Here is a 144,179-nt window from a genome sequence, read left to right on the forward strand (position 1 = left end):
TGTTCCACGAGTAGAAGGAAAAGACAAGCCTTTTCTTTCCACAGGTCTATTCTGATCGTGTTCCCAGATTATGATTACTTCACTCTCCTATGTTAACCTGCAAAAATTTGGGGCAACAGCTGCATAAACTATGTATTAAAATTATATATATTAATATTATATTGAAATAAATGTGCAATTCCCACATCCACATTGTATCTATTCTCACCTGTCGGTTATCTAGGACGGGATAATGTCACAGGCATGAAGTAAATCTCCTGGCACGCCATTATCAGTGGGCTCATGAGAAGTTCACTGTACAGTGGAATGCTGTCTATGTAGGAAACTATAACTTCAAACTCAACTTCAAACACTGTCATTTTTGCCTTGTATTCCTGCTGTCTTCTCTGGCACAGTGATGTAGTCCACTCCCTTAAGTGGAAGGCTGCATCAAGAGGCTGTGAATTACTGAGCACTTAAGGAAATAAGTTTCTGAGTCTTGTTTTTATCTGAACACACACTTTAAGGTGAGAATGGGATAAGGTAAATGTCTCTGTTTTTGTCTCATGTCTGCTTATGCAGTTGTTCTGCCATAACCACCTTCAGGACATGAATTATTCACCAGATATGATAAGAAGACTGGAACTCAATAAAAACCTGTCAGGTTTCCAGGTCCCATTCAGATGCTAACATGAGCTTTCATCTTTCAGATAATACATATTCAAATTCATTTGCTAATCTATTATTTGACAAAGGAACTACAGGTCACATTAAAGTTAATTTATGAAATCACTTAACTGAAACCCCATACCAGCCTTTGGTTTTCACCTCTCCAAAACCTTAGCAGACTATATCACATATCATTGCAAATGCTTCACATTAGAATCAGTGACAAAGGTGACTACAGTGCAGCACAACAGCTGGTTTTAAGAAAAGCAAGTCTCAGTCAACTTAATTTCAAAGGCCCTTGAAACCTAGCTTTGCTATCACAACACTAATTCACAAGTCATGATGTGTGCATCTGCATTTTATAACCTTGCTTTGAAGGCCGTGATGGCAATGCCTCATCATATAACATATTGAAGAAACATGATCACCTTTTGATGCAGCATCACAACACCACTGTACTAACCAATTCCTCCTGTCACTTGTCTGTATTAAAATCAGGAGGGTGGAAACGTGGAAAGCATTTCTCCGTTTACACTTTAAAATCATGACCATAACTTTCATGAAGTTCACATGGTCAGGTCCACACAAGATGTAAGAAAAAGGAAACAAACCCCTGTGACCATAGAAGCCTGCACACCCTCATTATTCCTGCACATGTAGCGAAAAATCAGAACTGTGGTCAGAAAAAAAAAAAAGAGTATACCAAAATAGAGCAGAAACTTTGCTCTGGTTTTCCACAAAGCAGCTTTCATATTTCTGTCCAGTGGGTAGATAAGCAGGTAATACACCTTTCAAGTATTTGTAACTTTCCTTTCTGTTCTAAATTTGCTGAGAGGAATTTGTAATTTTCCCCCTTTTCAGATTTTTATCTCCAGCTTTGTCAAGCTCCAGGTATAGAAATGGTCTGTTCCAAAGTAGGAACAATTCATTTAAGGAAGTTCCAGATGCATATGGGCTTTCTTCCTTCTTTTAATGAGTGACGGACAGTTACTACTCATGGAAGAAGCTGGGACCATTTCTCCACTGTTCAATATGGCATGTTTTATCAGCAAAATATCCTGCACACTCTTCTTGCTAGATAGGTCACACTGTAAGTTATTTTGCTGCAGTCATGCTGCACCTGACATATTACTTGCTGTCCTATTTAAGTTTGCCTACCTACATCTGGGTAAGAACTAAATCAGCCTTGCTGCTACTGAGGTATCATGACAAGACATATAGTGTGTGGTCCTCCAGCCCCAAAATAAATTTAAACTTGATGATGACATAGCTGGTAATGACCAAAACCTCAACATGCAATCTCTCTCCCTTCAGAAGCAGAAAGGTCACAACTGACCTACTCCACATTTGAAATACCTCTGTGTAAGTTTTGGCTTCCAAGCTGTCACTTGATCTCCCATGCACTACCATGGCACAATAACATGAAATTCTATCTGCGCTACCTTATGTCATCTTACTCTAAAAAATTCTGAGGACAAATACATAACTCAGAAAAGCCCAAGTGTCCTCTCAGACCCACTGCCATAGATTCTATGTTTTCCACCTACATTAATAACTAATTTTGAAATTAAGAAAAAATAAAATTGAGAGGTAGAATTCCTTCCTCGGGTGCTTCCTTAGCAAGCATAGACTTCTTGCTGTTCACAAGGCAAATACAACCCTGAGATTCCCTAACTTCTGGCCAGTTTTCTGTTTCTTAATGCAAACTTGAGTATACTTTAAGGATATACTCAATACTTTGGATGGCAGAGGGGAACTTAAGGACAGCTCTTTAAAGAAGTCACATATCAAAATGCCAAAACAAACCAACAACAACCAACCAAACAAAAAAAACCCCAACCACAACCCCAAAACTTTAAACCCATATGAAAACTAAGAATCACTCAGAAAAGTCTTCCTGTAGGGCCACTGGAAGTGTCATAATCTACTTGTATATGATTACATCAAGCATTATACAATAAAAAACATATATTAGACCCAAGGTAGCCTGATTTCTTCAGATACACAATTTCTCAATTTAATTCTGAAAGTCTTTCACCTCAAGTGCACAAAAGAAGTGGAATAAGAATAAATCTGCCTTCCTCAGCCGAAAGTGAAGAACACTTGGCACTGAATCACAGTAGAACTTGCGCATAATCTGGCAGCAGAGAAAGCATTGCTTCCACACAATATAGCCGATATGAAGTTGTGAACAGCACAAAAGGAGATGGATACAAAAATGTTGCATAATAGAGAACTGATAAAACAAGCTGTTAATTTTCTGGAAAAGTAATAGGCAATCTGCCTGCAAGCTACTGATCCATAAAAAGATAAATAATCTTTAGGGAAACTACTTGAAGTGATTTTTGTCGAATCTTCTGTCCCAGGAGAAGAATTCACTGCCCCAGCTTCACTCCACAAACCTTAATTTTCTGGAACATACAAGAAGAATAGTGCATAAAGGAGAGAACATCTGTTTCTTTTCATCACTAAACTTAAGATGGCTTCCTCCATACAGAAGATTGCAGCCCCTTAGATGTTGAGACTGTAAGTATTTGTTATTTAAATGCAAGCAGGCAAGAATCTAACAGGGCATTCTTTCCTTTTAAAATAAATGAGTGAAGTTACATCATTTATCAGTTATCTTGCTTTAATCCTCTAGCACATGGGATATCATGCAGAGATAGGGGAGCTGTTCAGGTAATCCTCACATGATTTCAATCTTATCTTTTTTTCTGGTTTTAACAAGTAACCTCTCCCACATGGTCAGGAGCATTCTGATGTAGTTTCTACTAGGATTTTGTTTTGTTTTCCTCCTGGAATACCAGGGTAACTGTAGGTATTGAAGCATCTTTTTTAACATACACAAACAAGCATCACTGGAAAAATCCTACTGGAAGCAGATGCACGTCTAGTGCATACCATGAACACTGTATGTTACAATTATATAGTTGTAGATGACAAGCTTTTTCCTTTTCTGAGGACTGAAATTGTTGTGGTGATCAATTAATACAACACAAACTCAAGAGCAAGCCTATTTGTTGAGTCTTGATGTTCCCACCTCTCACACTACTGTTAACCCCAAATAGAGGAAATTACGGGGTTTGCATTCTGCCTCCTTAGATTGTTCTATTCATACGGTCAACATGTCCTCTAAAGACAGGAAGATCTTTCAAACATAAGCAAGGAAAAGTTGGAGCTGTACCTCTCATAGTTTAATTTCTGCAGCTCAGGATTTAAAGGTGTCCAGTACCTGAAAATGTATGATTCAATCCACATATCTGAGATTCAATTAAATGTATGATGTCTCTATCAGGCATTCACTACTTCAGTCCAGAAACTATTTTTGCCATTCTTCTCTACAGCTAGGACAAATAGATAAGCCAAAGAGAGAGTCAAAACTATAAGGGCTTGGATAAATACATCCTTAAAACCTTTCTCAGAGAATCAGAGACATCATGGCTGAAAGGGACTCTAAGATATCACCTAGACCATTTTTCTGTTCTGAATTAGGAACTATTTTCTCTAGACTACTCTTGACAGATGTTAGTCTACCCTGTTCTTGGAAACCTCTGGCAGTTGAGACACTTCACTGTTCCCACACCATCTTTTCAGGCTCCTCCTATTCTTACCACTAAAAAAGGACACCTGATTTGTAACTTGAATTTCTTTTTATAAAATAACAGCGATATTTAGGTGGGAAGGGAGTTCTAGAAGTCTATAGTCTATCTTCTGCTCAAAACAGGGCTAACCTGAAATCTAGATAAGGTTGCTTAGGTCTTTCTCCAGTTGAACTTTGAAAATTTCCACAATTTAGTTGGACAACCTGTTCCAGTGTTTGATAGGTTTCATTATGAGTCTTATTTCTCATATCTAGTTGGAATTTTCTTTGCTGTGAACTGTCTGTTGCCCCTTAGCCTATCACTTTTCATCTCTGAGAAAGAAGAATGTGACCTTCTCTTCTCTCTAACCACCCAATAGGTAGCAGGAGAAAAGCAATAATATGCCTCCTACCTTTTTCCTCTGCCAGCTGAACAAATATCCTCCAATCTGTGCTCATTTTCCTTGACCTGGAGACAGAGTGCGCCAATCAAGATCATAGAATCATAGAATGGTTAAAGTTGGAAGGGACCTTCAAAGGTCATCTAGTCCAACCCCCTTGCAAGGAGCAGGGACATCCCTGACGTGATCAGGTTGCTCAGAGCCTCATCCAGCCTGGCCTTGAACGTTTCCAGGGATAGGACATCCACCACCTCTCTGGGCAACCTGTTCCAGTGTTCTACAACTCACATTGTAAAAAATTTTTTCTTAATATCCAATCTAAATCTACCTCCCTCTATTTTAAAACCATTACCCTTCATCCTGTCACAACAGGCCCTACTGAACAGCCTCTCCCCATCTTTCTTGTAGGCCCCCTTGAGGTACTGGAAGACTGCTATCAGGTCTCCCCGGAGCCTCCTCTTCTCCAGGCTGAACAGCCTCAACTCTCTCAGCCTGTCTTCATAGGAAAGGTGCTCCAGCCCTATTATAATCTTCGTGGCCCTCCTCTGGACCTTCTCCAACTGGTCCATGTCCTTCTTGTGTTGGGAGTTCCAGAACTGGGCACAGTACTCCAGATGGGGTCTCATCAGGGCAGAGTAGAGGGGGAGAATCACCTCCCTCGACCTGCTGGCCATGCTCCTCTTGATGCAGCCCAGGATGCGGTTGGCCTTCTGGGCCGCAAGGGCGCATTGCCTGCTCATGTTGAGCTTCTCATCCACCAGCACTTCCAAGTCCTTCTCCTCAGGGCTGCTCTTGAGCTGGTGATCTTTAACCATGTACCTACTGATGTAACCAAAGTGTTTTACACATACTCTACTGAATAGTATGTTGGCACTTACTTATGCTAATACATGTATGTCTCCTACCATGATGTTCAAGAACTGCCACTCAGCTCAGACGGGAGGTGAACAGACCTATGTATCGGAATGGACATCTGTATGAAATCTACCCACATCCCTAAAACCTACAGATTCTTCTTAAAGTCTAAAAAAAAAAAAAAAAGAAAGGATTCCTTTGTTTTGTGTTCAGGGAGAAGCTATTGACAATACTTCTCTAACAAACCATTTAAACTTACTCTTCAAACCAAGTTTGCTAGCATGCTAGAACCACCAAAATTGCTCTACACATTGAAACATCACGTCTCTGAAAATAAATACGTTTGACCCATACCTGATATATCCTTGGCACCTGCTTCAAAATCCATCAAAGTCAGTAGACTTGGAAAAAGAGGAAATAATGTGAGCCTACATGGGCCAAAAAAAGTCCACTTACAGTGATCTGATTCAAAACTTAAGTCTCAGAGGACAAAAGGGAGGAAAATAAGCAGAACCATTTTGTATTCCAGCTATTACAACTGGGTATCCATTTTACAAAGTATATTTGACAACGATTTAAAATAACAAAAAAAAATCACTCCCAAAACAGCATATCAGAAAGATATCAACCAGTTGCATATTCAGTTTGATTGCAGGTTCCTTTCTCTATACTCAGCTTGACAGTCTGAGAATGATGAGAAATCTCTATGATTACAAAGCCTCCATGTACCTTACACCTATTTAACTGAGGAATGAAAATGCTTCAGAGCAATGATTCCAGAAGATTTCTTGTAATTATGTTATCTGACTATGGGGCCTCCTCCTAATTATTTTTTACATTCTGTACCCAGGTAGATTTCCTTTTGGTGGCATCCACTGACTTACATGGACTCTTTCACAGAGTAGAAGACAATGTCCCTCATTGTCTTCTTTTTATCTGCCTTTCTCATTGTATTCCCACAACTTGTACCCCTACTTATCTGCCTCATGTACCCAGTGTGTTCTGTATTTCCTCGTGTCACTTTAAGTGGACCTTCTCTCTCCTTCTCTCTCCAGCCCATGGCTTTCCTCGTGGTGAGAATTTCACCGTCACAGAGGAAATAAAATAAAAGAGCAGGCATGTGGCCTTTACCAAGAGTCATTTCTGCAGAGACCATTTGGTGGATCTTGCTGTCCCACAGAACTTAAATTGGGACCTTTCAGCAGCTCATGATTTTACTTGAAAGAAAAAAAAAACAGAGCTGTTGAGAGAAGTTTCCCAAGTGAAACTTAAGATTCAGAAGGCAAGGAAAGAAGGTTCTTTTCTAAAATATAAACTGCTATAAACTATAGCACTATAAACTGCTGCTCTGGAATTGAGATAAATTTAGTATAGATTCATCTCTGAGAAGTAACTTCTCCTGGTATGTAAGCTATCTGCGAGCATTTGAAGCTGTCTTCACTGGACACTATAGAGTAGTAAACAGAATGGCATGTATCTCACTGTATACGTGCTCTTGCATGGGAAAATCCAGTTTAATCCCTGGAATTCCAGCTCTCCACTTTCTGTTCTTAGCCAGGCAGCTACTTTTAGAAAAACCTTTTATCTTCAAGCAAGACAAGGAGCAAATAGCATTGAGTGCCAGTGATCAGAAGCAAAATTTCTACTGCAAACACTGAATACTTTGAGCTGTTTCATGAATCTGACTTCTGGTTAATAGTGTTCTGTGAGCAAAGGACAGTGAACAAGAGAGACAGGAAAGAAATCAGGAATTAGAGGGCTGATTAGGGATCTAAACAGATCTCTTTTTGTCACAGAGGCTTCTTGTCTACATGACAAAACATATTTCCTTTGCCAGGTTAACTCAATGAGTCAAGAACTTTACATTTGCAATATTCTTTTCCATTTTTCAGTGCCCGGCTGACTGTCAAACTAATGTACGTTTCATGGTGCATGAAGCAAATCACTGGAGAGAAAGAGGAAAGTGCCACTGAGGTCACTGATCCTGCAGCTAATGTGAGGGCAGATTTTGGTTTTGTCAGGTCAAGTTTTCTTCATGTTGTGATCAGTTCAGTCTCTTCGGCCTAGAATCTTATCCCACTCACCTGATATGAACTGGACTAACTTATCTGAAGACCAGCACTTACACTTCTCTAAGTGTGACAAATTAAGAGAGAAGTTTTTCCACTGGTTCTTACTTTGTGCATTGATTTGCACTTACACAGACTGAGTGCAACTTTGTAGTCTTTCACACTCATATCGTATTTTCATACTGTCAGATAAGTGCCAGGGTGGAGAACAATCTAAATGTAATCCCATGTGAAAAAATAATTGTTGAGTCACCCTGACCACCAAACATTAGTGGAGAACCACAACCATTCAATCTACATTTCACAGCAACAGATATAAAAATTATTTTCCTAAACATCTAAGTGTGAAATACAATGAGTAAATAAAGAACTATCCACAGAGACAGGAAAACTACATGGGATACAATAATATGACAAACTTATGCAATCAGTGATGATGGAGATTAAAATAAGAAAATGTTACATTTCTTAATCCTTTCTTCTTAAAATGTTACATTTGCTTACATTTTAAGAAGAAAGGATAAATAAATACAATCAAAAGCAATATATATATATAGAAGGACATTAAGAAGAGTTAGGGCAGAAAATCTTACCTAACTTACCAGGGCTCAAAGACTAGGTTTTTGGGAAGGCTGGAGCTTTTGCAAGTGCGAGTGTCTGCATAAGTAGCGTTCACTATCAGAACACTGTCCTGGTGCCAGACTGTTCTTACCTTAATCTACATAAGGGAATGAGATGCAATCACACCATTTTATCTTAATCTATGTATAGTAAAGGCATTTCTGTGGCTTATTTTGTGATCAAGATAACTCTTCTGATGTGTTAGAACTCAAAATAACATGAGGTCCAAATTGGATCAATGCTACTTAAAGGAAATTGTATAATTTACCTGAGTTACATTCTGTGGTATCTGAAATATCAAAATAAAATTTCAAGTACTGATAGAAACCTTATCCTCCATTAAGCTTTCTGGCAATACAGATACAAACACAAGGGCTGTAATACCAGGATGAAGCACACCAGAGCTGTTACCTCAGTAGGGCTGGTATTTTTTTAATCCTATTCATTATTAGCTCTATGACAAGTCTCAGCTGTTTCATACTTTTCCTCCTTACATTATTGCATTGACAAACACACTTTGAGATATGGGATGTTTATTCACTTTCATTTAGGGTATCTGGGGAATTGTACTACTAGGAGGGAATGATGTTATTCCCAGAATGGAGATCAGAAATATGAGACTACTCTCCTCACAGATTATTCTCTGTATTTCCACATCACTCTTCCAGCACAGTTAGATCAGTAACAGTGCAGGACCTGTTTTTCTATGGTTTCCAATGAATTTCTGAAGGTGCTTTGAGACTAAAAAGACAGAGGAAAGCCTACAAAGAGGCTGATGGGGATCCTGTATATGAGACACAGAAAGCTGAGCACAGACATCAGACCATATAATCTTCCACAGCAGAAGAAACGCAGACTTTATTTACTCTCAGTTTCTGTCTTGATCGTCACCGTAGTTTTCTCAGTTTCTAATTTCCTGGCAAATGGGAGAAGTTTCATGCAATTTTGAGCAGAAAAGGTGCCAGTGGAAAAATTAGAAGAGTATTCTGCTAAATAACATGGTTTATGTTAATGGAGATGTTTCATCCAGTATAAAAATTTTGTTTCACCTTCTTATCTGATTTCTATGACACTTAATACAAATAGGATTTCTTAAGTGTAACTGTAATTTCATACATATTCTGTTCATGGCACTCTATCTTAGTTATGAAAAAAAAATTGCTAGTTTATAAAACATGTCAGTTTTGAGCTTTCAAAATTTTTGAGTTGTTTCATTAAGTATTTTTACCTCTGTTCTAAATTTGGGGCAAAATATGAGGGGCAAAAGTCAAAACAGCAGAAGTAAGAATTTTCCAAGTGATACAAAAAGTTACTATCTATAAACGACTATTATGCATCAATCCACATCAGGAGAAAGTACAAAGTCTTTCTGAAACAGTTTGTATTTTAAGTCACACACACTGTGACTCACAGTGCCTCACAGTCAGAAATTTATGTAGGAATGGAGCTGAACTCTTTACACTATTTCTAGACTCTTTTAAAAAGTGTTTAGATTGGTAATGTGGCCCTTGAGTGAAGCTGCTTTTTGCAATTTCTTTCAGGAAATGTCATGAAAACTGCTCTCAATAACAAGGCTACTTGAGACAATAGATTTATGGAAACTTCCTGTACATTCTATGACTTTTTCACTTGAGATATTATCAGCAGAATTCAGTTCAGAGATACTAATATTACTTGTACTCAGACATTTCATTGAAAGGAAAAGACTGATGAAGACAACCCTCCCTGTGAAAGAAAGTTAACACTGTGTCATCAGCCTTTTAATTCACTGACATCAGTTCATTTGCTGTAACTTTTCTCCTAACACAGTCTGTTGTGATAAATCCCAGCACTGCATATGCAACTCTGTGTTAGCTCTTGTCGGCTGCCTTATTTTAAAAGCCGGGAGGCTACTGTCGCAGGTGTAAGATTACAGGACTGTGTGTACTAAGTAGCTGACGTGCACTCACTTAAGTATGTATGGACACCAATGCAAGCCCTTTCAGCAGGCAGACACTGTGCATGCTACAGCTCTATTTCCGAGTCTTTGTTCATTAACACAAACTAGTATGTTGGAAATGGGTAACAGATGGTTTCACTCAAAAATGCAGGCTAATGAATGAGCACTTCTGTGCTTGTCTTTGTGCATGGAAAGTCCTTTGTAGGAAACACCTTCCCTAATAACCACAAAGCCCTAGATGACTTGAACATCAAGCTTGTTTTTCCAAAAGTTGTGTTGAGGAGATTTGCTTTGGAATACTAGTTGGTGCAAATTTTCCCACTTTCCACTTCTCTTGCATGCATTGTTCTGTAATTAAGGGAGCCATATTTTCAGAACAAAGCAGAGAGATCATAATGCTGTCTGATTTAGAGCATCTCATGACAAAGGTAATTACTATGGCTGCGTAGCAGGAAATTAGTTTGAAATAGATTGATGCTATGGAAAACTGTGAACTTCTGCGAGGTTTGAAATAGCAGCCTTAAACCATAGGATTAAACAAAGTTTAAAAGAAACAGAAATTCAGTCTGATTTTCACTTCACCCCATGTCTACTTAGACCTTGGGAGGTTCAAGCTGGTCATAAAGAAGTGTTTCACCAAGAGGTAGTATAGCTCTGGAGCAGGTGACCCAGCAAAGTGATTGAAGGGCCACCCTTGGAGGTTTTCAAGACTTGGGTGGAGGCAGCTGCAGCTGCATTGACAGAAGTCCTGCTCTGAAGCTGAACTCCAGACCTCCAGAGGACCTTTCCAACCAGTAAGTCTGTGATTCTGTGATACTTACAGGTACACTTAATAAGAACTGTTTTGACACCTTTGGTATGAATACAGGAAAAGGTAAAGTTGATTCAGCAGTCTCCTTGCTGGCTTTCAAGGCACACACAAGCCCACACTATTTTTATGTTAACAAGCTGAGAGAAGGCATCTCATTGGCCTTATCATCTGTGAACTGCAGTATTAAACATCATTTGCCTATTTTGCAAATGCACAGGTTGGGTACTTGACTGCTCTCTATGGGAGACATCCACAATACAGTGCAGTTCATTGCACTGAATTTTTGGTATTTCAATTACTTTTTTTCCCTTTTTAAAAGTTATTCCTTATTACTTTCTTCCCCACTGTACAATCTTTTATAAGGCCTCTTTCCCCAAGCCTTTCATACCTTCTTTATAAGGCTATTAGCAGCCTCTAGAGTAACCTATCCCTTTAGGAATTTGGTACATTTATTTGCTAAGATGGATCATGCTATCTTTGATGCTCTAGATAGAGAAAGGGAAGTGTTATGTATCCTGAAGACAGATTCAATTTAACCAAAGCACCTTCTTCAGAATAGACCTGCCATGTCTCTGTGTCCAAAGGGAGAACAAGAGAATATTCTTACCTCATTTTCACCTGATTCACCTGCTTGTCAGCCATTCCAACTTCTTGGCTTTCTAGTCTTGGCAAAAGAATCTATCATTATCCCATACCCCATCCACACTCTTTCATGTATTTCTGCTTTTACTTAGATGATAGCTCTCAAGAGGATGACTTTCGAAAGATTTTCCCTTGTGCCTGCCCTGAACACTATGAGAAACATTATAAAAATTATCAGCTCCTAAACTAGACAACCACAAGTGTAAAGACCCTTTTAGGCTTGAGCTTCATTTTTTTTTGGACGGTGGGTCAGGAGATAATTAGATAGATTTTATTCTTGGAATCTCCTTATATCATTAATAAAGAAAGTTGTGAGGAGGAATTTCTATTTTTTATTTGCACCAGTGCAAATACAGAGAATGGCAATGCTCACCATGGAGTTCTTCAGGACATACACCACTATAATAAGGGTAAGTGTTCATCTCAGTGGAAGGGAAGATATTTTATTTTACCAGCAATTCATATAGACAGAGTCAGGGAAGTCAGAGTTTTAGCTGTCACATTTACTTAGCTGCACTAACCTGAATTGTTAGTTTTAAAAACTAGCATTAACTGTTGCCTGTCCCTTTCTTTTTCCCATCAGCTCTTGTTCATACTCCACACAGAAAACCTGTCAGATGATCAACAGTAGGTGATAAAAGCTGCCTCTATATATGTGTTGCAAACTGCCTCCTGGTACGTTAAAATACTTTAAACAGACTTAAAAATATATATAAATGTTAAAATTATTTTGCTATTTGAGTTTTCTCTTCCAAGATGCCAAATTTTGCCTAACAAAACCCCAGTTTAAGCGAAGAAAAGTTTGGTTAGCTGTGTACTGTGAGACTCATTATCTTTATGGTTACTTCTGATTTGAAGGTTTTCAGTACGGGCTTTATTTGTGGAGACTTCCAAAGGAGGCTGACCTGGGAGTGCCAGTTTGGCAAAGCAGGCTGGAAAAACCTAAGGAGAAAAATATGTCCCTGAGTAGTTAAAGACCTTTATTCTTTCCTCTATGTGTGTGTAACAAATGCTTGTAGGGAGTAGACTGCTTTTTTGTCACACTGATGAAATATGAAGGGCATGGAAAAATCAAGCAAAACTGAAGCAACCCAGAAGCTCCCCTGGGTGGGGTGCTGAGCCTGGGGATTCTCCACCTGCATAGCCAGACATTGCCAGTGGGGCCCAGGTACACACAACGTAGGATGGAGAACAGCATTGTGGGGGCTCTGATGGGAGAGTTTTGTTGTCTATTATACCTTTCTCATAAAGCACCACTGAACAAAGGCAATTCTTTCTGTATTCAGATAGGAAAGGGTTTACTCTTTCATGCTATTTGCCTTTCAGCCTCAGCTGTAAAGAGAAAATGAGAGAAAGAGTTGAAAGAAACTCACAGGATATCAGGGTAACAAATTCCAGCAAACAGCATAATCAGATTGTTGTGTGAGAATTCTCCACTGACAGATGGGATTTTTTTTTCCCCCACAGTCTTGTTTGTGACTCTCTGATGAGTTGTTTATATGCAGATCTCAGGTCTAAACTCTTGCAGATGACTGTAAAGCTTAAGGCAGCTTCTACCTGTAACTCCATAGCCATGATGTGCCCCTGCCCACCTAAGTCACATGGATCTTTTTCTGTTACTCATATCTGGTCAACTTCTAAAACCTTAAAGCTCTTTGAAAATGGCTACAATAACCCTCCTACTCCACAGCTACCTGACAATCCATGTTAATAAGCCATTATAACCTCCAGCTCTATAAAAAGCTGAGTCACAGAAATAAGTGAAGAAAAACAGGTTTCTAAGTACTTTGGTGAGTTCACAGGAAAGGAAGTAAGAGACAACTGGCAATTTGGTCAGCTTTCCATCTTTTTTACACTTTAGGAGCATGCTCTTCTCAAAATGGCATTTTGCATTTCTTCTTTCAGAGAGTGATCTTGTTAAATTTAATCCCAATTACTGGTTATCCTTCCCAGAGGTCTGTAACCTCTATGCAGCCGAGGCATAATAGCTGAGATCCCTTTATAAAATAGATCTCAGCTACATATAAATAGCACTGAAGCTGTTGCCACTTCTTTAGTTCCCAAAGCCTGCTCAGTTCATTGCTAACTCCTTGACACTTCTTCTCTAGCATCCTTACTGGAGCTTCAGAGTCACCATTCAGACTGGAGACTTGCCTGTGGCACAAAAGCAAGTGCTCTGCTGTGGTTCCTAAGCAAGAAGGGAAGCAGTCACTCACTCTTCATGAACTAGTGGAGCACACATCTGTTTCTAACTTCCACACCAGCATGCATTTCACTGATGGGTGGGAACGGGGCTGACCCCAGGGTTACCTGAGGAAAATTCACTCCTACCTTCTACCTCCTTTCTTTCCCAAAAGCTACTCTAAGTTTTACTCACTATGGATAGAAACTAAGGGCCCTTGACTCAGTTAGGACTCAGCATGGTTCCATAAGATACTTAGTGTCTCCTTCCCCTGGTTGACAGAGAGGGGGAATAAGGGGTCATTCTTACAGGATGACCCCTCTGCAGCAGCACTGATCCTTCTGCTGACAAAGTAGACCAGATTTTGTCAGTCACATGCAAAAAACTTCTCACGTGGCCATCATCCTCACAACACAGTAACTTAGCTTGACTCAAAGCACCAGGTTCAACTAAGGCCTGAAAGGCATTTTTAAACCCAGAAACACGTGAGCACAGAGCTCCTCTGCCTTGACTTTATGGGCAAGACAGATTCAGTGCCTGGATGAAAGACTTTATTCCTACCTGAAAGTGAAGTAGGATGCTCACCGCAGAACCAGACCTGCTAATCTCTGCAGCTAGGAAGATCACCCTGACCCCATCTAGCACCACATAAATGTTTTCCTCCTTTGCCTTACACAAATTACGTAAGTGGAGCACCCCTATGGAGCCAGAAGAGAGGGTTGTTCCATCTGGAGCTGCTGCCGCTTCTACCTATAAGGGAGGAAGGGAGAGGAAGCAGTGAGTGGAAAGAGACTGGCACAAGCAGAGTAGATTTGTGCTGCAAGTACAGGCTCTCCAGCTGGGGCTGCATGGGAGGGAGCAGAGATTCTGCCAGTAAGTAGAAAGGTGGAAGGTTTGTCGTGATGTGGTTTTGGTTTTTTTAAACACAAGCTAATTTTATTCTCCTGCAGCCGCTTCCTCGTGTAGAGCTCTTGGAGACATGAGTTCACTGCACATCAGACCAAACTAAGGACAGGTTACTAAAGGAGGCAGACGGGCTGGATCAACAATCTCAAGCATTTTAAATCAACAACAAACAACCCACCTAAGGCTATCCCCTTCCTATCATTAACAGAACATGTTTGGTCATTATCAGATTTCTTGTCCTAAGGGGACTCTTAATGGCTCCTCTCTGTGGCCCAAAGAGCTGTAAAGTGTATGTATGTGGGTACGTGCATGAGAGACAGAGAAATGAGAGCTGAGAGCCTTTTAAAGTTGTGGGAATCCAATATGATTTCAAGGGGATTGGGGGAAAGAATAATTAAAAAAACCCAAACAAATCAAACTACTTATGCTTCTTTCCCACCCTCAGTTTGTCTACGCTCAATGAACAGGGATGAGAGCAGCTCTCTCAAGAGCACTGCATTAGTGTTTTCTGCCTGCATCCGCTGTACCCAGGCAAAAATTCCTTGAGGCCTGCCCCAGCTGTACTTCCCCCATAGTGCAGTTAATGTGCTGAGGGACACTGTTTCAGCCTAGTAATCTTGTTTATACATGTTTCCACTATATTTTATTTTCTGCATGCCTCTGCTGTAATCTTATTTACCAGCTTTTCAGCCCCAAAGGTAAAAAAATAAAATGAGATACAAGAACAAAAAAGAAAAGGCAGGAGGCTAACAGGAATGCCCTTGCTCATCTCACATAGGCAGTAATATGCTCTTTCATTGCTGCCCTTGCTGCCACGTGACAAATTGCACCTCTGCAATTTGTGTTCCCTGAGTCCTGCCTATTTTTCCAACAGGGCTGCACAAAGTAAAGGGATTTGTGGAGTGACAGTTAATTCAGATAATTGTATTTTCCTACTGCCTGTGTAACGGAAATGCCAGAGCTCTGGGGGCAGAGGATTCCACGTGCTCTTGCATGCCTTATATAGTGCACCGTATGCCTGCAGCTGCCCTTCTCTAGTCCCATCTGTTGGAGATTGATGTTGATTTTGCTCATCTTGCCTCCTAAAAACCCAGCAATAATAATGAATGAACTTAATGTTCAGTAGAGTGTTGGCAGCTGACTTAGCTGGGCATATTGCGAACACGTGCTATGCTAGGTTTCTTTGCCACAAACACATACACACAAGTCTATGGATCTGAATTCCATGATTAAACATCCTATGGTAGACAGGTCTTTGCACCACATTCACCTCTGTGGATTTCAGTCTATCATCACCTTTCTTATTATTAGAAGACTCTTCTATTGTGTTTCCTGTCTATCTTGGACATTTTTCCTGTAATTACAGGTTCAAAGCCCAAGCACGGGGCTAGGATCTGGTTAGGGACAGTCAATTTCTAAGCAAGGTCCCTTTTCAGTCTGAAGATATCTTTATCCAAACTGAATTTTTATTGTGTATTAAAAGCTGATCAATAGAATAAAAGTGCTTTGATTAGCCTAGTCTGAAATATAAGATTCTTGAACCATGAACATATTTGCTGGTTTAGCTTTTCATCCCAGCCCAAAGTGGAAATTATCCTCAGAACCTTCTAATTCTCAAAGAATGAGTAAAACCAGTTAAGCTATCTATGTGTTTTAATCCTGGCATGCAATATTGCAGGCTTTCAAGTCTACCACTGAAATATTGATCCATCTAGATATACAACTCCTGTAGAACTACCGACATAGCTAAGATTATAATCCTTACATTTGTTACAATTTTGTCATTATCCTTTGCTTGAATCACCTTCCCAGCTTTTTCTTTGAAGAAGAAATTCTGAACTACAGCAATACAAAATCCTATGGCAGATACTTAAAAGGGAACATTAGAATCAGAATGTATCCTCCTGGTCCCAGTCAATCAATTTTAGGGACTTCCTGAAATGAGGGTTGCACCCTGTGATTATCTGTTTCTTATTCAAGATTTCTGTGCAGGCTGTGCTTTGCTGGCTTCACCATAACAAGAAGTAGACACAAAGTTCTGGGTTTTTACTGTGGATATGTTGCAATTCCATGCATTTGTCAGAATTCTGCAAAAATTATAGTAGTAAATGAATTATCAACAGAAGCATTATGTTTGGATTGTGAGAACAGAGAACAGTGGTCTCTGTAAACAGTGACTGTCTTGTCAGCACTTATTGGAAGAATGGAGCAAGAAAAGAAATAAAGAGAAAGGCCACTGGCCATACCTAACCAAATTACTTTGTGAAAGCAAACAAGTTCCTCCAGGAAGTCAAAGCTTGCTTTCTATCCTCTAATAATGACAAGGAGAAGTTATAAATAAATTAATGAACATGCTTTTGACAAAACAGCAGCAGTAGTTTACCTAAATTAAAGAAGATGGCCTATAAATAGTAACTCTAATTATAAGCCAGGCCCAGCTGTTTGTTTATATGGATATATCTTGTTACTGATGGCAGATGTCTAGATGTGTATACTATATCTTCAAGATGTAACAGGAGTTAGAGGCTGCCATTTAGGAGTACAGGATAAAATATGACAGCAGTTAACAGCACAGTGCGGAAGATATGCCTTGGTGTAGGTAAGTCTATAGTCAGACTAGTCACCTGTCATGACGACCACTGTCATCTCTGGCTGTCCTCAGACATCTAACTGGAGGTACTATTGGCCCTTCTCTGTAGCAAATATCATACAGAGTAGCGGAACACAGGCTTGGCATACAGCAGTAAATAGACAAGGATGAGAAATGCCTTACCCTCTTTGAATGCTTTGTAAATAATTGTGTTTGATGGAGTCTTACTTGCAGCAAGGGTATGTTCCCAACACACTCAAACTGATTTCCTATTCACTTCACTAAACTTTGGACACCCAAAGGAATATTACAGCAGTTAAAAGCTACTACTGTACAATGGCCTCAAGTTTCTCCTGGCAGTGAATATCTTCTAACAAACATGCCAAGAAAAGCTGAATTTCCACAAAGCAGAAGAGACATTGGATGTTTTCATGTCCTTGCTCTGAGGGATTTTAATGTCGATGAGGTCTCAAAGCCCACAGAAGTTTGATAAGTTCATTCTGAGATCAAAGCCTATTTCCAGCCTATTCCCTCAGTCTTGCATCCATTTGTGCATGTATATAGTATGTTCATGTCAGCTAGGGGTACAATAAGCACAGAACCGAGAACCTCAGTAGATCTACCCACTGCAAAAGAGAAGTACAGAAAATCAAGTGAGTTGTAAAGATCTTGAATATCCACATGACAAGCGTGAAGGTCCAGCAGTTAATAGCCTATGGCTTGCATCAACCCACAGATTCACCAGGTCAAGTTACTCTTTTCCTTTCCTTACTAGAGAGGATTTAAAAAAAAAACACAACACAAAAACAAATCACCAAAGAAATTCCTTTGAAATGGTTGTGCTTCGTAGTAAAAAGTTTCATTTAAATGCAGTTAAGATCCCAACTTTTCAGTGGGTATAAATCAGAAAAGCTCCACTAATGTCAAAGAAATTAGACTAGTTTATGCCAGCTGAGAATCTACCTTAAAGACTCTGAAAAGGTAGAGCCAGGTTCTGCAGCATTCAGTTCAAAAAGTAGCACAGGAAAGTACTGTCCTTACACAAACTTCTCAGAATCTTCTCTTTTCCGTTATATTCAAATGATGGAGCAAAACAACCTCCACTCCTTGGATCTGCTGCTTTGGTGCTCACTATGCTTATTGATCAAACAGCCATTTATTGGAAGACAGTGGCTTTGTCTGTGCTCTGCCTCAAATGTAGGGAACATAAGCAAGTCAGCAGGATGTGGATTCTCACAGAAATTTTAGGTACTATACTCAAATTAGTACTTGTTAACTTCTAATGAGAGCCATGTGTTTGGATCTCATCTAATATACCTGCTCTCTCAAAAAAAAAAAACATACGAGGCCATTCAGCACAACCCAAGCCTTTCCTGTGCCAGGCCAGTGGCAGATCTCCTGGGCTATATTCCTTCTTATTCAGACAATGACTTGGAGCTCTGAAAGGTTAAGCTAGTGCTCCTCAGGAACTGACAAAGGACATACTGCAGTCATTTATTTATCCCTGAGCTGTAGTGAAATCAGACACATGCAGCCTGATGAAATGGGTAACACTCCATTGACTCACATGGCTAATACCAGTTCTAAACTGGGCTGTGGTGAGAACTGAAAGAAAGAATATATATCTGTAAAGAAAAGAAAAGTCCACTTTTCAAGTTCAAATAGTTTTATGAAGAATTATTCCTGAGCTGAGCTTACCGGTCACTGGTAATTTTTTTATCATCTCAAATCCTACATCAGAAGAATTTCAGGCGGTGACAGGTAGATGCAGATTGGATGTAAATATAAATATTGATCTAGATTAACTCATCTACAATTATCATTCATTATTATTCAAAAACTGCTATCACTGTTATGCACATGTGATATGGTTCTGCAGAATGGAGACGCAATTTTATTGAGTTATAAACAGGAAAAAGGCATAAAGAATACAGGTAATGCACATTTTTGAAATAACAATATAAACATAAACAGAAAAAATGTTCAAGTCAAAATCACAAGAAAAATTAGACCAATCTTCAGATGCATTCTAGACTTGCATGTACAGCATTTTTATGCTAAAGTAGAAATACAAACTCCAGAGATGCAACACATCTCAAGAATACAAAATAAATAAACAAAGATGAATTTCAATAAAATAAAAAGAACAAATACTTGAACCTTCTTTCAGAATGATGAGAAACTTTGATATGTAACAACCATAGTAAAAGATGCCCTATCTATGACAACAACTCATTTATTTCCAAACAAAATCTCAAGTAATAAAATCTTCTTGTGCCTGGAAGTGAGTTCAAAGCTTTTAAACTTTTATAGGACACCTGCACACTCCTTTTGTGGTGCTGAACAATTCCTCTATGAGAGAAATCTCCAGGCAGAACAGATTTTCAACCATTTTAATGAAGAAATCCAACTCACTGAGAACGTATGCTTGATGGGGACATCGTAGTTATTTATCCAGGAGAAAATTTTTCAGTAACTTCTCCTAACGCAAGAAGACTTGAGAACAAGGAATAAACAGGTTTGGTTTCAGTCTCTGCAGCAGTGTCTTCCTAATGGTCAGTATCTGCAGAAGGAAAGCAATCAGAGTTCTGTAATGCAAAAAGCTAGAGTAAATATCAAGAGCAGATCTTTAGGCTCCACACTGGATACAGAATTACTACTTAGAACCAACTGAAAGATGCACCATTATTTCACTTTCCTTTCAAAGGTGTTATTATTAATTGAGTGCCACCAAGCACCATCAGTGGTTTTCCTGATGGAAATACCTTGTTCATCAATTTGTTTGCATAACCAAATACCCTAGAGAAAAACTGTATTGTTTCCACTCTTACAGTTCTTGCAAATTAGATTTTTATGGTAGGTTTCTTTCTCTCCAGAAAAATAGGTCAGTTTCTCTGCAGTAATATATACAACCCAAGGCCTATGTTTCTGCTTGCAATGAGTACACTGAATGCAAGTACCCCTTCAAGCTAGGCATTTGGACATGCAACTGACTGCTTCAACTGGTCAAATGACTATTTGCAATGGACAGATTTCCCCTGACTTCAGAGTTGAACTGAGGCCTAAATACTGAAGCCTTTTTTTCTACTTCCAATCTCCCTCTCTGAAAATATGGACCATAAATATCCTCTCCCAGGAGATTAGCCCTGGAACTTTATTGGGCTTGAAGTTACGTTCAAACAATGTCCTAATAAAAACAGTGGCTATTGAATAGTAAATAAAATGTGTTCCAAGAACATCAAGTCATGTAAAAAATAACAGAAGATTGCTTAAGAACAGTATTTAAGAAAACAGAAAAGATATGCCCAAGTAGCTTCCCAGGAAGCTTCTGTAAGACAAAAAGCAAAAAAAAAGAAGAAGAAAAAAGGGATTTTTCAAAGTAGTTTAAACTTAGTGGGATCAAAGAAATTGTTTTCAACAGGGTCTGAACGGGAGCAAGGAGTATTCTGATGATCACTGCATACCTAAACCAGACTGCTTACACACACATGCCTGCCTTAAATCAAGTGATCTTAAATCAATCACAATTAAACAGTGTCTTTTTTCAGGGTGTGTGCAAACACTTCAGTTCATCAGGCAGCCCTGAAAGGGCAAAGAGAAGGGAGAGCCCTACAAAGACTGGTCATCCAGCATTACAACCAAAACTGGATATGAAGCTGTCCGAGACATTGCCGAGAGGGTGCCACAACTCGTCAAGAGCACAGACTACTATCCATTGCTACTCTTTCATGTGGTTACGAATGACACCACAAGCCAGAACCTGGGCAGAATCAAGGAAGACTACAAAGCCCTAAGGGTGCAAGCAAAAAGTATTGCTGCCCAAGTTATCTTTTCTTCCATTACATCAGTTAGAGGAAAGGGTATAGCCAGGAATAGACATATAATGCAAATCAATTCCGGCTTCATGGCTGGTGCCATTGTGAGAGTTTTGGCTTTTATAACAATGGGACATTCTTTGATGACTACAGTCTATTAGGGAGGGATGGCATCCACCTGTCTAGAAGAGGAAAGGGAATCTTTGGCAGCAGGTTGGCCAACTTGGTGAGGTAAGCTTTAAACTGAAGGACTCAGGGGGCACAGTCCCAAATGACAACACTCACGCCATTTCAATCAACTGGGAATAGGCTAGGCCAACCAGAACAGTGACAAATGTTTCTTAGCTGCCTTCCAAGACAAGAACCAGAAGATCAACCACCTTAAGTGTATGTATACCAATGCACGCAGCCTGGGGAACAAACACGAGGAACTGGAGCTCCATGTCCAGTCAGAAAGTTATGATATCCTAGGAAAAACTGAAACATGGTGGGACAACTCATATGACTGAAGGATTTTGATGGATGGCTGTGGGCTATTTCATAAAGACAGGCAGAGAAGAGGACTTGGAGGAGTCACAGTCTATGTTAAGGAGAAGCCTGAATGTATAAAAGTCAACTACGGCCATTGTGGAAGCCCTATCGAACGCCTCTGGGTCAAGATCACAGGGATCGTCGCCTATCTTCTACTATCTTATAACAGGTATCTGCTACTGACCTCTAAACCAAACCTAGAAAACTCACTTTGTAATATCTCGGTAAGTGATAGCCTTGGCTGCAGTGATCACAGTATTGTGAAGTTTGGGATCCTGCTAAGTATGCTGAAGGTTAGTACTAAGACAAAGGTTTTAGATTTTAGAAGAGCTCACTTCACTTCTTCAGCTCACTCAGAGCTGAGTTGTGAGGGATTCCATGGGAAGCTTCCATGGAGTATAAAGGAGCTAGCGAGTGCTGGGAGTTTTTCAAGAACATTCTCCTGGAAGCACAATAACAGTTCATCCTCTTTAAATGTAAGGGAAGTAGGCAGAGCAAGAGATCCCCTCAGCTTAACTGCGAGCTTCTGAGTCTGCTCAAAACCAAGAGAGAAGCATACTACAGATGGAAAAGCAAACGAATATCCATTGAGAACTACAAGGGCATTGCCAGGATGTGCAGAGATAGTTAGAAAAGCAAAAGTTCAGCTTGAAATTGAAATTTGAATTGGCCAGAGATGTCAAAACCTACAAGAAAGGGTTCTTCAGGTACATAAACAACAAGTAGAAACAGAAGAAAAATACTGGCCTGCTGTTAAACAGGAGAGGTGAATTAGTCACCAACAATGCTGAAAAGGCAGAGGCTCTCAACATTTTCTTCACCTCTGTCTTTACCAGCACTATTGGGCCTCAGGCCTTGGGAACAAAAATCGAGGTTGATGCAAACACAGACCCGCTGTCACTGGAGGAAGAGGTGGTATGTGAACTATTACAGGAGCTTGACCCTTACAAATCAATGGGCCCTGATGTTATCCACCCAAGAGTGTCAAGATAGCTGGCTGATGTCATTGCAAGGCTGCACTCCATAATCTTTGAGAAGCTGTGGAGATTGGGGGACATCCCAGAAGACTGGAGGAAGACTAATGTTACTCCCATCTACAAGAAGGGCTTAAAGGAGGATCCAGGAAATTATAGGTCCATCAGTCTTACTTCATTCCCTGGGAAAATTATGGAACGAATCCTCCTCGGGGCTATTACAAGACAAATGAAGCACATGACTGGGAAAAGGCAGCACGGATTCACTAAGGGTAAATCATGCTTGACAAACCCGATTGCCTTCTACAACTAAGTAACCTGCTCAGTTGATGTGGGGTGAGCAGTAGACATTGTCTACCTGGATTTCTCCAAGGCTTTTGATATGGTTTTCCACAGTCTCCTCCTACAGAAACTGATGTGTCATGGTCTAGACAAGTGGTCTGTATGGTGGGTGGGCAACTGGCTCACAGGCTGCACCCAGAGGGTGGTGGTAAATAGCTCCTTTTCAACCTGGCAACCTGCCACAAGCGGTGTCCCTCAGGGATCGATATTGGGCCCAGTGCTGTTTAATATTTTCTTAAGTGAGCTGGGTGATGGGATCAAGTGCACTCTGATGAAGTTTGCTGATGATACCAGACTGAGTGGGAAAGTGGACATTTTGGAAGGGAGAGCCACCCTGCAGGAAGACCTAGACAGGATGGAAGAGTGGGCTAACAAGAACCTTATGAAATTCAACAAGGACAAGTGTAACATAACCCAGGAGTGCAGCATAGGCTGGGATCTACCTGGCTGGGGAGTCACTATGTGGAAGGGGACCTGGGGGTCCTAGTGGACAACAAGTTCAATATGAGAGAATAGTGTGATGCTGTGGCAAAGAAAGACAACAGAATGTTGGGTTGCATCAACAAGGGCATCACCAGCAGAGATAAAAAAGTCATTATCTCATTATACTCAGCACTTGTCGGGCCACACCTGGAATACTGTGTTCAGTTTTGGTCCCTCCTATGGCAAAAAAGATGTGGACAGGCTGGAGACGGTCCAGAGAAGGGCCACAAAGATGATTAAAGGACTGTGAAGTCTGCCATATGAGGAAAGGCTGAGAGAACTGGGTTTGTTCAGCCTTGAGAAAAGAATGCTTAAGGGAGACCTTATCATCATGTTCCAGTATTTAAAAGTTGGCTACAAAGAAGATGGATACTTCCTTTTTACAAGCAGTCACATGAAACAGACAAGGGGTAACAGGTAGAAGTTACTCCTGGGGAGATTCCAATTGGACACAAGAGGAAAATTTTTCACAATGAGAACAATCAGCCATTGGAATAATCTCCTCAGGAAAGAGGTGGATTCCCCAATATCAGACACTTTTAAGATTCAGATGGACAGGGTGCTGGGCCATCTTGTCTAGAACATGCTTTTGCCAAGAAAGGTTGGACCAGATGATCCTTGAGGTCCCTTCCCACTTGGTATTCTGTGATTCTATGATTCACATTCTGAGTGCTGCAGCACAGGGACTGCACAGCCACCTCAGTGCTTGTCAGAGCAGGTTGCCCTGTGATTTGTTTGTGTGTTCCTCAGTTTTGACAGTTTTCCACAGTCTGATAAAGCCCAAAGGTGACTTACATGAAAAAAAAAAGCAAAGTGAAATCCATTTCAAAGATTTTTAACTGAATCTGTGTGAAATAAAATAAACATTTCTCCCCACTCCCAAATAACAAAGACACAGTTTCTATCAGAAGAGCTGTCTATGTGTTAATCTGCAGTGAAGACTCAGTGCCAGAGCTGGCACTCTTTGAAGTCAAAGGAAAAGCTTCTGCTGTCTTTATGATGCCCAGATTCCTGACTGAATTGAAAAATAACATGGTAATAGGCTTCCTAAGCTCCAAATAGCTCTCTGAAGATCACCGTCTTGCTCTAGTGATTATAGGAGATGTCAAGGTGACTGGGTTAGATGCTTTAGTCAAATACTTCAAAAAATAGCTCCCTAGAAGGGTTCCTAATTTTGTTCTGAGTGATCTCAGAATGAAACTTAGCCATGACAGAATGGCAGATCTAAGAAAAATAGGGAGTTGCATTTTGAAATTAAATATCTGGCTTTTCTTCTGATTTTAGTGATTCTATTTTTTCTCTACTGATTCATGTTAGCTAGAATCAAAGTTGGATTTTATGTCAGTTTTTCATGGTATTGTTATACTTTTCTTCTTTTCTCATCCTGAAGGAAGAAGAAAAAAAAATGAAGCTTAGAAAAAGAGAAGGACATTAAAAGAGCTATAATTTTAATTTTTTCATAAATAAATATATTCAATTGATGTTAAATTAACTGAACTGGATTTTTCATATAAAATATAAAATATGAATGTGCAGAGGTAGCATTTTAATACTCTTTGATTATATATTTTCTATTGCAGGAACTTCTTGATTAAGATTTTTCAGCCAACTTAAAGGCACAAGTATTAGAAGTCCCTGCAATCTGGCATCCTGAGCCATAATCTTTCAGAGCAGAATAGAGATCTGTTTTGAGCAGTAGAGCATCTATGGTATAACATAGTAGTATATGTAAGACAAGCTAGGATAACACAGGGTAAGAGATTAATATTCTGCATCATACTGTGCTCTGTTATTTTTATCCTGCTGTTTCTTTCACTCACCATCTCATGACTCACACCCTCTCCACACTGGAATTTCTGTCTCAGTCTCGTGGCTCACTGGAGTGTTACAGAAGACGATGCTGTGGAAAGCCATCTGGAAAAAAGCGCTACTGCATGAGCTCCAGGTCGTTCTTAAAAACAAAGAGAGACAATATAAATTATTGATTTATCACATAACTGCTCTGACTATTGCAGCCTCTTTAGCAGACTGTCTTCAGTATTTGTGAGGGTTGCAGTTCTTCCTGGTTTTATAGCCTTGATGACGTCGCTGGATATAAGGTGGCAAAACTGTTCCAAGTTACAGATGGCCACATGGAAAGCTGACACTGCACAAGCCTTTAGAAAAATTACAGGGCTCATCTTGTGACGTGATAAAGGGCTCTTGTGAGACAGGTTAATGAAATTCAACATCAGTAAAAGAGCTGTTCCTTACCTTTCTTCATTAACTTTATGACCTCAGGGATATGGTCTTTGATGCCACATTAGACAGATCATCAAGGATCTATGTTTCATGAGGCCAAACTACAGTTACTTGATGTGGGATAGGAAAGCCAGGTCACAAGAGGAATTAGATGCTTAAATCCTTCTTAATTGCATGCATAGCTACTATGATCCAAAATGAAGAATGTCAAAATCCCAGTTCAGTCTGCTGGTGTACAATCTTGCACTTATACTTATTAGGGGACTCTGTTTAAATCCAGAAGTAACATGTTGTTCACTAGTTAGGAACCTAAGTTCTATAACATCCCAGAAATTAGGGTGATCAGAGGACAAAAAATTGTTTTCTCTTACCTCCTAGTTGAGTGTTAAAGAGTCCTTGCTCAAGAATCCAAATTCCCTGTTTTGTCTGCCTGTATCTGAACTTTCATCTGCCTGTATCTGAACTCCATCTTCCTGAGTGTCTTTTCTAACCAGTCAGAAGCCAAGATCACAGAGGGTTCACTCTTTATATGAACAAGTAAATATTCCCTAGGCTAGAGGGAGTACTTCAACACCATTTGAATTAGCAGTTGGACATCATCTCATCCTTCAAAAAATATTCTTACCAGAAAATAACTAGTAAATTTCAGGCTAGAAGGTGATATTTTCACCTTTTTTTACCCTGTCACTTTAAAAAATGAACTTAATGGAAAGGAGTGAAAGAAGCCTTGTTCACGGAATATCTACATCTTAACAAAAAAGGCACTTATGGGGGAAGGAGGAATAAAATTCTAACTCAGGGATGAGAATTCCACACAGTAGCAAGATTCCTCTTACATAGGTTCTGGAGCAATGAGCTCTTCAAGGACCTTTGTGTGTATCTAGCCAAAGTAATCTGCCTTTTTGCTGAGATGGTAAGTAGGAGTTGTCTTGATTCTGGAATAAAGTTAGCAGAAGGATCATTCATACTCCATTGTGTTATTCCAGCCTTCATGGAAAAATGTACCAAAGGATCTCAACTAGCCCTTCATCCCATACTTTTAGATACCCTGGCCTCCTGCTTTTCCACTCTATCAAATCTGGCTATGCAGGTAACACTGGAAAAGATAAACCATGTTTTATTTCTATGACTGTTTTGTTCTCCAAACGTGCCTTGGGGCAAACTTCATATCCTGTCTCAACTCAGGTCCTTCACATGGATTTCTGATGGTGATTCAGAGAATAGTAAATGAGTATTTTGTTGGTAAGTAGCCTAATCCAGCAGAGATACTTTGCTGCTCAGCACCCAGACCCCAGCTCAAGTTACCCATCACATCCTCTGCTCTCTCCTTGTCCCTTCCCATCATAACTGGCTGCCTGGAGGGCAGCAGATGTGCATGACAGAGAAAGAAGACTGAAGGCTTGCACATCCACACCACATTCAAATGTCAGGTCTTCCCTGAATCCAAAGGGCAGAACCTTCCCTCAGTCTACTCTCAACCTAGAAATGTGACCTCAAAACACCAGTCATGTCATTTCTCTGATAATTTCTTCAGCTTGAGGACAATCAATGCAAGAGCCTGAGGAGAGCCTGAGGAGGATGTGATTAGTGACCTGAAATGAAGCCTGTGCAAACTGCAGTAGAAGTTTCCATTAGAGTCAGCACCTCAGGACAACAAATGCTGCTACAGTTTGGAAGATGATTACCAAATAAATAAATAATTTTTTAAAAAGCTAAAGGGAACTGCAGCAGCCAGAGAAAATCTTGTTAAAGCAGCAGTGTCCTGCTGTGAGCAGCTGTGAGCTTTCTGTTCAACAGACAGGCTCCTCAGTACTACTGTCTTAACAAGTTTTTGCTTGTCAAACTCGTATCAGCAGTCCTTTAGAGTAATGTTTGTCCTGAACTTCAGTATCTTGTCCTGAACCTGTATTTGTCTGCAGTTGTTCTAAGCTGACTGTAGGAATTAACTGAGACTCTTAAGATATCTTACTTTTCAGCTTTGTCTTATCATCTGAGAGGCACAAAAGGCCAGGAAAGCTATTGTTCAGAACAGCTGGGAAATCACTTGTAAAGAGGAGCCCTCCATTCACATAAGGTTGGTACAGCGTCTCTGCACTTCCTCCCACTCATCTCCTTCAGGTGATCCAAATACGAGGAAAAGAAGATGCAGGGGCACAGTTCATTCTGCTCACTTCAGTGAATCATTTTCTTTGGAGGATGTTAGGTCCACGGAAGAGATGTTTTTCATGGGAACATATCTGTTTCGAGTTCTCTGAAAAAGGTTTTCTCAGTCAGATGAGAGATGGGCTCTTTACCACTTTTAGTGGACAATAAAGCAGTTCCTACAAGCTCGAGCAGGCTGGTCTTGAAACATCGCTTTGTGACAGCTGCTTGTATGGGGCTAATGGGCCACAAGGGCACTGTGGGCTGAAAGACCACATATCCTAGATGGTAAATGTACAATTTTTTTTTTTTTCTGGACTAGCCTAAGCATGTTGCTAATTAAAACAATGCAAAGAATAGTCTCACTCAATGTGACTTCACAAGATAACAGTAAACACTATCAAATGTACAGCAGAAGATCACAAAAGAGAAATTAAAAGGGAGAATTGCTGTGTCCTGCCACATTCCCAGATGTAGTAGTGAGGAGAACGAATAAAGGTTGACCTATGCTGTTCTTTGATATATATTAGGCACTGGATGGGATTGCTTGTGCAAAAAAAAAAAAAGAATGCAACCTTAGAAATCCAACCCTTTAGCAGATATCCCCCTGGAATTTTAAAGGGCCAGTTCAAACCTCAAGTTGGCAAAATTCTGATGAGGAACTTGAACCCGAGTGTCTAATATTTATTACAGAGCTGAGTCATTGACGCTGATGAGGTGCACTATTCTCCTTTCATCTCAGATGAAAAATAATATGGTTGGAGTTTATGGTGAAAGGAAAACAGAAATTACTGGGTGGGGAATACAGTATACAGTGAACTCCAATGTGGGTCATAAAGGACTTTGGTCAACTGCCTGTCAAATAGAGCAGTCCATAGTTTTTTCTCATTACTTCAAGCCTTCAGGAGGTTTCATTCATCTCTGATAGCCTGAGGCATCAAGACCAACCCCCTTGCCCTTTCTAATCATTCAATGATAAGGTCAGTGAAGCTCTGATTCTATTACTGCTGGTGTGTCTTAATACAGACTTCTAGTTCGGATATCTACATCCTTACCTGAAAAAATTGTTTTGGCACTGTTAAGCCATAAAGCCATGCATGTACTTTTCTCTTCTGAACTCATCTCATTTTAATCCTATGCCTGGGAAGTTTCATCCTTATCTGCTAGTGGATTTCCCACACTCATTTTAAACAAGATTTTTAGTAGAGATTCTAGAAAAAAAAACCAACTAGCATTATTTTCTTTTAGTGATTCAGAAGAAGGAATTGGAACCTAGAAGGTAAACTAAATCCTAAAATACATATAAACACTATAATTTCTGGAAAACATTGATCAAATTGCCTAGCATCTGTACACTGCATTCCCTGTAACTGCATCTCCATGGCAAATGCGGGTCCACCATTGGATATAAATGTTATCTGGCATTGAAAATAACGAAGAAGTATGTTAGTTCTTTGCTCAGTGAATCGGTAGAAAGGACATAAAGTTATTGATAAAAGATTAAAGCTTTAAAGATAAAACAGAATCTTTAAAGTGCAAGAATTTTGCCTTGAACATGAAGTTCAACCAGTTTCAAGACAAGTATAGCACTATATTTGGAACAAGAATTAACAGGAAAGGAATCTACAAAAAATAAACATAACTACTTGATATTTCAGCACCAGAAGTGTGTGAGACATTTCTCCATCTTACAAAGAGTTTCTGTCCTAAAAGGATAGGTTCATAGTTTGGGTTTTTTTTTCAAGAAACTACAAGTAAGTTTTGGACTTAATAGTATTAATTGGTTTATGCAACTTTTATACTTATTCTGTCCATGAATGAATTAGTTGTCAATCTCACTGTATTTTAAGTAACATCAGCACCAGATGGAGAGCAGATAGACTTGCTTATTAAGGGGTTTTATCAAAAGAGTAATTCAGCAAATATTCCTCTGAAAGTCAGAGGTATTTTGATATTGAAAAGTCTAACAAACTTTCCTAAAAATTACCTGTGGCAACTGAATTCAGTTTTAAGTCATTGACAGAGATCAGTATCCTCTCTTTGAACCGATCTCTGTCTAAAATAGAACACTGAGCTCAGTTCTGACCCCCATGAAGTCAGTGGCACAACGCCAAGTGTGTTCCACTGCACTGGGACTGGGACTGTTGTTTTTAAGACAGACACTGGCAATTATCTAAACTGCACACTTCGACTGCCATGGTTAGAGTTAGACAAGCTCTTTCATTTCCATGCATGCTGTTTAATTAGATCAGCCCCGATATGTTCAGCAATATAAGAGCAATAATTCTGAAGCATCACTTTTCCTCTGCTCCTGCTTCTACACAGGCTCTGTGAGGGCTGACTTTTTCTTTGTGAAATGGGAACGTAGACCAGGAGCACATTCACATCAGAAAAACACAAGGTTTGCTGAAACAATACCAGCTCCCTTAATATAAGGGAGTATGATATGTAGCATCAGTTCCTGGTCCTGCAGCTACCAGTTGCCTATCTGCAAAGGCAAATTCAGGCTGGCAAGGCAATGTTGAGTCTGACAGCATGTAACTTCAACAGGTGTCGTCTCTCTGAGCCTCACAGAGGCTGTCAAAACTAGCAGAACAGCTTGACAAGGCAGTCTCACTAACAGCTTTGGTAGTTGTACAAAGAACCAGGCCACTCACAAATTCAAAAAGAGCAAAAGATGAAAACATGTTTCAGGAGAGTCCCACGCACCCACAGACAAGACACACAGTTTTACTTTCACTACAACACTTGAACATCTCAGAAATAAGATTACTGTGCTCAGAACGGCTAATGGACACAGTCAGTGCCCAGTGGAGTCCTTAATCATTCACTGTCATTCCTCGTAACTTAAAGCACTCAGCTCCCTAGCTTGGCCTCCTAAAATCTACAGAAACAAAGAGATCAACACAAGTAAATCCTAGCAGGTCAAAACCTTCTAGTCCATATTCAGAGGACCATTTTCCAGTGAATGCATTAGTAATTTGTTCCTGTGAAGTCTGCACCTGCTTCAAGGAAGGCTGAATGTCCACTCGCAGTGACGTATCTTGTGGAACCATGGGAGGAGACCAGGCAAAGGTCCCCTCAGTGATCTTGTTTCACTGAATATTTACATTTTCTCTGGAAAGATAGAAGTGAGATAGAGTAGCCTGCAGAAGCTCAATTTATTTACAGTATTTGGGACAAAACAGAATTTTGAGATCCTTCAGGGAAAGAGGAAAGAGCTAAAGGTGGCAGATTATATTCTATTTGTTTTGCAGCACACTGTTACATTTATTTTGCACACACCAAAATGGCCAGTGAAACTTGCAGCCACATAATTTGTAAAGAAAAAATCCTCACATGTATTACAGAGATCTAAATCCTTGCATATGTTCCAAACAAGAACATTTCTGTTACGTTTCTGTTTAAAAAGAAGTTAGCCCAAATACTCAACATTAACATTTAAATCTGGATCAACCTGACACTTGCCACAGTGAACATTCAAGAGACCTGGCTGCCACCACATCAGGTCAGTGCTCTACTTCAGTAGAATCTACTGGATTATTTGCCTTATAAAGGATACAAATAAGAAGACTTGGGGCAAAATGTATGCTATATAGAACCTGGTAAATCAGATAGACTGTGAATTTTTGTTCTCTGAAAAAAAAAAAAATCCAGGGACAGTGACTAATATATAAGACAGTTAATTTAAATACAGGATAAGGAATAACTTTCTTACACAAAAATTAATTAAGCTATGGAACTTAGTGACACAGGCAAACCATACAGGCCAAAAACTTAACTGTATTTCAAAGGGACAGGACACTTAAGGAAGTGACCTGGTTATCTAGAGTTATAAGCTACAGACAATAAAACCAGAATTGATTGCTATTCCAGCTATCTTTTCAAATACTTAGTACTAACATGGCATGCTGTGATGCTACACAAGGCCTTTAAACATCAGTTCATGACTTGTAACCCCTCAGACAAATTTTCTTAAGGGAAGTCCAAAAGTCTCATTTGCCTCAAATTCCTTCAACCTTCTGCAGCTCCATTTTATCCAGGTTTAGTATTATCTACTGACAGTAACAACCAGCCTTGTATAATGCCATGAGGTGCCTTTCTAGAGAGCACAAAATCTGTGAGCATCTCTCTGGCCCAAGTTCCAGTCATCAGTGTGTTTTGCAGCTAAGAATGGTGAAGTTTTTTTCATACCTTATAGGGTTAAGTTACTCTTCATTCAATACCCATGGAATTTGATAAGAGCTATGACATATTTGCACATTGAGCAGCACAGGTTATTCTCAATGCTATCCATACTTCATCATGGGTGATACCAACTGCCTTTAAGATCCACAGGTGACAACAGGAATTTAGTACCTAGAAAAATATTGCTCAGCACATTGTTGAGTTGTGCTCTTTGTGTACAGCAAATTATAGAGATGGCATTCTGTTTTCCAATGACTTTCAGGGTCTTTCCTCACTTCTCAGACAACTTTTAAAAATGGGGATTGTCTACCTAGGGAAAAACCATGTTTATACTGGTTAGTCCCTGCACAGTCATTCTCCTCTCAAATAATAAAGATTAAATTTGGTTTAGTATTCTGAAGTGGACTAAGTTACACATGAGTCAGAATTACCTTTATTCCAAATGTGATTATTCACACAGGAGTATGCTCCATTTCAAGTAACTGTACTTCAGATCTAGCTTTTTTTTTTTAAATTCAGATTATGCTTCCCAAGTGTACCCATGTAGATAAAGCCTTATAGCTTTCGAAAAACCCTATCTCCAATGCCTAGTCTTTCTCTACAGCAGGAAAATTGCTGTAAATTCCTGATTGTAAAGTCTGAAGAGCCATAGTAATGTCTGTGTTACATAAACTGCATTTCCTCAAACAAATGTAGCTGCATCAAAATAGGTCAAAATTCTGCAACAGAAACTGCAAGATAACTCTCAGAACATATATATGTTGTGGCAACATCCCAGATACACTTCTGTTCCCAAATACCTTATGATTTCTCATCTATGGGTATAAAAAAAGGTAAGGCTCAACTACTCAGAGATTTGCCTTTTTTTTTTTTCTGGAAAATATGCTTTTGTAAGATATTCCTTGCTTTTAGCCCGTGTGCTTATAATATTATTTTGAAAAGCCACTAAGCAGATGGTCCCCAAATGTGAGTTAATAACTTGTAGGTAGCTTTTGGGGAAGCTTTTTGAAATCCCTTCATGCAAAATTATTTCGAAAACTGCCTACATGCCATTCTTGGGCTACTCTAGCAGACTATTTCAAGAGAAAGGTGGCAGATTATATTCTATTTGTTTTGCAGCAGACTGTTACATTTATTTTGCAGCAGTAAAAGAATATAAAGGGAAATCAAATCATGCACAAGGCTTTTAATGAAGATTTTTCTAGAACCTGGAAATCTTCACTGGCTACAAGGCCATGATATTTGGGCTCCTAGCCCTCTTCTGTAGCCCTTCTATAGCATTTCTCACCATTCAAAATAAGGCTGCTTTTTGACAGAATAGGATAGGCTGAGTATTCAACAATCATGAGTCAGACCTCACAGCATCATAAGATCAATTTAAAAATCAGATTTCAAGTGTGGGGCTCTTCCTGTTTACCTTTGGCTTGTTATAGATACCATATTTTTTGCATGGCATAAAGTTAGAATTACTGCTAGCGTCCAATCTGGTGAGCATCTCCTGGTGTTTTTGAACGGATTTCACAAGAAATCCACCACTATACTGATGACAAAATGCTGCAGTCTTTCTTAACAATGGCAGCAGATCAAATGCCTTCTAATACCCACACAGATCTGTCTGTATGGGAACCTTCCATGTATGGAATCTCCCTGTAGGGAACCACCCTGCCTCCAGGTGATCCATAACTTTAGAAAATAGAATAGAAAAATAGAAAATAGAATATTTTCAGTTGGAAAGGACCTACAATTATAATATAGTCGAATTGTCTGACCATTTCAGGGCTGACCAAAAGTCAAAGCATGTTGTTAAAGGCATTGTCCAAATGCCTCTTCAACACTGACAGGGATGAGCCATCAACCACCTCTCTAGGAAGCCTGTTCCAGTGTTTGACCACCCTCTCGGTAAATAAATGTTTCATAATGTCAAGTCTGAACCTCCCCTGATGCAGCTTTAAACCATTTCCACGTGTCCTACCACTGGATACCAGGGAGAAGAAATCAGCACCTCCCTCTCTCCCTCCTCAGGAAGCTGTAGAGAGCAATGAGCTCGCCTCTCAGCCTCCTTTTCTCCAAACTAGACAAACCCAGTGTCCTTGGCCACTCCTCATAGGACACACCTTCCAGCCCTTCCACCAACTTTGTTGCCCTCCTCTGAATCCATTCAAGTAGCTGAATATCCTTCTTAAATGGTGGAGCCCAGAGCTGCACACTGTACTCAGGGTGAGGCCACACCAATGCTCAATACAGTGGGATAATCACCTCTTCTCAGCAGCTGGTTATGCTGTGTTTGATGCACCACAGGACGCGGTTTGCCCTCTTGGCTGCCAAAGCACATGGCTGACTCACATTGAGCCTGCTGAAAACCAGCACCTCCAGGTCCCTTTCTGCAGGGCTGCTCTCTCAGAGCCACTCCTCTCCCCATTTATAATTGTGCTCAGCATTACTCCATCCCAGGTGCAGAATCCCAGACTTTGACTTGTTAAATTTCATGCTATTAATCATTGCCTAATGCTCCAGTCTATCTAGATCCCTCTGCAAGGCCTCCTGTCCCTCAAGAGAGTCAAGAGCACCTCCCAGTTCGATGTCATCAGCAAACTTCTAATGGTGCATTCAACTCCTGCATCTAGATCATTGATAAATATATCAAACAGAACTCACACTAGAATTTAACCCTGAGGAAACAGAACTTTGGCCTAAAGTATTAAAAAAATACTAAGCTAAGAGCTCCAAGTTGATCGTTACAGTGAGTGAATTTCTTCCTCAAGCACAGCAACATCTCCCACCATAAGGGACCAGGAAATAACATGCCCTTTGTGATAGGGCCAAAATTTGGAGGATAAAGAACAAACTCCAAGATGTACTTTATTCTCAGAAATCACATATTGCTAATATATATGTATCTATTTTTTCTTTTTATGAACCCCAGCTGCTTCACAGCTTCACAGCTCTCACAAGGAGAGGCTGAGAGAACCAATACACAAGGGCTATTAGCCACATTTCTTATGGCATCATTGGAAGGGTCTCATCCACAGAATTGGTGATGAACACAGTATAAGAATGTAAAGAAAACAGATTGCATTAGCTAGACCAGAAGGGTAAAGTCTAGTGACTAGAGCAATAAAAACGTTTGCAGATTGCACAGAAAAGTGCACATAACAACTATCCTACAGTAAATTGAAAGTCATTTTGGCTAGGTGTACCTTACTGTTTTATTTTAGTTTATGAACGTAAAACATGTAGGCAAAAAGTGTGACCGCATGGTCCTTAAAATTAAGGTATTAGCCTCCCCATCAGTAAATGTGTGCTCTCTTCTGCACCGCAGCACTGTGGGATCTTGGGAAAGTTGTTTAGAGCTCAGTTATGCTTTTCAGGTCCAGTTTTAAACATTGCATAGTAATATCCCTTGCTTTTCTTCCTGTCCATTCTCAAATGAGGCCAGAAAGTCATATCACAAATGCCACCAGTGGGCATAATATGTATGGATAGTTAGTTTGTGAGTAGGGAAGAATCAACCAACTCTTTACAGAGTGCCTTATGCTTAGAAAAGCAAATAGGATGAGCTATTACTTAGCTCCAGGAAATAAAGGAGCTAGCTGCAGCTAGTACTGCCGCTGCACAGGGCTGCTAAGGTGCATGCAAGCCAATCTACTTAAACCCAGTCTATTTAAAGTAAATATTCAGTCTTCTTGTAAACTCTTTCCTCTCTTCCTCCTACCCCTGCAAGCTCTCCACTGCAATGCAGCAGAAAATGATACGAGCTTTAATTTCAAGGTATTGTTTCCTCAACTTGTAAAACACCATGAAATGGGCCATGGCATGAGATGGACCATGACGAATCTGACCCCAAACTCACTGAAATCAAGAGGGCTCTCTCTCCCTGCCCGCTCCCAATTACAACAGACTTTAGAACAAGTTACAAGTTTGAAAAACGTTCTGAAAGTACTGCTAGAAGGAAAGAAGAAACTCTGTCTCAATACACAAGTCACTATTCGCCTCATCTCTAAGCACAACTCTGCTTCTCGCTGTTATTCTGTAAATCTCATCTAATCAGTATTTGCTACATTTCAGAGAAGAAGTATGTGAACATACCCAGGTTGATAGCGTATTTTATTCACTGTGTCTTCCCTGTTTTGATAGTGCAACAATTCAGGAGAGCTATGCCACAGCTTTTCCCTAAGACAAGCAACATTAATTCAAGTAATTTTTTCCCCCATGCAGTCAGCTACCTTTACAAAAGTTGTAAAAAAATTATTTTCTTCAAGGGTGGTGTCCCTTTGCCAAATTTGGTTGAAAATAGCCAACAAGCGCAAAGTTACCGATGAACAAAAGAGTGACTAAAAGAACTAAAGAACTTTGTTTCCCTTGGAAACCACTGAACTCTTGAATCTGAGTGAATCTAGCTCAGTTCAACATACTGTTTTCTGTAAAGCTGATATTATCTATTTCTGTGGTGCTCCATGCAGCAGTTACAGAGCAATCCCACCAGCAAAAGATGTGTGTGAAAATAGCTGTATCTAAACTTCCTGCTAAGGCCACCACTAAGCCACAGTGCTCCTGTGTGAGGAGCCATCCACAACATAAGCCGACCTGGGAAGCCCTGCCAAGGCCAGAATATGCACTCCATACCTCACAGGCTGGTGTATGCAGCACCAGGCACAGCCACATCCACTCAGCCTTGTCAACATGTGAGTGTAAGGTAAACAGAAGAGAGATGATGACGAGAAAGAGACTGCTGACTCTGCAAAAGAGAGATAGTGTTGGGAGAATGATGGTGTGCAAGACCATCCTGCAAGCAAGCATCTTGCCATTCATCAGGGGAGAATGGAGGGATGCTGCATGTGATACCCCCACTGAAGCAGAAAGAGAACTGCTGCTCCTGTTGAGCATTGACCCATGGGGCAACTCAGCAGATTCTGCTTCTCAAAGAAGCAAGACACTGCCAGTCAGCAGACTGGGCTCAGCACGGAGCCCAGCTGGAGCTGCAAGGCCCTGCCACTCACTGAGCACTGTTTTGCCTCAGTGAAAAGCACCAGCTCCTGGCTTGAGACTCCTACTGAGATTCAAACTCAACAGAGCCAGCAACTCAGCGGGAGCCAGCTGTAGCCCTGGATATAGACAGAGCCAATTTGTTCTCAAAGAGCACTGATATTGCACCCTTAGAGCACGTCCTGCACTGGTTTAACCCCCATACAACCCCCTGTTCACTTAGTGTGGTCTGCTTCTCTTCAAGAGAGCAGCATTTGACCTGTGTTGTGTGAAAGCCTACTATCTGTTAATGTGACATTTGCTCTCTGATGAGGCAGTTAAAATGAGTATACTGCAAAACCTATAAAAATTATTGACATTCATAGCACCATTAAGCAGCTGCACTCATCCTCCAAATTCTGCCATCTCACTGTGAAATGGAAAGCTGCATGCTTGATTCACTGCAAATCAGCTCAGCTCTACACTGTTTTGTCCCAGTCACATCAGCACCAAACTGGAAGGAACAGCCACAGATCAGACAGGAGATTTGTCTGAATCACTTTGTTATCCTCACAGTTAAACCTTGGAAAATCCATTTTTTTGCCAGGATCTTTTGCTGTAGTTGTTCTTCCCTCTGGGAAGGATGCTAATTGGCTGTTTATCATCTGGTCAGAAAGGGGAATTGAATATCTCCTGAATGAGTCACAGCCTGCTGGAATTCACTCCTGCCCTTTCCTTAAATTGAGAAGGCATGCATGGCACACACCTGAGCAGAGACACTTCATGAGTAAAGCTTATTTTCCAGTAAAGGTACCGGGCTCATGTTTCCTGTTCAACAGAGACTAAAACTTTACAGAATCAGCCATTGGCAGCACTCCCAGGCTATTTTTCCATTTGCACATATTTCTAAAAATGTCAACGCCAGTCTAACCATTCTCATCTGGGAAGCCTGACATCAGATGTACATTAGCCCCGGGAAAAAAAAAAATCCCAAATGCAAGCCCCTTCTAAAAAGGAAAACAAATTCAAAGTATGTTACATTGGCTCCTGCCTCTGAGCTCTATTCAAATAGCAGGAGGAAATTTCACAGTGTGATTTTACACCCATGACAATTAAATTAGAAAATCAGACAAGGGAATAATATGGGTTTCAGGGATGAGAAGTGGTGGTATGTGAGATTATTATTCAAGCCTGATTCCTGTATGTTCGAGTTCATTACCCAACAGCAGACAAAAAAGTACCAGGCAGGGCCTTAAGAGCCATGCTTTCTTTGCAGTCCTGGAATTAAAACCAGACAGCTAAACAACACTACATCTGACTGTGGGAGGGCTTCCCCAGGGAGGAAGCATTTTGGCTTGAGCATTTTGTTCCAGTCATCAGCCTCTGATTATTTTCTCTTCCAAATCTGGACCCTTCACACACCTTCCTAGCATTACCTGCTTTGCCTGAGAAACTAGTGTAGAAAAACAAGACATGCTATGCTGCCATTTTGCAAGCTGAGATCAGGAAAGAAGCAATATTGTGTCCACACTCTCTTCTTCTCACAGCACATGCCGTCAGCATGCTATCACTGTAAGAAAGATCTCTCTTTAATTTGGTCTGTCAAGACTCAAGGAAAACAAAGGATTTGACTGCAGCCCTCGAGTTTATCTGAGTAGGATTCCTGGAATGGAACAGGAGTTTACTTCAGTAGGACTAATCCATAATTACAGAGCAAATAGAGAGTAAGATGTGCTCCTGAAGATTTTAAATATATATTTTTCACTGTCCATGAATGCTGCAATACTGACTTTACAACTTCTCTCTCTATAGGAAATTACCAGCAAGGCCTTCTCCCCGATGTGTTTGTCTCTTGAATTATACTTTTGCTTTCTTGCAAATCAACATGTTTTTTACATGTTCATTTTAAGTATTAATCCTGTCTCTGAGTACTGAATAATACATAAATACGATAAACAGAGTTTTTAATCTTACTTGTTGTTGAAACAGACCTTAAAGAATGATGCCCTGATAGAAAAAGTTTCATCAGACTTGCCAGGCAGTGGACCTCAGCATTCCAGACCCCAAGTTCTGGTCATCTTTGCTATAGTCACCTACAACATGATACTCACACTTTAGCCATCTCCCCACTCATCTGCTGGAGGAAATCACCTCCATAGTAGAAATTCCTCAGCCAGCAAGTTCTATTGTCCAGAACATCTGCCATCATCAAACAGGCCTTCAGTACTCCGAAGTGTTCTCCTGCCACTCCTACTGAAGGATGACAACCTCTATCAGAGGAGTGAGAAAAAGTAGAATCCTGAATCATTAGGAGAAAGACTACTTTCAGTGGAAGAACATATGGGATGCTTGTGTATACAAAAATTAAAATATGAAAACCCACTGATAGGTTCATCTGTCCCTTCACTTCAGAGGGACTTGCATCTCACCCACTTGGTACGGTGGTTGACAGCATTAGCATCTTAAATTATTGCCGTTAGAACTGTCAAGATCCACGAATTACAGTGTCAGAAAAGAGTTCAAGTGGAGGTTTACTTCTAGATATATACTCTTACTGCTCAGTCTGACTGAACTTAACTAATGTTCCAGTCCCTGGGGACCACAGCACAACAACTGCTGGCATACAGATTCACCTTGAGATTTCAGAATAATTCCAGGGGTGGTCTGTTTCCTGCCCATGCTGAGTGGTCCATAGTTCCCAGAGCTCTAGAAGCAGTAATATACTTACACATGCTTGTAATAGTTTTGCTTCCAGTATTACATTAAAAATCCCAATGCTATGTAAGGAAAGCTTGGTGATGTTTTCAGACCAGTCCTTAGTTGCTGTACCTTTTTCTGTGGCTATCTCAATGGATTTAGAGAGGTCAAAGCCATTTGGAAGCTAACAATGCTCAGAAATTACATATTTGTTTTAGCCTTTAGTTACTCCCATTTCAAGTTGCAATTAGTTTAGGGCCAAATTATCCTTTTAGCATATATGCAAAGGGAAGTAAACTTAACACACAGTGTAAACTCCATGGACTAGCACAGAAAGGCCTTGTCCATGCCAGTTACAGGCCAGGCAAACATCTGCAGAAGATCATTTAGGTAAGGCTGACCATCTCTTTGGGAAGGAGTCTGGCCTCAGTGACATCTCTGCAGGTCTCATCCTGCCTGAATTTCTTTGTATGCAGTTAGGAGTGTCTCCCCACTCCCTTCCTTGTTTGTTTGTTTGTTTTTTTTTAATTTCCAGTTATCTTCTAGTGCAGCCTGCCAGAGAGGAAGAACAGGGTATGTGCTTAACCACCAAGGTCTCAACTGTATCACAGCTCCTAAGCAGAATTATGAGATGCAGTGACAGAAGCACAAGGTATAGGCTACACTAGGGCTGTGCAAACAGGAAAGCCAGTCAGTCAGAAAAAAAAGAACAAAAAGCAATAGTATCTCACTCTCACTGTCAGATTCACTTGTGTTCCTCCATTTGCACTTAGAAGAGCTGAGGGTTTGTGTGATGACTTTTAGTATAGTTGCATATAGATGAGCTCAGGTGGAAGTAGAATTAGGTGAGAACAGATTTTGAGGGTCACAAAGATGATAAGAGGGATGGAGCACCTCTCCTATGAGGACAGGCTGAGAGAGTTGAGGCTGTTCAGCCTGGAGAAGAAGAGGCTCCGGGGAGACCTTATAGCGGTCTCCCAATACCTAAAGGGGGCCTACAGGAAAGATGAGGAGAAACTCTTCAGTAGGGCCTGTTGTGACAGGACTAGGGGTAATGGTTTCAAAACAGAGGAAGGTAGATTTAGATTAGATATTAGAAAGAAATTTTTTTACAGTGAGGGTGGTAGAACACTGGAACAGGTTGCCCAGAGAGGTGGTGGATGCCCCACCCCTGGAAATATTCAAGGTCAGGTTGGATGGGGCTCTGAGCAACCTGATCTAGTTGAAGATGTCCCTGCTCCTTGCAGGGGGGTTGGACTAGATGACCCTTGAGGGTCCCTTACAACCCTAACCATTCTATGATTCTATGATTCTGTAGAAATAACTGTGCTTAATGAATAGAGACTGATTATTGTTCAAGGTACGAAAGTACCAACAGGGGGAATGTGTAAAGCTTCTAAGATATTCCAAGAAATTGCCTGAGGGCAAGATGCCATGTAGCATCAAAGCAGGGCATACTTCTCAGCCCTAAGCATGAAACTGAGCAATATCTACACCTGTCTGTTAAACAATTTGAAGGAATGTTCCGAGGCAATTAATCACAGTCAACTATACTGTTAAAGGCCCCTCGTCACACTTGTAAGTCTGTATCAGAGAGCTCTCTCCCAAATACTTCCTAGGCACAATGTGGGAATCAGCACAGACCATGAACTGAGGCCATTAGCCAATCTGCCTCCGGCCACCTTGTTTTAGAGGGAGTGTCTAACAGTATGAACACAGGCTGTTGCATGCCAATTGGCCTCAGTGCCAGAGAATGGTCCTGGGCACATTTCATGTTCTAATATAGATGCAGTCAGGATGTCTATGAGAATTTGTATCTCCTCTTTAGTGGACTATCCAGCTTCCTTATTAAGAACAGAACCTACCCCACTTTCCACTAGCAAGAAGCAGTGCAAATTCCATTTTGAAATGCACAGTGCTTCCAAACCTTTCAGAGGGACTTCTCTCTCATGCTCCATAATTCTACGCTCCTCAGCCTCTGCTCTGTTATCACTGAGATCACTGCATCACTGAGATCCTTCTTATATCCCCTGCTATTTTTCCAGCACCTGCTTAAGGTGGTTTCATTTCACAATGTCAAGAAAACAGCTAAAATTTGAAGGGAAAAAAAAAAAATCCTCCAAAACCCAATCAGGACAAGCTTGTGAACACTGTTATGCAGTCAAATGAATACTGCTATCAGACCAAGTCAGAAAATTATTTAGCCTCAAATAATAAATCACTTCTTTTCCATTGTGTAATAATAATAATATTTAGCATTACTGTAGTAGTTTACCTGTTGCAACCACTATACGTGAGTAAGCTATGCATACCTGTCAGTACTCCTCTGTGCTTCCTGAGTCACAGAGACAGATAGGGCCACTGAAGAATCTGTGCTCCTCTTGGCTCCAGAGAAATCCAGATTGAAATGACCTGGCTAGAGAGCTTTTGCGCACTGGGAGGTTTGGATCATCTCTAAATATTCAACACACTGTAACCCAAGGAACAGGTCATTTAGAGATACTCTGTGAGAAAAGTGGGTTATGTGTATCTCACCAAAAATTTTCTGTTTACCGGGACTTATTCCACTAGGCCTGCAGGAAGGTGCCAGTGTCTGCTTTGGATCCACACTTTAGAACACTCTCCTAAAGACAGGTACCTGTATCCTTTCTTTCAAAGCACTGAGCAAACTTTTAAAACATGATCCTGAGATATACTGTGTAGTCATTTTGCCCAGCAGCTGAAATCAACAACTCTGGAAGCCACCATCCCTTTCTTAGGCAAATAACCTGATATCTCAGCTATAGACACCTGCTCTGCCCTTTGCTTCTCCTTTGGCTTGAGGAATGGTATTCCTTCAAAGCACAATGCCTAAGCTTTAGCTAGAGGGTATTCCTTCCCAGGACAATCTTTTTCACCCTCCAGACTGACCTTTGCATCAGTTCTCTTGCATGGCCAGAATTTCTCAGCACACTAAAGATTATATTTCCTAATTAAAACATTCCTAGAATTAATTGCATAATAATAACAACAGTATGTATTCTCACACTAACCTTTCTTGTCTTTAAGTAAGCCTCTTATGCAGCACTGCCTTAAAAAATTATAGTGTTTTCTGAACTAAGGAACTCAAAATCTGCTCTGCAAATTCACATTAAAGCCTTCCCTCGATTACACCCCCTCAGATTTTCAAATCATTTTAAACAAAATAGAAAAAAAAATTATAAGGCTATACTGCTTAAATAATTAAAATAATTTTCAGCTGCACCCCCCCACCAACCACATGCATTTCTACTTACAATTAAACAGGGAGGAGGGAGAGGGAGGGGAGGTGGAAGAGGTATTAAATTTGTTGAACTTGCTTGAGAGAATGAAGTATGTTAGAATCTAACTAATCCCTACTAACTCTAGAGGGAGAAAACAAAACCTTGGTATGGATTTGTGAGATTTTCTGAGGGAATTACTAAGTGCTAAGATACCACCACTGAAGTGCAACCATAGAAAGAAAGGAATTTTAACACTACCAGCTTCTGGTCCCTGTACACACCTCAGCCCCTTAGATAGCTGTGCTACCAGTCTAATATATTTAAATTGCACCACTTCCTTCAGTATCTTCATCCAAACTGCAACCGTGAATGAGTATTTATTATGCAACTGTATTCTCATGAGAAGAGCTGCAAGGTTTCATTGTACTCCTCACCTACAGGAAAGAGACCACACGGAAACCATCACTGTCTGGCCTGGGTTGGAGACGTGATCTGACAGAAGTATATTTTAACAACATTTATCTCCAAACTGGCTTTGTCAGAAAACTGGAGAAGGGTTGAATTACCACTGTCCACTGGGGAATTGTTACAGATTTCCATCCAAGGTAGCTTCTCTAGTAACAAGCTTTCCTATGTCAATTTTAACACAACCATCTCTAGCCACGCATCCATCCATGAAACTGAAGGGAGGCAGCTGTAGAATGTCCCGTACTAATCACATATATGTACAGCAGCAGGACAGCTCTGCCACTTACTGCTTTGCAGTAATGACTGCTATCACTATCAAATATACGGTGTGATAAAAGTGAAGGGAGGACGTGAGCAGTGAGGTATTAAGCTGCAGGCTAAGAGCCAGGGTAATCCAAGAACAGTTGGAAGAGAAAGCAAAAATGCAAATCACTCCTATTTTCAGAAGCAGCTCTCCATCTTGTATCTGCATTTCTCAGATATTATCAGTGAAGACTGGGGAACCCTGAGTTTAATTCACTGCTCATGTGAGAAGAACTGCAATGGGTGACATAAACTACAGAAGAGAAAACAACACAGAATGTTTTTTTAAAAATGCAGCTAACGTGTGCTGCTTAAAAGCTGTTTCCCACAAGATCACAAATGACAGTCTCTATGGCATGCTGCAGCTGAAACACAGAAATGAGACAATATCTTTCTTTTTTGTCTTCTGCATGTCAGACAATTGTTACAACCTGCACTGATTTCATAGAATCACAGAATGGTTTGAGTTGGAGACGACCTTTAAAGGTAATCCTGTCCAACCCCGCTGTAAGAAGCAGGGACATCTCCAATCAGATCAGGTTGCTCAGAGCCTCATACAACCTGGCCTTGAATGTTTCCGTGGATGGGGCATCCACCACCTCTCTGGGAAACCTGTTCCAGTGTTCCATCACCTTCATTGTAAAAATTTTTTTTCCTAATATCTAATCTAAATCTATCCTCTTTCAGTTTAGAACTTTGGGAACATCCTCCTGATGACAGTGAACATGAGTGAATTACTTCTACAAAAGAAAATTTGTAGATTACTTTTGGTAAATTCTCAGTTCTATCTGGAAAACAATTAATTCTGCAGTAATCACATGGACTATGTGTGCTGCGAAGCCCATGCTCTAATGGAAACACTTTGTTGCCAGCTAAAAGAAGGCTATTAATTTTACTAACAGATCAGGTCATTTCTGGAAATCAGGTCAATTTGCCGAAAATTCAAAGTAAAATTGTTCCATTGGAAAGAGTAGCCTCATTTTCATGTCACACCAAGTCAAATAAGAAAAATTCACTAAAAAAAAATGATGTTGCATCTGTCTCAGGACAACGGAAACAAGATTGCAGTCAGAGCCACTGGATTTTAACAGCACTGGTTCGGATTCACCCAGACATCAATGAGAACAAAATTCAGGTATCTGTTCCAAGCCCAAAGTTCTTAAAGAAAGCCTGAAAGCAGGCAATGCAAAGCTAGTCCTAAATTGGACGACATGTTCATTGTGCCCTGGAGTGGGATTTTAGAGTGCAGAATCGCAAACTCTTTGCTGAGTCAGATTCATCACATTGGCAAAAATATGTGATTATCTTACAGAGGGTGGCTGAGCTGCACATCCAAAGGAATGGTGCACACAAGCTGGTACAAGGACAGAGTCAAGTCCCATGCATTTACAACAGTGGGGAACAAAACAAAGTTAGTCGGTGCTGATACTGTGGTGGGCATCTGGAGCTGTTAGCTATTGAATTCCATCCTTAGGTGATTTCAACAAAGCTATGCGAACTATGCAAACATGCTTATTTGCAGTACTTATGAAGAGAGAAATAAGCTTTTATTGCATCAATTGATATTACTGAGAAAAACAAAGAAGAAAAAAAAATGCTTCCAGATAAACAAGCCATCTTCAAGGAACTGGTTAATGACAACTCTGAGTCTGTCTCTGGTTCTGTCTTTTTCAGCCCTGGTAAAAATACAATATAAAAACTTGAAATCAAAAAATACCAAATAAGGACACTACATTACTAGATTACAGAATTGAGAAAGCACTGCAATATATATGCTAATTCTGTATGAATCCTGTTCTTTTTATTTAAACAAGTTGATATTTATATTTGCAACTTCCAATTCCAATTAATTCTTTAGTCATATCATTATGAGCTTTAATTTTTTCCTATTCCAATTAACATTAAGCCTCTTATTTCATATTATTTTAATGATACCATAGCCTCATTTTTCACAATGTTTCATCATACAAGTACGGGGGATGTTTTGGCCAATGAACACACGCGTAGCTACTGGAGAATTTCTGTGTTTATTCAACTATGAGTTGACACACTGATGTCAGACAGCATGACCCAGGTTCACTGAAGAGTATCAGAACCCTTAGGTCCCAAATCAAGGCAAGAGCAACAGAAATGTAACAAGCTGGAAAGTGGGGGAAAAAAAAACAAAAAAAACCCCAAAAAAAAACCCCACCCCCAAACAAAAAAAAAAAAGCCCCACACCAAAACCAAACCTTACAAAAGCTACAAACACACTAAATATGTTCTAAAAATTATTTTGTGGTGCTGAATATAACATAAGCCTTGCCAGAATGATTTTGGAACAATGGTTTTGATTGTTTATAGGCTATATTATTATAAAGACCTTTTCTATTTCAGTTTTTAAATGTTTGTAACTAAGTTAGCCTACAGAGAGAGGTGAAACTGGTGGTCACACAATGACAGGCTGAAGCTGCATCAAAAGCAGGCAGATGCTGTTAAAGCATCTTGTCCTGAACAGGATCAACCTTGTTATTAGCAAGAGCTCTCCAACACACACTGGCTGCGATACACCACAGCGATCCCATCACTAGCCAAGCAGCAAGGCCAAAGTCTTGATTAGGTCTTTAAAGCCCTCCTTTCATTATTCCCTACACGTGGCAGCAATCTGCCTGCAGGCCCTTGTCAAATTTCACTACGGGTCATGACATCTTGCCAAATGACCTGAACAAATCTCAGCTAGGTAGCTACATTCCTCACTACAGCTAAGTGGCATTGTTGCATGCCACTAAATGGTCCCTCTGTTTTATCTCAGAACTAGCTTCACTGGTATGTTTCAGGAGAGGAAGGCTTTTTAAGTATATATGTGTACCTTCTATTGAGACTGAAAGTGCACCAATATTTGCTTTGCTACCTAATTAGAGGTGAACGGCAGTGCATGGAGAAGGGAAGCTACTTCAGAGCAGTGCTCAGTGTGCTGTGAATCAAGAGCCCCCACCACCACCAGCAGAACAGTGGTGGTCACAGCATGAGAGGCCAGGGAACAGCCAGCAGAAGTGGTGTTTTCTCCTTAGAGAGTCCAAATAAAAAGAGCACACAAAACAGGGATTTGTTCATGCTGCTCAAAGCAGCATTAACTCTCCCTCTGTGTTCAGTGACCCCACCAGATGGGTCACAGTCCACAGATGCTGGCATACAGCCCTTGCCTGCAGAGCCACCAAGAGCCACGCAAGAGACCATAAAGGAGACCATAGGGTGAATCTTTCTCCTCCCTTCCTTTCCTTCGCGAGATCTCACATTTTAGATGTCCCAGGCCAGCCAAGCGCATTCATTTTTGTGCTTCTCCTAGTCCTCTCTACCTTTGAAAGGCTCAGTCTTCCTTTCCTCAGCCATTTATTTATCATGTTTGTATACAGAAGATCACTGTACCATTGTTCATAAAGTGGTAGGAGATGAATGGTGTTATATAACTGCTTGTTACTGTTTTATCATTTTTTAGAATGACGGAAAAGTGCAATGGGAACGTAGACTCCCCTTGAGGCCAGGCTAAGCAAACTAAATGTACGTTACTGGTGACCCAAAAGAATATTCACTTCAGCATCCCAATGGAAGAATGGAAGGTTAATGCATTTCAATACATACTGTCTCACACAAAATTAAAAGCCATCAATGACCATGGCATATAGGCATGTGTGGGGTGAGAAATCTTCCATGATACAGCTCCTAGCTAAAAAGAGTTTACAAGGAAGTGTTAGGAAGTGTTAGTTTGTTGTTTTGGGTTGGTTTTTTTTTTTTTTTTTTTTTTTTTTTTAACATTTGCAATGATTTACTATTCATTAAGCTCTGGTATCTTGTGGCTTTTGATATTCCAAAGAGATTTTATTCAGATTGCTTTTCATTCCAGGTCAGCTAACATAAAATCAATAATGGTTTGGACAGATTTCCTTCTTTTAATGAGCCTAGAATTGGCATACAGTTTAAACTCTCTTCCTGTTTCACATTTACAGGAGCCTTCTCAGAGTGATCTGGTTCTCTCTTTCTCTCATATTCTTTTGCGGCAGAAGTTTGCATTGGCATGTTATAAGGCTTCTGCACTGTATCCCAGGCACAGATACATGCTGCCTACTGAACTCTACGAAGCTTCTTGACACCAAAATCAATTACAGCAAAAGCAAGTTCCCACTGCTGAAAAGTGCAATTATACTCTTATCAAGGCCAAAGTTGCAATTCTTCATGCAGACAATCCTGGTACTCCGTTTGCAACTGATCACGTCAAGAGAACTGCTCTGATGAGTAGTGAGTGCAGGAATAAGCACTTTCTGTAATAAGAATCGGGTGTTCTGATTACAGTGTCCTGCAGTGCCACTTGTTATCAGGTTCACAAACTGTACGACGTACCTAAATATTTGCACAAAGTCCAATAGGAACTGATGGCTCTAAGGTCTCAGCAGAGTATGTATTTCATCTTTAAGTAACAATCTCAAAGGTCAGTGCATCTAGTACACATGCTGAGCAATGCTTTACCTAAGCATGTGCTTAAAGCTGAGCCCATGCAAAATGCTTTGCTGAATTATGATCTAACCATGTTTCTGGTTGTATTACTCAGTGTCAGGCAGCAACCTCTCTCATTAGAAAGCAAATCCTTTACTGCCTTATAAGCCAATAGAAATTATGCATCCTTGTAAAGAAGGCATCAAAGCCAAGTTTGCCTGAACCATGCTTGACAACTGTTTAGAAAGCCAAGCCAAACAAATATTTTCAACCATATTTTGAGAATAATTGGTCTTCTTTTTATTGTAAAGTTCTGTTGTTTTATTATGGAGAAATGCAGCATGTTCAAACTGAAGATCAAGGAATGATTTGACAAGCTTGCATAGAACCCTATGCAGCAATCGGTATTTTGCTGTCATAGACCTTGATCTTGACTGGGACAAATCCCACTCTCAGTTATAGCAGGGCACATATGCTGGAATCCAGAGACGAATTTTGCAGACTGGCTCCAGTGGGAAGTTAAATGCCCCCAGCACCTTGCAAGACCAAGTCCTGTGGTATCGGCAAACGTGAAGTAAGGTGCAAAAAGCAGTTGTGGTAACCTAACAGTTCACTGCCACTGAAGAGTGAGGACTTCACTCCTCCCTGCTTCCTCACTTTCCTGCACCACTGACCTTCCCCATCCCTTCCCTGCACTGACCCTGGCACTAACTTGCTTTCCAACTCACTAATTTGACAGAAAAATATCTACTTTGTTATTGTTGCTGCTGCATTGGATTTTCTGCCAGATTAGTGAGCTCAAGCAGCTCCTAGAAGAGAAGGCAGCACTTGCACATGTACTTGCACAAAACCAGAACCACTTAACGAAACCAGGGTAAGCAACAAAAGGGTACACAATGGGAGGAATAAAACTGAAAAGGAAGGAGGAAGACAAGGCCTTCCCTTTCCATTCAGCAATAAGCTCAACCCACTCCCCATAGCTCTGATCTGCTTTCACCTACATCAGTTTTATACTGGTGTAACACCACTAATTGCAATACTTACCCTTATGTAATTCAGATCACCAATATCCAGAAGCCTTGGCCATAAGCAGGGTTTCACCGTTAAACAAGGGACGGTATACACACCTTGCCCCTGCTCTGAGGAGCTGACAGTCTAATTCAGCACAATACGCATTGCAAGAGCAAACCTCAGGAGACAAAAGTGGTCAGGAAGGTGAGGGTAGTTGTTAGAGGAAGACACAAACAAAATTAGATTCTGAAAGACTTACTGAATTGTTTGGTACTTATTCAGGCGAGTCTGATAGATTTAATCACTCAATCAAACTGCTTGCCTGAGCAAAAAGCTCCACTGTAAGTCCACAACGACCTAGGTCTCAGCATGTGCAACACGCAGTTACACCAAATCTTTGTTTCATTTTAGATTCAGGCTCACCAAAGGGCTAATTCTGCACTTCACCTGGATGCAAAAGCTCCTACTAAAGCAAACAGATCTGCCTGTGTCTGGAGTGCAGCTGGACTGGGCGCTTTGTCTGCCAGTTTCGTTGCAGTTTCTCAGCATACTACATCATCATTCCTCATCTAAATAAAAAAGCAAACTAGCCAAGAAATCATCATCTAAAATTAATGTAAAAGATCCTGTTCTCTATTATGACACTCAACCTCCTTCCCCCTCACCCCTAGGTTTTGGGCTGAGCTCTGTGTGACAGTTCTTTACACTAAACATGAAAAATACTACTTGTTTGGCATGTACCATGCCTGTTTTACTGAACAGGAAAGGAAGACATTACGCATTTGGCAATAATCATTAAACGGCATGGTAAGGGATGGGTAAGCAGAATTTGTGTCTGGGTGAGAGAATGTAAAAGCGCTGTTTTGCAAAGCTGATTTAAATTTATCACAGTACATATATCTGAGGTACTTGCATAAATTAAAATCCTGATTTAGTATTTACTCAGTAGTATTAGAAAATTTGTTAGAAACAAACCTTGAGCGTTGACAATCAAGACTTCTCTTTGTGCTAGTCTTGCTGTGCCACTGTCTGTGGTAAAGGCATGAAACATCCTTCAGCAATAAAACAGAAGTTTGAGCGGAAAACAGAAATGTCCTTTGCAAGAAAAATTATAACACAGCTCTTTGATTGAAAGTAAAGAAACAAATTTGTGTCAGTCTTCACTAGTAAGCTGTACAGTGCTGTGTTATCACAATGAAGATAATGTCTCATTTGTCTTTCAACAACATCTTAACTGTAAAATCCACAGTACTGAAAAGGTTCTGTTTGGAAATAAAAAGAAAACACAGATGTGTTTTGATGAAAGGTGATGCTTTCCGTCTGAGTCGAAGATATAAGCCACGCAACGGTTGTTTAAGTAGCACGGCATGCCATGTTAGTCTCTTTAAGTGCCTTCCATTTCCAGTCTATGATAATTAAAAACACTGAACTGTGTACACAAATGGTATGGATACATAAAGGTGACTGATACACATGCCCAAGTAATCTGGAGAGTACAATGAAAACAGTTTTGCAAATATTGCACTCATATTCTACTTTCTTGTTGTATCTATCCACTCCCTCATGTTTTTGATCTGTTGTGCACTTGGATCGAAACCACTAACAGCAGACAACATTTTTTTTTCTTTCAGTCTCAAAAATATAACAAAGCTATTAGACTGTGAAACTACAAAGAAAAAAAAAAGCTGCACATAAAGTTTTTTGAGCGGGGACACTAAGCACAGGACTGAATTGTTTAGAAATTCTGAAACAGTAAGGTAATTAATAAAACTATTTATAAAGAAGTATATCTACAATATTTAATAATTTAAGGCTCACAATAAACTAACATATCAATGACAATAAAAGACTTCTGCTATAGGGTTAAAAGCACCAAATTCACTTCACATACTAGATAACCAGATCTGTACTGATCACAAGTGGAAAACTCTGAAAGTGCTGGTCTGCTAATGTTGCTAGTGTTTTAACAATGTCGTATTTCACAGGACTAAGAAATCCCCTTTCAACCATAAATACAGTTTTACAGATATAAAATATATTGGAATAATTTCAATTTGAAACTACAGTACAAAAAACTTCAACCTCCCTCTGCCACCAATCCATTCATTCTCCACACACACATCCCCTAACTCTTTAATACTAAACTTGGAGCAACTGAGTCAGTTACAAATGACCCATTTAAAACCAACCACCACTTGGTAAAATAAGTTTCTACAAATTAGACTTTGCACTGTCAAAGTTTACCAGCTCCTGCATCACGGAGCGTAGCTTATTCTTAGTCTATTTTAAAAATAGGTGACCCTTTGTGTCATGGAAAAAGAACATAAAAACATGTATTCCTGGAGGACTGCTCAGGACAGTGACCAATTTATAAAATATAGCCTAATTTAAAAAACTAACTGGTACCAAAAAAATAATTATAGTAGTAGGTTTCTGATACCAGCAAATTCTTCTGCATCTCTGAACTCTCTCTCCTCTCCTTACAGGTCTGTTTCCCTATTGGTGTCCAGACAGAGAGCATAGAGGGATTTTCTGAGATCTACGTTACTTTTTGCTTTGATATTGGTTTTCTCTAAAGAGCTGGTACCATTGTTGAACCCCTCACTGTTTTCCAAGTGCACAACAGATTTGTTCAGAGAGTTTCTACTTGATCTTCTCTTCACATCTCCCCCCGCTGTGCTGCCCTGAGCACTACTGTGTTCATCTTTGAGGATAGCTTGCTCTTCATGATCAGTCTCTCGGTGGTAGAAGTAGTTGAAGTTGGACACAATGACAGGGACAGGGAGGGCGATGGTGAGCACACCTGCAATGGCACACAAGGAACCCACAATCTTCCCCCCAACAGTGACAGGTCGCATATCCCCATAGCCCACAGTGGTCATGGTTACCACTGCCCACCAGAAAGCATCAGGGATGCTGGAGAAATGAGACTCGGGGTCATCTGCCTCAGCAAAGTACACAGCACTGGAGAAGAGGATTACGCCAATAAAGAGGAAGAAGATGAGGAGGCCCAGCTCCCTCATGCTGGCTTTCAAAGTCTGTCCCAAGATCTGCAGTCCCTTGGAGTGCCTGGAGAGCTTGAAGATCCTGAAGACTCTGACCAGGCGGATGACTCTGAGGATGGCCAGGGACATGGCTTGCTGCTGGCCTCCGCCCCCATTGCTACTGCCAGCCCCAGGTTGCTGCTGCTCATGGGCCAACTCAGTGCCCAGGGTGATGAAGTAGGGGATGATGGCCACGATGTCGATGATGTTCATGATGTTGCGGGAGAACTCTGGCTTGCTGGGGCAGGCGAAGAAGCGGACCAGGAGCTCAAAAGTGAACCAGATCACGCAGGTCGTCTCGATGATGAAGAAGGGGTCAGAGAGGCTACTGGGTGGCTGCATGGGTGGGGAGTCCCCAGTTGTGCCATTCAAACCTCCGCTTTGTGGGGGCAGGGGCACAGGCATCTCCCTCTCATCCCTGAATTCCGGCAGGGTCTCCAGGCAGAACGTGATGATGGAGATGAGGATGACCAGCACGGAGACAATGGCAATGGCCCGGGCTGAGCCGGAGCTCTCCGGGTACTCGAAGATGAGCCAGACCTGGCGCTGGAACTCATTGCGTGGCAGAGGCTTCTCCTCCTCTTTGATGAAGCCCTCATCCTCCCGGAAGCGCTCCATGGCCTCCTCACCCAGCTGGTAGAAGCGGATCTCGTCAGCGAAGACGTCAATGGAGACATTGACGGGCCGGCGGAGCTTGCCCCCGGACTGGTAGAAGTAGAGGATTCCGTCGAAGCTGGGCCGGTTGCGGTCGAAGAAGTACTCGTTGCGGAGTGGGTCGAAGTAGCGCATGCGCTTATCCGGGTCCCCCAGCAGCGTGTCAGGGAACTGGTTGAGGGTGCCCAGCTGGGTCTCGAAGCGCAGCCCCGAGATGTTGATCAGCACCCGCTGGTGGTGCATGGCGCTCCGGTTTGCTGTCGCCGCCGCCGCCGCCTCCTCCTCCTCCTCGATCGCTGCCGCCATGGCCATGCCCCGGCGGTGGCCACCTTCCTCCGGGGGCCCCATCTCAACGGCCGCACCGGGGCGCGGGGCGCGCGGCGGCGTTTGGGGTGGCGGTTGGGGAGGCGGGGGCGCTCCGCGTGCCGCCGTCTGGCCGCTCGGGCTGCCCGCGCTGCAGCTGCGGCGCCTCCCGCCACCTCCCCGGGGGTCCGGCGGGGGCCGCTCCCGCTCCTCGTCCGCCGGCGGCGGCGGGACGCCCTCCTTGCAGTCGCTCATCCGCGGCGCGGCGGCGGCGGAGCTGGCGATGTGGAGCAAGTCGCTCCGCCGCCGGGCCCGGGCGCTGCTGCCACCGCCGCCGCCGCTGGCCGCGGCATCCTCGCCGCCCGCGATGGCCGTGGCGCCGCCGTTCTCCAGAGTCACCAGCGCGATCTCCATGGGCAGCGGCGGCAGGAGGCAGGCGCGTCTGAGGCGGCGGGCATGCTGCGCTGCGTTCCCCTCCCCTCCGCCGCTGCTGCCGCTGCCGCCGGCCACCTCCGGGCGGCCGCCCTGCCCTGCCCTGCCCTGCCCGCCTCCGCCTCACTGCGCGGCGGCCGACCGCGGCCCGGGGGAGCCGCCCGGGGACCCGGATATGAACGAGCGATCGTTATATTATGGTCGCTTGACGTCAAAGAGGATCCCTTCTTCGCGCCCCCGTGCAGGCAGCCGCAGCTTTCCCCGTGCACCGGGATACCGCATCCCCTCCCCGCACCGGGGCAGGGACACGCTCCGGGCAGCGGCTTTCGCCCGAGGGGAGCACGACGGCCCCCGGCGGGGCGGTCGCTGCGGATGCTCACAGGTGCCGCCGGACCGCCGCGCCGGGGCGGAGAGGGGGGTTTCGTGGCGGGGGCGGCTCAGGGACCGCTCCTGGGAGGGGGGAAGGCGGGCGGAGGGGGTGGTGGGGCCGTTGGGCCACTTGTGCCCGGGCAGGGGGTCAGGGGGGAATCTCGCTCACTCCCCAGCCCCCCAACGACGAGCTCCTCCGCCCCCGCTGCCCGCCCCCGCTGCCCGCCCCCGCCGCCAGGGATTACGGCGGGGCCCCCACGCGTGGATTACTCGCTAAAGGGATTGTGCGCAGGGAGGGTTCTGGCTATAAACCCCCACTCACCTAAAATGAAAATCATCATCGAAAGCCCCGGGGATTCCAGACCCCTCTTGGCGTGTGTCATGTTCTTCCCCCCCCTCCCCCGAGTAATGAGAACAAAGGAAGGGATTGTAATTTTTTTTTTCCTTGCTTTGCTCTCCCCGCTCCTCTCTACCAGTTTATCATATAAATGATGCAGCTCATATAAATGACGCTTCCACAGCCAGCGGTCAACATTTCTACCAGGCTACCTTCACGTTCGCCTTTGCAAACTGGGATCCTTTGATGCGTTCTTAAACCCACATCCAAGGCTGATACATTTCAGTAGATGCACATTTTATTAGAGAAAATGAATTGAAGCAGCTTTACACAATGACTTCAATTACAGTTCAGTAATACAATCAGTGCTAAGATCTTATTTTCTATATTGAAACCATGAACTCATCTATTCTATTCAAGGTCTACAGGAGAATACACTAAATATGTATACAAATACTGTAGGATTGAAACCTATACATATACATATGACTCCACTTGTGGAGTTCCTGGATTTCTAGCAAAATCAAGCATAGAAAATATTAAGTGAAAAATCATTTTGCCTTCCAGTTGGCATCACGGCAGTGACATTTTTATTGAATCCTTGTGGTACTACACAAGGGTACTATCTTGTGGTACTACCTACTACTCATAGCTCCATCAAGTAGTTTACCTAGATTCACTGGAATAAGTGGGTTTTCACTTAATTTAAGACATTACCTCTGTGCATGAAATATGCCCAAAGATATTAAAAACAGTGACAAAATATAAAAACATAAATGTGATATCATAAGTGATGATTTGCCCATAACACAGTTGTGTTCCATAAATTACCTCAGAGAACTGAACACAGAATCACTGTTTTGCCACTGTGCCAGTGAAGTAAAGGACCACTTTACTCACATAAGTAATTCCTAGAAGCAAAATTACAGATAACTTTTCTAGAGCAGCCCTTTGAAAAGAATGTCCCTTTGATTTACAGTTACTTAATGGAATAGCGTATCAAACCTGCAAAATGTACTATAATACCCTTTGGGACTAGGAAACGCTGCACTAAATACAGACACACCTGTGCACCTCAACAAGTAATGGCTGATCTGTTATCAATGCATGTCAGGGATTATAACCGGAGGAAGGGCTTGCACACTGGAAAATTATTCTGTTTTCCAGCTCTGTCAGCTCCTCTAATGCCAGATATTCTTCCTCCAAACCTTGCCTCAGGAATAATAATTTATTTCAAGAAGAAACATCCCTAGACAAGTTCATATAGATCTCCCGGGGGCAATGCTAGTCAAAATTAATAATTTGCACCCCAGGAACTGTGACACCTGCCCATCACTACAAACACCTTTGGAGTCTGCTCAGTGAATATGTCCCTTTGTTAGTCACAGGCATCCACAGACACTCAATTGCTTTAATCTGCATATGAATATAACCACTAACACAACATAAAACAGACGGGTTGCTGGCACCTGTGCCGGCTCCTTCACCTCTATACTTTCTTCATTCAGCCTGCAGTTCCTGCCTTTGAACATAGGAGACCCTCTCCATGTCGACAAAACATGCTTCCAGGAACCTCTTCCCACAAGGGTTACATTTTGCTTTTGCTTGCAACTGCCCGGCATTTATCTGACCTGTCATGGGATTAGACAAGTCCCCACAGACTCCAAGAACAAACCACAGCCCTCTGGAGGGACATGTACATGGTAACTGTCACAGATCTCCCCCACTCCTCTTTCAAGCATCTCCCATCCATTCTTAACCCTCTTCCTACACTTCCCTTCTCAATCCTGGAGGCACTGTCAAAAATTCCCCTAGGCAGTAAGCATCCTCAGGACTCTGGCAGACAGCCTTCTGGGGACACAGCCTCGGGAGGCTGATGGTGGGCACCACGCAGAGCTGAAGAAGGTGCACAGAGGGCCAGTGAACTTGCTGCCTCTCAGAGGGTTGTATCCATTCTGCTGTTCCTTCATCAAAAACGGGGAGCAGCACTTCTCTGACGCCTGGGAGAGATTACGCTGAATTTAAATTCTCCCTTGATTAAAACCCAAGTTTCTAGCCCTTCTAAATGTTGTGCTGTAGTATTCACGTCCTGTATTTGCAGGCGGATCGGATTACACTGAAGTGCAGAAAAAAAAAGACAGACTCGCCCTCGTTCATCTTGCTGAAAGTCTCACTGAAAACCCTATGAAGAAAATGTACATTATTAATTGATATAGCAGGAAAATACCCCTGCTCTGTATAATGTTTGAGTAGAATATAACTACTGTCTTTGCAGCTTTTAACAATTCTGAGAATCTAGTATGGTATCTGTATACGTGGATACAAAGGAAGAGGGAAGAAAGGGGTGAAGAGAAAGTGGGAGGATGATGTTAAAGGGCAAGAAACATCCACTCCAAGTAGGGAATTTTGAAGGGCAATTCTTATTTAGCATCCATAGTATTTTGAGTGTGATGAAAAGACTGAACACTTTCTTGAAAAGCAGTCCTACCAGCAGAAACCCAAGATACTGAACAGAGAGGATGACATGCAGAGTAGTGCTGATATGTGCTACTAATGTTTTAACCGGCCATTCCCTGACAAAGAATTTATTTCTTCCCCTACTTGTGTTCTAGTAAAAAGTATTTTCTACCCTGAGCACATGCACAGATGCAGTCAGTCCCTTACGCTCCAGCATATCCACACCAAAACTTGCCATTCTCTCTAACTTCCACTGAATTCTTCTCATCCAGTTACAATGCCTTTTGTCATCCTCTATGACTGGAGCGTTGCTTCCCCCTCCCCCACAGCACCATTAGTGGCTTACCCTGGCAGCCTTATTTGCACGTTTTCTCCTGAGGCTGTAAATGGGACTCCCCTGATTAGGCAGCATCAAGGGGCTGCCGAAATGTGTTTCTTTTCAGATTCCCTACTTTACCAGCTAGCGCCTATAGGAGGCTCATGCACGCTTTGCAGAAGCAGCACTGTCCAAGCTAGAGATTCTCTATCTTTCACCTAAAGGCAGGCTGCATCCCCAACACGACCTTACCAACACTTCCACGGGTAGAAAAGAAGGATCATATCCTTATGCCCTGCACAGCATCATGCCAGGGACATGAATAATACATACCCAGGTCAGCTGTGTGTGGTGGTGTGTATGAGACTTCTGTAACTGCCTCCTCCTCTTCTGCTGCATTTTCAGCTTTTCGCTGGCCTCCCTCTGCTCTTGAGTACTGGGACAGATGTAACTGGCTGGTCCAAGCCATCATGGGCTGATGAGCGGCATCCAGTACACACCAGTACATAGCAGGAGTGGCGGCAGTGTGGCTGCTGGGAGCTGTCGTTCAGTGGCACACTTGCACGCGACAAAATGAGTGATCCATCCCATGTGGGGGTCTCACTTGTTGAGAAATGAGAAACAGAGGTAGTCTGCAGAGGCTGCATTCATCTACCCATACACACACACACACACAGACACTACACATCTGCTGGTATACCTGACTAAGGACACCTTGGGGACATTGAGTCTTTTCACAAATACTCCCTCTTGGGCCATCCCTATCCCTAACAGTGGCTGTGGAGCTGCAGCTTCACCAAAATAAAAATGAGATGTGGAAAGAGATATACCAGCATTTAGAGGCTTGATCTGCCCACAGCCCTAGACATGCTTGGTTTGACACATTTTGTGGGGGCAGGGGCCCCACAAATATGCTTCGTGGGATAACATGAGTGACTCCTTTTTTTTCTTCACCATGACTAAATAACATTCACATCATGGCAGATGGTGAGGAAGCCATCTGAAGCCGAGAAGAAACTGAAGGGGTTAAAGGCAAATCCATGCCTCCTCTACTTGGTTAATTCCCGAGCAGCCTGATCCTGTGTTGAGATGATTCAGGCCAGAGAGAGAGACTGCCACAGTCCCCAAGGGAGACCCCAGAGAAAAGACTCTTATTTCCTGTTCAGGAGGATTAAGTACAAGGCCATTGACAAATCACAGTAAACATCTGGATATAAGCACTCCATCTATCAAGGTCTAATCCATGAAGTTATTCATTAATGAATTCAGCAAATTCACACTGTTCTATATATAGGGTTGGCTGATCTTTTTTAATGTTTGGATTGGAGGTGTTCTACATCTGTATCAACAGATTTTTATTTATTGTACAAAGCAGTCTACTGTATTCTGGTTTTGCTTAATTAATCATTTAGAGTAATTCTTCTGCCTTTTTTGAAAAACCGCACACTGCTATATTTTCTGATAGTATATTAAAAAATCCAATAATTAAAACCCAACCATGTTCCTATATTTTACACTGTTTTGCAATTTTAACCCAAGTTCCTCTGGAAACTTTCCATCACACACTGATGGAAAAAACATTAAATAGTAATTGATTTTCTTTTCTGTATTTTGTTTTGATTAAAATGAGAATCCCTCTCATTTATCTTCAGAGAGAAAGTAGGCATTGAGTAAATGGTCTGGTTAATTCAAAAGTAATTTGATCAGAACATCCATAATTTACATTGACTTGAACAGTAGGAAAGATGCTGAGCACTACCAGATATCAAGCTTATTCATTTAAACAGACTACTTGCATTATGCTTTACATCTTGTGAATGTAAACTACTGTAAGAATGTATAATGACCCACATTTTATACAGAGGAGACTTGCACAAAACTGTGTCCTTAAAAGTCATCTATTAAGCTTGAGTAACACTCCAGTCTGCAACCAGGCCATATAGGCGAGTGCATTGTTTTTCACACAGCTGTGCCATCTTGCTTCCAGTGAAATCTGCAGGCTTTGTCATTGATATTGGTGGGATCAGCATTGGCCCAGATGTTTTTATAAATCCAGCTGTGACAGGGTATTTTAAATTCACCCTCAAAGCTTTAGACTCTGCCAGACAGCATGAATCATACAAACTTGCAATTTATAATTTCCAGCCTTTTTGACTTACAGTGCATTATGGTAGTGTAATCTTTAACTCTTGGGGACTTGATCTTAATGGGGAAATCTCATTCTGTGCCTTTATTCTATTTTAAATTCCAGGAGCATGTACCTCTGCTCTCAGGTTTTTGCTCTTGTCGCAACAGGATGCCCCAAAGTGGACAGTACCAACTGTGATATCCCAATGTAAAACAGAAGAATGAAGACAAGTGCGTGCAATCAAAAGGAGGAAAGAATCAAGACCTGCAGAGCCACTCAGCTCTACCTATGCAATTTTATCTTCACTGCTAGTGCAAATACTCTCACAAGTGAATTTTGTTTGCATTGATGCTTCTGTAACGGCTGCACTCCATACCAGTATCTGTTTCTGTATTCAAAGCATGGTGTTTCTGGGCAAACTTAATCCCTCCTTATCACCCAACTGAAAATACTTAACTTTCATCCTATGGTTATTGAAGGCACGCTGACAAAAAGCTCTTTACCAATGCAAAAGTGCAAGATCAGACCACTCAGGCTGCAAGGAAGAGGAATAAGAATAGATAAATCAACCGTTACATGTCTAGGACAAATAGTTACAGTGGAGTGTGATGTAGGTGATCAGTCACTGACTTCAAGTTGTCAGGTGTCAAATTCATACCTTTATATATTTTGTTACCAGTTGTGTGGCCAGTCACAGTCCAAAATCCATTGCAGTAAGCTCTGTCATACACAGACACAAATTTAGCTGCTTAAAAACAGCTAAATGACATGTTTACAAATGTATATATTTTTAAAAAGGAGTGGATTTGCAAAAACATTGAGTAATCTAATCCAAATTTCCTGCTCATTTCTAATTTTAAAGCAGTTATGAATTATGAATGAATAAAGGAAAAGCAAAATATGTAATGCTTACTCTGGTATAAAATTATTACTGAAGCCCTTGAAATGAGTAACTGCAATCTGAAAAAACTTATGTGAGGGGAAACTGAGGTTGAGACCCACTCGTGATCCCCTCACATATAGCAAAAAGGAGCTAAATTCATTAGATTTCTTTGTAAGCACAGATAATTTAGCCAGCTGCAGGGAAGTGTGCTCTACATGAAACCAGGGGGCCAAATGTACTGATGGTTTAAGCAGGATAGGGCCGTAAGTGAATCATTAAGTGGACAGGAGTAACGCGACAGCTTTACTTGCACTAAGTCTTCAATGCTGGAGAGGCCTCTGGGGAAACCCTCAGCATGAATACAGTATGTTAGATACACAGATTTTTTTCCTTACCTTACCAAACAAAGAGAAGAATGGAGCACCCACCCAGCGGTTTAATATTTAAAGCTCTAACAAAAGTAGCATCCTAGTATGCAAAAAGCAGTACAATTTATATGGTAAGTAGCATGGAAAAATATTTGACAGGAAGAAAAACAGCTAGTACATAGATGTAAAGTAAGCCCTGCTTTGCTTTTCATACTCACCAGTGAAAATCAGAAGAAAGACTACTCAAATCAATGGAATGACAGTTATGATGTATCATTGTGGTAATGTAAGCAAATTCTTTGTGTGAAGGGGAGGAGGGCAAGGAATCATAGAATCATAGAATGGAAGAATACTGTTTTATCTTACACATGTGCATGTAGTAGCTAAAGGAAAAAGTTTGGCATATGAACACACAGCAATGATGAACAAGTTGCATTTATTTTGCACACCCACTAAACTCCAGATTGGTGTAGAGCATACAGGGTTTTTTTTTGTGTACATCCATTTGCAAGGTTCAGGCTAGCATCTAATTCTCTGGAAATTCCCAGAGGAGTTAGACTTCTTTACATTTGAGGTGAATTTGGCTTGGCAATGGCAATGCACCCTGTTACTAATTCTAATCCTCTCCTTCGAGAGCTTTGTGTTTCAGCTGTGAAAAAATCACTACTTCGTAATACTTGTTTTAATCAAAAAAAGCAGAATGCAATAAATAAATGCCACTTTGTAGTTTAAAATCTGAATTTAGGATTTTCAAAGCACTACTAGATCAAAACTTCAAGACTATTTAACTGCCTGCAGATTAATATAAGTGACAAATTCTAGTTGTAATTGATTTAGGAGCAAAAAAGGAGCCAATAAGTGATTTGCTGAAGTTAATGAAGCTTTGCAGCTTTGCACTAGCCAATGAATTGACTTTATACATTTTGTATTAATACTTGCACAATTAGGTAGTAGAAGTAGTTGCTTATGGTGGTGTAAAAAATTTTATCTTTGATAAAAATTCTACAGTAATAATAATAATAATAATAATAACAAATTGGAGGAAAAATGTTATGTATAAGGAACCTCAATCTATTCTTTCTATTAAAAAATATGGCATCTATAAGGAACAATGTCAAATGGTCTTCATGCATTAAAAGTTGCATGCAATCACAGGCAAATAAGCATTCCAGAAAATGGTACATAATTATTATTACTGCATTAGTTTATTACTTACGATGGAAGTGCTAATAATGCCTTCTTTAGCTTCAGAATAGCAAAGGAACAGAGGCACCTGTCCAGCTGGACAATGTAATGTCCAATTTCCATCACATTTATGCTGATATAAGGCCCCATCAGGGCCATATAGCTGTAATTCACCTCAGTCCTAGTGGGAGCTTCCTTTATATGAAGAGGCTGGGACAGTGTACAGGTGAGTGCATCCTGCAGTCCCAGTGAGTTCCTGGCTGCTGCTGTTACTGGACACTGCTTTCAAGTTGGAAGCACCTGACTCTGCCTGAGATAGATAGTCTTATGAATGCAAAGAAACCCTCAATAGCTTAAGAAATAAGCCAAGGAGTCATGGTTGGATGTTAGACCTTCAAACTGAGCTAACACATGGAAGGGAAGGAGGAGATCTTCTGGTGCTAATTTCACAAAGGCTGCTATGCTGATGACTGCATGGCTTGGCTTTGCATCAGATTAATTAAGCTCACTCCTCTGTACCTTAATCCCTTAGTTTATGTCATTCCTTTTCTTCTTCCTAACTTGAGATATTTGAAGGCAACTGTGAGTCTGCACACGAGCCTCACACACACTCCCCAAATACATTTTCTTCATGCAATCATGTTAGAAGTAGCAGAGAATGTGCAAGTTCACCAGACTGTGCTCACTCTCCTCTTTGATTTTCTTTAAGTTAGCTTCTCCTGCTTTCCCCTAATGTAGGTCCGATAGTAGAAGTGCAGAAAGAGAGCAATAAGGCTGAGAATGTAGAGGAAGACTGCAGTGTTGAAGCCATCAGGGAACGGACATTCTGTGAAGAGGCTGTAGGAAGAATGAGCAGCAATGGCTACAAACTGGCACTGGAAGCAGGGGAAAAAAGAAGCAGCCAGATGAGGGAACCTACAGAAGATGTACCTCAACTGACCATTTGGTCCATCATAAAGAGTATCACAACATACTAGTAGTGTCCTCAACCCAGAGTATCACCTGCTTGCTTCTCCTGACATCCCTGAAAAACTTATATTTCAAGCCCAACAGTATTTTCCCAACATGAAAGGCTGTCACGTGTCCACCAAACATTGAGGCTTGTCCGCTGCTGCAGAGAGCAGGTTTGGAATCCAGCCTCTCCTGCTTAGGAGCAGACCTCTGCCCTTGCGCCACTTCTCTGCCATGGGCCAGTAACTGAGATCATGGAATATGGAAACAAAAGTTGTTCCCTAGTGGCAATCAGATTATTATACCCTAATGATTTTGATTTGTATTTTAGCTTACAAAGAAACTACAGATTCTACTTTTATTCATTTAAACATTAATCCTTTTTTTTTTTATTTTACTAAGTCACTTTTCTCAATACCCTGAAGCAATGTGTCCCACCTACTGAAAATATGTTAAATAAAAACTGATTTCCTGTGCTGGATTTAGCATTACAAACACCTTTTCATTTCATGCAATGCTTTCTTGTTCTGCTTTCACCATTCAGAATAATAAGAATTCTGGACCAGCCTTCAGTGCACCAGTATTTTACATTTACCCTACCTCTTCTTCCTCTTCTCTGGTAACTGTATACTTCTTGCTTGCATAACCTCTCTTTGTGTGGAATTAACTCTCCCACATGCTTAACTATAATAATTGTCGTTGTCTGGAACATTGCTTTTATGCCGTATCTTTGAAAAATCACAGAGTTGTCAGGATCTGTCACCTCTTCAGAAATGAGGGAAAGAAAATCCAAAGGGATTCTCTACAGAAAGAGTCAAACACACATATTTTACTTTAACTCGTCTCTCTTTGCCAGCAGTTAGACATAGTCTTCCTTTTGGAAGAAACAGAACGAAGGCTGCCCAAACTCCTGCCCTATCGAGAATCCAAAGTTTACCCAAGTTACTGCCCCATACCTCTCAAAATCAAGCTGTGTTTTCAGGGCTCCAGAGGGAGAAATGCTGTCATTACTACAGAAAAGGAGAAATCTAATTATTACTTTTTGTCTCTCCTTCTGTTCTGGTTTTGTTTAGTGAGGGGGGGCCTAACGTGGTAGTTTCTGTAGGAAACTGCTACAAGTCACTCCCCTTTGTTGAGTGGACTCGGCTGGGCCTAGGGTGGATCTGCTGCTGGCCAAGGCCAAGCTGATTGGTAGCAGAATGTTCCATGATAACGCCTCTGTGATGACGTATTTAAGAAGGGGAAAACAGAAAAAAACGTAGAGAAGATGTGAAGCAGCTGAACGGGAGCAGAGAGGGGGAGGCGCAAGCGTTGTGGGCCTTGCAGGCCTCACCCTCTGGCCTCCCGCTGGGCAGCCGACTGGGCCCAACTCGGCCCAGCCCGGCTGCAAGAGGTGGAGAGGAGATGAGAAGTGAATGAGATGTAAAAGACCTGATAGCAGTCTTCCAGTACCTCAAGGGGGCCTACAAGAAAGATGGGGAAAGGCTGTTTAGTAGGGCCTGTTGCGATAGGACGAGAGGTAATGGTTTTAAAATAGAGGGGGGTAGATTTAGATTGGAAATTAGGAAAAAATTTTTTACGATGCGAGTTATAGAACACTGGAACAGGTTGTCCAGAAAGGTGGTGGAGGCCCCATCCCTGGAAACATTCAAGGCCAGGTTGGATGAGGCTCTGAGCAACCTGATCTCCTCAGGGATGTCCCTGCTCCTTGCAGGGGGGTTGGACTAGATGACCTTTGAAGGTCCCTTCCAACCCTAACCATTCCATTCTAAAAAATATCCTGAGAGGCGTCTGCCAGCCTGCTGTGAAGAATTTTTCTTCTGAGAGGAATAGCTGCAGACGCCAAGGTCAGTTCAGAAGGAGGGGGAGAAGTAATGTGGCTCCTGGCCAAGATTCCCCTGCAGCCCGTGGTGACAACCATGGTGAAGCAGGTTGTCCCCCTGCAGCCCATGGAGGTCCACAGAGGAGCAGAGATTCACCTGCAGCCTGTGGAAGACCCCACGTCAGGGCAGGTGGAGGCCTGAAGGAGGCTGTGGCCCGTGGAGGGCCCGCTGGGACAGCTGTTCTGGAGGGACTGCACCCCGTGGAAGAGATAACCCACGCCGGAGCAGTTTCACGAAGGACTGTGGCCCGTGGGAGGGACCCCACACTGGAGCAGGAGAGGAATGTGAGGAGTTCTTCCCCTGACAATGACGCAGCAGTGTAAAACAACGCGTGATGAAGTGACTGCAACCCCCATTCCCTCTTCCCCCCTGTGCCACGTGGGGAGGGGGGAAGGTAGTAGAGATAATGTTAAGTCCGGGAAGAGGGAAGGGTGGGGGGAGGTTATCTTGTTCCCTGTCTCATTCTCCTGCTAGTTTTAGAAATAAATGAATCTTTTTCCCCAAGTTGAGTCTGTTTTGCCTGTAACGGTAACTTTAAGGATTTTCTCCCTGTCCTTATCTCAAACCTTGAGCCATTTTTCTTATATTATCTCCCCCTATTCTCTTGGAGGGTGGGGGGAGTGAGAGAGAGACTGTGTAGTCTGGTTCCGATCGGGGCTGAACTATGACACCTTCCTATTATAAAGGTGGGGGTTTATTAGTTGCTATGGTCACTGAAGGCCTCTTGCTAGTTTTCTGAGAATACCATTCAGAGTAGGTCACCAATCAGTTCACCTCTCATAGTGGTACATGAGGACATCTAAGGACATGGTGACTTCCATAGGCAGCAAACAGAAAGACTTGAGCCAGTGAGGGAGCAGAGACAGACAGCAGGGGCCATCACACTCGACACAAGAGATGAACACATGGAACTAATTACCAGCTGCATGATGGTTAGGTAACGCTTCCACCATAGGTAACGGTGCATCTGTGGTCCCAGGCTGGCCAGGGCATAATAGCCGTACATGAAGATGTGTACAAAGGAGTTTAGCATCCCAATAAAGAAGGCTGAGGAGCAAAGAAGTCAGGATGAACAAGATAAACAAACCATTCAAGACCAACCCCATGATGAACTCACAGCCACTATGATGATGTGTTCAAGATACATCATAGCACCACTAGGCATGAATCTTCAATCCTGACTCTGCCTAGGAAGCATGCCATATTCTACCTTCTCCTTTCAGCATATGTCCATCCCATCCATATCTAGTGTTCAGAGACACGTAAGAGCTTCAAAGACAGAGGAGAGAATTCTTGCTAAGCATTTCATACCATTTTGCTGTCAAGGCCATGTAGCCAAAATGGCTTCCCAAAAAAGAATACCCAGCATCTTGTATAGGGCCTGTCTATAGTGGTCTAGTACTTTGTGCCAGCTTCAGATGCTTCTCTTTGGTGGAGCAAAAAGGAGAAGCCATTTAGATACAGACCAGAAAGGGTGTGAGGACCCAGTCAGAGCAGGAGAGACAGAACCTGGGCTGCTGCACCAGGCCCAGCTGAACAGGGACTGAGAGAGCGCTGGTCTGGGTAGAGATAAAAATAGGATGTTATTGTTTCAGTTTGGACAAAGAATGACTGGCACATTCTCATTCTTGATGAGGCAGTGAATATAGCAGTCTAAACAGCCCAAACAGCTGAGCAGATGGTATCCACTGAAACGCACATATTTTTCACACCTTTGGAAACAGGTGAGCTTCCTACCTGCCAGTCAGCCCATCTGCACTGTTTATGCTATCGCCACAGCACAAGAAAGAAAAATTGAAACACAAGGTGTCTACAGAAGCATACCTTGTCCTCCAGGCACATATTTGACCCCTGACCACCAGTTGAATAGCATAGTGCCATGATGGTACACATGCAGAAAAGTCACCTGTTCTTGTTTCTTGCGCAGAATAAAGAAAACCTGAAAGAAGACAGACAAAGGAAAATCTCGAGTTGATGTGTTTAGACAAGATTTTACACTAAAAGTGGTAAGAATGATTCTGAATCTCCCAAACTCATTCCCTCTTCTGTGGATAAAAACTGGTGAAATTCAACACATGCAATACATCTTATATTATCTGGAATGGGGAAGAACTGGAGACTAGAATTTCTTCCACAGATCCCCAACTATTTTTACCTCTGGGTTCAGGTCCCGAGGGCCAAAGTGGACACATCTGAATCTCTGACTGAGCTTCCATATAATTTGCAGTTGCTTGGGTCTGGTCTTTTTCAGGACATAAGTAAGATGTTTACTGGTACCAGAGAGCGATCTACAGAAAAAGTGCTGTGTTGAATGCCCAATCCCTTCTGAAATTTGCATTAGCAAAGATAATGATTTTGGCAGATGAATATGTGTCAGGTCACTGTATTTCAGTGCACACATACACACATACACAAAGAGTGAATGTGCTTTTCAGGGACTCAGAAATTACAAATAATTGCTTTTGTGGCTGATGAAAACAGGGAGAAAATTCGTCAATCCACTGGCAATAGGCATAGGAGGGCTCCACATACTGACTCATTTTTCAGGGTGTTGTCAACTTAACCCCCAAAGATCACTAGACTATGAAGTCAGCTTAGTCCTGCAGAGCGATGGGATTCCTTTGTTAGTTCAGTCAACTGTTTATAATATAGTAGGAGATCTGAAGACAAGCTGTAAAATGGTACTGTCTTCAGGTGAACTCTCAATTTCATATGGGACACAAACATTTAACAGCTTTGGGATAATCGGTGGCAGCTAAAATACCAGGACACATACTCATACATTTGCAGTTTCTTTACTGCCTAACTACCCACTATTATCCAGCCAGCCAGGCAATGGCAGATCCTGTCTGGCAGTCTTAATCAACTGGAAGCTAAGATTTTGGGGGACCATTTTGGGAAGCAGCCAAGGTTGAAGCTTCTCCCCTAGCACTGTGGTTAGGAGGGAATGCCCACTGGGCAGGAAGGGTGCTGGGGAGTGAATGTGCACAGCTACTGGGATCGAGATGGGCAAACGGGACAGCGGCGATTCTTTTATTCTGGAAAGGAGCTTTTGAGGAAGCCTAGCAGCATGGTATCCAGTGTTGGTGCTGGATCCTTGCAGGCCAAACACTTCCAAAAACCAGCATGCTGAAGCTGAGCCCTCTTTTTTAACACTGACAGCCTTATTCCCACAAACAGGCAGAGCAGAATGCATCCAAACACCATTTACTGAAAAGCATCAACCAAATCAATACAGGATCAACTGAGGACATTAACTGCTGGCACCCTGCCCCTTTCTGACAAGGAAGTGATTTATTTACAGCACCAGTCCCGCTATGGAGCCGAGCCGAGCCCTCCTTACCGTATCCAGCAGCTCGAGGACTTTGGAGAAGAAAAACCACCAACACACTCTTGCCATCTGCTGGGCAGCACAAGAAAACGCTGTTAGACCTCAGAGGAAAATCACTGCTCAGCCTCGCTGCCTGAGATTTTCAGCTATGCGCTATGAGAGCGCTGCCCACCTGGGATCGACAGCAAAGGGGAAAAACTAAGGGGCTCTTTTATGGCTGTTGCTTTTTTTGTTTGTTTGTTTTGTTCATCTAGGAGGGAGGAAAGGCATTCACAGTTGCTGTGGCTAGTTAGATGATTGGTTTGCTAAGTTACTTGCTCTTTGACAAGGCAAGGTTGAGCTGCTCAGAAACTTTCTAGCCTCATGGTATTATCTAAAAAACTGAAAAGGTAATATCCATGCTTGCATCTGTTCAATGCCTGTTTATATCTGGAAGCAAAGCATAGGAGCTCTGAATTCAAACAGAAAAAAAACCTCATGCAGCATTTTGGAAAGCTGAAGTTGCTGGGACCCAAACCTCCCTGTGATGGCCAGACAAGGAATAGATTTAGCCAAATCCCCCTGCTAAAAGAAGTGCTGAGTAAGAGTTATGTCATCAAAGATGGAGACATAGAAAATGTGGGTTTTGTTGATAGTGATCACCCAGAATCCTTATATAGTCAATGGAAAGAATCACATATATTCTCAGAGGTAATTTGCAATAGCTATACTAGACATCTGTCTTCAGATGGTAGGATCACTCTCTCTCCAGGGATCAAAGAGGGAACTTAGATGCCTATGTTGACTGAGAAGATTAATTTATCCAGAACTAAAGCCAAGTGCAACTGTTGAAGCAGACAATTTAATGAAATAGATTTATAAGAAACACACTGGAGTAAAAGCCTTCTTAGGCATGCAAATTGCTATTTATGAGCGAAACAATCTGCATACCCACAGAAGGAGCAGGGCCTAAGGCAAGCTTTGTATAGAACTGTACCCTCATTCCTAGTTCACTTTGGCTGTAATCCACTGGCTGGCACAGGTAGCTGTAGTCATCCAAGATTGAAGTTACCAGAAACTGAAACAAAAGAAAAGCAATAGATCCATTTTCTGTTCAATGCCATCTGTTCCAAAAAGATGTACATATTAACACTAAGATAATAGGGTTTCATTCTAGCACTCACTGACAGAAAATCCATGCAATTTAAACAGTTAAGCAAATAGTAAAAACCTAAAACAAAGTACTTCACATCCTTATTGGAATCTGAAAAAGAAAATTCAGTCTGGGCACATTTGAAACTCTTCATGTAATCACTGGAGTGTTCAAAAATGCTGCAGCAGGAATACTAAGCTTTAGAATCTCTCTGGAAGTACTCAGCTTTCCTTTGAAAAGATCTCATACTGTTTTATTTTGTCTGGTTGCATTTGCCTATTAATTGGAAAGCCAAAACCTGGACCAACTAACCAGTATAATGAATAATCAAGTATAGACAAGCAATTTTCATACCTGTTCTCAGATTGAATAGCATTTGCTCAAAAAAAATTTACAATTTGCTTTAACAAGATGTAACAATTCTGTTACAAACTGAAAGGGCAAATCTGTTGACATCAAAATGTTTTTCAAACCTATTTGGCCATGTTCTCTTGAAAAATTTTCAGGCTGGTAGAAAGGTTTACGCTTTGAAAACAAACTGAAAACAATGTTATCAATACTCTCGGCAGCAGGAAGCTGCAGTGTGCTTGGCACTCTTGGAGAGGACTGCGTAAGTCTGTAAAAACAGTTCTCATTCTCAGAAATGGGTTCCTTACCAGCCAGGCCTGAGAAAAAATGAGGAGGTTGCACATCCTCCGTACGCTCTGTGTCTGCCAGAGAGATCTCAACTTTCAACTCATTCATTCAGGAACCTTTCAATATTAATTTTATGAATGAGAGAAAGATTGAGAAATGGGAGGAAATGAGGTATGCTTTGGAAACAATGTTTTCAATAGGGCAATACTGCTCCTCTTGTGGCAAAACACAGACATGTCCAAGTCAGCTGCCACTTCATTAAAGTCCATCAGCAAAAGCTGTTGAAATGTCTCTGGCTTTCACACACTTGCCAGATGCTTACCTAGGCGTCAATCCTGTCTCCTTACCTCATAAAACATGTAGCTTGATAATGTCATCATGGCTAGATTGTAGGCAATCAGTAGGCTTCGCAGCTTCAGTGGTTTCCGCTGACGCATGTAGACAGGCCCCAGTGCCACGATCAAGAGGTAGGAGGCAAAGAGAAGTGTGACTGGAAGTGGAGAGTGGACCAGGGGCCATGGGTCTGTCCTTGGATCTGAAAAAAGCAAAACACACAGCTAAAGCTGGCACATCCCAGACACCTCCTCCTAATCCTGCCTCATCCCTAATCCACAGAAATGCAGGATACATTATATCTGCAAACACGTCCCAGTTCCCATTCATGCTTCCTCTCCTTTTCCTGTTGTGGTCACTGCTCTGCTAAATTCCCTCAGCATCTCCCTTTGCTTCCTGACCTGCCAGTCCCAAGCCCCAGACTCCTCTCACTGTTCTAGCCCTGAGATCCTTGCAGAAGTCCTCTACTGAATTTTAGTTGACTCACTGGTGAGTCTACGGGCCTCAGGATATTTTTTTTTAATATCATCCCTATCCACATGACTCTCTAATCCCTGTCCCTTATAAATCTCCCTGTTCTTTACAATTCCTGTTTTGGGCTCTGTCAAGAGCTCTTTGATATTCCACTTCTGGATTTTACAGTCCGTCAGAAGTCCTGAATCCCAATTTAGACTCTCTTCTGAAATTCAAGTCCTGAAACACTTACAGCCTGAGCACTATGTCCCATGTCCTCCTCCTGTCAAAGTTACCATCCAGGCCTGCCATTCTACCTTCATGTCATTTAGTGGCTTTTCCTTACACGCAGGAACTCAACAGAGCCCTGTGGGACCAAACTGGACCTGCCGATCCTCTAGCTATTGAAGATCTGAAGTCTCTTAACTGCAAAATGTCAAATCTCAAACACCAACAAGTGGTTTCTTTCAATATTTAATTTGATAATAGGTTTTACTGGCATCACAAGGAGTTTAAACCTCAAAGTATTAACTCTTTGGTCTACTAAGCTTTCCCACGACACAAGTACACATTTAAAAAAATTCACTTTTTAAAATAGTCCAGATTAACGGGCAATCCTGAGCGCATATTGGTGATGATTCTGTCAGAGTCCACTGTACATTGAAGAGAAAGCTGCTGAGAATTCCTAGCTATGGGCAGGGAAAATCCCCCATCCCTTCATTCCTTACTGTGACTCAGCTGGAATGTCCCTGAGATATATTTCAAGACTTAACGGAAGTTTGTGCTCATGGAAAAGGAAAAGTGAAAATCTGCCTAGTGAAAAAAATGTGAGCTCATATGAGAATCGTGTTACTTCTAGGCTTATTCTTCATAATCATGCTCTTTATGTGGAAATTCCTATTTAATACAGCATCTCTACCTACCTCCACTTTCAAGGACCCAGTTGTAGAATTCCTGAGTTTTCTGCCAAGTTGAAGCCATTACAAGTTCTGGAAAGAAATTAAAATTAGCATCCTCAGGATCAGATTAATCCCATTTATCTTAGCCTTGTCAGAGTCTTGAATAAGAAGGCTCCTTAGACAAAGGCTCAGTATTACGGCTAATGAAAAGAAAACAGTTTGCTCTCTGTAGAAACTGAAATTTTGGACCAGGATTAGAGTCATGTTTAAAAAAGGAAGGAAGAGAACGCCCCTGTTAATTATAAGCTTTTTAACTTCTATTTCCAGATTTTGATATTTTGTTGAAATTTCACCCCTAAAAATACTCTGAGTAGCTGCACATGATATACCAGAGCCAGGAGCTCTGTGTACTGTGTTGGGAAATCAATCACGTTATATTTTTTCTAAAGCAGTGCAGGCACAACATTTATGCAAGGACACGCACCAGGTGGCATAACTGCATCCTTCCACAGGCATTCTTGGAGATTGACAGTGCTAGCAGGCAGTTTGGGATTAATTCAGTACTGCTGCAACTCCAGAGATGTTAACTGAGCTACGTTGGTTCTTTGACTTTCTGAGGCTCAGTTTATATATTAAGTTTGTTTTGCTTTATCTTGTATATATTCTATAATATAGTATATTAAAGTAGAAAAGTCATATATAATATGCTTCTCTTCCCTTCTTTCCTTTAGCAGGAAGACCTTTTCAATGACATTTGGAAGTTCACCTCAAAAACACTTTACTGCAGTTACTTTCAACAGTTTGTGTAATCTGTTATCTCCATTAGCAAATATACAGGACCAGCTTCCTCCCAGTTTAATCTCCTCCTGGTACTGAGAAAAGTACATTTTCTCCTTTGACTTTTCATTGACTGCTGAGTATAAGGGTACCCACGCCTCTTCTGGACCTGTCCCCTACTGCCCTGTGCCCGCTGGGTCCCTGCAGCACAGCAGTTTGTGCATTACACGACAGGGAAAACTGTAGCCTAATCTAAGGCCTCTTATACTGATATAAATGTGTTTTAAGGAGCCTTATGAATATGAATAGTTTTCAGACCACATAGTTCTGCTGGAACTACAAATGCATAGCGCATGCCTGCCACTGTTTACCAACTGTACTTTTGACTGTGCACATCTTGATAAAATCTGTTAAAATTAACAAGGCTTTGCTGTATCCCAGTTGTAAAGAGATTTGCTCTGGTGAAACGTAACACGCAACAAAACATCCTGTACCTACACCTCCCTGTCTGCACACCTCACAGCCTGGCATGCAACTGTACACACAGCACCGTGTCAGTGACAGAAGCATACTTGAACAAATTTCTTGTCTACAGGCACTTGTTGCAGTCAGACTCCTTTTTGGTGTGCTTCTCTGACACAAACCCCGAGACCCTCAGCACAAGCACATCTCGTACGCATCCTGACACAGAGACACACGCCCTTGTAATCCGGGCAAAATCTGCCAGCAGAGAGATTAGTCAGTGATTATCAGCTGGCTCGGAGTCAATCCAGCAGGGATTTCGTATGGTTACATGCCCTCAAACAATCCATACGCATTCCAGCTCACTCCACTCCGCTTCCCTTGCTTCCCCCAAACTGTCAGCCTGTAATGCAGAGGAAAACCCGGGAAGCAGGAACAGACTTACCCCAGCAGTGCAGCTGGCTTCGTGCCTCCCTTTCTTCAGGGGTGTCCCTGCAGCTCCTCTCACTCCAGGTGCACGCAGGCAGGCAGCAAAACAAGAAGCGGCAAGAGCGTGTGCCATTAAGCAGAGGCTGTGCTCGGCTTTCTTCTCCACACGTGAGGTCAGTACATCACCTGCTGAGTCTCACATAGATGTGATGGATCTTCCCATCTCTTAAGCACGATTCAGGGTCTCACAGCGGTACCCACCGTAAAACTAGCATGAGCTGCAGGCACCATGGTGTTGTCTCGTAACTTTGCCGGAGCGGAGGTTACATCACATACTCCTCCCCCTCTCTCTCTTGCCTCTCCCCACATGATTTAACAGATTAGGGGACTGGAAAAAGGAGGAAAATGAATGCGGAAGAGGACCGGGATTCCACAGGAATGAACCACTGACCTTTAGTGTCATGCTTGGGAGCCTGGCCCAGTGGGAACCAGGCCAGCATTTCTTCTGCAGGTTTCTTCAGGACATGTCATGGCAACTTTTCAAACAGTAAAACATGAGGAATCATGCCTGGACAAGACCCTGGAAAACAGTCTGTTTGGAGCACTCCTTCAGCCCATCACAAGGGGCTGTCAACGAGCCTTTTGTGCACTTAAAATAAGTCCAAACCACAAAATGAGGGAGCAGAGAATGGTGGGAATACCCACTCACTCACTCAGGGAAGGCAGAGCAAACTCAGCTGGAGTCATCCCCTCATATCCAGCCTCTATCCCTGGGGGAGTCATATTTACTGTTTTTAAAGATACATGAAAAACTTTTGGGGAGTTTGACAGTGATACCACATTTCCCCTTTCATGATCTCCAGCAACTATATCAAGGAAAAATGCAGAGACCCTTACTCGGCAGTGGCGCAAGTCAGTAATTGCAGCACATGCGATTCAGTACCATGTGGAGGTACCAATGCAGAACCAGCACCCTGGCCCCATCCCACCAAGAAACAATGCAAAGCCAAGTGATTGAGTTCCGCTTGGTCACCTGAGGTGTACCTGCACCTGGTGTGTAGATATGCCCACTTATTTTCCCAGTGGGCACAGTTTATTAGCAGAACTCTGAAAAAAAAAGAGTGTAGCATCATACCTTGCACCATTGCATTCTGTCTGTCACCAGATACATCACAAGCACTTCTGAAGGGCAAAACAGCAAAGAATAGCTTTTGAAAGGAGGATAATTAGACATACCATGTGGTGGTAGTTTTTTGTTGAAACACATCATTGTTGATGCTGCTGGACAACTACTATGTTTCCATGATTTGTGGAAACTATGAAAGAAATTAAACAGATACTTTTGGAAAAGGTGATCAAAGGTGTAGGCTTTGCGTTTGAGGGGTGCGGGTGGGGCATGTCAAAAGGAGAAGTTTAAGAGAAGGTTTGACTAATCTTTGGTATCATATTGGGTTTTTTTTTTGTTGTTGATTCAGCTTCAGGGAGACCATAATAGTGAACTTTACATACCATTTTTTACAGATCATCCTGTAAAGGCTGTTTCTCAAAGTTTTTAATGGCTCATAAATCAACAGATTTAATTTCTAAAGTTTTGGTGCCCAAATCCTTAAAAAGGTCCAGTGATTTATCTGTGTGAATCAATGGAGGTAATAAATCAAACCAGTCCTTTCTATCTGTCTATTATATGTAGATGGGACTGTATTTTATTACCTCTATCTGGTAGCTTTAAGAAATGTTTGTTGAGCTATTTATATTGATGTATAAGACTCAGAATTACAGACACAAACTTTTCCATCAAGCTTTTTTATGCTACTGAAAAAAATTCAGCTGAAGTGAATTTTCACAAACACATTTCATTTGGGGCAACATATTTTATTGTTCATGTAAATTGAAATTAAAAAAAATACGATGAAGCATATTTCATTTTTTAAAACCTGCCCTGCCCTGAACTATTCCCAGTGGTACTGTTGCAGATGTTCACTAGCATGACTGGCAGATGGAGAGATGAGATCAGTAACATGGTACTTTTACACTCCAAGAATGAGTGTCTTTTGATGGATGTTAGTACAACTGTGAGGACAGCTCTGTGGGCACCACCCATAAAAGCCATTGGGGCTTTCACTTTCAGCAAAAACTCAACAGAAAAAAACATTGTTCCTTCACTGAAATAGTATTAGGGGTGCTCTGAATGCCAAAGTGAATTGGGTTTTTCATTCAGTGACTTGTCAAGAAAAAAGGGTGTTGCAGGAACATGGATTGCAGCCATAGTAATAAACAACTCAGTTATGTACAACGTGACAGCTCAGACAAGTTAATCAGAGATTTAAAAGACTGCATATTCTTACTATTTAAAAACCTGGATATCTCTTGCTTGTAACATGGATGTTTGCCACAAAATAATTATAAATAAAAAGTACCAACAGTAAAACAATCCTGAGAGCTTCTAGACAATGCAGTTTTTGTTATTTGGTTCTCTGATTGCTGTTCCTTCCAAACAAAACTGTACTGAAAGCACAAAGTAACAAAACAGATCTGTTTCAATACTCGAGAAAGACCAGGAGTAGAGGCCCAGTTTCATCTGGATATGCAGGCTACATCATGGCCATGCTCCCAACACCACAGCAGAGGCTTATCAGATCTGACAGGCCTGTGCGCTTTGCTTTTCCTACCTACACTTCATACGCATCTAGAGTCCAAAATCTAATGGGTTCTAACCTCGTATCTTGTAGCTGTGAGCAATTTAACTAACTTTCGTAGATCAGAATTACCTACCCACCTACAAAGTTTCTTTTAATATAGATAAAATTGCTTGAAAAAATGAGAACTGCTTTTTGCTATTAATTAAGCTATTACATCAAATTGAAGACCTATTTTTAACTTTTCCAATCTTTAAACCATTAGTATGTTATTATTTCAGTTATCCACTGAATCCAGGCCAAGTCCTATAGGGCAGGAAAGTCTTAGATCCAATACGTTTATGTTTATCTCCACAGTGTTACAAAGGTATAAGCCATGCTCACACAACGCCTATAAGCAACAAAAAATCTGCCTGAAAAAAAAAAAAGACTACGTTTACCAATCAAGCAAACTGCTGAAGCAAACTTCTGAACTGCAAGGATGCATGGGGTGATAGTGAAAGCAGTGAAAGACAAGATCTCTGCTGCAGCGGAAGACAGCTTCAAGTTATATCACCAGCCTGCTGAAATCAACAAAACACCAAGTAATAGCAGCAGGAATTTCATAGAATCATCATAGAATCACCAAATTGTTTGGGTTGGAAAGGACCTTAAAGATCATCTAGTTCCAACCCCACTGCCATGGGGAGGGATGTCTTCCACTAGACCAGGTTGCTCAAAGCCCCATCCAACCTGGCCTTGAACACTTCCAGGTATGGGCCATCCACAGCTGGGATGAAGAATATCTAACCATTTCAAGCTGAGTTGAAGAATATCTAACCAGTTAAGGCACCACAACCTTAATTACCAGCACACATTTAAAGATCTGAGGTGGCCAGATACCTTCTAAAACTCGCATATATCTGGCCCTTGGAAAACTTGAATGGCATCAAATTAATTTCATATGGAATTTAACTGAACCAAACCTCTAAAGTGTTTCATGCATGCAGATATTCATATGCAGTGTTTTATATACAGATATTTAAAATTACTTGTAACTTATGTGTGAAACTTATGCTAGCTGACCAGGGATAAAGTCTAAAGGAAAATGTATAGCACTAATTTGCAGCATACATCTCAGGTGGTGCTTTCCTGACCAGCTTTGTCTGGCATGAATTGTCCTGGAGCCTCAGAAAGGCTTCAGTAAGATGTAAATGTCAGAGCTGTGGATGCCACAGCACAAGACGGAAGGTGAAAAAACCCAAATCTCTCATTCAGCTCATATCTACATCTTTACTCTTGCTAAACAAGGTCTACAGCCACTTACAGGATAACATACCTCCTAGGGTGAGTGTACCTAAGTCATGAGAAGTTTAAGGAGAGGATCAGATTGTCAACATTACCAGCAGTTGAAGCACTACCCCGCTCCTTGGCAAGAGTGTCTTCCAAAGAAAGCTCTGAACTTCTGAAATGGCATCTTCATGAGCATATTTGTTGAAGGAGGTTTGTGTAATCTCCCCTACTTCACACTCTTTAACAATCACATCAGCTTTCAATCGCTAACAACAGAAATAAATAACAGCTGGTTTTATGAGTACTCTTTCAACAATGGGTAACATAATAATAGATGTTTTTACAGCAATAGAATTTCCTGCAGAATAATGATTGAATGACTCAGTTTGTTTTGCTAACATGCAATTAGCAGCTTATATATATTTCTGGAGAAATATAGTCATTTCAGGTGACAATCAGCTATCATTAAGACACTCTGAAAATCTAACCAAACTTTTCAGTATATTTACATCTAGTCCACAAAGCTCTTATGCATGAAAAAAAAAAAAACCAGACTTATATCTATTTAAAGCAAACAAAAGCCCTTAAGATGCACAGCGCATCCGGCACCACAATAAAGAATGCCTGCTTCTTAATGCTACATTGGTGTTAAGAAGTTTTATTCCCAATTTTGGTGACAAAGCAGTTGAAGGAAGAAGCTCCTTCTGGCACAGGGATTCTGTTTCTTGATTGCCTCACTTATACACTATGCAGCCAGTTGTACAGACCTTGGAAGGTTTAGCACAAATTATAGGAAGAAAGGTTTTGGCAGAGGTAGAGAGCAGCCTGTCTCTATGCATAGGATTGGAACATTGCAGCTGTTCTTGTGAAAATTATGGTCTAAAAAATTAAAATTTTAATTTTACCAGCATAGATTTTTCAGTTTAATTATTCTGCATACGACATATGAAGCATATTCTGTGGTCTCATAAACATCACTCAACCTCTCTATGCCTCAGTTTCCAAATCTGTAAAACAGAAGTAAAACTTGCCTATTTCACAGGAGTGTGGTGAAGGTGACCTGCAGCTAGTGTACAGCTGTATCAGCCATATTCCACCCATTTGGGTGCAAAACCAGAGTTCTGCTTCTGGCTCTGAGGCTATTATCTTTGTGACCGTGGGCAAGTGATTTTAGGTAGGAATCATCTCATAAGACACCTGAATTTAAGGGTCTACGTATAGGTGTCCACATCTTATTTAGCTTCTGTTATACTTAGGGGAGCTCTTAGGATGGATTCTGCTGCCAATACATAGGAACCTATTGACATTCAAGGTGCCCTAAGGTACGACCTCATGCTGCTCTAGTAGGCAAAGGATTCCTGCAGGTTCTGTGCCATATCTAGGAGCTCCACCTGCATATCAGAGCTATTTTAAAGCATCTCCAGTGGCACTAGATACCTATGTATTGGCATCTGAATTGAGTCCTCTTTGCTTCTATACCCACCTTTTGTCAGTCTCGCCTACTTACTTGACCAGTTCTTTGAGGTAATAATCTCCTCTCATTACAGTGTTTTGTGAGCGAGCATCAGTCTTGGTTGTAGGAGCCTGAAAGTGCTTTGTCTCCAAAAGTGCATTGCCAAACAACTTCTAGGCTTAGAGAACTCAGAAACCTTTGACTTTCATCTCAAAATCTACTGACCATTCATCATGTCTTGAACCAGTATTGTTTCAAAGTTGGACTGTGACTGGTAAGGAGATGTGATTTAATGTTGATCCCAAACATCATTCAAAAATCTCCCAGAAATGAGCTGAAAAAATATGTCTTGACCAATTGGGTAATAATGGCCTCTTATAAACAAAGCTGCAGCCTTTAGAGATGGTGACAGCAACAAGAATTTTATGCTAAGATCTTAGACAGAAGTGAGAAGCCAAAAGAAAGAAAAGGTGGAACTGATAAGCTTTCATTTAGATATTAGGCTGGGGATTATCTCACCTAGCTTTATATGCCCAATTCTGAACTGGTGACTCCAGAACACAGGAATAGTTGCACAGATAAATAGGATCCTCTAGTAACCTACTTATCTGCCATAACTTAAATGTCAATCTTAGTGAGAAGTTGCCCTCTGGACTTGCCCCTCTCCATTTACTATAGAAGGAATCACTGATGATGAACTTGGAATCAGGGCAATAAAACTGGAGGGAGGAATCCCAGACCAAGGGATGCCAGGAATACTGTTGTAGTCCTAGAGCTCTACAAAGCATACAGAATGAACTAGCTTGTTCAAAGCCTCTGATCTAAGTTGCACATGGGTCTTCAAAACCAGACCTCATAGCATCTACAATATGTATGAGCCATGGGCAGAACGTACATCTAATTGCTGCTGCAATTAGTGCAGTGTTCACATAATGAGACTACAGTGCTGTGGATATCTGATCTGAAATGATGACCCCTGTCTCTTGTTTTCCCATCTGAAATCAAGGGAATACAAAACCTTCACAAATTTCTCTCTTTGTAGGACTTGAATATTTCAGTTCTTTTGAGAATTTTCCTCTTCCATTTCACTCCCACACAAAACCATCAACAGCATGGAACTGAGAAATTAATTCTCACCAGCTGTTGCTACTGAAGGGAAAGTACATAATAGTACTCCCACTGAGCATCCACTGCTACTGGAGAAGGGATTTTTTTTTTTTTTCTGCCTGTACCCTACCTTCTGATGTTCCTCCACTATGTGCACCAACCTGATCAAATGTGCCAGTCATACTAGATGCTACTTCAGAGGCTGAAGAAAGATATAAATGCTGCATAGATTTTGTGCAGGCCACCTACAAATGACAGGGGTTCCCAAAACAGGAAAGGGGATGCTCTTGTAATTAAAATGCTAGCATTAGAAGCAAATAATTTGTATTTTCAATTTGAAATCAGATGCTCTGAATTACCATATCAACATCTGTCAGCTTCATGGGGATTCTGAAAGTCTAAGACATCTAAGGCGTTGTCTAACACTCAGGCATTGGACAATGCCCTTAATACACGCTTTAACTTTTGGTCAGCCCCAAAGTTGTCAGGCAATTGGACCAGACCACTGCAGTTGTAGGTCCCTTCCAACAGAACTATTCTAGTCTAGTCTGGTCTAGTCTCTCCCTCCCACTTCTTGTTCACCCATATCATCTTCCCTTTGCAAAAATGTCTACATCAAATCAGTCTTACTTAAATCTATCTGTGATGCCACTGTGCTTTCATCCCCTTCTGTTTCAGCCCTGCACCTGAAGAAATCTCCCTATAGAAATTGCTATGGCTACTGTCTTACTCCTTTTAAGCTTCAAATCTTTCACTCTAATTATGTCTGCAAATTGCTGGCATGTGGTGGTCAACAAGCAACTGCCAAACTAGGATGTCTCCCTAAATCTTATCACTTTACTTTCTATTCCCATTTTGCCGTACCCTACTTTTATCCTGCCTATGTCTGCCAAGTACTTGATCATGTCTAACATGCTGATTGCCAGCTCTGCAGGGTCCAATTCTCCATACAGGGACTACCAAAGTACTTAGAGTAGCAATAAAAATTGAGGATGCAAAATCCTCTTTTCTCCTTTAATGATCTGGTACCTCTGCTCCCAGTGATCTGAAAGCCTATTTATATGAGCCAGAAAACGAACAACTCAACTTTCCAACTCCTAATAGTGGGTAGCCAATAGGTAATACATAATGTTCTGATCTCTCTCCTTCTGATGCAGTTACTGTTCAGAAAGCAGCAGACACCTTTCTGAAATAGCCTTACATTTATAATAGCAAAAAAGATTCAGTTTTGTTATGGCCCATCTTTAATCTCTATCTATGCATGGCCTATGTGAAATAGAAAACTTTGCCTTGAGTTAATATAACTCATAACAAAAGACATAGTGACATGAAATCTTTACTGGGGCAACATACCTTCCTTCAAACTGAAAGACTGGCAGCTTCCTTACTGGGAAGGACTTTGGCTGGATTTTGTATACTGCTCTCACAGCAATGAAAAGAACATGGATGATCACTGGGGAAAAAAAAAATGCTATTTCCCCTCCATTTATTGCAGAAAAAAAGATGCAATTGTGACTCCAGTTCTGGCAGACTCCTTAGGCTAATGGTGAATCAGTCAATAACTAGCAAGTCCATATGCATACAGCTGCAGAGCTGCATTGTAAAAGTGAGTGACGTGAATCTTTTGTAACTCCCTGAGGTGTTATGAAGCTTAATTACTGTTTACCTATGCTTGGAGATCTTCAGAGAAAAGACAATATGTTCATGAGAAACATCTCTGTTGCTACTGGCTAGTACAGTCCTCGTAGAGGTGACAACAAATTAGCCAGAGTAACCTGCAGGAATTCTCTCTCCTCCTGCTGCAGTATACAGCAATAGGAAACCTACAGCTTTCTATTCCCCTGCAAGAGCATTACATACTAGGGAAAATTAACCTAGCCTATAGCGATAGGTCTTGTCATATTTACAGGCTATAGGCCAAATCCTGAGTGATGATGTGGACTAGCAATCCTGCTTTGGTAGCTCAGTATACTTCAAACTGCAATGAACTTCAGCCTTCCTTCCTATCTTAACTACAGTGAGAAGTTTGGAACTGATCTATTTGGGACTGTACATGCTCCTGGGCTTGCACTTTTGTCCTTATTGCTCTCCAGTGCTTTGGGACACAATTTTCTACATACCAGAAGTGGAAAAACACTCTTAATGATAGTGTATACTTCTAACTGAAAGTCAACACACTACCCTCCTGAGAGGAAAATGCTGATTTCTGCCACAGGAGATACAATGCAATGCAAACCAGACACTGACATTGGAAAGAAAGACTATTTCTAAGTATGCAGATCACATACTTCTGTCTCATTTGTTTGTTAAAAAAAAAGGATGGTGTACAACTTGTTCACTTCATGTCTAACATATAAAAGAAGCCTTTCAAATTACTTTCTGTCATGAGGAGATTTAGACAATTTAAACATGATATAATGACTGTAATAGCTAGCAATGCCCAAGCTAATGATACAAAGAAAGCAGATAGAGGAAAAAGGATCTGTTTTTGCAAAAAGGGTTCACATTGTTCACAGGCTTGCTTAAGGTGAGGATATTACTAAAAAGAATAATATGAGTGCCAGGTTGGCAGTTCCATCTCTATACCAAGTGAGTAAGGCAGAAGCACAGATTTAAAGGTTTCCTGTCGCTCCCTGCAAAACCATATCCAAAGGTATGCATTTAGGACTCCAGCAACTGAAAGCATGTAGCCACTGTAAGTAGTCATCTGGATGGCTTGTGCAGTGCCGTAATCGCCCTACACATAATTCATCAGGAGGTCCCTCCCACCTCACTCACAAATAGATTCACTTTGGGATTTCACAGCCTCATCTGCCCAGCCCTGTTCCCCAGGAGTAATGCCTTAGGCAAATAACAGCTGCTACAGAAAAAGGTGACGAGTGAAGGGCATAATGTGACATCTGAGTGCTTGCAGTCATATTCTGGGAAGCTGGCAATACAGCGAGAGAATTCACTCAGCAGTGGAGGGGAGGCAAGAAGGTTTCCATCCCCATGAGAGGCACTGATTAGTCATAAAGAGGACAGACCAGTTTTGTTCCTAAATTAACAGAATAACCCGCCCCTAGGCAATATCAGGGAATCACTTCTATTGGGTCCCTTACACGTCAGTTAAATGGATTATCAGAGATATCATGTAGATCTCAGGTGAACATTCATTCCCTGTGAGGTACCTGGAAGTCAGCCATGGATGCCAGGGCTCAGTTGTGGACTGGGGACTCATGCCAGTTGTTTTATTAGCTGAACATATTCTGCCATGTAGCCATTCATTTCTCAGACATCACAGTGTCTTATTCTGTGCTTGGGAACATTAAGCAGCTGCATCTGCTGCAGAAACAATCTGTTTTAAAAGTTGTCGTGAGTTGGTTTAACAATAATGGCAGGATTCCCTGCAACTGGGCTAAATGAAGGAAGTTTTTTGTCATAACCAGTTACTACTTAATAATATGGCAGGACTTCTCCCTCTTCCCACAGAATTTCCTGAACTGGATGTGATTTTCTGTAGGTCACTGGATTTCATCTCACTGGATAGCAACAGAAGTCATTGAAAATAGGCTCATGTGTGTGAATATAGGGAACACAAAGAGCGATTGTTCCCAAGCTCATGGCTGCAGATTGCCAGAAGTTCACTGTGGATCATGAGTGGGAATGATCCCCTCTGAGAAATGTTGGTGCTATATGTACCAAAATGGTACAATCCACATGTCACCTGGACAGGATAGAGGAGTGTAACAAGGAAAGCCAAAAGAAAGCAATGAACGAGTGTATGAAAAGATCAGCAGGTTCTTTTTTACTCTACCTGACAAACTTCAACAACATAGACACTTCCTTCTCTGCCTGGTAAGCAAAGGTAAGAGGATCTAAGAAATTTAAGCACAAAAGAATGTATCTTACAGTAACGTATTCACTTCCAAATATGACGTTCTGAATTGAATATGTACCTCAACAGAATTTTACCCTCCTCTGCCATCACTTCTTCCATGGCCTGTAGTCACAAAGAGATTTTGGTGTAGATTCTGCTTACACATCCCCTCAGTCACCTGTCTTTCAGAATGACCTTTTGCAGTCTGCTTAACCTTTCCTTCCTAGCTCTTTATTCCCCAAATATATAGCATTTCAGTTGTTCTCTTCTGAAGTCTCTCAAATCTGCCTACTTCTTCACTAAAATTTAGTGACTAGTAATAAATCATATTGTTCAATAAGGAACACCTAAATAGAAAAAAGAGTGGAACAACTTATGTAAATTCAATCACTTCAGACACTCACATTTTTTTCTTATAGTACTCCTAATAACAATGTTTAATAAACCATTAAGTCCCTTAAAAATGTGGTAAAATGCTGAGACTGAGGCATTCACTACTATTTGGAGAGCATAGATTCTGTCTATACCATGTCAGTCCAGTTTGCTACAACCCACAGCTCTCAGTTATTTCTGTGTGAGCTGGGCTGTATCTACCTTTACTCTTTCACTGGCATCACTCCTATAAAACAGGGAAACTTCCTTACAGTTAACCTGTGAGCCTTACTAGCTCATTAACATTTATGCAATATTTTGAAATCCTTCCATTTCGAGACACTGTGTAACAACCATTGGCCTTGTTACCATCAATGGTTACCTGCAATACATGCAGGTATTCCTCTCTCTGTTCTACCAAGTAGACATAATTTCCCCTCAGACCTCCAATCTTCTTTGGTTTTCATTATCACTTTCCACTTAATACTATCCAAAACACAGGAATTATTACCTTCACGTCCTCCAAATAATCTCTCTTTCAGTCCTTCACATGTAGTTCTTAGCTTCTTTTGAATATAAACTTGAGGAGAAAAAAGGTCGTGGAAATGGTACCGAAGTCCAGCCTTGGGAGGTATAAGTTCACATCACATTTATCTCAGAAATTAAGCTATGTTTGAGAGTATTATTTGTAACATTAGTGAAAATTTGTAGTTCTCAAAAAAAAAACAAACAAACAAACCACCAAACAACCCTCTAGGAGCTGACTAGTCATTGTGTTGTACATGACAACCAGACAAACAAATCTGTGCTGGGCAAATAAAGTGTTAAATGCTACCAGATCAGCCTGGCAGGATGGTATGCTCCTTTACAAGGACTGAAAGGATGATGCTGCTGGACAACTAACACCTTCGAATTTGTCAGGGAGGTGATACCAACCAGGCGATGGCCAGGCTTTGAGATGTGCTGGCATGGCCCTCTGCACGCACAGACCTGGCAGAAAAAGCGGTGCTAAGGCTTGAGCCTCAGCATATACAGCGTGGCATGATTGTAACCTGCCAGACTCACAGGGAGGGCTTGCATTCTACCTCTTCTGGCTACTGCAAATAGCCCTTGAAATTTTAACCTAATTTGCTTTCTCATTGTGGTTTTCAGACTAACAGAAAATTGTCACTGACATCTCTGACCTCTGCAGAATTTCTATTTCCCTCAAGTGAGCAAACTAGCAGGCCAAATCTATAAACAGAAAGCATTATGCAATTTATTAAGACTGCAATAAGTACATCAGGAACTGTGATAGGGATAAATCTTAATATATATATATTTTATTATTTCTACCACTAGAGGCCTGTAACATGCTGTGTATTTTGCAAAATCTACATTATCTGTCAGTGGCAAAACAGTACCGTGTGTACAAATCTGCCTAGTGTTTTAAAAGAAGTTTGTATGCATTTAATTTCAACTTCCAAAGACAATTCTCTGCCAATGACAGAACAAGTTCAAATAAACAACTATCCAGTGGTTTAATACAATCATAAGAGAGGACCCTTAATAATCAAATCAGGTACTGTTCATGCACCTGAGCAACTTTCCTCAGCTCTCTTTAAAACTCATGGTTGGATCCGTTGTGAAATATTGCTCAAATTGAGATCTACTAAACATCCAGGCAGCTAAATTCAAATTAAAAATAAAAAGAAATTTAGGAATAAATCTTCACATCTAGTATTTTTGTGTATTTGATTTAAAGATACAGCACATCTGACATCTTCCCTGTTGTTGGTAGTCTGAAAAAAGTACCTTGCCTATACATGAAGGCTATACTTAATGGTATTAGAGAAATATTTTTTCTTCTAAAATAGTCATGAGATGTGTATTTCCAAAATAATAGTACTGGTTACAGTGTTTGGTTTTTTCTTTTTTTTCCATGTTGATTTGGCCATTTGATCACTCTGCTCTGATAGGGCAAAATTTTTCTCTAGTATAAATAAAACTTTTCTGTGGATTTCAGAAGAACCACTGAGATCTCAGTCTGTAACTGAATCTCTGTGGGTGAAAACAAACTGAGCACTCGGACTGGTGGTTTTCTACTGCTGACATCCTCCAGGCTGCCACTCGACGTCTAACATTTGCTGCCTGACGAGCTGGCCCTAGGTACACAGGTAGAGCCACTGACATTTCACAATATTCATTTCAGAACTCCCGCGTCATACTGAAGAGCATATTTCTTCACAAGTCACTGCACATGTTTCACTGGAAGTGTTTGCAGAGGAAAGTGAGAGCTGGCAGCAAAAATTGCTTCCAGAGATAAGTTTAATCGCACCTAAGTTTACCCACCCAGAAGTTAGACATCTTCAGCAAACCCACAGCCAGTGGAGACATAGCAGGGTTATTATGAGGTGAGTCACTGTGCCTATCTGTCAGATCTGCCATAGGGCGGCATGAATCACCCATTAGTAGTGCCTAGCTTTTGCGCCAACAAAAGAGCCTATACAATAAACTCAGACTTTATGCCTAAGTATTAGTTCAAGTCAGGTGAAATGTCCCTTTCACCACCTCCAGTCTTGTATATCAACAGCAGTAGCAAAAACATGCAGGTCTGAAGCTCTCCGCTTTGGGCTCTGTGCAGTAATTTCTCTCTGTGGAACATAATGCAAAGCAAGCGAAGTCTAGTGTAAAGAAATGGAGCAGGTTTGAATTGCTGGTGCTTCCTCCCCCACTTACGTGGGTGTAAATGACTACATAAAACATGAGGGAGTCAGACTTACCCACAGCCCCTAGGCCAGTCCCCTAACAGCCAGCTGGACACACAGTGAAAAGGTATGACTTTGAGATCCCCCTAGCAGGTGCTGTGCTTCCCTGCCCTGCTCTTCCCACTGCCACCATCCCTCTCTGAACTGAGAACTGAGGGTCACCACAGAGCCTGAGAGCAGAAAAGCAGTGATAAAGCAAAAGAAGAGGGAGCCTGGGAGATGGAAGCACATCCCTTGCCACCCAATCCAAAGCCCGGAGGTGACTCATCCTCCTCTGCACCAGTTCTCGCACAGCACCTGTGATGGGGAGCTTCCTGCAGTGTTCTTCCCTTTCCCTCCCTCCCCTTAGAGGTGATCCAAAAAGTCTTCCTTCTCCCTGTGAATGACTTCCCTCACATTCCTTCCCCAGAAAGTGATCTTTTCTGCTTGGTCTCTGGCATATCAAGTCCTGTTACTATGCACTGCTCCACGTACTGTAGGAGCCTTTAGGCATTTACTGCAAAACAGCATAGCAAATCCGACACGCTTGGTAGAATATGCATTCAAACTCAAGTTCCCAGCAGGTATAAACTGATGTGGCTCCAGAGAAAAGATGACCCTCAGTACTCACTTGGTCACTCAAGACAATAAATGCAAAATGCCCCTATAAAGACTTTGTAAGCAGAATGGTTTTACGTGGGTGCAGCTTTGCTGATTTTGAAACTGTACTGCTTCTAATTCACACCAGCATGGGAATGTTCGATAACAGCCTTATTGTGCGCTTCAGCGCACAGCAAAACCCATCTTCCCACACACAGAAAGGAGGTGTCTTCTAAAATTAAACGTCATTCCGGTTAGCATTGTAACATGCTGAATTTTCATATTGAAATATGGCATACTGGCATATTGAAGAGCTGATAAACAAATCCTCAGGACTGAAGCTTCAAACAGGAGAATGCAGCAAAGCAGAATTACGCTGCCTTTCCCCAGCTGTAGATTTGGTGCAGTAACTCTAGGGAACAGAGACCATCTAAGCCTCAGTGTCCCTGGCACCATTATGTATTTACTTGTTCTAACAATGCATAAGAGTCAGAGGACTCGGTGACCCTGGGAAGCTCAGCAGCTTCTAACTCCAGGAAATACTTGCCATAGGAAGTCAGCATTCCTTTTTTGGGGTTGCTGAAGAATATATGCACTACTGGAGACATCAGGGAAGGTTTGCTTTCTCCCTTTCTCAGGACTACATCAGTAAGCTGATGCAAACATTGCAAAAAACATGTGGGAAGTACAGAACCATCCATTCTCTTCTCCTAAAACAAGTCCTTCAGGATGGCAAAGGCTGCCCTTTAGGCAAACAGCTTAGCTTTGCACACCAGAGACTAGCTCCCTCAGCTGCTCTAAACAGGTGTAGTTGATCTGACGTCAGGGGACACCAGCTGGGGCTCAGGTCAGACCTTTCTCCTCAGTCCATATGTTTCACAGGACACCAGTGCCATACTGTTGCATTTTAAACAGTCACTCAGCCCCTGTAATTAATAAAAAGCAATACTAAGCCTTCTGGTAATGGAGGTAGAACATCTCAGTGCAACTCAGTTGCAAATTGTTCCCCTCCCTACACTGAAAAAACATGGGGAGCCATCAGATGAAAGGGAGGTGATAACAGTTCAGCAAGGGGATGAAACCTGCCATCCCAAATTTCATTTTCACTAACAACTCTGCAACAAGCTTCCTTTAGCACTTCTGGAAAGCCCTTGCCTTCTCACAGAAGATAGATATTCACACCAACATCCTTTAGACAAAGAAGCTCAAACCACCACAGAAAAATGTACAAGTGTCACCTTCTCTGCTTCTGTCCACCCTCTTTGGGAGGGAAGCTGTTTGTACTGTCTCGCTGGAGACTACTAGTTTAAGTGTTGGTACTCTGGAGACATCCCCTCATTCCACAGTCTCTGTATAACAAACCAAGCCTTTAATGTCATTCCACGAATGGCTTCTAAAATGGGATCTCAACATAGATGATGAAAATAGAATCACAGAATCATAGAATGGTTAGGGTTGGAAGGGACCTTCAAAGGTCATCTAGTCCAACCCCCCTGCAAGGAGCAGGGACATCTTCAACTAGATCAGGTTGCTCAGAGCCTCATCCAGCCTGGCCTTGAACGTTTCCAGGGATGGGGCTTCCACCACCTTTCTGGGCAACCTGTTCCAGTGTTCTATAACTTCCATTGTACCTGCAACAATCCAAAGGGGGTTGCCTTTTGGGAATTTGAGGACTTATTTGCTGCAACGCCATTTTTGCCACTGCTGTAAAGCATTTAAATTAGCAGTTGGATCAAGCCAGGATCCTTGGGTAGTCATCACAGGGAGGCAGACACCTCTGGTGGGAAAACAGCTCAGATGAAGTCTGAGCCGCCCTTTGTAGATGCTTAGCTTTACAGAGGGACAAGGAATCACTAAACTACTTAGAGTTCATAGTTATGCAGAATGAATCTAGACCGTAAGCAAGAAAGAATCTAGAAGGGCTGAGGTAGGTATCTACATCTCAGCAGGTTTTCCTGTGGAGCCTGGACCTTCACTAACAGGTTTGGTTCAAAGCTAACCCATGTCTCACCAGTGCACAGTTAGTGCTAGATTTATTTATATCTGATTGTGCAGACATTTACATGGGGTCCTGAACTGATACAGTGTTTTGATTAAAATATCCTTTTTGAAAAAAAAAAACAACCCAACACACTGAAATAGCAAAATATAAAAAGTAAAAGGTTGGCTTTGATAATTTTATGTGAAAAATCCTCAGAAATTTTAAAAATTGTTAAAACAACATTTGTGTAAGTGAAAAAGTGAAAATGTAGTTTCCCTAATATTAGGATGACTGTGAGCTTCAGATTTTGTTTAGAATTAACTTCACTTTAAAGTATTCAACACATTAGAAAAGAACCAAATACAAAGAAAATATTTCAGACTTTGCAAAATGAAATTATTCCAGCACAGTCATAGAGGTATTTCAGACTCACGAAATATTCTACTTAATCTGTGTTGATTGTTGAGAAGTTGCAGCAGGGGATATGCTGACTAGATAAAGGAAAAGAAAATTGCAGTGCAAGCACTGCAGTGCTGGAACAGGTCTTCCAGACTTATGGTGGAAACAGCATCCTTGATGATTCTCAAGACCTTGCCTGGAGTGAAGAGCTACCTGTCAACAAGCAGGATGGAAAGTTTGCAGATGAACAAGGGGTGAACAGGAGCTACTCACGTTCTGGAACATAAGCATATTAAGTGCTTAAATGTTGCAAGCCAGGATATCACCAAATGCTTATAACCCTAGGTTAGTAAGTTATTGGAGAAATAAAATTGGCAGCGTAACTACTGCATTAAAAACACAAGCAACCTCTGTCTTCTATAGGAAAAGAATTGGCCACATCAAATTGTAGTTATATAAAGCATCAAGTCTTTCAGGAGCATTGTGTACCTTTACTAGTGCTGAAAAAATATCTGTCCAATGCATATTTTGCCATGACACTGATAATTTTAGTGCACAGTGTGATCATTCACCTGCCCGACAAGAGAAATATGATGGGACTGGTAGGAAAAAGACACACACATGCAAATGCACTCACTCATTATGTACATACACAGAGAGTGTTATTTAATAACAGGAGTCAACGGAGTAAAACATATGTGCACTTGAAATAATGACAAGTTTCACTTTTTCTCCCTCATTTCAATTTATCATCTTATGGTTATAACTAAGGAATAATTCTTAAGTTGATGGAAGGTCTGCTTCTACCAGCTTTCTGTTCAGCACACACACTCAGAAGAGGTATAGCCATTGAACAAAACAGGCCTGTAAAACACAGAGATTCCCTGCATGGAAACACAGCTTACGTCTTTTGTGGAAGGGGAAGTCTGCACAGGGCAGCATCAGTACTCCCACCACAATGTCACCATTCCTGTTCCCATCTGGGAGCAGAATGGGTAGCAGGGATTAAGCATCCTGCTCCCAGCCCACACAGCAAAGTCACTGAGGCAAAAGGCTTAAGGTGGGGGGGTGTGGGGAGGAGAGGAAAAGCAAGTTCCTATAGGTCTTTCAAAACTAAACGCTAGATTTAGAACTTGTGAGCAGCCACAGGCTCATGTATTTGATTTGAGCCAGTTCAAAGCAGGCAGGTGCTGGGTAAGCAGCCTCTGCAGTGCTATTAATGCACTTCACTCCTGAGCTGCACTTCCTTAACATCTTGGCATGTGCAGACTGCTCTGGCATCCGCTTCACTTGAAATTTGCTATCCACAGCCTCAATGAACAGCTGCGCCCTTTGGGACTCTCATTCCCTTTCCCCTCAGCTATCCAGATTCAGAGAGGAGACAATGACAGCAAAAATAGAATAGAATAGAATAGAATAGAATAGAATAGAATAGACCAGACCAGACCAGACCAGACCATTCCTGATAGAAGGGACCTACAACAATCATCTAGTACAACTGTCTGACCAATTCAGGGCTGACCAAAAGTGAAAGCATGTTGTTAAGGGCATTGTCCAAATGCCTCTTCAACACTGACAGGCTTGGGGCATTGACCAGCTCTCTAGGAAGCCTGTTCCAGTGTTTGACCACCCTCTCAGTAAAGAAATGCTTCCAAATGTCCAGTCTAAAAATCATATGAGGCAGGGGGATATGCCACATTTACTGCTATTGCTGAGATGTGGAAGGGGGAAAATGAAGGATAAGGGCTTGTTTCACCTCCCAGCAACCTTTCTCCCTAAATAAAGACCTGAATACCTAAGCTGCAGCTGCTGTTGTGCTGTTGCTCATGTTGATATTTGCTGTTGTCGTCATTTAAATTCCTCTTAAATTCAGGTAAGGATGCTCTAAGTAAAGGCAGATTGAAGACCAGTCATTTCTTATCTTTCCTGTTTTAGCTTTTATGCATGTATTTGAGGGGTAATAGCTACTTTCTTTCCTTTCAGACCTTTTGCCATTCTGCAATTTCTGGCGCTGGCTTAGTTGGTCTAGAACTTTGTTCTATTATAAATAGAATTTACCTGAAACTACTCTAGTGAGCTAGGCATGTGGATCTAGAAATGAAAGACTGGTTGTCACTGTGAAAGCTGCTATTACTTCAGTCTTTGACCTTGATTGTGCTGGCCTTCAGTTTCTTATGGGAAATTACTGTAAATCACATCCAGCTTTCCTGGATTTCCGACTATCAGTGACTGGGAAGAGACCTGCTGCACTTGCAAACTAAAGTTAAGTCACTCAAAAAAAAAAAAAAAAAAAAAAAAAGACCTTCTGTCACTTCCATGCACTTGCAGAGGACATTCATGTGTTTATATTGAGAGGGAATCTTGTCTGTTGTTGCCACCTTAAATGCACAGAAAACATTTCCTTTGTGAATCCATATGGACCCTTCTGCTGGAGTTCTCTATGCACAGAAGGTGACAGGATTTCCTCTAAGAAAAAATGTGAGTTCTCATATGTCCCCACATTGCTGTATCCTGGAAGACTGCAGCAGCTTATTTGTCATTTGTTAATCTAACTCAAGGGGATTTTTAGTGTGAAAACAATCCTTTGAACATGACAGCTTAGTGCATTCAGTCAGGGCTGCTCTAAGGTGCAGGCCAACAGGAGTGTTCAGTGCAGCTGACACTTCGTACAAGAATTTTGACCCAAAACCTGATAACTTTTTCAGCATTTCTTTGAATACTGTCTAGGAAAAACTGGGGGGAAAAAACTGCTGTTTTTAAATCTTTTGCATGCTGTCATAGTACTCACAGCAAGAGACTTACCAATGTTTATAACTCCAGGTTCAGCATTGCTAGTTGAATTCATTGAGGCTGTGCTGATTTGCACCATCAGAGAATGTGACCCCAAAACGTTGTGTTTCAATTCAATTCCCCTCTCCACTTCATGTTTACAAACAGCAGAATACTAATGAGAGACAAACTGCTTCCTCCTCAGCAGTCATAGAATATGCACAGACCAAGCTGTTTGACTCTCCGCATGTGATCAGGAGCAGGGAACAAAGAGAGAATGTAGATGGAGTGAGTCTGTTTGATGATGACAAACGAGGCGGATGGAAGTCCACTGATACCAACAATATTTACATGACCTGCATCTCTCCTCCAGTAGCATCATGCTAATCCCACCATTACTGCATCTTTTTACCAAGGCATCTCTTCCTCCTAATGGAGCACTTTCATTCTTAGAAATTTCAGTTGACTTTGTAACAGAAGAGGTTCTCTTTGCAGGTTCAAGGGTGCTTTCTAGGATGCTATGACATTCCTCACAAATTTCCCTGCACTCCAGCCGTCACCTGGAGTATCATCAGATATCACTCTGCTTGGATGCAGAGTGCTATAGCACCTCATGGATTTTGCATGGTCACAAGCACAGAGAAGCAAGTTCTAATACCAATAAACCACTTGCTCATTTCTTTCGCTGCCTGTTGTTCATGAGAATGATAGAAATAACAAGCCATAATTATAAGCAAAAAAATCTATGCCGTGTTCTCATGTGATTCCCATCAAAACAGCATGGAAGGACTTTGTGGTCTTTGGGGGAAAACCTTAGAAGCACAAGAAAGAGCTATCTCCTCATATGTAGCAATCGAGGGATAGGACACCATCAGGTTTTCAAGAGGAGACAGAAGTTCGGGGTGTCAAAGGAATGTTACATGCAAGGGATTTTCCACCCCTCAGTCTCTGGAATGAGGTCTGCTGAGAGAGGCCAACTTGAACTGCTACCTGAATCCTGCAGAAACAAAACAGGCCAAGTTGTCAGATGCTGAACCATCAGTAGTCATACTCCCAGAAAGGCCATCAGCTGCCACTTTGACAGGAATTCATCATTGTTTGGTGGCACTTACCTTAGGGGACAGACATTCTCTGCCTCAGGGAAAGAAATATAAGCTTTCAGAACTCTGTAGGTATGTTTATTGCTTTTTTGTGTATTCAAGAATTATTCATGTCACACGTTATACTCTGACTCAGCTTAATTAGCATTGGAAAGATCATGTCACAGTAACTTAGATGAAGTACAGGAAGTCCTACTGTAAGTACCTCTGTGCTTCTGCTTGGTTATGGTTTTGGCCCATGGAGAGGTCATTATATTAGCTGTGATTGTTTAACATATTGCCACCACCCATGTTGCAATCAGAGGTTACTTTCCCTGTGGCAGGGGAAACAGAAGCGAATAAATGTTGGCTCTTTGGCTGACATTGCTTATGTATGGTATATTAGCTTAAGACATCAATCCTTCTTTGCTTAGATAGTCAAAACAAAGGTGGTATGCAAAAGTGAGGCTTCTGTAAGTTGTATACCTTTACCTGTAGCCAGAAGAATAACCTTCCAAAACAGTGCTTCTACTGTTTTTCTATGGCTAGGCAATGTGTTTGAAAATTAGTAGAAACCACTGAATTAGACAGGAACACTGGCTCTCAGGCAGTGTGCTCCTGGACATATCAAATTTAGTAATGTGTATTTAATAGCATGTAATTAAGATGATGTTGAGTTGGTTTTAGCCTCATAAATCACGTATCTCATTGCATGACCTAACTGGATTGTTCCAATTTTGTTTCAATAATATTTCATAGCCTAGGCAAAGCTGTCCCTATATAGAAGAGGCTACCTTTCATACAGTTCATGCCTATCTCCTACAAGTATAGCTCTGCCTGATATTTCTATGTCTTACCCAGCAGCTCCCAGATTCTTTCTGAGATGGCAAGTCTGAGGTAACTATAATCAATTATTATTTCTATTCTTGCTAACAAAAAAAAAGGTCATGGTTTTGCCATCTATAGAGTGCCTGACCATCTTTCCTGGAACTAAAACCCTACAGAAGTGTCTAACCTCATTATTTGAGGATTAAGCCCAGCAATAAAACTTAACTTTCAAGTAGGAAAACTCATTGTGCTGTGAGAAAACTGGAAAAAAAAAATACAGAGGATGAACTAGAGGGCTTGATCCACTGGTACTGGTAGGGCAGGGGCCTCAGCCTCTTTCAAGACAAGCACAGTAATGATAATCAATATGTGCCCAGGAGACTTAAAGATGCAAAGAATACGTTGAATGGTAGCTATGCCCTACAGAACTATTCATTCTGTCAGCTCCAGTGCTTCTCCATGTAGTACATGAGCGTATTCACAGTGGCACTTCAGCCTTTCTGGTCTGCCCATCTCCAGCACTCAAAGAATAAAGCTAGTTTGCTTGACACGCAAATTGCATGGATGTTGAAGGCTGCAAAAGGACAGTGGAGAGAACCAGACACCTATTTTGACTGGCACAGCCTCAAGCCACTAGCTTCCATGACTGGCTGACATGACAGCTAGTGAATGCAACATACCTCCAGGATCTTGACTCTTAAAGACTGAAGCTGACCCTCCCTGTTTGGTCCAATATGCCAAGGCAAGCAGGCTCACACAGCCATCTCCTAGTAACCAGGGTTTCCTAATGGTCTGAACAACACATTACAAAGCTTTCTGCCCTTTATTTCCTAGAGGAACTGTTTTTAATCTAGTGATTCTCATATTCTTTGTGAGTTCCCGTCCTCTGCCCTAAGGATAAGCTCTATGCACATTTCAAGAATTGCTTATGCAGTGCAAGTTATTCCAGCAGATTATAACATGATAGGGGAATCACTGATAAGAGTAGAATGCAGGTGGGAGGCACTGGCTGGAAAAAGTCCAAGATCAGAATAGTAGACGCAGGAAAGAGAAGGCTGCAGACAGCGCTGAGAACAAAGTCAGAAGTAATCCGCGTGCACGGCAGTGTTATGCAGCTGCTTCTCAACACAAACCCCATGACATGGTCCATGAGAGCATGTTTGAGACACAGCAGAACAATGCCTAAAAGCAGGGTGGTTCTTTCCTCTATGCTGGCTTTCCTTCATTGCATCATCTCATAATCATGTTTACCTCCAGAAGTTAGCAGTAACACATTCCCCCAGAAACACCTCTCTCACATCTGTTTGCATCAGCACTCCCCTAAATTTCAGCTAGACTGCTCAAGGTAGACAGAAAGACACTGGAAATTATTCTCCTCAGTGGTTTGGGGATGCAGCTTACCACACATGTAAGCACAGCCAACTCTTGCATTCAGGGCAATACATAGCTCACCTGGGGCTAAACCCACTTTCTCAGTGTCTGCTGAACTGATGCTGACTTATAGCTCAGGATCGAACTGAAGCATGGGGGTCGTGATATATGCTTGGACGCACTTCCAGTAACACACACACACACATAGAAAATAATTCAGAGAGGAACAACTGCCACCCACAGGGAGCCATCTGCAGCAATACAGTCACTGTGAATGCCATCTCTCTGCCATCATGGAGCATGATGTTCAAAGCAGGGGGGTTGCCACAGGTCAAGAACACAGCAGCGAAAACAAGGCAAAGATAGTCTGCTGAGTATTAGCGAAAGGATATGTGTAATAAAAGGTCAACTAGTTCAGGAGAAGCCCCTTTGATGTTTCAGATCTGCCTGACATCTGAGAAGTCAGCTGCCTTACGGAGCTGGCAGCAGGAACCACTGTTTTTCTCAGGCTCTTTTCCCCACGCCTGCTGCGTGCAAAGCAAGGATGTGCTCAGCACTGCCAACCAGCCAGATCTGCCTCAAAAAAACCCTGTTTGTCAGGACAAGGGCACCCCAGGTCCTGCAGGATTAGTGCAGTCAGTGCTTGGGAGAGATTTTTTAACACGAAGAGCCCAGAGTTCATTTTCATTCCTGTTCCCCTGTTGCCCAACCAATATGTCCCCTTTTCTAGCTAGGGCTGGCATCCCAGAACAGAGATTCAAAACAGCCCTGCTGCTGGGCTGCTACTGCTCTGCCTCCCTGGCTCTTCCTCCACCCAAGAGCAGCCAGCACAGCCCCAGCCCTGCTAAGGGGGTTAAACGCCTGAGGACTTTTGCTGGAGGCTGCATGTGGATGACAACTGAGAAACAAAGGGTGCCAGCTGGCTCAGGGAGCCATGTCCTCCAGATGGGAGGTGGGGAGCAAAATCTTTTCAGTCCTACTTTTTGGACCCGTAGCACAGCCTTACTGTCACTAACCAAGTCACAGTCCAGCTTCAAGGAGTAAGGGCTACATACAAGCCAGCAGCCTGACACCTCAACACCTGACTTAGCTTTAGTCATTGCCTATGTCTTAGTATGCTTCGGGTATGACTGTACTTGTATGTGTGGAGGGCACAAGGAGCGCATATCACAGTGCAAAGTTAATCCTTCATTAGAAAGGCACTTGCTGGCTTCTCAGCTAGTAGAAGGGAGGAAGACAGACGAGGCCCTGACATTTTGCCTACATAGAACTGGAGCCATGTACTTCCACAAAGAGGAAACAGTGCTGGATACTGCCAAGAAAAGGGCTTTGCTGCACTCAGGTTTCTCAGAATTAGATCTGTTTGGGGATACAGAGAGCAAGCTGCTGCTACAAAATCTTTCCAGTCCACAGAGCTCTTGCTAACGTTTTCCTCATGGTTCCCAAGCTCCTCTGTCTCCGTTATTTTTGAGAGAGGGTAAAGGAAAACTCCCATTGAGTTAGAAACACAAATGCATTCTCACTTCAGCCAGCTGCATCAATCCTAAACCTTTTGCAAAATAAATCCTTTTTGAAGGACTCCCCTTAGAACTGGAATTCACTGCCCTGTTCCTCTGGGTAAAGTGCTCCAGTCCTGCCCCAAGAACTGCATCACGGCTCATCTCAGGTCATTTCACGCGCACCACCAGCATCTGCAAAGTCATCTAGACTTGGCTGCGGTCTGCTGCGCTGAACTCAAGCTCAGCTCCTCAGCTCCACAGCCACTGTGCATTAGTGCTGGCAGGGCAGCAGAGAGAGCAGCGCACAGGGAATCAAGGCAGCCTCACCACGACCTTACAAAGTCAGCGAGCTCCTGGTGGACAGGAGCCAGCCTCTCGTCCTTCCCTCTTTTGTAAGCCAGTCTCACTTAGTGGGGCACAGCAAGTGGCACCTGTCACAGGTTCCATTTTCAGTTCCCCAGTTGCTCTGCTCCCTCCTCCTCCTGATCCCTGATGGAGGACAGGAGACGTTACTGGATCACCTGGTCATTTCCAGCTGTCATCATGCCCCTGATTACTATGATTTAGTTCTAGGAAGTGGATTTGGCCCAGCCGCAGAAGCCAAGGACTCAAGCCTGACATCAAATAATTTCTCTCCCACAAAAGGCCTCGGGTCAAAGGCCTCTGCAACTTGGGCAAACATCTCTTGGTAGCTCAGACTACTAGCCTGCTTCTTTGTAGATGACTGTCCCTTGGTCCTTAAGGGACAACTTCACCTTACAGGATTTTCCAGGTAGGAATTTCTGAGCAGACCCAGATCACTATAACACAATAATCACACAATCCTGAAAAATGAACTACAGTGACATATTATATAAACACTCAAAAAAAAAAAAGAAAATAGAAGAAAACACTAATCACATTTGGATTAACCCACAATGTCACTATTGTACTGTTAATTATGCCAAATCTCTACATTTTTGAAAAAACAAAAAGGTTATCTTCTTTAATCCTCCACCTCTTCTAACACAAATGAGACTGAAAGGAATGTCTGCATAGGTGTGAGAAGCTGTTTCACATACCTGTAACCCTCATATCTTCTGTCTGTAGTACTCTCATGATTGCATAAGGGAAAGGGATGGAAATCTCTGAAGTGACAGCTGCAATATAACAGATTACTTTCTCCCCTTCTCATAGCGACATGGAGTCCCTATCTACTGAAATGGAAACGATGCTTTCACTTGAGAAATGCTGCTCTTACAGGCTCCAGTCAGAAGTCAGAGATTTGTCTGAGAAGAAGGCAGAAGATTCAACACCAGCGAGTTGCATGCTCCCCACTACTGGCAAAGGAATAAGTATTTCAGGGGGTACATGACAGCATTTGACAAAAGTGCTGGAGAAAGCTACCCCTGCTCTGAGTGCAGGCATAATTCCCACTGCCGGAAATGGAACACTAGGGCAGGCTTTCTAGGGATACAAGGATTAGCTGGGACAGATGACAGTAACAGAAAATTAAATACAAGCCATTCATTGCAAATTTAATTCTCCTCTTAGTGATGCATGTCCTTTTCATTTGCAAGGCTGGTGCTGTCACCAAGGTCAACATAAATGTACTGTTAGTTGCAGGAAACTGGTGGAAAACAGCATTTCCGAATGTCCCCAGGATTTCTGATGGCTTCTGCAAAAGTGCACAGGGCTTCATTGTCTTGCCACAAGCCCCCCACAAGCAAGAAATGTTATCCACTTAGGGTAGAGAAGACATCCTCTCCATTCTGCTCCGCCCTCCCCCTCCATCCAAGAGAAGCTCTGCCTATACAGTGCTAACACGAAGGGTTTGCTGTAATTTCAGAAGGGGAGAAGAACATTGCTCCACTGGTCCTCCTCGCCTAAGAGTACCTCAGTAGCTGAGATGATCTAGCTTTCTTGCCTATAGTCCAGTTCTCACACTAAATCACAGTGCTGGTCCAGCCAAAGCAGCTCCCAGTCTCTATCAATGGTTTGCACCAAAAGCTGTGCAGGCAGCTGTGGAACAAAAAGGTGCCAGAAGAGAATACTGGTAAAACAGCACTTCTGAGACTAGCCAGTTCTCCGAAATATAAGAATATTGCTATTGCATTGTCAGCCAGCACCACAACACTGCAAAAATCGTACTCTCCGTAGGCAAGCTTCAGAATGGGTGGGTTTCACCATCTGTCTCCTGTGCACTGTAGAGATCACAACAACTCACTCTGCACATGCTCTGGCATGCACCAGCAGATAGTAATGTTTCCAGCTCTGGCTCAGAGTGGGCAGATGCAAGCAAATAGGATTTATCAATTCATCACTCTGTTGCCTTAGATTTGCGTTGGTATAACTCTACTGAATCCACAGAGCTAAGCTGGAGTAATACCTTACTGAATCCGCTGTTCCTTCCTCTCCCCACACACGTACTCCCCACACTAACTACAGCTTTCACACAACAGCCTGTGGACAGGTGCGTTTACAAAGCAAAATGTTTCAAAAATGAAGCACTGGCAGAGTAGATGGCTTGATGAAAGTTTCTTTCTCAGTGAAGCCACCTATGAAATGTACTGGGGAACCAGATCATCAAAGACCAGTGATAACACTTAGCACCCAGATAGTGATTTTTATCCACAGAACTCATTTCGTCTTATAGCAGAGGGCAGAAAGTGTTACCTGTAGTTACTGAATGGACCAAGGAGGGCAAACAACAAGATCCAAGTTCCCTGACTCTCAGACAGGCTATTCCAATGCCTTATGGACACTGTAATTATTTATGAAAACCAACATATAGTTGGCTTAAAGGAGATGAGACTGGCCACCAGGTCATCTTCTCTCCATCAAACTCATCCCAATGTAATGTGACTGGATGATGTCAAAGATGTCAGATTTACGAATGCTGCTGATTTTTCTCTTAGCAACTCTGAGAGTTGCCAGGGAACAATGACTTGCTGTTACTACGGTGACACAGGGTACCAAAGCCACATGCCACACAACACCCACCTGCAAAAAAAAATGTGAGAAATGCTCACCTTGACTCTCCCATCACTTCATAGGTGAGGAACATCTCTGCTCAAGTCACAGAAATGAGGACAGTGTAAACCAAGCCCAGTATTCCTGTCACCTCTGGTCTAAAAAGGGCTTTAACTGCTTGGACAGATCACCAGTAGGCTTAGTATTGCATTGCATCCTGCCACATTAGCACAGAAAAATGATAGGATGCCATCCCCTTGGAAAGGATGGAAAGGAGGTTGTCTACACCTCCTCCAATCTGTTCATGACCCCCAATACTGTGAACCTATGGCCTTATGCAGAACAGCAACAGGATTCCAGCTCTGACTTTGCAGATGCATTAACTCTGTCTTCTCACACCTCAGAAGAAACCAAGAGTCAGTCCAGATAGAGCCTTTTGAAAGAATGAACTGCCTTTATCTGCTAATGGGAGCTCCGAACCTTGACAGCAACACAGATTTCTGTTCCCTCTTAACAGAAGCTGAGTTTCCTTTCTTTGCTATAGAGGAAGAAAAAAAGCCTTAGATGTTTACCTCCTGGCCTAAAGTTGTTTGACTCGAAAGAGAAAATAGGTGGAATTGAAGATGGGTGGGAAGACAGACCCACAGTCTTCTTCATCACTAGTCTATGTGGAGGTAAGGGAAGATAAGTATGGTGTGCTAACCAAGTGGATAGTGCAAAGTCCTTCCCTCCTGCAGAAGGAACAGCAGGGCACACTTTACTGTAGCTCCATGCAAAGTAGCACAGCTCCTTACCACATCCTACCCAGTGGCTGAGGTCCAATGCTACCAAAGACTTCAGACCTGACACTTTGCCACACATCATAGCCAAGAGGATTATTTCAGCAAAGGCAGATACTAAGCTCTGATCATCTTTTTCCAAAAGTACAGATTACTGCAATAAGAGCCATGGTGAGGAGAAGGGAAAAAAAAAAAAAGAACATGAAAACCAGTTGACAACAAAATCCAAAACTTTTTTTTTTTTCAAAATAGGGAATGATACAAAAAAAAAAAAAAAACCAACTTACTTTTCTTTTTTTTATCAGTTCAAAGGCTGGTTAGAAAGATTTCACTCAAAACTCTTAACAGAAAATACAGGCAAAGTATTTTCTGTAGAATCTAAGCACAAAGAAGCCATTTGATCGCTTAGTCTGATCTCCCTGTGTTACATAGACTTCAATTTCATCCTTTCACTTCTTCCCCACACACAATGAGAGATATTCAGCTAAACCTTCTACTTTCTGAAAGTCATCCAATTTTGAACACATCAAGAGGTGGTGATACTTCCCTTGATCATTTCCTCTGGGGGTAACTGCCAGTTTCGTAACAGGCCCTAATTTTCTGTTTCACTTGTACACAAATGAAAAACACAAGGTCATTTGGCTCCAACCAGCAGAGGGCACAAACAAACACCTATACCATCCAGTCCATTATATTAAAATTATTAGCACATTTCAGAGACATCCATCACTAGGTCCATTTATTATTTACCCAGCTCTGGAAGGACATCAACCCCCAGCTGCAGTTGAGATCATCAGAGGCATTCTTCCTCCATCCTATCGGATTGAAGAGCAATGAAAATCCTGGCTGGGCTTTCTGACTGTGGGAACCATGCCAGTTGACTTCACTTGATGCTTCCAACAACCCTATTTATGTAACCACACAGCCTTCCTCTGCCTTGGGGCAGTTGGCCAGGAAGCTGATGGGTAGTCTGGAATTACAGTAAGTTTGGATATGAGGTATTATTTGTGTTAGGAATTGGGAGCCTCTTCTTATGGCTGAAATAAGCAGACCTGCATGTTACGGCCAAACTGTAAGGTTTATAAAGCATAATATTCCAGATGGTCAGCAGAGAAATGAAGGTCTTAGAATTTTCAAGAGAGACTATCAACGAAGATCTAACTTTAATTCAATGAACATGAATTTGCTTCTTCTCCTTGTTAAGTCCCAACATGAACAGACAAGCTCAACATTTAGCTCAAAATTTCAAATACTAACACCAGGGGACAGTGAAATTGGCATTTATATGGTGACTTGAGCTTTCTCTGGTATTTAAAGAAGACTCAGCAAGGGAAAATTCTTTTAGTAAGAAAAATTCTTGAACAGATTCTCTGTGATTCACTGTGTTCCTTGCTCCATCTGTTTCCCTTAATATCCAATGTAGCTACACATTAACCTCACATTTTAAGAATGAATTATGAAGGCTATAGCCAGATTTATACTCTGCAATGAAAAGGCTCCATAAGGCTAAGCTAAAAGAAGTTAACACTTCTAAGTGGTGTCTTTCAGCGTAAACCTGTCAAACTTGCCCAGCAGTACAACCCTGGAACACTAACATGCTTCAATATGCAATAAGCTGTGTCAACTGTTTGCTTCTGCTGTGCTGCTGTTTCTTGGCTTTTTCTTTATTTTCCCCCAATCCTTATTTTCCACTTGTCAGCTGAACCTGAGGCCCAAGTCCTTCATCAGCCCTACAGTCACAAAACTCCGCTGTCAGGAGCTATCGCTTCTCACCGCTGCACACAGCCTCTTACTGGTACACTGGCAGGAACTGCTTCTAGCACAGCCCTGACCACCCAGGCAACCCCATCTTCTCAAGCCTGCTTTTTTACCTCACACAAGTCTAGAAACCCCCACCACACACACACCCCCAGCTAGTCTGGGAGGTAATTCTGTGACATTTAGGGATTTTCTGCACCAAAAAAAACCAAACCTCATAGTTCCGTGGCTAAACCAAGATTTGCGCTCATCCTTAATTTTCAGAGGAAATACCCTGTCCATCTGATCATATGGTTTTCACCAATCTAGTGCAATGGAGCACAACGGAATATCATATAGGGACCTTTTCAAAAAAGATGGACTGAAAGCGAGTAGACATAGAAGGCCAGATTGTGCTCACCCTTGCACACCTCCAAATTTGGAATAAGTTTAATTTCGGTAAGCAAAGTTTCAGTTGTATATCAGTAAGTGAAGCATAACTTGTGTCATCTGAGCTACCACACAAACAGACCAACCACGCAAGTTCTCGTTATCATCAGTATTTGTGACACAGTTAGATTCAACTCTCAATTTCAGGCCATCTAGGCTTCTAGAGTTAATGAACAGAACCAGAGACTTCCAGGACGTATCTTATCTCCATCATAATGCAGACATCTCCATTTGATCATGCTTTTTGTTTCTGGATATCATGAAAATTGAGCTAGCTTGCTCAGAATTAAATGTCTATGTCTTGGCTGTAGATGCCCACAGTTAAATGAGGTAAATCCTGCTCTGGTTGCCTCTGAGATTGTAAAGCAGTACTCTGATCAGCTTTGTATCTGTGAAGTTGTAATTAAATGTTTAATGTATCATGGGTTGATATCCCTGGCTCCTTGGAGACTTAGGAATTTAAGATCCTACCCAGGGCATTTCATAACTGCCCTGTCTAATGGTCATCTCAAAAAAAAAAATTCAAATTGCCAGGATTAACTACTTCATAATAATTTGCGTAGAAGAAAGTATTTCCAAGTATTCGGTTTAGATTAATGTCACTATTAGGCTGCTGTTGCTTTCTCCTAACTCTTGTCACACAACACAGTTATTATTGTTCTGGCAATATCTTCCCCAAAACTTGAACCAACAAAGCATCCAGCCCTTGAACAGAGCCTAGTATCTGTCTGCCATCTCGTCACAGCTGCTACTCGTGGATATTGATTATTAGCTAATTAGCCAATCGACATCCTCCCAGTTTTATTGTTTTGTTAAGGAGTTTATCATGAGATCTGTCAGACAATTCAAAAAGACTTCTTTAGCACAGCACTAATAATGGCACACTTCAGATGAATTATAAAATACAAGACCGATTTCTTACCATGCATTCTTCCTACTTCCCTCCTGGGGTGACAAAACACAGTGGATGATGCCTCACAAATCTGTTTCCCTTCTTCACCCCAGAGACTGTATCTGATTGTATCTAATATTGATAAAGAAAATATTGCTAGAAATAAGGTTAGAAATTAGAAGAAACATCCTTGTTTACTGGTACTCCGAGAGTCAGTCCGAACCAGTCCTTCAGTAGTCTTGGAAGGGGTCAATCAGAAAAACTATTGCAGAATTACTGTGCAAATACATCATCTTTGTCTCCAGTGTGCTACTGGCTCATCTTTAAGTGGATTTTCCTGATCAGGATAGCACCAGCTGGCCTATAAATTCACATTCTTCCCTCCTTAAAATAATTAAATGTATTTCATAGACATTAGATTTGAGATGCATCTCATTAGTTTTGAGATATTCAAAACACAACTGGACTAGGCAGTGACCACCCTGGTCTAGCTTTGAAGACAGCCCTGCTTGGAACAGAGGCTTGGCCAAGATGACCCCCACAGGTACCTTTTAAAGTAGATTTTACTATGATGCTTTATGGCCGAGAGACATTTTATAACTTTACAACACATAGACAAATGTGAAGTCCTGCATCTGCAACAGACTCCACAGAGCAGCAATCAGTAGCTTTTAAAAGCAAGTGTCCTGGTAGACAAAAGCTGGACACATGCCAGCAGTGTATCCTTGCACTGATGAAGGTTAACTACATAGCAACCAAGTAAGTAGAAATCAGGTCAAGGAAATTGTCTCCTACCCTCAGTTCACCACATCAGAAGTCCTGTGTCCTGTTTTGGGTTCCCCGGTTGTTGTAAGTGAAAAAATAGCTTACATTGTGAATGCTAACAGGCACCAAATAATAGGTTCCATGTGTGTAGGCTGGTGAAATCTGAAATTGAACTTTTAAGCTCAAGCACAATTCTGCTACTTGCTAGCTGAAACCTGTAAGGGATGATCATCATTTTAGACAGTATATGGAGTAAACAAAAGTGGCCTGAGCCTGAATCCTCCTATTATTAAAGAGATATGAGACAGAACCTCCAATTAGGAGGCCATTCATGTTGTGGCGTTCTGTGCATATGCTACTTAGATTGGAAAACCCAGGAACCTAACTTACAGATAGAAGAGGTGCAACTAAAAGTAAGGTTTTCCAAAAAGAAGCAGGGGTCTTGGAAATAACAAGATTAAGATCTTGATTGGAAGAAAAATCCTAGAAGTGGGGGGAAATCCTGGAGATCCAATTGCTGAGTGGAGACTAATGCTGGGGGATGTCCAGGGACCTTGACGAGCAGCTCCCCAGACAGGCATGTGTAAGGATCTACAGAGCAGAAATTGACCTTCCCAGACCAACAGTGACCTCCCTGGCTGGGAAGCAAAGTTGAGACCTAGGGATTGTAGCACTGGGCTGGGGACAGCAAGGAAGAGATTTAATGTGTGAATCAAGAGCTCTACTGTCATTGGTTATTAAATAAACCCCAGCTGAAGGAGCTTGGTTTACAGAAGTGAAGGACTGAGGAAGGATCCGATTGCTCCTTCTCACTACCTATACAGATGAGGGAGCTAGATTCTCCTCAAAAGTGCATGGCAGATGAGAAGAAAATCACAGATGGTGACAAGTCAAATTTGACTTAGTTATAAAGAAAAAAAATCTTCCCCTGAGAATAGTTCAGCAATGAATAAGGTTACCCAGAGAGCTGTGGAAGAAGTATTCAAAGTTCAACTGGACAAGGCCCTAAGCAACCCAGTCTAGCTCTTAGTTGGATCTCTGAAGCTCATCCTACTGTCACAGGTGGTTGGACTAGGTGACCTCTAAAGGTCCCTACCAACTCAAGTTACTCTATGATTCCAATTTAAATGTACAACCATCACACATAGTGTTATAAATAACATAAAATATCAATAATAACATGAGACATAAAGCCTATGAGACAAAATGTTGTCTGTAGGCTTAAAACAGAAACTACAGCATACATAGAATTTCCATTCTCTATAATCAAAGTCAATACAACACACTGGAGGAAAGCCTGTGTATCAGACCTCAGCGCACACCATGTTTTCTCCCCAACTCCACCTCAGCAGAGCACACTTGTCATATACGCTACACAGAGCCAACATACCCATGGCATGTTTGCAAAGACCCTCTCCTTATCCCTGAGAAGGGATGGTCTTACACAAATAGCATTATGCAATTTCACATCAAGTTACTCTTCAGGCTTGGGGCTGACCATCTTCCAGATCTGTATAAGATAATTTCACTTGTTTGATTCAATATTCAATACAAAAAAAACATTTTGCTTTAGCTTCATGAAAACAACCTCATCCAGGTGTGACTGAGTTCAGTCCATAGATCAACAAACTTGAATCTACCGACTCAGAGCACAACAGGGCACAAACTTTTGATGAGAGCCACCAAGAAATCTTCTTTTAAAGTTTTCACTTTGATTTATTTCTTTTGACCAAACAGAATAAAATGAAAAATGCACTTTGAGCAACCTTGAGCTAGAAGAGTTGAAATAATTTCCAGAACTCTCAGGGGACAGATAAAGCACCACCCTGCCAGCAAGCTCTTTTTCTCTAAACCAAGACAAAATCAGATTACAAGCTTCCCTACATGATGAGACAAAGGCATAAAGGTGTATCACTGAAAAGGTGATGCAAGATATGCAGTACTATGCAAGTAAAAGTCAACGTTGTATAATTATGTTAGTACTGCTACTAGTTACTATAGAACATCTCCTTAGTAGGTATCCACTGGCACAACTGGCTTAACCACTGGCTCATATGCAGCACACAAAGCAAAAAAAAAAAGGCCATAAAATCTATTATACATGGTTGCCAATATTTTAATCCTAATAGAGATGTGCCTACTCATGCCAAGGGTGAATCTGGCCCAAGGTTTCCTTCAATGGTGAGTCATTTCTATCAATAATTGTTACACGTAGGCAAAAATTGATCAAATTGTTCTCCCAAATGATTTTAATATGGTAGAAGTTGCTCAGTCTACAGGAAGTACTATACATTTATTTGTCTTGGAGACTTTAAACACCTTCTTTCCAAAGCAAGAGATCCAGAAAGTGAGATCTTCTGAAATATAGACAGTGCAGATTTGATTCTCTCATCTGGATTAAAAGGATTTTGGTTTTTGGTTTGCTTGTTTCCCGCCCCCCCTCCCCCCCCGCAATGACTCAAATGTGCTGTAAGCCATAGGTAGGTCCATATAAAAAACAAACAAACAAAAAAAAAACCCCAAAAATACGCACACACACACAAAAAACAAACAAAGCAAAAGCATCCCACATACAAGCATCAAATAATTTAAGCAAGATTTAGAATACAAATACAACCCTCACTAACAAAAAGGGAAGGTTTCAAAAGCAGAGTAGTTCTTCACCCAGCTTCTCCTGAAAGTGAAACAGATTTTTCCCAGGCCAACTGTTGCTCCTTCATAAGTCTTCTGATTAGATAGTAATAAAGCTGAGAGAGAAACAGACATAATTCAAATTTCTGATAAAGATATGTCAGTAGATAAATCCTAGAGTCCCAAAATCACTGCTGGCATAAATGTCCACAATGATTTTGGTCTCAGTAGAACTGTACTCCCCTGCTTAAATTCAGCTTAACTAAGTAAGCCAGATTGTGCGTCAGCAGCATAAATCAAAGCACTCCTTGCAATGCTAAACCTGATACTTGGACAAGACTGGCATAAAAGCAAACCTTTTCTTCCTCTGGAGAGAGCCTTCAACATAGAAGAGAATTGCACCCAGTGCGCAAGCAAAACCTGATCAAACTAAAATGTGTATGTAATGAGCCCCAGTCTTCTCTGGATAAAAGATCATTTTGAATGTCACCATGACAGTTTGAACCCAATATCAAGAAGGCAGACATACTCCAAAATTGAAAGATTTACAGAAATGAATTTGTGTTGTCAGTGTGTACATCTTTCAGTTCTGAGCATCTTGCATCAGGCTAAGATGTCAGCTTGGTGGGATCAGTCACTCAGAATCAGTGACTATAGACATATGGATGCATGTGTGAAGTAATCCCACGCCCTCTCATCATATGAGCCTACTACATAAAAAACCAGACATATTCTTAAATGGGCCAGCTGCTGGAGAGACTCACCGATGTTTTCCACTCTGCTTTTTACGAGCTACTTGTTAGAGGCAATTTTTTCTTCAAATAAAACTGAAATTGCAGCCTGATTTAGACAGCCAGTTCATGATTATGTTTCTTAGGAAAAATGGGTTTGTACAGTGTCATGGTTTAACCCCAGTCAGCAACTAAACAACGACACAGCTGCTCGCCCACTCCTCCCCAGTGGGACGGGAGAGAGAATCGTAAGGGTAGAAGTGAGAAAACTCATGAATTGAGATAAATGCAGTTTAACAAGTAAAGCAAAAGTTGTGCATGCAAGCAAAGCAAAACAAGGAATTCATTCACTACTTCCCATGGGCAGGCAGGTGTTCAGCCATCTCCAGGAAAGCCAAGCTCAATCACCCATAATGCTTACTTGGGAAGACAAACACCATAACTCTGAACATCTCCCTCTTCCTTCTTCTTTTCCCAGCTTTATACACTGAGCATGACATCATACAGCAGAGAATATGCCTTTCGTCAGCTGGGGTCAGCTGTTGTGGCTATGTTCCCTCCCAGCTTCTTGTGCACCTCCAGTCTACTCACTGGTGGGGTGGTGTGAGATGCAGAAAAGGCCTTGACTCTGTGCAAGCACTGCTCAACAATAACTAAAACATCCTTGTATTATCAACACTATTTTCAGCACAAATCCAAAACATAGTCCCATTCTAGCTACTATGAAGAAAATTAACTCTATAGCAGCCAAACCCAGCACATACAGTAAACAAAACAGGAGCTGAACTGGTAAAGCACTGGTTTTTAATTTTTTTTTTCATCATTTATTTAAAAAATCGACAAGAAGTAAACTATCTTTGAAGGCATCCTTGCTTTTACTAAGGCATCTGGTGTCTTGCTTTGGGTTTTTGTTTTTTTTTTTTTCATTTGAACTGCACCCAGTGAAAAGCAAGATGCTTCACAGGCAAGTTACTGACTTGGACTACAGAGCATTGAGGTCAAGGTCCTTTAGGATTCTCAAAGGCACTTAACTCTAAATCAATTAGTCCTAAGCAGTCATTTAGCAATCATCACAGGCTTGAAGCATCTAAGAGACTTTGAGATCTTTAGCTAGAACTTGGACAGTTTGAAATCTAAGCCTTTTTGTCTTTCACTGGCTTTTAGACTCTTGGATACTTGCAACACTTTTGAAGATAAATCTTACTGATGGGGCTGATGCCCTTAAATACTCAAAGAGCAACAGGGCCATTGGGCTTTCAGAAATGTCTCCTTTTTTTCTCTGCACCCTATCTGTAGACTGAGGGCAGCAGCAGGTTAAGCCTTTCCCCACAGACTGGATGACCATACCTACAGTCATGATTATCAGATACAGAGGCTATACATGGACAGCGGGCTTGACAAAGACAAAACATCTGATTCTTCCTGATATTTTCAGTCCAAGGCAAAAAATTACCTAACCCTGAAAATGAATGGGTGAGATTATCCATGCAGGTGTCTAACAGACACTGCATCTCACTCCTTGCTACAGAAGTAGTCACAGACCAACAGCCCTGCACAGAGCAACAGTCTACAAAGATCCCAGTGAAATTACTGGTGCTACTCTAGTACACAGAGGGTGGTGGATTAGTGTTTTAGATCACAAGTTATTTAAGCAAGACAAGGGTGGACTCTGATCTTCTGCTGTTTTCTTTTCCCATCTTCAGCAGGGTTACTTAAGAAGCAAGATCAGATGCAGACCATAAACACCCCTAGTTCAGCTCCTGCATGGCAGAGAAGTTATGGTGCAGGAGAGGTACAGGGGAAGCATAGCCTTCCTCCAGACCTACCAGAGAAGCTACAGGTGGGACATATGCCAAGAAACCTGGTTTTCTTTCCCTGTCTCCAGAAGCCTTCCCTGGATGGGAACAAAGACTGACATATTCTGTAGAGGGCAATGTGACTTTGAAAGCAGGAAGTCAAATCCTCCCTCTTCCTATTAAATAAAGACATTTTCAGAAGTCAAAGTCATGGAGTTTCCAGTCTCCTTTATGTGTTTATCCTGCATGCAGAATGTTCAGGCATTACCTCCCTTTATTTCCTCCCATCTGGCTGGCCTGTCATTCAAGAGGGTGATTAGTTCAGCAAAAGAAAGAAGGGCAGTCCAATCTGTCTGAAGAGAGGTGATGGAAAATGTAATCTTTGCTGACAAGAGCAGCAAGACAAGGGTCACATATTGGTAGAAGTGATGAAAGGTCCTGCAGAGCTATTCAGTCTGGCCATTGCTACGAGAGTGAAGAGATTTGCTGGACCTGAAGCATGGAGAGGACACAAATGCTGTTTTGTTCCATATCAGTTACAGATTCTGGTCACTTGTGTAAGCTAATAGTCTCCCAACTTCTTTTGGGCTCATTACAGCTCTTCTTATGTTACAGCTTGGCAGCACTGTTCTGCCTCTCTTTCAACATGGAAAACACACTGCCTTCTGCCCCTAACATAGGCACATGGTTGTAAAGGACAGATCTTTGAATTTGCATCAGTGCCACTATCAGCTCCACTCAGGTGACTCTGGTTTCTCATCCGTGTGGCAGAGAAAAAGACCATCCTTTACATGTATACTAGCCTGTAAGCTCAGGAGTGCTCTCCTCTTCCAAACCAACACAGTTTTGAGCTGATGAGAAAGTACCTTAGCATCACTATTCTCAACAGGGCTTCTGCTGGGTCACCCTCCAGCCATGTACTGCACTGCTGGAAGTTTTCTACTGAAAACAATAACGAGTATAGGTGCAAGCAGGGACTGCGAGAATGAAGAACTGCCCATTGTACTCGAAGAGCAGGTTCAGGATCATCTGAGGAACCTGAAGGTGCACAAGTCCATGGGACCTGATGAGATCCATCCGCAGGTCCCGAGGGAACTGGCGGATGAAGTTGTCAAGCCACTGGCTATCGTATTTGAGAAGTCGTGGCGGTCTGGTGAGGTCCCCGATGACTGGAAGAGAGGGAACATAACCCCAATTTTTAAAAAGGGGAATAAGGAAGACCCAGGTAACTACAGGCCAGTCAGCCTCACCTCTGTGCCTGGCAAGGTCATGGAGCAGATTCTCCTGGAAACCATGCTAAGGCACATGGAGAGCAAGGAGGTGGCTGGTGACAGCCAACATGGCTTCACCAAGGGCAGATCGTGCCTGACCAATTTGGTGGCCTTCTATGACGGGGTGACAGCATCGGTGGACAAGGGACGAGCAACTGACATCATCTACCTGGACTTGTGCAAAGCTTTTGACACTGTCCCGCATGACATCCTCCTCTCTAAACTAGAGAAACATGGGTTTGATGGACGGACCACTCAGTGGATAAGGAGTTGGCTGGATGGCCACACTCAGAGAGTGGTGGTCAACAGCTCAATGTCCATGTGGAGACCGGTCACGAGTTGCGTCACTCAGGGGTCCGTGCTGGGCCCGGCCCTGTTCAACATCTTTGTCGGCGATATGGACAGTGGGATAGAGTGCACCCTCAGCAAGTTCGCCAACGACACCAAGTTGTGTGGTGCCGTCGACACGCTGGAAGGGAGGGATGCCATCCAGAGGGACCTTGACAGGCTGGAGAGGTGGGCCCGTGCCAACCTCATGAAGTTCAACCAGGCCAAGTGCAAGGTCCTGCACCTGGGTCATGGCAATCCCAGGCACAAATACAGGCTGGGCGGGGAATGGATTGAGAGCAGTCCTGAGGAGAAGGACTTGGGAGTGCTGGTGGATGAGAAGCTTAACATGAGCAGGCAATGCGCCCTTGCGGCCCAGAAGGCCAACCGCATCCTGGGCTGCATCAAGAGGAGCGTGGCCAGCAAGTCGAGGGAGGTGATTCTCCCCCTCTACTCTGCCCTGGTGAGACCCCACCTGGAGTACTGTGTTCAGTTCTGGAGCCCCCAACACAAGAAGGACATGGACCAGTTGGAGAAGGTCCAGAGGAGGGCCACGAAGATGATAAAAGGGCTGGAGCACCTCTCTTATGAGGACAGGCTGCGAGAGTTGGGGCTGTTCAGCCTGGAGAAGAGGAGGCTCCGGGGAGACCTGATAGTGGTCTTTCAGTACCTCAAGGGGGCCTACAAGAAAGATGGGGAAAGGCTGTTTAGTAGGGCCTGTTGCAATAGGACGAGAGGTAATGGTTTTAAAATAGAGGGGGGTAGATTTAGATTAGAAATTAGGAAAAAAGTTTTTACGATGCGAGTTATAGAACACTGGAACAGGTTGCCCAGAAAGGTGGTGGAGGCCCCATTCCTGGAAACGTTCAAGGCCAGGCTGGATGAGGCTCTGAGCAACCTGATCTAGTTGGGGATGTCCCTGCTCATTGCAGGGGGGTTGGACTAGATGACCTTTGAAGGTCCCTTCCAACCCTAACCATTCTATGATTCTATGATTCTATATTGGGCACAGAATAAGTACTTTATTCTCTCTACTGAAATAAAATAAACAGGTTGTAACTGTACAAAACAGGTGAGTTCCCGGTGCTGTTTAACTCTTCAGAAAGATTGCTCCTACTGCAATTTGCTAGACTTTGGCTCTTGTTTTCAGAATAACAGCATCAGAATCATTCTGCAGAGTATTGCTCCAGAAATTAATTCTATTTCAATGGTGATGATAGTTTTTATGATAGCTAAGCAAACAACGCGTTGAAGTACAGCCCATACTCTGTAATATTGTGAATATCATATTAAGTATATGTTTAATCAGTGGTACTTAAGTGAAAATGGTACAGACATAAGCTCTGCCTCTCTATTCAGCTCTTGTCAGGCACCCTGGAGTACTACATCCAGTTTTGAACCTCCAATACAAGACAGACAGCTGCTACTGTAAGGCTAAAAGGAAGGTGAGAGCCTCTGCTTCATTACTGTTATTCAGTCAAGAACCCTTTCAATGCAAAGGGGATTTAAATAAAGGAGGAAGTAACAAAACAAGAACATGCAGACACACAAACCAGGGACACAAGAGATAGAGGCACTGGCAAAGACCAAAAGCCTTCAGTCACTAATTGATGGGCCATCAAGAAACTCCAGGCACAGTTTTGGAGAGGGCAAGCCTGGACATTTAACTGATAAGAAGGAGGAAATAAGAGGAACAGGAGGATTTGGGATATTTGAGGAGGGCATGTGGGACTACGGAAAACCTAAAAAATATTTTGTGAAAGGGGGATCAGGGCAAAACAAAGGGGGGAAAAATGGACAGAAAGGGGTATAAAAAGGGGCCAGTCACTCGTCAGTACATTTGTCTGACCAAGCCCTGCAACCAACCACTACAGCCTGTCCTATTTTATCATTAAAGCCTTTTCTTAACTGTTTTTCTGTACAATCTCAGTCTATTCTATGCGTATGAATGCTGTATGGACAAGCTGTCAGCAACTGAGGATGCTGGCACAAGAGGACACAGGACTCGCAATTGAAGTGAGATGGGGCTGCAGGCACCCTGGGGCTGTGGTGCCAGTTGCTGGTATGGGTGTGGGTCTCAGCCCCAGCCTTTGAGACAGGACTGGTGTGTCCTGGGCACAGCTGCTGGTGGGACTGGGGTAAAGGAAGGGCTCAACACTGGCTGCTGGAGCAGGACTGTGGATCACAGACTGTGTGTTTGAGCAAGGCTGGACTAGAAGCTCCCAGGCATCTCTTCCCACCTAAATCTTTCCATGATTTACCTTACACCACTGGACTCAATAAAGCTACATGGGCATAAGCCACAGTAGTCACAATTTCTCAGGTTCCGAGAGGTTGCTGAGAATACAGCCGTAGAGCAAGAACAGCTAGTTTGTCATTACAAACTCTGTAAAAGCTATTCCGGGTAAGTATAGGGGGTGCCTACACTGCCAATTTCACATATCCTTGCTTTGCTTCAGAGTCCTAAACCCCCTTCTTATAACCCAGTCAGCCTCTCTGCACACTAGATTTTACCCTTAAACTTGACACAGAAGCAGAACAGTTTGCTCCAAAAACATGATAAAAAAATAGTTCGCTCTGGTGGACATTCCTGAGGTTGGACAGATACCAACCAAAGTAAGTGCAACTCCCTCACCCTGATATGGTTAAAACATCTCCAATAATATCCAGTAGAGCTAAGATCTTTGGGTCTATATTTTTTCCCCCTCTGAACAATTCCAAGTTTCAGTCAATGAACAGATTTTGCAGTTTCATGCCATCTGTAAAGAATTTTCAGCTTTAAAAAAAAAAATCTGTAAATAATAGATAACTTATTTTAACATTACCTGTAAGACTGTAACAAAAAAAATATTGAAGTTTACCTTCCCTTTTCATATGCATATACTTAATGATATCAGACCAATATGCAAAACAAACCAGTTTTCTACATGTAGTATTTTGGAAAGGTAACTACAGTGAAATGTTTGTTTTCTAACCTCAAACTAATTTTTTTTTTTCCAGACAAAAGCTCAAATGGTCTCTTTTGACAAGTTTCTCCTCAAAAATTTTATTTTCCTAATACTCTTAAATAAGAGTTGCGGAGGCAACTCTGAACAAGTTTAGATGCTTAAATACAACTTAAAACATTTTGTAAGGACTATATTTAAGGAGAAAACATAAGTCCTTTTGGGTTAACCTGAGCCAGTAAGTGGGTTTTCTATAAGAACTTTTCTCCACTCAGTTGGACTGTAGCAATGTATATATTTTTATGTAGAGACACGAGTATACACATGCTAGAGTAGCATTTTTTTTAAAAAGCTGATAATATAAAGCAAAGATAATATCACAGTCTAAATTTTTTCCAAGTTCTTGTTACAAGGCAAATCATCTTTCCTGAGCAGTACCATGGCAGCAGTGGGAAATGCACCAAGTTTCTCCTATGAACACATTACAGCAGAAGTGGCTTAGCTGCAGACACACAGATGGAAACCATCTATTCCTGGGTCTCTCTTAAAAGACTAATGCAGTTCTGAAGCCCTCCAGGCCTCACAGAGGTAGCAGCACATAATATTTTACTTCATGCACTGTGATCTTTGGAGAATAGTTTTACTCTGCACAAGAGTAGTAGAATACATCCTTAATGAAAGATATTTTGCTCCAGATGCCTATCTGACTCATCTGAAATGTAACCCTTTTAGAGTCTGTCCTGTTTTGGGTTTTTTTTGGGGGGGAAGTGGGGGCTAAGCTGGCAGCTTCTGCAAGAAGCTCCTAGAAGTTGTTTCCCCTTTGCCCAATGGACTTGTCCAGGCCTAGTGTGGACCTGCTGCTGTCCAGTGCCGAGCCAATTGGTAGCAGAATGTTCCCTGATAACACTTCTGCGATAACGTATTTAAGAAGGGGAAAAGAAAAAAAAGATGATGTGAAGATGTGAAGAAGCTGGAGTGGGGGCAGAAGAGGGAGGCGCAAGCCTCGTGGGCCTTGCGGCCCTCACCCTCTGGCCTCCCGCCCAGCGGCCGTCTGGGCCCGACTCGGCCCAGCCCGGCTGCAAGAAATGGAGAGGAGATGTGGAGAGATCCTGAGAATCATAGAATCATAGAATCATGGAATGGTTAGGGTTGGAGGCGTCTGCCTGCCCATTGTGAAGAATTTCTTGTGAGAAGAATGACTGCAGATGCCAAGGTTAGTTCAGAAGGAGGGGGAGGAGTAAAGCTGTTCATGGCAAGATTCCCCTGCAGCCCATGGTGCAGACCATGGTGAAGCAGGCTGTTCCCCTACAGCCCATGGAGGCCCACGGAGGAGCAGAGATTCACCTGCAGCCCATGGAGGACCCCACCTCAGGGCAGGCGGATGCCTGAAGGAGGCTGTGGCCTGTGTAGGGCCCATGCTGGGGAAGCTGTTCCAGAGGGACTGCATCCTGTGGAAGAAACGACCCACGCAGAGCAGTTTCACAAAGGACTGTAGCCCGTGGGTAGGACCCAACGCTGGAGCAGGGGAGGAATGTGAGGAGTTCTTCCCCTGAGGAGGAAGGAGCAGCATAAAGTGACATGTGATGAACTGACCATAACCCCCATTCCCTCTTCCCCCCTGTGCCGCTTGGGGTGAGGGGGAAGAAAGTAGACATAATGTTAAGCCCAGGTGGAGGGAAGTTATCTTGTTCTCTCATTATCCTGCTTTGGTTTTAATAATAAACAAACAGTTTTTCCCAAGTTGAGTCTGTTTTGCCCATGATGGTAACTTTAAGGATTTCTCCCTGTCCTTATCTCAAACCTCGAGCCTTTTTTCTTATATTGTCTCTCCCTGTTCTCTCGGAGAGTGGGGGGAGTGACAGAGACTGTGCAGCTTGGTCCCAAGCGGGGCTAAACTACAACTAGAGTCAATTCTAGCCTGCCCAGTAAGGGTAGAAGACTGGGTAAGAAGACTTCTTCAGCTTTACATTGAAGGAATCAACCCAAGTTAAATACATTTTAGTTGAGAAAAGAGAAAAATACACATGCAGAGATATGTGCTTTATCTAGGCATAACATTCAATAAAGTCTTGATTTCACATGGGAAGCAGATGAGGAATCAATACCCAGAAAGGGTTTAAACACAGAGACTTTAATAATTAGATTCCCCAATTCTCTTCGGTGTTGTGTAATTCTGGCCAGATAAACAGGTGCAGAAGTTCCTGAAAACTGAGTCAGTAAGACCCAAGCATGCAATCACCATTTTGGTCCACTCAGCAGCATCTGGATAATAAAAAACAGAGAGACTAGGGAAGGGACCTCTACAAGTACCTAGTGCAATCACGTGCTCCAGATAGGGTCCGTTCAAAACCTAGAATAGATTACTCTGCTTGTTCAATTGAGTTTTGAATGCCTGCAAGGATGCATATTCTACCACACTGGGGGACTTCTTCCAATTTCTGAGTCCACCAGGAGGAAAGACAGATGGGCAGGGTCCATGCAGTATGAGAAATTAGTGAAACTTAAGCAACTCTGCTCCTCCAAAGGAGGAAACGGAAGTACTTTGGGAACTAGCCTCTGCATGGAGGTGGGAACTGACTATGCTTCTGCACCCAGCTCCCATGCCCTGTCATTCACTATGCTGAAGACACAAGACACTCTTCATAGGGAACAGGCATGCTGACTGAATGCTTATATTTCATTTATGTGTTCAGTCTGGATTTTCTCATAACCAGCTTAATTCTATCCCTAGCCTTATTCTGTATTTTTTTTAATAAAACAAAATAAGGCCAACCCCTTTATTTATCTAAATGTTTGTTGCCATGCTCTTCTGCACAGAGATCCTATGGAGATAACAGGAAAACTTCACAGGCAATCATATACTAATGCCAGCATCAATCAGCAACCGCATTAGAAAACAAAATCTCTTCCAATATGTTAAAGCAATAAACAGTGATCAAATTCCACTCAGTGCAGGCCATGGAGACTTGCTTGTACTCCCTAATGATTTTTACCTGACAGCTGCTTAAATCTACAGGAACTGTGCTGCCCGATTTCTAAAGAAAGGAAAGAACCGTGGGTATTGAGGGGTGGGTATTGAAACCGTGGGTATTCAACTAAATAATCAGGAAAAACAATTCTTTCTCTTCTCAGGGATAAAGTAGACAGCCATGTGAAGAAAAGAAAAAAAAAAAAAAAGCTGCTTGCTAGTGAAAAATCATACTCCAGAAACTGCATACTCGATTCACATTGCAAGGACAGTACTGCATGGCAAGAGTCAATCCACCATAACTTCTAGATTTACACTGATCTGCAAATAAAGTGAGTGGCATTCCCCTTGCCTTTAGAAATAAGGCATCCCCTGAATCCCGGGGAGAAGATTGAACTTCATGATGGAACAATATCCCATTTTGCCCTCAATTACAACTGCTGAAATGCAAAGTTAATATATTATGAAGGCATGTTTTCCACAGAGATAATTGCTGTGATGAAGCAATAACCTTACACTACCTGCAATTATGGTCCATTCTTTTCAGACATTTTTACCAACAGCCAAAGTATCCTATTGGAATCTCACCTATACAGCTGTCAGTGTCCCTATGGTAAGTCACTAACCTTTTTCCAGCTCGCTTTTTTTTTTCCTTTGGTACTGTTTAACAGCATATTCCACAATTCCACTGCCAGTATCCTCCAGTGATACGAGTAACTGTTCATCTATGATGCCATCAGCATTCCCTGGCATGCACGAGTCTAGGGAGTCCAAGAATGCACTAGTAGCATGCAAATATTTCTTGGACTAAGAAAAATGAGATATCAGAAAGCTAAATTCCCTAGAACTATCTCCACAAATTCAGCTCAGCATTTTATATTTCAAAGGTAAATACTCTAAAATCCAATTTCATCTTCTACCAAGATTTCTATGCAATACTGATATACATAATGGATTTTCCTAGCATTGCTTCCAGTTCTTATCTTTTCTTCCACTGCACTACCTCTTTATATGGTTATTGCTTAAAGTGGAGAGAGTTTTTTCTTATAGTGCCTAACAAATAATGTTTTGATTCCCAAGGGTCTTTGGATAATATGGTAACACAAACAATAAAGACAAAATTTCCCCATGGAGCTTTTCAATACAGTATTACCCACCCACCTCAAGAATTTACACCATAACTCACTTTTTCCTACTGCTGGTATCCAGGAAACAGAATAGAGTAATGACAATTTAAAACAAAAAGATGGATGATGCAGACATTTGTCATGCAGTCCTTCTGTATGTTTGTTACATGTCCTTATCCTACCTTTCTTCTTCCCAGCGTAATTCATCTGGTTTGAAATCCTTCCATTCTGCTGGGAATCTGTAGCATGAATCTTGATTATTTTTAGAACAAACTATGCTCTGCTCATTTTAAAAAAAGGTTTTCTATCCCATGAGACCTTAAAACCCATGGGCCCATCTCCACTGTCTGCAGTTTATGGTAAAACTGAATTTCTTCACCCCACTGTCTCTTCCAGTCTGACTTTAGAATGGGAATGCTACTATGTTACTGCAGCATTTTTTCTGGGATCTCTCAAAAATTCCTTCCCCACCACAACCACCACACACATACCTCTGCAGTACTTCCACATCCATGTTCCTCAAGCATTCTCCTTGCATTTCATTATAAGCAAAATTAAAATATTAGAATGCCTACCTTAAATCCTGGTACAGTACCTGTGTGCATGGTCTGACCTTCCAGGGAGCTAGCCATTTGATGGTGCCATTTAAGTTGACAGGACTCCATGATTTTTCAGGATCAGGATATAAGAGTGACACCACCAAGGTGCTTTAGCTCAGGATACTGAAAATTATATGGAGTTCTCCAGCTCGCCATTTCCCAGCCCTTGCTTTCACTTCAGAGGGAAGCTTCAATCAAACAAGGAACATAGGGAAAAGGCTAGTGAAATCCCAGATGGAAGAAGGCCAGCGCAATTAGACACAATCCCACTTCTTAACTCATTATGTTTTCCCTAAGTAAATTACTGCTAATTTGATATACTAGGAAACACAGCTGGTGTTTACAAAAAAAAACCCTCAACTCATAAAGACACAGTGCTACAGACCACAGAAAGACTAAGCCACGCGTAAGAAGTAGCAATATCAATGGATAACTGGAGTAGCTGAATTTGCTTTGACCATAGCTTTCTTGAATGATGCATAAGCCAACTAGCTATCACAGGGGAGGTGAATGGATTGACAGAAAGTATAGTAGAGAAAGAAATATTTCTTTTATTCTCTAAAATGGTATGACTGTTAGCAGTATATTTTCTGAAGGTTACGCATTAAAAAAAAAATTATGAAGAAACAGAACTCATGTCACCAGCATATACAAATATACAACCTACATGGCAAGAAGAAAAGGAGTCTGAGCAAAGACCACATCTCAAACAGCTTCAAACTTTCCTAAATGCTATTTTAAAAATTGTTAACTTTTCTGCATGAACCTCACGGCTTCAAAATAAAAACTCTGCACACACACTTCCAGCTGTCGAATCAGCAAACCCGACATATTGCTTAATTGGAGTTCGTAGAAGATCATTTTTAAAGAGGCAGCTTGTGCCCCTCACTACACACCAAATGTTCCACTCCTTCTTCATCCAAATTTGAGATACAGATTAATTCATCTTCTTTACTCCCTGTTGTGTAGAACAGGTTGTTCACTAAGTGGAAAAGCCTTCTGGAGTCTTTATTAAGGAAAAATAAGAGACAGAAGCTCACAATTAACAGTCAGCTCCTGGAGTGACAGTGGCAATGGCTTGTTCTTTAAGTTATTGCTTCCTCACCCCCGCACACACAGCTCTGAAAGTAACACTTTTTTGTTTGCAGGCTTTCCATCTCTTGCAAAGACAGAAAGAAGCAATATGAATATTCTACATGCTTTTCTCCCACCATGAAAAAGACATGAGAAAAGCTGATATTCATATATTTGCTGTGCAGCAAGATTCAAAGACTTCACTCAGGATCAATAACTACTAGGCTAGCTTTTCTGCCCAGGACAGAGGACTTCACCTTCAGTACCATGCTCTTTACATCGTCAGGCCCTAATCTTGCAAAAGCTAGTACTAAGAGTCTGAGAGTACTCTTATACTTAAAACATATGCATTAGCATTCTTAAGCATTCCCAAGACTTCAGAAACCTAAAGAGTGATGCAGAGATGGGGGCAATGTAACAGACAGATTTTTTTAACTACCTATATAATACACTGGACACTTTTTCCAATGATCATAGCAGTATGAAATATGTGCCTACTACCCCATCCCTCTTTCAGGACACCTTGTCTAGGTTTTGTAGAAGAGAAGGATCTTGAGTAAAATCTTAAGAAGAGTGACTCCAACAGCTAGACTAAACCCATAGAGGATGGGAGACAAAAATTAGGTTCCCTTCATTGAGCTTTTACCACCTCCCTTCCCCCAAGACGCCCTGTATGCTTTTCCTCTTCCCATTTAAGGCAGAGATAAAGCACAGGAAAGAGTGGTTTAGTTTTCAGTGTTTATATAGGGGTAAGGATGCTGCCAGCATTCAGCAGATCATCATCAGTAGCAGTAATGGTTGGGACAAGGCAAGCAACTTTCTTTAGAAGCCTCTAGGTTTCTGGCATAACCCTCTTGCTCTCTTCCATTGACACAACAGTGACTAAGAGAAGGAATGACTCCTACTGACTCCTCTGGGTCTGAGCAAGGAAATGCAGAGCAAGCCCGTGACTCTCTTCATCAGATAAAACTGTACAACTTCCAGCCAACCACCAGTACCTCTCCTCCTCACATTTCCAAAATTGTACACCATCTCTGTGCATCAGTGGGGGATAGTAGCATTTCCCATTTATCCCATAACACAGCACTCTCCTTTTCCCTAAGGCAGAGAGAAACAAATCACCCAACCAGATTCACATCAGTTACTGACATATCAGTATGAGGTTAGAGGAGAAATGTTACTTTATTTTCACCAATGCTATAAGAAGGGAAAACCCTGAAAAGTCCATCAGGAAAAAAAAGCTCCCATTGAAGCAAGCATGCGGGAACTACTAAGCCACAGAGACTAGGAATGTCAAAGAACTACTGACTGTCTATAGGGGCATTGAAAAGATTGGGGAAGTGGGTGCATGCATCCATGCATTGTATATGCTTTGGTAGATAGGGATTGACTGTACATAAATCTGCTCGCTGGAAACTCATTTTGCATAACTGGAAACTCCAGCAAGTTTTGTTTGTCATATGCAGGAGTGTCTCTCTGGTTGTCAAATCACATCCAGCACTCATACAACTTGCAGCCCAGCTTGGATTAGTTCTTGATCAGCATAAAGAAATTGAGATTAACCTTACTGGCTATAATCATGCATATGGACTACACTTACTCAAATATCTTTTTAAAAGGATATCCCAATTCCTCATTACAAGATTAGCACAAGCAATTATTCTAACAGCTTCATTCTTCTGCAGTAATGCCATCTCATACATTGAAGTCACTAGCATAACTTTGTGATTACCAGGCTTCAGCAGGATCAAAACTAGACCCAAGACATTTAGAAAACCAAATCGCTCATTCACAGGCACCAGAACAACTCCTTCCATCATACAGTGCTCAAACATACAAACTCTCCATTACATACATATGCTGGCCGACATCTATGCTTAGACTTATATTCCCTCTAATATACAGTGACATACATATACATTCTGCTCCTGTGGGTGATTGTTACTACTAAATTTCAAAGCATTAGTGGACTTCCCTTCCACTCCCCTAATATTTGAGAAAACACTAATTTGACCAATTCTTGAAGAAGTGCTCTCTTCCAATTCAATCTAGTGTACTTTTTATAAAGCATATAGCTCAGTCTTTCCATTTTTTTTCTTGGTGGACTCATTTACATGGGGTTCTCTGGGACGTCAGAGTACAATACCATCTTACCCCTCCCTTCCACTATCTCCATTTGAATCCATAGTGCTTTCTTCCACATTTTCTTTTCATTCTTTCTCTTGTTGCACTTGTTCTTGACTAGAAGCCAATGTTTACCACTACAGCATTCTCCTGAATCATGCAAAATGTAAGATCTAATATTAACACAATTTGTGACACAAGAATTAGAGAACAGAGAAAGCTCTACTATGTTAGCCTCTCCATCTCACCACCCACTCCATCTCAAGTCCTTCTGTGGCCATAGTTAAGGTAGTAACCGAGCACTTCAGTATATATCAGTGGATCTATCCTTACAAGACTCCATGTAGAAATGCATTCATATATCTGTCTAAGTTAGCACCATGAACCATTAAGTATGAGCCAAAAAAGACTCTGACGTTTACAGTGAGACAAAAAAAAAAAAAAAGAAAAAGAAAAAACCAACACAAAACTAAAAGACCAACAAAGAAAAAAACCACACACAGATGAAACCACACACAGATGCCCAAAACCCAAAATATTATTCTGAAATACCACTGCCCTCATCGCATCACAGGCTCTTCAAATTCTATAGATGTTTCAGATACTGGTCTCTACAGCTTCCCAGGTCTTTAACAGGTCATCTGGGCCTGCTCAGAGGCATTTCAGTCTTTTTAAGACTGAACATTTGCATCAAACCCGTATCTAATCTCTGACAAGTTTTAGAAACTACAGGTAAGATTTATCCTGATTATCTCTAGGAATTTATAGAAACACTAAAACATCTCAGCTAGTCATCTGAACTCCTATTATAGTCACCAGAGTCAAAGAGGCATTCCCAGAACACGATCCACTTATTGTAAGGTCAATATTTAAGGTTGTCAATGAATCACATTCAGCAATTTCTTTTCCTCTCCACTGACTGTAAAGGGAGCTTAGAGAGAGCCAAGTGCAGCGCCCATAGATGTCTAGAAAGGAGATCTTCCCCTCTCTCCCTCTACTGGTATTTCTCCACTCTTATGTGCTTATGTGAAGGGCTATCTTACCCTTGCTGTAAGATCACCACAGTGCAAGAAAGTCAAAGGTACAGTTTGCACAGATGCAACAGAATTCAGTGTGAAGACAAAACAGATGGCATTTAGCACATTTAATTCCCATACCTGAAGATACCTGGATGAGAGGCTGAGCAAGTTGACATAGCTTTGTAGTTGGTCCTGCTTTGCATGAGAGACTATTAGAGATCTCCAGTGATTGCTTCCAACCAAGATTTCTCCGCAGTTCTATGAAACTGATACAAGGTCAGACACTTGTAAGATTAGAATGTGCAAATAGCGTTATAGAATGTGAGATTATGAGAATGTACCAGCAGTCATCATGTCCAAGTGCCATAGCCTGCCAGCTATCTACCAAACAATAGAAAAGATCAATATTAAGTAATATTAATAGATCTTATAGTTTATCACCAATTCGGAGTCCGATCCCATTATCATTCATAATAATAAACAGATGGTGTTCACAGGACATACAAAACTGGAAACCCCAAAACCCAAGTAGGACAGGGAAGTGACCCCAAAAGGCCTTCAGAGACTAAATTAGAGGTATCAAATATAAGCAAGATTAATACTTTTTCTGTCCTTTGTTCTCCCAACAACAGAATCAAAATGATTCTGCTACTCTGGCCAACTCAGATCCTCAAGGATTGTTTAGTAGCTACATGCTGTATACAAGTAACTTCCTACCCACACTGCAGCTCTGACTGTTTCTGTAGCTCTGACCTTTTTTTCCATCAGCTTGCAAGAAGCCAAAATGCAGTGAATGTCACCAAATGCCTCACAGATTATTTTAACAAATAATTTCAAATATATTTAAGATTTAAAAATGTAGATATGCAGTAGGAAGAAGACAAGTGGACAGCAGTGCTGCTGAAGAATGGCACTGAAAGTGAAAAAGAAAAAATACATAGAACAACCAGTGTGATGATACTACCAAAGAAGTTCTAGGCCAGGTTGTATAGGAGAGTATCATAATCTGATCAGTTCTGAAAACTGAAAACACCATAAAAGTATTAAGCTATACCCACCACTATCTACATCTTGCATCAGTCAGGCAGACTATTAAGTAATGAAGAAGGAAAACAGCAACCATATCAAATCATTTAGGGTTCTCGTAAGACAGACACAGGATGAAGAATTAGAATGAGGGACTACAACTCAAATTGATAGATGTAAGTATACAAAGAAAGTGACCCAAGTGTCAACAAAAATGTCCTAATGGTAAGATCTGGAAAATTACCCCTCATAAGGGGAAAGGCTAGAAGCAACACCACATCAGCTATTTAAAAAGTCTGGGGAATACCCTCACACTCTCTGGGAGACAGACTGCCCAGAGTAACAAGGTCTTTCCAATCCCAAGCTAATAAAATGCTGTAATTCAGCATATTTCCCTTAAGTATATCCATACCAGCTGCTAAAAAGCAGCAGGTAGGAAGCCATAAGTCAGGACATTCAATTGTGAGCCTCAACTGGGCTAAGCAGAAATCCCTTGGGTGTAACTGATAGCAGTAAACCAAACAGCAAGACACACAGAAAAGGAGGAAATACAGATCCTCTGAAGTTGTTCAGTACTTTTTCCCCCACTGTTACAATTAAGGGAATGTGCAGGATGGCCAGAACGATCCAATGAAGTTTTATAAGCTTCAAAAGCAAGAGGCAGGGAGAAGAAACATAAGCTAATTGCCATGTCTCACCAGCTTATTGACTGAGACTGACATGAGGAGGAATGACACTATACTCTTCCAACTCTGCTCTCCAGGGGTAACTGCAGATCCCCCAACCCTTTCATCCAAGGCCTCCACATTGGCACACTAAGGACCAGCTTCCCCCTTACACAGGGGCAGATCCCATAGCATTTCCCATTCGCTAAAGACCTAAAGCAAAGAGTAACTGGAGAGCCCAAGCCTGAAGTAAAATCCTGCAGCCAGTTCTTCACAAACCCTGTGGTTCACCTAGAAGCAGGTACTGGTGCTCATCTGATATAAAAAGCAGTCTACAAACCAGTCTTTTCTTAAAAGAAAGAAAAGAGATTTAAAGAGATGTCTAATACAGGGATATGGGTCATGCTGTAACTTAAAAGTTGGTGACTCCTATCAGTATTTCCACTATATTCCTGAACTTTTTCTTCCACTAGTGACAACTACAGACAGAGTGGTACAGGAGTCGTCTCAGACTTCTGTCTGTACAGAACAATTTTGAGGAAATTCAAGACTTAAATACCAAAACAGTCACGCTCAGCAGAAGCTTTTACCAGATTTGACTCTCTCTCAATATGCTGAGAAGAAACCCATTGGGTTATTTTCATTATTAATCACAGAATATCTGAGGTTGGCAGGGACCTCTGGAGGTCCCCCGGTCCAACTCCCGTGCTTAAGCAGGGCCACCTAGAGCTGGTTGCCCAGGACCATGTCCACGTGGCTTTTGAATATCTCCAAGGATGGAGACTCCACAGCCTCCCTGGGCAACCTGTGCCCGTGCTCAGTCACTCTCACAATAAAAACAAAACTGTTTCCTGATGTTCAAGGGGAACCTTCTGTGTTTCACGTTGTGCCCATTTCTTCTGGTCCTGTCACTGGGCATCACTGAAAAGATGACTAAAGGACTCCATCTTCTTTACCCCCTCCCACCAGATAGTTATACACATTGATAAGATCCCTCTGAAACTTCTCTTCTCAAGAATCCTAGCTCTCTCAGCTTTTCCTCGCAGGAGAGATGTTCCAGTCCCTTCACTGCACTCTCTCCAGCACATACATGTCTTTCTTGTACTGGGCACACAGGACTCCAGGTGTGGCCTCACCAGTGCTGAACACAGGCAAAGGATCACCTCCCTGGACCTACTGGTAATGCTCCTCCTAATGCAGCTGCAGATACTTTTAGCCTTCTTTGCTACAAGAGTACACTGTTGGCTTAGGTTCAGCCTAGCGTCTGCCCGCTCCTTTTCTAAGCTACTTTCCAGCCAGTCAGTCCCCAGTGTATACTGGTGCATGGGTTGTTCCCCTCCACCTTACTGACCTTCATGAGGTTCCTGTCAGCCCATTTCTCCAGCCTGTCAATGTCTCTCTGCATGGCAGCACAATCCCCTGGTACATCAGCCACTTCTCCTACTTTTGTGTCACCTGCAAGCTTGCTGTGGGTACACTCTGCCCCACCATCCAAATCATTAATGAAGATATTGAACAGGATTGGACCCAGTTACTGGCCTTCAGCTAGACTTCACAACACTGATTACCACCCTCTGGGCCCAGCCATTCAGCCAGCTCTCAGTCCATTTCACTGTCTTATCTAGCTCATACCCCCATCAGCTTCGCCGTGAGGATCTTATGGGAAACAACATCAAAAGCCTTATTGAAGTCTAGGTAGACAATACCCACTGCTCTTCCCTCATCTACCAACCCAGTCATTTCATCACAGAAAGTTGTCAGGGTTGGTCAAACATGACATCCCCTTCGTTAATCCTTGATCACTTTCCTGTGCCTGGAAATAGTTTCCAGGATGAGCTGTTCCATCAGTTCTCCACAGATCAAGGTGAGTATGACCAGCCTGTAGTTCCTTGGGTCCACTAATATAAGGGAGTGGGAAGAGTGCGATGTTACTCTATTCAGGAAAAGAAAGGCGATAAGAGTCTGGCATTTACACTGTGTTCCAAAAGGGGGGAGTGCTAGACCAAGCCATACAGAGAGCCAGAACAGCCCTCAACATTACATTGCTAATTTGAGGACTTCAGTGCCATGTAAATAATGTACAGACTTCAGGTTGAACTTCCCCAAAGGTGAGTATTTTTACCTCTACAGGAATAAAAATCTATGACATAAAGGCACATAGCAGACCTCAGGAAAAAGGAACTTTACATGCCGATTAGGTCATAGTATGAAAGGCCAACATAAAAACCAGAAAAATATATATATAAAGTTAAATAATTTTTAAAAGGCATCTTTCATTTAAGAGCTATGCCTTTTTTGAAAGCAACTGGTCTGGAGTTTGAAATAAAATCAGACCTTCGCCTGACTGCTTCCCTTCCCCATTACTTGATTAATTTTCCTCAAAGCATTTGGACATAACTGAACTCCAATAGTTGAATCAGCTACCAAATAAACATGTCGCATTGTCCTTAGGCTGAGCTACTGCATCTTGTAATAATATTTAAGTTGAAGTTAAGTCTATTCAGTGTAAGCATGATTAATAATTTCTTTTATTAACATTCCTTTCGCTGAACTATTTTGGGTCAGCTAAAAAAGATTTCTTCAGTAAGAAGAGATTCTGGAAGAAACAAGTGTTCTATCGATTTAGGAGGCAAACACAGTGCAAACAAAGAAAAATAAGTGATGATCAGTTGGATATTTTAATTGCTGTTAACAAACCAGAATTACAGTATGTTACAAGTAGTTTGTGGTTTGTTTGTTTGTTTTTTAACTTATAACTCCAGACAAAAAATATGCTTTAAATATTTTCCTCAAGTATCTGAATTAGCAGATTCTATCAGTAGTTGATCAGTTTAAATAGATGCATTTCTTTGAATCCACTGGGAAATGTGCACACAATCAGGTGCTGCAAGGAAAATATTTATTATTTGCAAGGTGCAGCAATAAAAAATGGCACAGCTATTTCTGCAGCATTATTGATTACCAACAAAGATGACAGCTTCATGCATCAAAGTAAGGGGACTAAAGTGCTGCACTGTTTTCTTTTTGCACCAGAAGAACACCACCCAGCATTATCTAACTAGGGTCATTATCTGACTGGCAGTAAGAAAGCTAGATAAATCATTTTTATTCCAAAGCTCATTAAAATATGCTTGGAAAGAGCTCTTTCACATCAGTGGAAAACCTTACTTCTTCACTGACAAATATTCATCAACATGAAGTTTTATCTTCCACATACTTCACTGCAAATCTAGTCTGCTAGCATAATTACGAGTGATATCCTTACTGCTAAGCACCTAAACACTGAAGTTTCAGTCACTGCTTCAGGAGATAAGTTACTCTCAAAACCAGTAGTCAGGACTTGCATAAGTTCAATTACCTCTGTGGGGCTAATACTATTCCTGAGATTCAACAGGTTCCCACTTATTTATGCAGAGAAAGGCTATGCCACCATCAGAGAAGAAAGCAGGAGCCTACCCACTTAAACAGATCCCTGTAGCTGCCACTGCACAGAAAGGATGTGGCAAAGGCATAAGAAAAACAGAAATTGCTTGTGTGATGCATTCACATTAAATGCAAACTCAACCTTTCCCAAGTACTGGAGCAAGCCAGATAAAAAGTGAAGCATTTCGTGAAAATTTCAGTCACTGGTTCATTTCTATTGGCTGCAAAGTTGTTTGTTTAAAGATGTTTCATTCCCATCACACATTTAAAATTACAAAGGTGGACAAAAAGCTTTAGGACTTTTTCATTCTTTCCCCTCCTCCCTCTCCCTGCCCCTCTCTCCTTGTCCCCCTCCTCAGTTCTTAAGCTTCTGTCAGCAGCTTGCAAATGGAGTGTCCTTCTGTAGATCCTTCTACCACTGTATGTACGCACCAACTCCCTTCTTCCAGCAGAACTGCTCACAGGAGTGAGCTGTGCACGTTGGTTCAGCAGTGAAAGCAGAGGGAAATGGTGAGTTGGACTGCCTGGCCTCAGCATTTCAGAAGAGGTTGATTTTACCAGCTGGTGTCTACGTACTACATCTGCTACATCAATTAATTTATCATGGGGATTTTGTTTGCTTGCTTTTGAAGAAGAATGAAAGCATTTGCCTGGGGAAGAAAAACCACTAGGTACAGCCTTTAGAAATGGTCCATTTTCAGCCAATTCAACTTAATTTATAATTCATCTTAATTTATGATACAAAGAGTCTGTAATAAGCAAGTGGATATTACTGAAAAATGACCACACTGATTCACTTAATACATCTTCCTGTGAAGTGGGAAAAGCACTCCTTTGACAGTTACTACAGTTCTGTTAAAGCACTGCAAGCTGCTCAAGGTGAGCCTATGCCATGGATTGGGGCAGAGCATCGCTGTACCTAAAGCAAGCTCCAGCCCTACGCCAGCCCATGCACACTCTGCCCCATAGCTCCCAGCAGAGGTTGGCAACTGGAACCTCACATCAGCAGTACAACAGCTAAGGGTCTGCCTGGGTGAGTAACTCCTGCCTCTCAGTTGCCATGGCAGTAGCCCTTTCCCATCCTGGAAACGGGACAGCTTTTCTTTGCACAGGAAGACTTGTGATAGGTTTCTTTGCTCTACCATGCCCACAATGCCTCAAGTGGAGTATTTTCAAGGCACCTTTATAACCCATGTGAGACTGTACTATGGGCTTGAAGGAATAGTCCTCACTTTTTGCCCTGCCCATAGCTTTGGGTATCCCATTCTTCCCCAGCTCTCTCACTTTGCACCAGGGCCGTTAATCTTCTAGCTATAGAATAATCAGATCTGCAGACTGATCAAGCTGAAAGTGAGTTTTCAGCCAGGCTTGGGAGCTGATCTGAGTCACAGCACAGCTTCAAGAACACCCAAGTAGATACGAGCTTGCTGGGAACATGAGCTGAGCACAGGCAGAACTGCTGCTTTTGGCAGCAGATCATCACTCAGGATAAGCTGACTGTGAAGCCACATTCTCAAATGCTTCTTTTAACTCAGCTCCAACAGCGGTAGCCACAGAGCAGTATACACTTAGCCAATAGGTTGCAAAGGTTGTCCCTGGACTCAGGACCATGTTTTCATGTATTTGCATACTATCCCCAGAACCAAAAGGCACCCCAGCTCAAGTGACATTCTTGAGCCATCTCAGCTTTTAAATCTTCAATTATTATAATCACTATCCTACACCCACACTGATCATGCCATGTCAGAATCCAATTCTTTCTCCTGTGCAGAAGACAGGCATATGTTTCACTCCTAAGCATGCCCTGTCCCAAATAACCAAGGTCTCGGTTCTTTTCCCTCTGAACCCTATTAGGGCTTTCTGCCATCTGCTACCTCTGTGACAGATGCTTGTATAACTGACAGATCAAGCTAAATATAAGATATCAACACCCCCATATGCTCCAAACATTCCAAGTTTAGTACTCCTATTGTATGCAAGGCCTAAATATAGTAAGATAAAACAAAAACATCTTTCATGTTGAAAGATTCTTCAGATTGATGACACCTCAGCACAAGCCCTCTAAAGCTTAACAAGGGAGAGAGGGGACGGCATCTCCTGAGGGCATTATTAGGAGATTAAAAGCATCATTTCCAACTCTGTAGCAATTCTCTCCCTGCAAATGAGGATACTCTGCTCTGACAAGCACCACAGTTGAGCTTAGCTATGTTTACCACCACGGGTTCAAAACCAGCATGCTGTGGAAGCTCACTGTCAGAGAGCAGCACACTGTAGACCAGACCAGCTCAGCCTGGGAGGGAACTATCATATTTTCTAGGCCTGTAGGCCAGGAGCAGATGTTCCTCATCCTGCTCAATAGAGAAAAGCTGGCCTCTTTTCCAGGGCTCCAGGGACCAACATGGGTAGAAAAACAGTTCTGTTCTCCCCAAAAGCCACAAGGCTCCTATGTCCTAAGAGACAGTGAAATCAGGGAAAGGAAACAGAAACCCTTTGCAAACTGGAGAACACCCAGCAGGCACAAAACCTACTGTTTCTGTAGAGCTTTTCACCTTGAAGTAACTGAGAGCCCTTTACTTACCACAAATAGCTGCCATTTCACTCACCACAGAAACCCAGCTACCCATCTGCTGAGGGGTGGCAACTGCTTAAGTAGGCTATCAGGTGAAAAAACACATTAAGCGTGGAAGTGGAACATATCAGTGAGAAATAGCATCATGGGCAGAGGGAGAGGCACATTTAAATGGGGGAATATAGATACACACACTGGACTTTGGCCAGCTACTCTGACTTGAGAAGTCTGTTAACCACAAGGAGCCAAAACCTTCTTTTTTTTTTTTTTTGGTCTCAAAAAAACATTGATAATGCAAAGATTACACTGTTTTCGGGCACCATTGTAATGCACAGACGCAACACCACATCTGATGAGCCAGAGCTAGCAATACCATGACCTCTTCCTTCCAGGTTTCACCCAAGAGTCTCCTGTTCAGGCACTGTCTATTTAGCAATATGACTTGTTTTGTAAATTAAAGTGCAACCCAAAGATCTCACACTGTTTATGCAGTCCTGCTTACTACAAAAAAACCTGACCAGCCTCTTCTGACTCAGCATTTAAGTTCCACTGAAGACAGTGACTAAGCTTTGAGTGACCTCAGTGAGCTTTAGAGTACACCCCAAAGGGCTGAATACTTGCCTCCAACAATAGTTGGCTAAAAAGCAAGATGCTATACACCATCAACCAGAACATCTTCCCTTGCCTGTCTGTTCCTTAAACTGTAAAGCACAACAACACTGAATGAAACAGGGAGTACACTGGGCCTCTAAACTAAAGAGCTATGTCTCTATTACAGCTCTGCACCTTCTGCATTTTGACCTAAGTTAACAAGCACGAAGACATCCACATCCCATTTTGATGAGTACTCCTATGCTCAAAACAGATCATTGCTCTCAAGCACCAAGAGGAAGGGCTGCACAAGTGTGGAGAACAAGCTATGAGCCAAGAGCAACTGCAGCACAGACACTGCCCTCACCAACCAGGGCACAGCACCATAGCACCCAAGCAGGGCCACCACAGCAACAGTGACCAGTTCCATTGACAGTCCCATAAAATATGAGGTAAGAACTCAGGTCTACAGTTAATCCATGGAAAATAGTCAAAACCAGCAGGAGATGGGGGCCAGAGACAAGCTAGATACAGGACTACAGCATATGCATGGAGTCTGTACTGAAGATTACACCAGAGAGAGAGGACTGAAGAGAAAATAGGAAAAAAGCTACCTACTATATAGTTTTGAGATCCATCCAGGGGAGGGAAACCAAGCTATCTATAGCATATATCCAAAATCCATCCAGGAAAGCCAGTCAGTAAGCTAGGACAGCAAAAGACAAGACTAGGTACAAGCATACCTACAACATAAGTCAGACCGAGTCTAGGTGGCCCCAGCCAGAGCTTAAATGGAGCTCCACGGGTATCAGATGTGTTGTGGAAGTCTCAGGTAAGGCTTATGAGGGCAATTAAGTCCTGTTAGTGCCCTCAGGATCATGACACCAAGCACAGGAGGTAGCTGCAAATTGTAAACAAAGACACAGGCAAAATTCCTGTCTCATGTTCAACACATCAAAACCTTCAGATGGCAGATAGCCATACAATACAAACTCTATAACTCAAAGAATCGAGATAGAGAGAGGCAGAAGCTTCCAGAGAGCTTAAGATAAGAATGACAATTGTATGGGGGAAAAAACTGGCCTGGATATACAGCTGGATCCAACAGTGACTTGGTAATAACGGTCTCACAGGCATCTGCTTCTTTTCTTTCCCCTCAAGTCATTCAAACTACTTAAATGTTCCCAAATCGAAAGAACCCTGCTGTTACTTGTATGACCTGTCTCCAGCATGGGAGCCTCACTCAGACATCTTTAAAGCTACCTGTACTTCAAAAAATGAGCAGCTGGTCAGTGTGGGTGGTGGAACATAACCGTAGTATTAGCAACATCCAACATTACCAAAGAATTAGGGCCCCATAAATGACTAGGAAAAGGACATAAAAATAGCTCACTAAAATATAACTGTTTTGAGAGATCACCAGAGTTTCAACAAGTAAGATGTGAAAACTATCATGCTCCATTTAAGAGAGGAGGAAGAGGACAACTGAAGTTCAGTGTTGTAGAGAGTATCTAAGTGATGTGCTGAGATCACTGTGGAGAATCATCACTGGAGCAGCTGTTACTACAAGGTGCCAACAGTCAGAACAAAAGAGAACCACAGAATAATTTGGAGTGGAAGGGACCTCTGGAGGTCTGCAGTTGGGTAGGGTTAGCTTCAAAGCTAGATCAGGTTGCTCAGGGCCCTCAGATCTTCTCCTATTTTGCAAACTCCCACTGATATGACTTCCTAGTCAGGAAATAAAGAGGATAGGGCTAGATATTCCAAACTGTCACCCTCTCTTGTGTGCTTCAGTGTTAACTTCAGTGTCTCACCTAGCTTGAGACAGAAAGAGTGGGAATTTCATGCCTGTTCCATAGCTTGAACCCCATTCTTCTCTGGAGGTGCCAGAGGCAGCAAAGGGAGAAGATCATGGTGAGAAGAGAAGATTGTTAAAAACTCTGTCAGTTAATACTATCAGAGTAAATATAGTAGCCAAAACCATTGACATCACTTTGGACATTTTCACAAACGTGTTTATTTTTAGCCAATTAAACTCACAGAATGCTTTTTCAAAAAGATGGTTTTTTGTTTTTCCAGACAAGCTATCCTGCAGCAGTATCTGCTCTTCTCTAACTGATCCCACTTTATTGTTCAAACTAAATAGCAAATATTTGCGAGCTTAATGAAGTGCTGAGGATCACCACTGCCAAACTGCATACTGCTGTAACTCCACCAAAGTATTTAATCTCAACGCAATTTCCTTATGAAAGCACAAACTTTTCAGCAGGCAAAGCAAGCTGTGAACATACTGTCAAGAAAACTTTTCAAAAGGTGTTCTTCTGAGTAGTTACAGAATGCTGACACAAATACTTGCAACAGCCTCACATAAAGTCATGCACAGCTTTTGTACCAATATTTTTTTTTCCACTGGAAAATGCAGGTATTTTATGTGTTTCAGTAGCTTTAGTGATGCATGTGTAAAACACAAATTCAGCTGAAGGAGTGCTCAGCTGCGTATTTTTTAAGCAACCCAGGCACTTTCCTTCCCCATGAATTTTGTTTTATATAAAACTTTTTTTCCCCTCCTGCTTTGGAAAGCAAAACAGTCAGTCCAAGAAAATCTAGTTCCCACTCAGATCAACATCTCAATAACTTCTAGAGCATTTGGTCAGTAGGCACTTCTTATTATATATAGGTGTGAATCCAGGATTCACACTTGCATGACCATTGCCTGAGCTTCCCCAGGAGTGAGAATGGAGTCAGGCTTATGAACAGGTCAGGAAGAACTTCATAGTGAGTTAGTTCTTTGGAGACTTTGCATGTAATGCAACGATAATTCATACATTGTAGATTTTACAATATCCAACTAAGACTCGAGACCGAACAGTGATTGCAGCAGGGGCCTATAGGGACCATGCACATAAATGAGGTAAATGAGTTTGTGTTCCCATGGTAATGTTCTAAACAAAGCATTACAGTATGTTTATCAAATACTTCCAAGGACACTCACAAGTGATTACGGGGAGAAAACTTTTGGCTCAAGGAATGGATATAGCATTGTCTCCTTTCTACATTTTTGTAATATATCTACAGTATCTGGGCATCCTCCCACTGTAAACTCAGAGATGTGACTACTGTCTGCAACCTCTTTCCCAGAATGACCACGGGAGAGCAGAAGTCAGGTCCTTTTCCCCAAAGGAGTCAGAGTGGGAAAACACAAATGTAGGCTGTTCAACCCCATGTATTGAAGGGCACGGTTCAGAGACACTTAAAGACAGAGATTAAATGAGATGGCAAAAAAGGAAAGCGCAGCCATTGGGACCATGACAGACCCATGCTGAGCTGGTCCAATTAAGTGATTCCACAGGCAGTTAGAAGCATTTAAGCTGTCTTTAGTTTGAAGACAAGGTGGGGCTGGGATGAAAGGCTTTTAGCCATTCACTGGTCCCAGCAGAGCACTGGCAGCCATGGATGGGCTACACTGGTGCTGTGGCCCTTCCCTAGTGGGAATGCAAGGACATTTCGTCTCCTTAGCTTGTGTCATCTCTGGATACCCTGGTGCATCCAAACTGGGTTTTCAAGAACCATGCTCTCTTCCCAAAGCCAAATGCCTCCCTACAATTTCAGCTCTACCTGCTTGTTCCTCTTTCTCAGCTCAGCTATAGTAAGAACTCCCACCAGAGCAGAGGTGACCACCCTATACACACAAACACAGCAGTAGTAAAATACCTGGTACCAGACCAAAATTATTTCACCCACCTCAGGAACACAAACTGCACTTGCTGGAATAAAACACCAAAGTTAGAAGAAAGCAGCAGTTCCCCCCAGTGTATGAATATGGCAGAAAGCATCAACATACCTCTCCTGTATCATTAAAAAACTCTCTTCCTTCAGTGCTGCTTCTTTTCCTGAGTTGAAGTAGTTTGCACAAAGTAAGCCATAGCCTCTCTGCACCAGAAGGGACTGGATGATGCACAGAGCGCTGAAGTTCTCAGTATTCACCTGTCCTTTCAGCTCCAGCATTTCCCACAGCCTAATCTTCCTCCTGCAAATCATCTGCAGAGGCTGCTTCATTACTGGCATGCAGAGAATAGGCAAGGTGATTTCTGAGCTACAAGCTGCAGCTCCACTTCTCTCAGAAGAATCTGTGTTGTCTTGCTCTTCCCTATCTCTTCTTACTGATGTAGCACCTATTCTCAAGAAAAAAAAAAGTTAGCTGGAAGTGACCTCTAGAGGTATACTGGGTTTTGGCTGGGATAGAGTTAATTTTCTTCAAAGTAGCTTGCATGAGGCTATGTTTTGGATTTGTGCTGAAAACAGTGTTGATAATACAGGGATGTTTTCATTACTGCTGAGCAGTGCTTTCACAGTGTCTCTCACACCACCCCACCAGTGAGTAGGCTGAGGGTGCACAAGAAGTTGGGACGGGACACAGCCGGGACAGCTGACCCCAACTGACCAAAGGGATATCTCATACCACATCATGTCGTGCTCAGCAATAAAAGCCGGAGGAAGAAGAAGGAAGGGGGGGGACGTTCAGAGTTATGATGTTTGTCTTCCCAAGCTACTATTAGACATGATGGAGCTTGGCTTTCCTGGAGATGGCTAAACACCTGTCTGCCCATGGGAAATGGAGAATGAATTATTTGTTTTGCTTTGCTTGTGCTTGCAGCTTTTGCTTTATCTATTAAACTGTCTTTATCTCAACCAATGAGTTTTCTTACTTTTACCCTTCAAATTCTCTTCCCCATCGCACTGGTGATGGAAGTGAGTGAGTGGCTGTTTGGGGCTGAGGTGCCTCCTGGGAATAAACCATGAGAAGAGGCCATCTAGACCAACCTCCTGCTTAGAGCAAGATTATTATCAATGCTAGATCATGTCAGCTGCAGCTTCATCTAGCCAAATCTTGGAATGTCAAAGGCTGGAGTTTCCAACACTTCCCCAGGTGACTCACTCTATCGCTAAACTACGCACCTGACTTTTTTTTCTGATGTCCAATCTGAACCTCAGTGAGACCTCACACAGGAGACCTCACACAGGGATTTTTCTCCATCTCAGTATCATTCCTTTTTCAGATAGCTCCCATCCTTAACCATCAAACTCCCACAATAACACACACCACCTTGCCCTTACATTTTCAAAGGTTTATGTAGGACACACAGCTGTAATGCTCCTGTTAAAAATGACCTAATTTGGTTCCAAGTTTAGCATTACTAGGACAGTTTCAGGGATGGGAATTTCACAGGTTTACGACTGTGCGGTCATATGATTTTAAGAAATAGCATTCAAATGCAACATTTTCAGTAAGGCCCTGAAGAACAGGATGTTTCCAAATGTGTTTCCAGGGGACCACTGTTTTCCAGTGTTTCTAGAGTCCCAAAAGTTACCAAGGCTGTTTCACATGAACACAAATTTGTGATTCTATTTCAGGCCAGCCTGCATCACAGAATGCCCACAGAGACTGTGAGACACCTTCCAAAACCTAGATTATTATTTTAAGAGCATCACAGAGAGACCGTGCAAAAGGCCAAGAGATCTGTGTACCAGGAGCATAAAGTGCAATATTGGCCCTTCCAAATGTGAAAGAAGCAAGCTGGGCGAGTCCTGCCTGTGCGTTCTCAATGGAAGACAATAGTCAAAGGGAACCTGCAAACTGTGGGGATACAACTGCCCTCGGTCACACTGCGCAGTTCCCCTTGAAGCCAGCAGGACCTGTAATTATGTACCCACAGAAGAATGTACCTCTGAGATAATGCAGAGGTGCTCACAGCATAGTTTTACTTTAGAGGAAAAAAAACCCTCCAAACATCAAAATCCATGTTAGAAAGACTTGATTATATATTCCCACAGACAAACAAAATGAATGGGCATAAGGAGGCAGGAGATGCAGTGTAGGCGATTCTCAGCAAAGCACTTAACAGTATCTCAAAAATTATGCTTGAAGTATAATTTGAACATAATAAATGGATCAAAAGCCAGGTATAACTGCATAAATGAACAGTAGCAATGGGCTGCACTGTTATCAGAGAGCACTAACAACACATTGGAGGTGATAAGAGCTTCTTAATTACCTCAGTGTAAATATCTGGATTTCAAAGGACGGAAGCAACCGCAGCTGGACAGCAAGAGAAATCAGAATGGTAGACAGCAATTATAAAATCTAGTTTGGAAACCCCATAAAGTAGTCACAAAATCTGATTCTTCACTGGCCAGTACATCAATACTAAAGGAGACTCATGGTTTTCAAAACAATTTGGCATAATAAGGCTATGGAAAACAGTCCCCGGAGGCTGAGGGGAGGATCAGTTTGAATTTAAGAATGGCAGGTTGATACTGCTTCCACAGCAGTCAGTGGCAAAACTCAGTCCTCTGCTGCCTTGTACTGCTGTGGCCAAGCAGCACACTCATGCAGATTGAGAGTAAAAATAGTGCCTCACCAGCACAGCCATCCAAAGGAGTGAGTATCAAGTAACAATGCAAAATATAGAGGAATTGTAAACAGAGGCTAATAGTTTCAGTGGGAGAAGGGTAGGACCATTAGAAGAAAGTGTCAAAGGATCTGGGATTAGCAATATTCTCACAGGCTGTGCATAAACTTGATATGGCCAAGCTGCCACTATCCTTTGCAGTGTTTGTCTAGACTGGGAAATGCATGAGTAGGCAGAGATACCCACTTAACCAGAGAGCTCCAAAAACAATTTTACAGCCACATCAGAAAGGAAGTGCCCAGAAGTCAATGAACTAATTTAGGATACAGCTTCTCTGCAGACATAAGGTCCATGTCTACATAGTGCTGCAAATAGCAACATGGTATGGATTCTCCAGCTGGCACTGTGTAGACATGCTGCACAGATATAGAGACTGTACCTCCAATTACTGTATCGATTTCTGGGATCATCTGTATTGAAAGTATAGCAGCAACCTGGAACAATTCCATTCAAGTGTGATAAAAATACTTCAAGGGCTCTATTTATGAAGAAAATATTTCTCCCCATCAGTCTGTCCTAATTTTATTCCCCCTTTTGCTTCCAGAGGTCTACCCAGCCTCTCTCATACAGAAAGATACATAAAGTCCAGGTAAAAAAGCCAAGGGAAGTGACAAACATCTGCCATGCACTTGAAGGAAACAAAGAGCAGGGTGAAGAATTAACTGTCACATACTACAGGGAAAAGGCACAGTAAAAAATACCCTGGGAAAATAAAATTTATGATGTCACACTTTCCAATTATTAAACCCTTTCTGAAGATGTGTGAATGGCAAGGAAGATTGCTGGCATCTCTCCTATAAAACCAACACAACGGGGAACTCAAAGATCCCATGCTCAAAGGACTGGATTTGGATCTTTTAGATGTGTGAATCAGTAGTTACTCTTAGATGAGATGAAAATACTCTCCAGAATGGGTAAGTAGGAATTCACAGAGCATTGAATTTCTTTATGCCTAATCACTATGCTGATGAGATTCCCATTACTAGAAATGTATGGCTACAAGCCATGTAAACCCTGAAAAAAATAAAAATAATAATCATTTAGACTGACTGAAAATTATCCATCAAGGCCTTTTTCAGCAGAAAGATGGGACAAAGGTGAGTTAGCTTGTCTATAAAATGTTGAGGTTTACAGACTCGTATTAGAGTCTCTAAAGCCTTCGGGATTTCTGAGTTTCAACAGGAATAAGCATTGCCTCTTAATTGCATCACATAACACAAACATGAAGGTTCCTTCAACTGTGGTTTTACCACGGATGGGCTACCTGAACTGTTTTGGTCACATATCTATAGAATCAGGACTCCTCTGTTGACCCTCCAGTAAGTTACATTCTCTCTGAAGGACAAGGTCTGGTCCCTCCCCTGTGGCATGCAGAGGAAGATGTAGCTGGACTGGAGCTATGAAAAGTGGTACCCCTGGAGAAGCAGGTCTCCACAATCCCCTTATTTGGGAGGGGAACAAGGAGCAGTAAACATGGTAAGAATTGATTTCACAGGTGAGGACTTATATAAATCAGGATGCTCACTATAATGAAGTCTGCTAAATGTGTGAAGATTTTTTTTCAGTTTTCAGCTCCCTCTCACCTTCAAAAAAAGGTAATTGTCAATAAGACTAGAAGTAAAAATTAGGGGGGGGGGGATTTTTTTTTTGTTTTTTGACAACCAAATGTTTTCCTCTGGCAACAAGAGAACTCTTCAGTGTTTTGCTGAAAATTTCTAGAGAAAGTAAGAAGCATATAGGCTTCAAATCATGTTTTTGTGTGTTTCAAAAAGCTTTCCAGATAGTTTTCTCTAGCTGAGATTTTTGGTTTGTTGAAAGTAAGTAAACTGAGGAAAATGAAAGCTCCTCTCTCTTCTACTTCGGCTGCTGGTTTGTGAAACCATCAATATTTCAGCAAAGGAAGCTTTTAATCTCTTCCTTTAGGCTAAAGATTCATGCCTCTTCCTTCCTTTGGTCTGGCAAGCTGGGAAGTGAGCTCCGTTCAGTGACACACTCCTGCTTTGTGTGACTCCAGACCACTTCTTTATTTTCTCAGACTCTTACACTTGCACCAGAACTTCTGCAACTGGAAAAAAAAATGATGCCCCTTCTTTCACTCCTCTGGAAATCAGACTTCAGGTCAAAAGATGACCTAAATGAGAAGAATCTAAGCATCTTTTTTTTTTTCTCACTCTGCAGAGACTGCTGTTCCCAGTTGCTGCTCCCAGCCTGTAACTCTGTCTATGTTCTCCTCTGTAGACAATGATTGACTAAAATGTAGACATGAACAGTGTATTCCAGTGCAGAGTTTGTCTTTGTCTGGGCCTGGCCTTTTACAGTGGCAGCACCTCCTTCACACTGCCATCAACTCACAGCGTTGTTTCCACCATCTCCTCAGGCTATGATGAATGTAATTTTTCAATGTTTGCCTGAATCCCGCACAGCAGTAATCAGTAATTATCAAAACCAGCAAACACAAATAATTAAGACATTTCCAGAACATCCAAGCACAGTCTTCCCTGGGAAGCATGCGGCACACAGCTATGGAGGAAATGTTGTCTGCACCCATGTGATATCATGAGGGAAAGAGCATCTTTACCTCCATGTCTTGAGCCTGACTCAAGCAAGTTGGACAGAACAGTGTCAATGAAGGCATCAAAGTGATTTCACATTTTCAAAGGAAACAAGGGGCTTAAAAGTGACACCCACTGTTCTAGTTCCATAATGAGTGTTGTAAACATGGGGAAGCATAACCAGTGGATTAACTCTGGCTGCACAATAGCATTAACTACCTTTAGTATCTGATGTCATTACATTTAATTTAGTATCTGACATGTCTTGACCTGTTGTTTATCAGTCACATGTTCCTGTTGTCTTCCCTAGTTTGGGCTCCATTTCTGTAATGCACTGAAGTCATGAGTTCCTACAAAACTTGGACATAGAGTATATATTTTTGCTAATGTGCAATATTTCCCGTTGCTGATAACAGAAAAAAAAAGAATGGGCTTTTTACATACTTTTTCTAAGGAATTGCATCTTCTTTTCCAAGTGAAATAGTTGGATAGGCATACAATTAGAGGGATATGAAATAAGTATGCTTATATATTCAAGTGTACTTATCTCAAACTTAAATAAATAATGAGTGTATATATGTGTGAATAGTGAAGGGGTGGGAATGCTGGCTGAATAACCTACACATCCATCTCCCCTCTCCTCTCTCCAACTTACTTTTGCAGCTGAACTCACCAGACCCATTTTCCTCTGCTGTAAACTGGCATAACTTAGTGGAAATCAATGGACCTACAGCAGTTCCCATTACCTGAGAGCTTTTATGCATACCAGGTATTTACAAATCTAGCAAGTTTGATTAGATCACTGGTCTACTAGAAATCCAGTTCTAAGAACCTCTACTCCCAGAATTAGTATCTTTACTCTTATCTAAGTAACATCTCTGCTTTAATCTTTATGTATGTAAACCTGCACAGAACAAACTGTTCAAGCAAACTGAATCAAACGGGTCTCTCTCATGTTAATAATTCCTTAAGGGACAAGAAACATGAAAGATTTTGTCTCCAGATTTTGCATTTTGGTTCTTGCTACAGTGGACAGACAACTGGACTATCAGTCATATCAGGCAGAGACAGGCTCCAAGTTAATAATATGGCATGTGTGTGCAGAGATAGGCCTCCAAATGCCTCTGTCTGAATTCAGTTACTTGTGATCACACTGTTCCACTTGTGATCACACGTCCCACAAAGATGATCAAAGGACTGGATCATCTGTCATATGCTTCAGGAGAGGCTGAGAGAGATGGGATTGTTCAGCCTGGAGAAGGAAAGGCTCAGCAGGACCTTACCAATGTGTATAAATCACTGATGGGCAAGGGTGTAAAGAAGACAGAGTCAGACTTTTCTCAGTGGTACCCAGTGACAGGACAAGAAGCAATGGGCACAAACTGAACCTCATGAAATTCCACCTAAACATAAGAAAACTACTTTATTTTTAATATGAAAGTGGTTTAACAGTGGAACACATTTCTCAGAGAGGTTGCGGAGTCTCCATCCTTGGAGATATTCAAAACATGACTTGACATGGTCCTTTGCAAACGGCTCTAAGAGACCCTGCTTGGAGCATGGAGGTCAGACTAGAGGATCACCAGTCTCTTCCAAACTCAGCATTTCTGTGACTCTGTACTACTGCTGAGCAAAAAATAATGACTTTCAATATCTGTCCCAACATAAATTAAAACAGCACTGATCCTCATCCCTGGTTTTCCCAAGAACTACACTTGCTTGTTGTTAAAGAGCGCAAAGAGAACAGCAAATATCTCTTTCTGGCACTTTGTGCGTCAGTATATTAATTCCCCCAGTATCATAAAACTTCAAGTACAGATGACTGTGTCCTTGGAAAGCCAATGTGAGGCAGCAGAAAGAAGTAAAACAGCTTTGTCTTCCCTACATTACTCTTTCCTTCCCTGCTTCCTGCCATGCTACTGACCTGCATCACTCCAGAGCAATATGTTCCCTCCCCACCAGCTCGGAGATTGCCATGACCCAAACAAGCTGCATGTCATCTAAATCACAGATAAAGTATGTGATTAAGATGGAGGACGGCCCTGTGCTTGCAGCTAGCAAAAGCATATTGTGCCCTCTGAGAAAGGGTAAGTATCACAGGCTACAGAAATATTTGCAGATAACACCAATTCTGAAACTGGGAACACAAGGGAAGGTGAGGGGAGTGGCGAGGAGGGGAGGCAAGAGGAAGGGAGGGCAAGGATCAATATGCTCTACACAACTGCTCTTTATACCACACCCTTTCTTAACCCTCCTAAGAGGACAAAACTCTGTTGACTCCATGAGCCACACAGCAAAATGTCTACGTAGGCAAGAGCTGTAAGACAAGTACTATGTTTCTTGGAGAACTGCAAAGAAGGGGAGTGCTAGGAGTGGTTTCCAGTCATCTCTCTTTTCCACTACAAAATGAGGATGGGCACAGCATTCGATTTTGTTGGCAGCCCTTGCTGGCTTGCTCATTCTGCCATGGGAGAGAGATACAGATTACACAAACTTGCTGCCTGCCATGTGATGCAGCCCCACGGCAAGAAGCAGGCCCACACTTCTTGCCAGCTGTATGTGATTAAAGAGTCAACTGGTTGCACAGCTTTGTATCAGCAGCTGGGGAAGTCTGCCCACCTGCCCCTCATGGTGCTTCTGCTGCATAGGGCAGGCTGAAGTTCAGGAGACCACACAGACCACAAGAAACTCCTGTGTGCCCTAGAGACCCAGTGCATCAGTAATTTTCTCTATCTCTATGGACAAGGTGTCTGCAGAGTCTGGTAGTGACGGAAGCAGTAAACTGTTAGTACTCAAGTCTTCTCAGAGCAAATTGTCACTCTGGTCATGTGTGTTGGTCATGTGTGTATTTGTAGATATGGCTTTTTTTTTTATGCAGCTATGCATCCTAAAGACTGGGAATGCTAAAGCAATTACTTGGTAGGCTGTAACTTAGTCACATTATCAATAGATTATAGTATCTCCATACAATATTTATGAGCAGAGAAACATTTACCAAATCCATTTCCTAGCAGATCCATAAAAGGACTAGCATCTTACTGCTTCTACTGAGCTTTACTTCATGTTACTTAACAGAAACCCTGAAAGAAATAAAGAATAAACCGGTCTTCTATACATCCCATAAAAAAATATTATTCCGGACAAGTTCAAACAAATGAGAAATAGCAAGACCTTTTTTTTTGTCGCCATGTCAGTCACAATTTCAGCTTTCACAGAGATGCTATTCACACAGATTGTAAACAAAATGAGGCAGAGAGCTTTTCTCCCATTTATCCATAAAACACCTGCCTCACTCCAGATGTTACTGAATAGAAATAATCAGAGAAGGCATTATTTTAAACACTAATGACCAAGATTATGAAAAATCCCACCCTATTAAAAAACACTAATGACCAAGATTATGAAAAAACCCACCCTATTTTAAAAACTCTATTTTTAGCGTAGTCACACCCTGGGATCCAGGGCTCCATTTTGCCTGGTGCTTCACACCAACAGTCCCTGTCTTGAGTGGGTAACAAGCATGCAAGCTTTATCTGAACTAACTGCAGAACATCATTCAAACAACAGCATCTACTGCTTTTCCACATGTCATTGTTAATATAATTCCTGCTCAGTAATGTATTAAGAGGTGCTGAACTCAACATGAATTTAGGGCACTTGGAAAAATCAGCTCAGAAATGCACGAGTATTCGCAGACAAATGCCCTCAATTGCTCTCTGCTGCTGTAAGCTGCTTTTGTACTACAATTCCATGGCTGATGCCTGCTCATTTTCTTCACACTGGCAATCTCATGGGGCCACTGGCTTCCCTGGAACTCAACCCATTTAAACCAGCTGAGCATCTAAGTGGTCCTTAGTCTGCCTCCCTGCTACA

At 41.9% G+C, this 144,179-nt stretch overlaps 2 protein-coding genes across 5 annotated transcripts; both read right to left on the reverse strand.

The window, feature by feature from the left end:
• Positions 1–19,110: 19,110 nt before the first annotated feature.
• Positions 19,111–53,525, reverse strand: LOC104473618 (potassium voltage-gated channel subfamily A member 1). Of its 2 annotated transcripts, XM_086762592.1 has the most exons (3): positions 50,086–53,525; positions 25,210–25,340; positions 19,111–19,807 (listed from the first exon to the last, which is right to left on the reverse strand). In XM_086762592.1, the coding sequence occupies exon 1, from the start codon at positions 53,523–53,525 to the stop codon at positions 51,591–51,593; it is 1,935 nt and encodes a 644-aa protein (XP_086618718.1). In that variant the 3' UTR covers positions 19,111–19,807; positions 25,210–25,340; positions 50,086–51,590. The 2 variants fall into 2 exon arrangements, with proteins under 2 accessions (XP_086618718.1, XP_010127379.2); XM_010129077.2 differs by lacking the exon at positions 25,210–25,340.
• A 6,053-nt stretch (positions 53,526–59,578) lies between these two features.
• LOC104483132 (very long chain fatty acid elongase 4-like) lies at positions 59,579–73,146 on the reverse strand. 3 transcript variants are annotated; one of them, XM_086762952.1, is made up of 8 exons: positions 72,889–73,146; positions 71,229–71,294; positions 69,867–70,054; positions 68,728–68,808; positions 67,764–67,823; positions 66,245–66,359; positions 65,340–65,467; positions 59,579–59,685 (listed from the first exon to the last, which is right to left on the reverse strand). In XM_086762952.1, the coding sequence occupies exons 2-8, from the start codon at positions 71,284–71,286 to the stop codon at positions 59,650–59,652; spliced, it is 666 nt and encodes a 221-aa protein (XP_086619078.1). In that variant the 5' UTR covers positions 71,287–71,294; positions 72,889–73,146; the 3' UTR covers positions 59,579–59,649. The 3 variants fall into 3 exon arrangements, with proteins under 3 accessions (XP_086619078.1, XP_086618995.1, XP_086618915.1); XM_086762869.1 differs by lacking the exon at positions 59,579–59,685 and adding an exon at positions 61,422–62,461 and having other exon boundaries at positions 67,764–67,820; XM_086762789.1 differs by lacking the exon at positions 59,579–59,685 and adding an exon at positions 61,422–62,461.
• Between the last annotated feature and the right edge of the window lie 71,033 nt (positions 73,147–144,179).

This window comes from Chlamydotis macqueenii, chromosome 1, assembly GCF_036417535.1.
Source record: "Chlamydotis macqueenii isolate bChlMac1 chromosome 1, bChlMac1.mat, whole genome shotgun sequence".
Classification (NCBI taxonomy): Eukaryota; Metazoa; Chordata; class Aves; order Otidiformes; family Otididae; genus Chlamydotis; species Chlamydotis macqueenii.

Coding starts and splice junctions, on each gene's coding strand:
- LOC104473618 (XM_010129077.2), bottom strand. CDS start 53,525: ATGGAGATCGCGCTGGTGACTCTGGAGAACGGCGGCGCCACGGCCATC.
- LOC104483132 (XM_086762789.1), bottom strand. CDS start 71,286: ATGGCTTCAACTTGGCAGAAAACTCAGGAATTCTACAACTGGGTCCTT. Junction 67,824..68,727: donor AAAGTGAACTAGGAATGAGG/GTACAGTTCTAT, acceptor TGTGCTGCCCAG/CAGATGGCAAGAGTGTGTTG. Junction 65,468..66,244: donor ATATGTGCCTGGAGGACAAG/GTATGCTTCTGT, acceptor TTTGCTCCTCAG/CCTTCTTTATTGGGATGCTA.